This window comes from Vulpes vulpes, unplaced genomic scaffold (genome assembly GCF_048418805.1).
Source record: "Vulpes vulpes isolate BD-2025 unplaced genomic scaffold, VulVul3 u000000678, whole genome shotgun sequence".
NCBI lineage: Eukaryota > Metazoa > Chordata > Mammalia > Carnivora > Canidae > Vulpes > Vulpes vulpes.
In genome coordinates, this window is record NW_027325803.1 from 135,079 (window position 1) to 252,843 (window position 117,765).

The 117,765-nt window shown below is 44.9% G+C and overlaps 3 protein-coding genes and 1 long non-coding RNA gene across 9 annotated transcripts; 2 read left to right on the top strand and 2 right to left on the bottom strand.

Moving 5' to 3' along the window:
- The first annotated feature begins 2,889 nt into the window (after positions 1-2,889).
- Positions 2,890-26,982, top strand: SNUPN (snurportin 1). 4 transcript variants are annotated; one of them, XM_025986897.2, is made up of 10 exons: positions 2,948-3,026; positions 4,782-4,835; positions 6,457-6,619; positions 10,177-10,324; positions 17,610-17,714; positions 17,970-18,066; positions 19,445-19,542; positions 21,780-21,857; positions 24,233-24,313; positions 26,404-26,982. In XM_025986897.2, exons 3-10 carry the CDS (start codon positions 6,462-6,464, stop codon positions 26,713-26,715), a joined length of 1,077 nt encoding a protein of 358 aa, XP_025842682.1. In that variant the 5' UTR covers positions 2,948-3,026; positions 4,782-4,835; positions 6,457-6,461; the 3' UTR covers positions 26,716-26,982. The 4 variants fall into 4 exon arrangements, with proteins under 4 accessions (XP_025842832.1, XP_025842682.1, XP_025842750.1 ...); XM_025986820.2 differs by having other exon boundaries at positions 2,986-3,255; XM_025987047.2 differs by lacking the exon at positions 4,782-4,835 and having other exon boundaries at positions 2,890-3,026.
- Positions 26,983-32,411: 5,429 nt separating this feature from the next.
- On the bottom strand, positions 32,412-39,729 carry LOC140597466 (uncharacterized). Its single transcript, XM_072746072.1, has 7 exons — positions 39,548-39,729; positions 38,160-38,726; positions 35,771-35,870; positions 35,399-35,452; positions 33,871-33,937; positions 33,358-33,467; positions 32,412-33,173 (listed from the first exon to the last, which is right to left on the bottom strand). Exons 1-7 carry the CDS (start codon positions 39,727-39,729, stop codon positions 32,991-32,993), a joined length of 1,263 nt encoding a protein of 420 aa, XP_072602173.1. The 3' UTR covers positions 32,412-32,990.
- PTPN9 (protein tyrosine phosphatase non-receptor type 9) lies at positions 39,493-114,265 on the top strand. Of its 2 annotated transcripts, none has more exons than XM_072746052.1 (13): positions 39,493-39,946; positions 79,720-79,863; positions 82,897-82,986; positions 83,879-84,003; positions 87,801-87,906; positions 92,714-92,824; positions 94,544-94,872; positions 98,979-99,072; positions 104,463-104,529; positions 108,663-108,741; positions 109,939-110,089; positions 110,518-110,725; positions 111,526-114,265. In XM_072746052.1, the coding sequence occupies exons 1-13, from the start codon at positions 39,884-39,886 to the stop codon at positions 111,738-111,740; spliced, it is 1,782 nt and encodes a 593-aa protein (XP_072602153.1). In that variant the 5' UTR covers positions 39,493-39,883; the 3' UTR covers positions 111,741-114,265. The 2 variants fall into 2 exon arrangements, with proteins under 2 accessions (XP_072602153.1, XP_072602154.1); XM_072746053.1 differs by lacking the exon at positions 39,493-39,946 and adding an exon at positions 63,869-63,901.
- On the bottom strand, positions 99,050-110,011 carry LOC140597463 (uncharacterized). 2 transcript variants are annotated; one of them, XR_011999298.1, is made up of 3 exons: positions 109,918-110,011; positions 101,192-101,395; positions 99,050-100,286 (listed from the first exon to the last, which is right to left on the bottom strand). It is a non-coding gene; the product is annotated as an uncharacterized lncRNA (long non-coding RNA). The 2 variants fall into 2 exon arrangements; XR_011999297.1 differs by lacking the exon at positions 99,050-100,286 and having other exon boundaries at positions 100,314-101,395.
- Positions 114,266-117,765: the final 3,500 nt, after the last annotated feature.

The window sequence follows — 117,765 nt, forward strand, 5'->3', positions numbered from 1 at the left end:
TCCCCCCCTTGCAGAACAGTAAGCCCTCCCAGTTTTCCTTCTGGATATATTCCAAAGCCAGCCCTTCCTGCCACAACTGTAGTGCAAGCCCTACTCACTGGTCTCCTGATCACCACTCATGTTTCAGTTCTCTACTGAGCTGCCAGCAGGAGCTCTTTCAGCTCAAATTTTGTTATCTCATAACTTTAAACAACTCCATCTGCAATGCAGGTAAAATCCAAACTCCTGGCTGTGGCCTACAGGCTTCTGTGTCCCACCAGCCTCCGTGACCCCATCTCCCTACTGCCTCCTCCTCCTCCACGCCTTCTCCCCCCAACACACAAAGCCTCTTAGGAAACACATATGCAGTCTCCCTGTCCTCACAGCTGGCTCCTTTTCATCATTCAAGTCTTGCCTCAAATTTGTCACCTCCTGGGAAGAGTTCTCTGAATACTGGCCCCAGCAGCTCCACCCTACTCCCTCTCAACCCAGCCACCTGAGCTCCTTAACACTAGTCTGCACCTGCCTACAGCACCTATGTCTTGACTTTCCCTACCACACAAATGGGCTTCAAGGCCCTGGAGGGCGGGCGGGGCCTGGGTCCATCCCGGTCATTTTGCTATTTCTTGTGCTTGGCTCAGTATCTAACCAACAGTAGGCATTAAACACATATCTGTTAATTGGCCAGGGACAGAGTGACACTCTGGGCTCCTACTGAGAGCCTCCTCTTTTGGAAATGGTTGGCCACCTTCCTGCTCTCAAGGTCCTCCATTTTAAGGAGGGACTCTCCCACCTGTGGCCACTTCCCAGATAATTTTAGAGGATGCACACATTCCGCTTTCAATAAAACTGAATCCTGAAGGGAGAAAGGGGAACTTCCCTCTTCTGTTCTCTTTGAATTTTGCTGATTATACAAAAGAAAAATTCTGTTGGTGTGACTCCTTATCACTTCTCCAACACTTGCTGATCTCAGATTCCTACAAAATCCTGTTTCAGTTTTACTGCACATGCTGGCATTTAGCTAGATTACAGCACCATAGTATTTTCACTGTGTGTATATTTTATAGGTACTTTGTTAAAGTGGGAAGTGACTTAAGGTAATGCTATGGTGTTCCTCTTTTAAATGTGTTTAGGTTTCTTTAACTAGCAAACTGCCTTCAAGACAGACACAGGTGTATGTGTCTGTGGCCAAGGTTGTGAAGGTGGGGTGCCACTGGTGATAGTTGGGGAACTGCTCCCTGTTCCAGGCAGAGCAGGCCCTCATGGAACACAGACTGGCTCCGAATGAGACCCTGGGCCAAATGCCATCTACTTTGTTCAGTGATATGAGAAGTTATTCAGCTGGGTATGAATGAGCCTTTCCCCTGGACCTCAGTGCATGAATTTGGGGCGGGTACCTCTTTGTCAATCTCAGTCTATTTTGCTTTAATGTGTAGGGCCTCTGTTCTTTTCTGTGCGGGTCTGATCACTTGGTATATGACCTCCACGGCCATGAGTAGAGAATGAGGGATCTGGGACACAAAATTCTTAATATCCTGATGTCAACGTTCCTTAGTGAAGTAAGGCCCTGGGCTTTTCTTTATTCAGCTCATAACCCAGGCAAGGAGTTATTACTTGTGAATGCGCCAAATAACCTAGTACACAGCTTTGCTCAGCCCAACTATTAAAAGACAGAACTCACCTACATAAATTCTGAGGTCCAAAAAATTGGGTCTTCCAGGGCCCTAAACACCCTTTACTCTCGTCAGTCGGATCTCCTGGATTTTTTTTTTTTAATCCAAATGGATGGTGTTAAGTATTTAAAATATGCAAGTATAAAGCAGCCTGGGTGGCTCAGCGGTTTAGCACCTGCCTTTGCCCCAGGGCATGACTCCAGGGTCCTGGAATCCAGTCCCATGTCGGGCTCCCTGCATGGAGTCTGCTTCTCCCTCTGCCTGTGTCTCTGCTTCTCTTGCTCTGTGTTGCATAAAAAAATAAAATATTTTTTTTAAATGGAAGTATAAAGCAGCCCGGGTGGCTTAGTGGTTGAGCGTCTGCCTTCAGCCCAGGGCGTGACCTGGAGACCCAGGGGAGCCGGCTTCTCCCTCTGCCTGTGTCTCTGCCTCTGTCTGTGTCTCTCATAAATAAATAAAATCTTAAAAAAAAAAATGCAAGTATACATCTCGGCATTTCTTGGACTCTAAGTGTGCCAGCTCTGTGTATTTTCTGTACTGTACTAACAGCCAGCTTCTCTGGGTCAGACATTCAGCAAACGCAGATACTTGGCTCGAAAGCTCTGCGACTTCGGCCAAGCAGGCAACCTCTCTAAGCTGCAGCCTACCGGTCCGTGTTACTGGAGGACTAAGGGAGGGAGCACGTGTGAAGCGGTGTCGGCTTCCTACCTTGACCCCGCATCCGTCAGCCCCTCGCCCGAAGAGGCCGCCTTCCTGGATGGCTGTCTCCAACCCCGGCTGCCCCCGCCCCTGCCGTTGCTCCATCCCTGCGACCCCGAGGGCTCGAGTGCCCTGCTTTGCACGTCGGCAGGAGTGAAGGCAGCCCCCCGAGCCGGGTCAGCCCGACCTCCACACCGGGCCGCCGCCGCCGCCGCCGCCGCCGGGGATGTCCAGCTCAGCCTCGGGGTGCCAGCCGGGCACCGGGCACGGCCCCCACGGAGAGCGCAGGCACCGGAGGCGGAGCGGGCTGCCGGCGCTGGGTCCTCCCACTGGCGCAAGGAGCCGCGGGGAGCTGCTGCCCGGCCCGGCCGAGCACCTCGCAGGGCGGGCTCCGGACCGCGGACCGCGCATCCCGGAGCGAAGACCCCGACCGCCGAGCGCGGGAACCACCGCGGGAGAGCTCCCCGACCGCGCCTGCGCGACAGGCGCTCACGGCGGTGGGCGGGGCCGGAAGCTGCGGGCGCGCGGCGGTGGGCGGGGCCGGAAGCTGCGGGCGCGCGGCGGTGGGCGGGGTTGCGTGGCGCTGCCGAAGGCGGGGCCCCGGCCCTTTCCGCGCAGCTGATTGGTCGGCTCCGCCAGCGGCGCGGCGGCTCCTGGAACTGTCATCTCCGCCGGGTGAGTCCTGGGTTCGAGTCTGTGTCCCGGCGTCCCGGGCCTCCCGAGGTGCCCCCCCACACACCCCGGAGAGGCAGAGCAGGCCCAGGCTCGCCTTCCCCGTCGGGCCAGGAGCCCTCAGGGAGCTTTAGTGCGGGGCCACGCGGGGCCTGCGCGACCTCGTCCCTAGAGAAGGGCTGAGCTGGGCTGCGGCGGGGAGGACCGGCCGAGGGCTACCAGGTGCTACCAGGTGCGTGCGCGGGGCCGCAGCCCGTGGGGCCGCAGAGGAGGCTTCCGGCGGGGGGGGGGGGCGGGAGGGGCTGCAGGGGGGTGCTGGGAGGGGAGGCTGCAAGGGGGGCTGCGGGGGGGGCTGGGAGGGGAGGCTGCAGGGGGCCTGGGAGCGGGGGCTGCGGGGGGAGGCTGGGAGGGGAGGCTGCAAGGGGGGCTGCGGGGGGAGGCTGGGAGGGGAGGCTGCAAGGGGGGCTGCGGGGGGGGCTGGGAGGGGAGGCTGCAGGGGGGCTGCGGGGGGGGCTGGGAGGGGGGACTGCGGGGGGAGGCTGCAGGGGGGCTGCGGGGGGGGCCACCCGGGGCGTGGGGAGGAGACAGCATCATCCGGGATGGGTTGCAGGAGCAGGAGGTCCCAGGAACGGAGGCCCCCGGTGTCCAGGGCGGGTTTAATGGTTTTGTGATTCTTGGCGGAGCGGGAGGCCACACCGAGATAAAGCATGATAGATACATTCTAATATTTTAGATTTGGACATTACTTTGATAAGCCGAAGACATGATGCACTAAAAGATTTTGTTTTAAGATTGTATTTATTTATTCATGAGACACACACACACACAGAGGTAGAGACACAGGCAGAGGAAGAAGCAGGCTCCCTGCAGGGAGCCCGGACTCAGGACTCATCCCAGGGCCCCGGGGTCATGCCCTAGGCTGAAGGCAGATGCTCCACTGCTGAGCCACCCAGGCGGCCCTAAAAGAGTGTACTATGGAAGTGTTTACATGTATACAAAACTCAGCAAAACACGGAAAATAGCATTCCATTATGGGTCTCAAGTACTCATCACCAGCCTCAACCACAAACGGCCAGCCTGGTTGCATTACAAATATGTTAAGATTTGCCTCAAATCCATCCCGATAATATGTTAACCTTATGTTACCAAAAAAAAAAAAAAAAAAAAAATCCCGTTCACGCTCAATGGGTGTAGAGGTTCAGTGTTGCGAGATGACAACAATACTGGAAGTTGGTTGCACAACAACCGAACTGCAGCTTAAAAATGGTTAGGATGAAAAAGCAAAAAGGAAAAAATGGTTAAGATGGTAAGTTTTATTGCATGGGTTTTAACCACAATTGTTTTTTTTTTTTTTAAGTTCCTTTCAAATTAAAAAAAAAAAATGCTGCAAATTAGGGGAAAAGATCTGATTGCAAATGTGCAATGGAAAGTAACTCATTGCCAAGTGGAGGCCGATAGAGTTGTTTTTAACTCATGGAGGCTCTGAAAGGAAGCTCTTGGTTTTGGGGGCTCAGAGCAGTGGGATCTGGCTTTGGGGTGGAGCTTAAGCACTGGGATGGCCTCTGGTTTATACTAGACCTGAAGGGTAAGGTGAGCCCAGCTTTGCCAGTTGGATTTCTCCTAAATGTTCCTGTTCTCTTACACTCTGAGCTACACCTTTAACCCTTAGCTAAGCTCCTATGCCCACTGTGTACCTTCGTTTACAGGAAGGTGAGTTAAGTGTGAATTCACCTTTTTCTTTCCACTCTCATTCTTTAGGGCACTTCTGGGTACTCTGTCTCCAATCTACTCCATCTCCCAAATGTACCACAGGTCAGTCTTTCACACTCCTTGGTGTTAACTGATAGCCTAACCTTCAGCCTTCTAGCTCTTCCTTCTAGCTTTCTACCTTCTACCTTCTAGCTCTGGTCCAAGTGAGTCCTACATGGATAGCCCTGAAACCTTCCTTTTGCCCACCCCCAAACAAACTATAAAATGAGAAAGCAGGGATCCCTGGGTGGCGCAACGGTTTGGCGCCTGCCTTTGGCCCAGGGCGCGATCCTGGAGACCCGGGATCGAATCCCACATCAGGCTCCCGGTGCATGGAGCCTGCTTCTCCCTCTGCCTATGTCTCTGCCTCTCTCTCTCTCTGACTATCATAAATAAATAAAAAATTTAAAAAAAAATAATAAAATGAGAAAGCAATTGCCAGTTTTGGGTTTGGGGCTCATTTTGTCTTGCTCTAGGGGCCCCAGGACCCATTAAATTTTCTTAATGTAAGTTGGCATTTATTAGAGAGTTAAACAATTGGATAAAATTTGCACCAGAAAGTTGTATTAAAGTGTTGCCTGGCCAGCTCAGTCAGTGGAGCATGTGACTCTTGATCTTGGGGTTGTGAGTTCAAGCCCCACATGAGGCATCAAGCTTACTTTAAAAAATAAAATAGGGGGATCCCTGGGTGGTGCAGCGGTTTGGCGCCTGCCTTTGGCCCAGGGCGCGATCCTGGAGACCCGGGATCGAATCCCACGTCGGGCTCCCGGTGCATGGAGCCTGCTTCTCCCTCTGCCTGTGTCTCTGCCTCTCTCTCTCTGACTATCATAAATAAATAAAAATTAAAATTAAATAAAATAAAATGTGTGCATTTTAAAAAATATGTTATTGAGTCATGGCTACTTAGGACTATTCAGGACAAATTGGATACTTGATCACATCAGTGATGGTGAGAAGGAATTAGTGACAGGGCTGCTGGTAATGAATGACAAAGCAAAAGCAAGATTCAATCAGAGGGTAAATTTGCTTAGTGTTTGACCTATAGATTTATTTATTTTTTTAATTAAAAAAATTAAAAATGGGGATCCCTGGGTGGCGCAGCGGTTTAGCGCCTGCCTTTGGCTCAGGGCGCGATCCTGGAGACCCGGGATCGAATCCCACGTCGGGCTCCCGGTGCATGGAGCCTGCTTCTCCCTCTGCCTATGTCTCTGCCTCTCTCTCTCTCTGTGACTATCATAAATAAATAAAAATTATAAAAAAAAAATGAAACAATAAAAATATTTAAAAGACTTTATTTATTTATGAGAGACACAGAGAGAGAGACAGAGGGAGAAGCAGGCTCCATGCAGGGAGCTCGATGTGGGACTCGATCCCGGGTCTCCAGGATCACACCCAGGGCTGAAGGCGGCGCTAAACCACTGAGCCACCTGGGCTGCCCCTCGATGACGTATAGATTTATATCTGTTCACTGAGCTATAATTATTGAAGTATCCACAGGAAATAATGTTATTGTGCATATATAGCTCATTTACTCTTTAACTTTCTCTTTCCCCATAGAAAAGTTGTGATTTTGGATTATGTGAGGTTTTTTTTAGGAATGTAGCCATCATGTTACATCATAACTGCCTGTACACAGGAGGTAATATGAAATCAATGAACTGTTTTCTTATGTTTTTCTTTGTAGGGAAAATGGAAGAGCTGAGTCAAGTCCTGGCTAGTAGCTTTTCTGTGTCCCAAGATCTGAACAGCACAGCTGCCCCACACCCCCGCCTGTCCCAGTACAAGTCCAAGCACACTTCCTTGGAGCAGAGTGAGCGGCGGCGCCGGTTATTGGAACTGCAGAAATCGTAAGGCTTGCTTTAACTCTTTGGCTACTTTCTTCAGGCTGGGAGCTGTGAACCAATGAGGAGGCTCTAGGTTTGATTCTTCAAAGTAGACCTTTTGTAGGTACATCTTGCCCGTGAGGTTGGGAGGGGTAAATCCTGGCAGAGGTAGACTTCCTTTACACTGCAAGCTTAGGAAAAGATGGAAATGTAAGAAGAGACTGAAGTTTGAAAGCAAAAACTCAGTTATTTGGTTAAATTGTTCTTTTTTTCCTGGCAGCAGTACTGAGCTTTGCAATTTAGGGACTTGTGAAAGCCACACCCAGACTTCCACTCCCCACATTCCCTGTGTGGCTTCTGCACTCTGAATCCTGGCATCGTTGTGGTCTTCCTGTCTGCCTGCAGCCTGAATGTTTCTATGGAGCCCTTGAGAGTTCAATACAAATAATTCCACAGGGAATCTGAGGAAATGTCTTCCATACACTGACTTCTCAATGCCAAAATGAGCAAACAGGGGAAGAGAACAGGGAAAGAGTGTTTGAGGCCAGGCTGCTCTGAAGCCAGAGCCTGTCCTTTTATCCTGAGTACCACATGGGCCTCTTCTGGGTAATAAGGAATTGAGGATTTGAAGGCACTGCTAACAGCTGCACAGTTTCTCTACTGTCTACATTCTGCCCAGTGCTGCATTATTGGATGTACTTAGCAGAAATGGTTCCCTGTGGCCTCTGGGTTATTTGCAGATTGCATTCTCAGATCACCTCCCCCCTCCACACTCCCACCTCTGTTGTTTAAGAATTATAATTAATTATTTTGAAATAGGGAACACATTTATTTTATGTATTCATATTCAAAATTCAAAATTTATAAGAGTATATGGTGAAGTCTCCATCCTAGTATGACGCTAAGTGAAATAAGTCAGCCTGAGAAAGAAATACCGTACAATTTCACTCATATGTGGACTCTGAGAAACAAAACAAATAAACAGAAAGTAGAATCAGACCCTTAAATACAGAGAACAAATTGGTGGTTGCCAGAGGGGAGGAGGGAGAATGGGAGATCCGGGCATCCAGTTACAGAATGGCTGAATCATGGGAATAAAAGGCACGGTGTAGAGGATACAGTCAGTGATACTATAAGTGGTGTGGGATGGTGACGGATGGTAGCTCTACTTGTGAGCGCAGGATAACGTAGAGAGGTTGAATCGCAGCATTGTACACCTGAAACTAATGTAACATTGGGTGTCAACTATACAATAAATAAACAAACAAACCAAAAAATCTCCCTCCCAATTCTGTCCTCTGGCCATTCACTTCCTCTACCATATTAGTTTCTTTAGTATCTTTGCAAAGATATTCTGTGTATATAAGAGCAAGTGTGGCTTTATGTATATATACCATTTTTTAAACAGAGGGCAGCCCTGGTGGCTCAGTGGTTTAGCGCCACCTTCAGCCCAGGCGTGATCCTGGAGACCCGGATCGATTCCCAGGTCGGGCTCCCTGCATGGAGCCTGCTTCTCCCTCTGCCTGTGTCTCTGCCACTCTCTCTCTCTCTGTGTGTGTATGTCTCTCATGAATAAATAAAATCTATAAAAAATATTTTAAAAAATAAAAATAAACAGAAGTACTGTACAATACACTGTTCTGTGCATTTACTTAACATTTTTGGGGAGAGATTTTATATCAGTACCATCTCATTCCTTTATTGTGGGGCCAAGTATTCCATTGGATGGATAATTCATAATGGAATCTACCCAATCCCCTACTGATGAGCATCTGGGTAGTTTTCCTTCTCTGGTGCTTTCAAACAGTACATGGGAAATGACCACAGGTGTGCATCCTTTCACGCAGGTACAAGTACACCAGCTCTAACTTATTCTTGAGATAAAAGGCCATGGTGCTTGCATGTGCTTTCTCAGGTGTGCACCTTCTCATGAATGTGCCCGAATTTGTGTGTGTGAGACGAAACCAGCTGAGTTGGTCTCACTGCCTGAGTGGTGGATCTTTCTTAAAAGCATTGAGGAAAAAAAAAAAAAAAAAAAAAAAAAAGCATTGAGGAAACCAAGTGTGGGAGGTTACATTGTATCTACAAATCACTTTGAAACAATCAGGTTCCAAACAGTTCTTATTCTTTTTCCCTTTTTTTTTTTTTTAAGATTTTATCTATTTGAGAGAAAGAGCATGAGCTGGGGGAGTAGAGGGGGACGACGGTAAGGGGAGAGAGAGAAAGAGAGAGAATCTCAAGCAGATTCCACACTGAGTACCGAGCCCACATGGGGCTCAATTCCACAACCTGGAGACCATGACCTGAGCTGAAACCAAGAATCAGACGTTCAACCAACTGAGCCACCCAAGCACCCCAGTTCTTATTACTTCTTAATTACCCAACCTTTCTAGAACATGTAGTAATTTTTTTTTAAAGGAGGATAACGATACAGGGAAATAAGTAAAAGATATATTAAATTTAGGGGCACCTGGATGGCTCAGTCAGTTAAGCATCTGCCTCATGTCATGATCTCAGAGTCCTGGGATCCAGCCCTGCATTGAGCTTCCTGCTCATTGAGTAGTCTACTTGTCCCTTTCCCTTACCCTTCCCCCTGCTTGTGCTCTCTCTGTCTCTTAATTAAATAAATAAACTCTTTAAATAAAAAAAAAAAAAAAAGATATTAGGGATGCCTAGGTGGCTCAGTGGTTGAGCGTCTGCCTTCCACTCATGGTGTGATCCCCGGGTCCTGGGATTGAGTCCCACATCGGGCCCCCTGTGTGGAGCCTGCTTCTCCCTCTGCCTGTGTCTCTGCCTCTCTTTCTGTGTCTGTCATAAATAAATAAATAAAATCTTAATTTAAAAAAATAGTCAGGAAGAAGGAAGGCCTGGCTGCTTCTCAGAAAGCTGTGTAAATTAGGGGCACCTGGGTGGCTCAGTCAGTGAAACGCCCCACTATTGATTTCAGCTCAGGTCATGATATCAAGGTCAGGTTCCACACTCAGCGGGAAGCCTGCTTCAGCTCTCTCCCTCTGCGTGTGTGCGCTCTCTCTCTCTCTCTCTCTCTCTCCCAAGCAAATAAATAATCTTTAAAAAAGAAAGAAAGCTGTATTAATTGAAAAGTCCCAGAAGTGGTCCTTGTTGTTGTTGTTGTTTTGAAGTGGTCCTTGTTTTAACCTGCTCACCGCATCTCACTGATTCCTCTCTTCAGTCACTGGGGGGCCTTTTAACAGATACCTGTCAGGCAGGAAGGTCAGCTCTCAGGGTGGGGGAGTAGAGATGGGAGTCTGGAATGGGGTGAACAGCAGCAGGGTCAGCCTCTCCAGCCAGTGAACGTCGAGAATTCCTTTCAACATTTTACTCTGCCTGGTTTTCGGGAAACTGAGGAAGGCTGAGTGTGTTCAGAAGGGGGCTCCCTATCTAGGACAGGTGAAGGGCCGTCACTAATTTAGCCTTTGGAAGGAAATTTCTACCGTTTCTTCCCCTAGAATCCCCAGGGTGCTCCTAAACTCGGAGCCTTTCAGTTAAACTAAACTGGTCACCTTGTAGGGGGGTCTTCATAGGAGACATAAAGGGCTGTCCTTTTGCCTTCTTCTCTCCAGCAACCGGCTGGATTACGTGAATCATGCCAGGCGACTGGCTGAAGATGACTGGACAGGGATGGAGAGTGAGGAAGAGAAAGATAAGAAAGACGATGAAGAGATGGACATTGACGCCGTTAAGAAGTTACCAAAACGCTATGCTAATCAAGTGAGTAGTCCAGGGAAGGTGAGGCCCGGGTCCAACCCCACCAAGGTAAGTGTTGCCATAAAGAGAGGAGGAGGAGACAGGAGGAAGGAATGGGCAGGCTGCAAAGAAGCTGTGGATATGCATTAAGTGTATGGACTAAGAGAAGAGATGGCTTATGGTGCCCTGTGCTGACCGGGGGTCACTGAGGGAGGCTGTAGGTGGTGCGCTGGAGAACTTGTACGTCATACTATAACCCGAGGTCGCTGGCCTGCTGCAGAAAGCCGCCAAGCTCTTAATACACTAACAGAGTCCATGCACTTACTTAGTGGTCATTGTACAGCAATGCCGGATTGGACCTGCCCAGCCTGCACTTCCCCGGCCCCACTCCTAGGTTGGTGGTCTTTCCTGAGCAGTGGACTAACATGTCAGTCTTGGATCTTCACATTCAGATGGTGGGGGATCCCTGGGTGGCGCAGCGGTTTGGCGCCTGCCTTTGGCCCAGGGCGCGATCCTGGAGACCCGGGATCGAATCCCACGTCGGGCTCCCGGTGCATGGAGCCTGCTTCTCCCTCTGCCTATGTCTCTGCCTCTCTCTCTCTCTCTGTGACTATTATAAAAAAAAAAAAAAAAAAAAAAAAAAAAAAATTTCAGATGGTGGAAGGTGGGGAGTGCAGTTGCCCTTGAGTATGGCCACTTGCCAATAGGCCAGCCAGTTGGCCTCCATGAGGCTGAGGCTGTGAAACAACAGATGATTGTAACATACTTGACTAAGTGGCCTGTTGGTTGCAGAAAGAAACCGGGGTGGTCTGTGGAGCCATAGGGGAAGCAAGCGTGGAGACTGTTCAGTGCTTCTGGCAGGCCAGGTATTCCAGAAGGCAGGGTATGGGTCCAAGGGGAGCCAGGGGCCTACCTTGCTATTATATTGTTCTCTCTATAACCCAAGTGTCTTGTCATCTCAGAATCCTCTCTTACCTTTAGAATATGGTTTCTGAGCACACATATTCCCATCTTCTTTCTGTGTCCCAGATACAGCACAGGCAACATCATCTATGACAAAATACAATTCTGTTCTGTTCTGCAAGTATTTTTTTTTTTAATTTTTTATTTATTTATGATAGTCACAGAGAGAGAGAGAGAGGCAGAGACACAGGCGGAGGGAGAAGCAGGCTCCATGCACCGGGAGCCCGACGTGGGATTCGATCCCGGGTCTCCAGGATCGCGCCCTGGGCCAAAGGCAGGCGCCAAACCGCTGCGCCACCCAAGGATCCCCTGTTCTGCAAGTATTATTGAAGGCCCTGCTCCGTATTCAGCTGGGCTATATGTGGGAAGATGGACAAGGGTCAGAAATGGCCCCTGTACCCCTGCAATAAGTGGAGGTGATGGTTTTTGCTATAAGAAAGTGAGATTAGGGACGCCTAGATGGCTCGGTGGTTGAGTATCTGCCTTCAGCTCAGGTCCTGATCCTGGGATCCAGGATCAAGTCCTATATCAGGCTCCTTGCAGGGAGCCTGCTTCTCCCTCTGCCTGTCTCTCTCTCTCTCTCTCTCTCTCTCTCTGTGTGTGTGTTTCTCATGAATGGGTAAATAAAATCTTAAAAAAAAAAAAAAAGTGAGATTGGGGGCACCTGGGTGGCTCAGTGGTTAGGAGTGTCTGCCTTTGGTCAGGTCATGATCCTTGTGTCCTGAGATCGAGTCGCACATCAGCTTCCCACAGGGAGCCTGCTTCTCCCTCTGCCTGTGTCTCTGCCTCTCTCTGTGTGTCTCATGTGAATAGATAAATAAAATCTTTCAAAAAAAAAAAAAAGAAAGTAAGATTAGAGTGGGGGGTGCGGTAACTGGGTGACAGGTGTTGAGAGCTCGTGATGAGATGAGCACTGGGTGTTATACTGTATGTTGGCAAATTGAATTTTTTTTTTTTAAAGAATTTTATTCATTTACTCATAGAGACACAGAGAGAGAGTGAGGCAGAGACACAGGCAGAGGGAGAAGCAGGCTCCATGCAGAGAGCCCGACGTGGGACTTGATCTAGGGTCTCCAGGATCACGCCCCGGGCTGCAGGCGGCGCCAAACCGCTGTGCCACCGGGGCTGCCCGGCAAATTGAATTTAAATAAAATTCAAAAAAAAAAAGAAAGAAAGATTAGCTTCCAGCAAGGAAGGAAGTAGGGTTTGGGGGAAAAAAAAAGGAAGTAGGGTTGTGAAATCAGGAAAAAGTTAATGAAAGAGGAGGCAGCTTTGAAGCATGGGTAGGACATGGACAGAGGTGCAGAGCATTCCAGGGTCTTCCAGGCAGCAGGAAGAGTCTGAGCAAGAGCCTCAAGGTGGGAGGAGTACGCGGTGTGCTGAGAACAGTGTGCAGGCCAATGACGGTGGAACAGCATAGGGTTGGGGAAAGGAATATAGTAGAAACGTGCGGGAATGCAGACTGTCTTTTAGATTGTGGAGGACCACCAAGAATTTTTGAGCCAGGGACAGAGTTGGGAATTTGACATGCACGTCAGTGTGTAGAAGGGCCTGGAAGAGAGAAGCTGGAGTAGCTTAGCTTTGCGAAAATGATCTGCTGTCGGTGCTGAGAGCAGTGAGGGTGTGAAGGAAATTAGGTCACAAGTGTGAGAAGTGTCGCCAGGATAAATGGATAGAATCTAACAGGGATTGGATAGAAGAGGCAGTGTGAAAAGTGGTTGAGTGTTTAAATTCTGAAGTCACATTGACCTGACCTCAAAGCCAGGCTCTTTGTTGACCTTGAACAGGTTACTTAACCACTCCAAGGCTCTGGTTTCTTAGCTGTAGAATGGGGACAGTTACAGTACTATTTCACAGGACTGTGACAAGGATTGAAGGAGATGGTATGCCCACAGTACTTGGCCTACAGCCCGTAATAAATGCCCCACAAATATTAGCTACTATTTTTTTTAAAACAGCTATGTTGAGATAAATTCACATACCAAACAAATCACACATTTCCAGGGTACCAATCAGTGTTTTTTAGTGTATAGTCATGGGGCTGTACAACCACTACCACTGTATTAATTCCAGAACACTTTATCACCACCAGAAGGACCCTCATACCCATCAGCAGTTAACTCCCAATCTTCCTTTCCCCTGGCCCTTCGCAGTCAGTAATCTACTTTCTGTGTCTCTGGCTTTGCCTTTTCTGGACATTTCCTATAAATGGAAGCATATAAGATGTGCTGTATCTGTTTTCTTTCACTTAGCATAAGGTTTTCCAGGTTCATCTGCGGTGGAGCATGTGTTAGAATTTCATTTCTTTTTATTCCCAGATAACGTTCTGTTGTCTGGATCCCCCACATTTGGCTGGTCCACCCATCAGGTGGTGGCATTTGAGTCACTCCGACTTTCTAACTGCTGTGAATAATAATGCTGGACAGTCATGAACAAGTTTTCGTGTGAATATGTTTCCATGTCTCCTGGGTAGGTACCTGAGAATGAAATTACGAGGGCGTGTGATCATTCTATGTTTAATGTTTTGAGGAGCTGCCAGACGGGTTTTTTTTTTTTTTTTTTTTTAAGATTTTATTTATTTATTCATGAGAGACAGAGAGAGGCAGAGGGAGAAGCAGGCCCCCTACAGGGAGCCCGATGAGGACAGACTTGATCCCGAGGGACTTGATCCCGGGCCTCCAGGATCACGCCCTGGGCTGAAGGCAGCTCTAAACCGCTGAGCCACTGGGGCTGCCACTGTTTTTGCAAAATGACTAGAGCATTTTACTTTCCCACCAGCAGTGGGAATGAGGGCTCCAATGTCTCCACATCTTTGCCATAGCTTCTTATTTTCCATCCTTTTGAGTGTAGCCATCCTAGAGGGTGTGAAGTGATGTCTCATGGTTTTGATTTGCATTTCCTTAATGACTGATGATATGGAGCATCTTTTTATGTGCTTAGTAACGTTTTGTATACCTTCTTTGGAGAAATGTCTGTGCCTTTTTTTCTTTTCTTTCTTTCTTTTTTTTTTCTTTTTCTTTTTTTTTTTTTTAGAGAGGAGGAAAGAGAGAGAGGAGGGGCAAAGGGAGAGGGAGAGAAAGAATCTTAAGCAGGCTCCATGCCCAGTGTAGGGCCTGACATGGGCTCGATCTCATGATCCTGAGATCATGATCTGATCTGAAATCAAGAGCCAGACACTTAACCAACTGGGCTACCCAGGTGCCCCCAGGCCCATTTTTTAATTGGGTTGTCTTTTATAATTAAGTTGTAAGAGTTTTTTATATATTCTTGATACAAGTCTCTTATCAGATACATAATTTGCAATATTTTTCTCCCATTCTGTGGGTTGTCTTTTTACTTTCTTGATGGTGTCATTGGCAACACTAAAGTTTTAAATTTTGAAAAAAATAAAAAAATAAAAAAAAAGTTTTAAATTTTGAGGTAGTCTTATTTATCTATCCTTTGTTTTGGTGCTTGTGCTTTCAGTGTTGTGTCACTATCATTCTTTAAGGAAGTGTTGATTATGGTTGGTTTAAGATTCGGTAACAGATGAGGTGCCTGGGTGGCTCAGGAGGTTGAGTGTCTGCCCTTGGCTCAGGCTGTGATCCTGGTGTCCTGGGACGAGTCCCACATTGGGCTCCCTGCATGGAGCCTGCTTGTCTCTCTGCCTGTGTCTCTGCCTCTCTCTCTCTCTAATGAATAAATAAAAAAAAAAAAAAAAAAAAAAAGATTCGGTAACAGAATGGTTTTGCCATTAACAGAGCTACAGGGTACAAAGGGGAAGTAGGGGATTTCAGGGATGGAAGGTATTTGGGTGATCGAAGGCCGTGAATCCTGTTTTGGGTACAGTGAGTATAAGGTAAAGAGAGAGCAAGCAGAGGAAGAGATACTACGTGGATGGCTGAAAATGTAGGTCTGGAGGAAAGGAAAGCAGTCTGGAGATGAAAAAGAAGGAGAATCGGGGTGCCTGGCTGGCTCAGTCAGTGGAGTATTCAACTCTTGATCTCAGGGTCATGAGTTCAAGTCCCATGTTGGGAGTAGAGCTTACTTAAGAAAGAAAGAAAGAAAGAAAGAAAGAAAGAAAGAAAGAAAGAAAGAAAGAAAGAAAGAAAGAAAAGAAAAGAAAAGAAACAGAAGGAGAATTGGGGGATGTCCTCTCAGAAGTGGCAAATGAAGCTGCAGAAGTAGATGTGACCCAGCCCCGACCAGGACAGCATCTAAGAGAAAAAAAGGCGGGGGGGGGGGGGGGGGACTTAAAACAGCCTTCTGAAGATTCTCTACATGTTTTGGGGGAGTATGTGGAGGAGTGTTTGGAGGAAAAAAAAGAAGAATAGCACTGGCTCACATGGCCAAGGGAACATGTGTCAAGGAGGATGAGGAGGTGGTGACCAGCAGCGTCACACAAGGAGGGGAGCACAGAGGATAAGGGGGGAGAGAGGGAAGAGGGAGACTTGGCAGCGAGGAAGTCATGGCCTTCGGCAGGGCGGTGGGGTAGGCAGATCTGGACTGAGAGTTCAGCAGCAGCGAGAAATAAGAAGTCGTTTTGAAAGGGACAAAGTACAATAGTTTACCAGAAATGCAGAGTGATAAAAGGTTTTCATTTTTGTTTTGTTTTTTAAGGTTAGGGCTTGAGCATTTCGTGGGCCAAGGGAAAGGAGAGATGAAGTTCTGTGGGGGCAGTTAGTTGATAGGCCAGTCTCTGTGTCGATGGGAGGAACTGTGAGCCATGAGTGGAAGAGTTAATCTTTGCAAAATTCATTTCACCACTACCACCACCACCCTTCTGTTTTTGTTTTATTTTTTAAGGATTTTATTTACTTATTCATGAGAGAGAGAGAGAGAGGCAGAGACACAGGCAGAGGGAGAAGCGGGCTCCGTGCAGGGAGCCCGATGCAGGACTCAATCCCAGATCTCGGGATCACGCCCTGAGCTGAAGGCAGACGCTCAACCACTGAGCTACCCGGGCGTCTCCCCTCTCTTTTAATTTAAATTTTGTTAGTTATCATTACAGTGCAATATTGGCTTCTGGAGTGGGATTCAGTGATCCATCACTTACATACAACACCCAGTGCTCATCACAAGTGCCCACCCTGACGCCCATCACCCATCTAGACCATCCCCCACCCAACTCCCTCCATCACTCCTCAGTTTGTTCTCTATCAGTAGGAGTCACTTATGGCTTGTTTCCCTCTTCTTTTTTTCTTTTACACTTCCCCATATGTTCATCTGTTTTCTTTCTTAAATTCTACATATGAGGGACGCCTGGGTGGCTCAGTGGTTGAGTGTCTGCCTTCGGCTCATGGGATCCAGGATCAAATCCCGCATTGGGCTCCTTATGGGAAGCCTGCTCCTCCCTCTGCCTATGTCTCTACCTCTCTCTCTCTCTGTCTCTCATGAATAAATAAATAAATCTTAAAAAAAAAAAAAAAAAATTCCAGGGCAGCCTGGGTGGCTCAGCAGTTTAGCGCCACCTTCAGCCTAGACTGTGATCCTGGAGACCCAGGATCGAGTCCCACATCGGGCTCCCTGCATGGAGCCTGCTTCTCCCTCTGCCTGTCTCTGCCTCTCCCTCTCCCTCTCTCTCTCTCTCTCTCTGTCTCTCATGAATAAATAAATAAAATCTTTTTAATAAATAAATAAATAAAAACATAAATAAATAAATAAATAAATAAATAAATAAATAAATAAATAATTTTTTAAGATTCCATGCATGAGTGAGATCATTTGGAATCTGTCTTTCTCTGACTGACTTATTTCACTTAGCATAATACCCTCTAGCTCCATCCACGTTGCTGCAATGGCAAGATTTCATTCTTCACTGCCCCCCCCCCTTTTTTTGAAGCAGATTTCCCAACATCCTTAGTACAATATTTGGGATAACCAGTCTGAGGAATGATGATTCAGATTGAGAGCATCTCAATGTCAGGGGCCTGATTCATCTCTGAGGAATAGCCTCTGGCATATAATAGTTCTGAGAATGGCAGGTGGATGGACAAAGTAAGGTGAGGAAGAAGGTCCCTACACCCAGACACAAGAGGTACGGTAGTAGGAGTGGGATGGATGAAGATGAGAGAAGTTGAAGTTCACAGTGAGCAGCCTCCATCCCGTCAGTTGAGACAAGTTGACTGAGGGCAAGTGGGGCGGAGGTCTACCGTCAGCCTTGGGGGGTATTCCATTATATAGAGAGGATGTGAGTTCTTTGTCCTTGCATCCACTGCAGCAGCACACCCCTGTTGATTTTCTAAATAGTCTCTCCACCCAGCGTGGGGCTTGAACTCACAACCCCAAGATCAAGAGTCGCAAGCTTTCTCGCCTAAGCCTGCCAGGCATCCCCTGTTGATTTTCTATGCCATTTGTATGTTCCCAGTTGATGCTGTCTGAGTGGTTAATTGACGTCCCTTCGGATTTGGGACAGGAATGGATTGTGGTCGTGTGCCCTGTGGGAAAAAGAGCCCTGATCGTGGCCTCCAGGGTGAGTAGCTGCCTCCTGCCTTGTCCAGTGCGCCTGGGCTATAGCAGGAGGGGTTCTTTGTACTTCGTGCGCCTTCCCTGCTATAGCAGCTATGCCTGGCCTGGGGATTGAAACACTTGCCCGCGGGAGGGATTTGTTGAGAGCTGTCTTTGGACTAGTGACACGCCTGCAGATTGTGGAAGCGAGAGGGTGAGGTGGACCTTGATGCCTGATGGGATGGCTAACTGTCCCGGCCCCCCCTTCCCCCCACCACAGGGATCCACCAGCGCCTACACCAAGAGTGGTTACTGTGTCAACAGGTTTTCTTCCCTTCTGCCGGGAGGCAACAAGCGAAACTCAACCACAGCAAAAGGTATCTGCCTAATATTGTCCATTTATTAAGTTTGTTTAGAAAGATATATATTTTTAAGTAATCTCTGCACACAATAGGGGCTCAAACTCACAACCGCAAGATCGAGAGTCACATGCTCTACCAACCGAGCCAACCAGGTGCCCCTTTTTAGTAAGTTTTATAATTAGTAAAAGGGGAAGGTTCTTGGTTACTTGCTTTAAAGACTCCCTTTGAAAGCGCACCTTTGAAACTGTACGTCTGGATTCAGGCCATCATTTTCAAGGTCAGGCGAGTCCTGTCCCCGGGATTCTGGCCATCTTCAAGGTCAGGCCTCCTCAGTTGCAGGAATGATGCAGCCCCTGAGGCCTGTTGGGCAACAAGTCCCTGAATTAAAGTTGGTGCACCTTTCCCACGGATGTCCGTTACTGGGTGACAGTGCAGTTTGGAGGCCATAGGTCCCCCAGAAAGCTGTTGCTGAAGCTTCCTGCCAAATCTGTCTTCTCCCTGTGGTTGTGCTAACCGCAGCCTCTCCCTGCCCCCGAGGCTCAGCTGAGGAGACTAAGATCATAGAGGTGAAATATCTTGCCCAGTCACTCGCCCGGGAAGGGGTCCGGGAAGGGGCCAAGCTGGGCCTCAACCCCACTCTCGTCCCTGCCTGTTCAGGCTCCCTTAGTGGCTCCTCACATGCTTGGTATTGAGCCTAGACTTTTCTGTTGGCTTTCAGAGCGCATCACATGTGAACACTGGCTCGCCCATGCCTCTCCCCAACTCCTCATACCCGCGTCTAGCTCTCTTCTGCTGGCTTATTCCCCACGTGTGCCCACTTCATTCCACCCATTGGCCTTTGCTCATGCCACATCCGTATTCCGGCCTGATATCTCCTCCCACCTCCCCTCTACCCTATTGTTTTAATCCTCTGATCCCAGAAGACTGTTCATGTGCCAGCTCTCCCGGGAAGTGTTTCCTGCTCTTCCAGTCTCCCTCTTCTAGAACTCCTGTTGCTCTTCGCTTGTGTTGTACACTTCACCTCTTGGTTCTTTGCTCCGTAATCATTTGATCCCCTTAACTGGATTGTAACTTCCTTAAAAGCAGGGACTACTTATAGTTAATGTTCCACACAGAATAGACCACCTATGATAGGAACTCAAAAATGCATGTAAAATGGAAGATTACCTGCTTTTGGGCTGGAGCTTTTTCTAAGGTGAGCAAATGTCCTAGTTTATCTAAAAGTTCAGAATTCCCATCTGGCTGAAGGGTTGCCTTGGTACCTCGCATGCCGTCCTACTTGCGTACCCTTAGCTGCACCAAAGAGTTAGATAAGGGCCATGGAGAACTTTCTCCCTAATGACCTCTGATTGGAAGGGGTACCCTGTACTGACTTTCTGCTCTGTGACCCCAGACTACACCATTCTGGACTGCATTTACAGCGAGGTGAACCAAACCTACTATGTTCTGGATGTGATGTGCTGGCGGGGACACCCTTTTTATGACTGCCAGGTAAGGACTGATACTCTCCTCATGTATTCTTCTGTTTTCTCCTTTCTTCCTGGGAAAGTGGCTCAGCATGTGGGTTTGGTACGTGACCAGCTTCTTGGTGTGCACAGGATGTGGTATATCAAGTACATTATCTAATGTTCCTTACATTTTTGAGTGTGTTTAAATTAGCTTCGTTTTTAAAAAAAGAAGTAGGAGGAACTAAGCGAAGTACAGCAATTTTCGAGGGGAGGAAAGAGTGAAACAGCAGAGGGGTAGGCTGGGACTTTGTGGAAGCTGCACCCGCCCCCTCCCCTCTCTCTAGAGTGTGGGAGGATTGCTGGCAGGGGAGACGGTGGGCAATGGGGATGCCACCTTGTGCAGGCTGCACAAGGAAGAGAAGGTGGAATGAAGTTACCAGCAAGGAGTCTCTGGCCAGCTCTACTGCTTCACCAACCATATCCTGATGCTGAAAACAACAGGACCTCCTTAGTATGATACAAAGGCTCGAATCTCTGAGGGGCCAGCTCTGGAAGGAGATTTTCCAAGTGAGGAGAAGCCTCGGTATTCTCCCCTCGAGGGTCACCTTCCTCCAACAATTTCCTGGTGATTCCTATGAGTGACAGTAGCAGTCATCAGAGTGAGTCTAGGTCAGCCCCTCAGACTCCATTTCTCTTCTTTACACTCCCTCACCTTTGTCTCAGGTTTCTAGTGGTGACTTTTTTGTCCTCCTCGACAATTAGTTTATCACAGTTAGAAATGCAAATTCCTGGACCTACTGAATCAGAAACTTGGGTAAACTTATGTTTTAACAAGCCTACGGGCAATCCCCAGGCAGGCCTTGAGGGCTGTCACCATAGGCTGCTGCTTCTCTGTAGCCAGTAGCCAAAGCATGATTTTCCAAAGCTAGGCGGTGGGGCTGCAGAATTCAAACACACACCTCGTTCTAACCTAATAGCTAAGACTTGCGTTGCCAAACACTCTGTGAACATTATCTCACTGAAGCCCTTACAGCAACTCTATAAGGTGAGTACTGTTGTTATTCCCCATCATAGGCGTGGAAGCTGACAGCCACAGATCTGAAGTACTTTGCTGTAGTGCAGAGCCACACCTAAAGCTCAGATCTCATAAATTCAGTCTAGAACACATCTTCCTCAGGGACCTGGGTGCTCAGTCCGTTAAGCATCTGCCTTCAGCTCAGGTCATGATCTTGGGGTCCTGGGATCAAGCCCCACATAGGGCTCCCTGCTCAGCGGGGAGCCTGCTTCTCCCTCTCCCTCTGCCTTTGCCCCTCTCCACCCCCTCATTTGCTTGTACTCTCTGCTCTTTTTTATGTGTGTCTCTGTCTCCCAAATAAATAAGTAAAATCTTTAAAAAAATAGAATATATTTTCTTTTCATTCTCCTGAAGTATGTTTCATAACATGTATTCACAAATTATAAGTTTGGTAACTAAAATTACCTGTATTTTTATAATATATAGGATAGACTGTCCTTTTTAATTTTTTTTAAAGATTTTATTTATTTATTCATGAGAGACACAGAGAAAGAGAGGCAGAGACAGGCAGAGGGAGAAGCAGGCTCCATGCAGGGAGCCCAGTGTGGGACTTGATCCCGAGTCTCCAGGATCACGTCCTGGGCGGAAGGCGGCACTAAACTGCTGAGCTACCTGGGCTGCTCTGTCCTTTTTAATTTTTAAAAGGAAAATAATATACAAGAAACAAAAGGCACTAAATAGCTACAAAAGGGTATGGATCAGTAATTCAGAGAATAAAGTAGTTTATAAGTTACAACTATAAAGTAGTTTCTAATCCTCAGAATGAAACCTAAATGAAGATTAACATAATGTGCTTTGGAGTCAGAGTCCTGAGTCCCCTGTATTTTCTGTGGCTGAATGATATAATCTCTCTGAGCCTCAGAGTCCTCACTTGTAAACTGGAGATAATGGTAATCCAACTCTCAGAGGGTGGGTGAGGATCAATGATTAGGTGAATAAGGTCCTTAGCATGGAGCCTGACACATAGTAGGCCTACAGTGATACATGTTGGCTCGACTGCTATTAAACATCCTATTGGGTTTTAGGAAAAAATCTTCAAAGATTTTATAAACATCTTCCTGACCATATGGCAGTGTTTGAAGGGACATGATAGAAGGGCTTAGGTCTTCATAAATTAGGTGGTTATTTAGAATGGGGTGTTTTTGTTCATTCTACAGTTTGAAATGAGCAGCATTTCATCTTTCTGTTTCCCTCCTCTGTGGCAGACTGATTTCCGATTCTACTGGATGCATTCAAAGTTACCAGAAGAAGAAGGACTGGAAGAGAAAACCAAGCTTAATCCCGTAAGACCTGGTGTTAGGACTGTGGGATTCTTTAGGGGGATTGTTTTGGATTGTTCTATTATCTAAATGTAATAATTGTGAATGAAATGATCTTGTTTTTGAGATAGCATGGGAAGGATGTGGGCTTAACAGTCATCCAGATCTGAACTAGTTTTGGCTTTAACAATTACTAGCTAAAATTAATAACCTCATTTGGCCTTAGTTTCTTCATCTGTGTAATAGAGTTCGTAACACCTACTTTACTGGATTGTTCTAAGAACCAAGTAATACAAACGTGCACGTTCTCCTAACATGATACTTATGGTAGGCACTCAATAAACAGTGGTTGATATAAAATGCTAATAACTGCTTTTATAAATAATGCTATTTAGGGATGCCTGGGTGGCTCAGCGGTTTGGCGCCTGCCTTTGGCCCAGGGCGCGATCCTGGAGTCCCGGGATCGAGTCCCGTGTCAGGCTCCCGGCATGGGGGCTGCTTCTCCCTCTGCCTGTGTCTTTGCCTCTCTCTCTCTCTCTCTCTCTATGTCTATCATAAATAAATAAATATTTAAAAAAATAATGCTATTTAGAAGTCTAGTACAGTGGTTCTCAAATTGTAGCATTCATCACTAGTATATGGAATCCTGGTAAACCTAGATCCCTGGGCCTCCACACTGGAGTTTCTGATTTACTAGGTCAGGATGAGCCTGAGGATTTCTTTTTTTATTTTTATTTTTTTTATTTTTAAAAAAAGATTCTATTTATTTATTTGACAGAAAGTGAGAGAGAGAGAGAGAGAGAGAGCATGCAAACAGGGGAAGCAGCAGAGGGAGAGGGAGAGGCAGGCTCCCCACTGAGCAGGGAGCCTGATGTAGGCAGTCTTAGGGTATCTTCTGACTTTGCTGTGTCAGAGCATCAGAAAAGGGCTAGAAGCCGATTCCTGGGAAAGGATATGCCGCTGCCCTTCAGAGCCTCAGCTGCACCCTGCTAGATAAGTCAGAATGCCAGAGCTGGAAAGGCCCTGCAAGGATAGCTCATCTACATCCTTCATTGTTCAGATGAAGAGGCAAAGGGTCAATCCCAGGACCTGGGGATCATGACCTGAGCTGAAGGCAGATGCTCAACCACTGAGCCACCCAGGCGCCCTGAGCCTGAGGATTTCTAACATGTTCCCCAGTGGCGCTGGCACTGCTAGTCCACAGACCACACTTTGAGAACCTCTGTTCTTGTGACTGGGCTGAGAGGGACCTCATTTTACAGATGAGGATGTATGCTCAGAGGAGACTGCCTTCCCCAAGGTCCCACAGTCCAGGATGACAGCCTATGTGTCTTTGCTTGCCACTCAGTGATTAAATATGCGACAGCTATGTTCAGGGCATTTTATTATCAAAGCCCGATAGATTGGCATTTGCTTGGATTGGTTACACTATTAAAGGCATTCAGTAACCACTTACAGGACAATAAATGGGGTCAGTATCCAGTGATGTTACAAGGAAGGTCCTGGAATAACATATATTGAGGAAGGGAAACACAGGAGCAGCTCTGTCTGAAACGTTCTAAGTGCTCTACATATATTACCTCACTGAACCTATGCAACAACTTTATAAAGTAGATACTTGTATTATCCTGTTTTACAGATGAGAAAGCAGAGGCACATAGAGATGAAATAATTGGCAGAGTTGGGAGTCAAACCCAAGCAATCTGACTTCAGAGCAATCCTAATCACTTTGTTATAGTGTTCAGTGTCCTTGCTAGGGACACCCGGGTGGCTCAGGGTTGAGCATCTGCCTTTGGCTCAGGGTGTGACCCCGGGGTCCCAGGATTGAGTCCCACATCAGGCTCCCTGCACGGAGCCTGCTTCTTCCTCTGCCTGTGTCTCTGACTCTCTCTCTCTTCCTCTCAGTTTCTCTCTCTCATGAATAAATAAATAAAATCTTTAATAAATAAGTAAACAAATAAAAATCCTTGCTGCTGTGAAAGGAGCTGCACTAGCCCTTCCTCAAGATTGTCATATGGCTTCGAGAATAACATACAGTAGAAGAAAAAAAAAAAAGAATAACATACAGTCCCTAAACCTAGCAGAGGACAGTTATTCTTAGTCTTGGCTGTGTGTTAAAATCAACTAGATAGCATTAAAAAAAAAAAATGCCTGGGACCCATCCCTGGCCAATTCAGTCAGAATCTCAGGGTGGGGCCTGGGCTTCAGTGGTTTTTAAGAGTTCCCTGGTGATTTTTGTGGATAAAGCAAAGTTGAGAACAACCAACCCAGTAATTCAGAGGGTGGGGGGAGGTGGGAAGGATGAGACTGAACTTTTCTTCTTTGATACAGTTTATCACTTGCTGGAACTCATATTATTTGTAACATATACTAATCCTTTGTTCTAATTTATGTTTTAGTTTAAATTTGTGGGACTGAAGAATTTCCCTTGTACTCCTGAAAGCCTGTGTAAGGTGCTGTCTATGGATTTCCCTTTTGAGGTAAGTAACAGCCATTGTCTTTATTGCCCTGATGTCCTTGCAGGACATAGGGAGGCTTGGTTACGCAGTCTTAGGGTATCTTCTGACTTTGCTGTGTCAGAGCATCAGAAAAGGGCTGGAAGCCGATTCCTGGGAAAGGATATGCCACTGCCCTTCAGAGTCTCAGCTGCACCCTGCTAGATAAGTCAGAATGCCAGAGCTGGAAAGGCCCTGCAAGGATAGCTCATGTGCATCCTTCATTGTTCAGATGAAGAGCCGGGGGCCCAGGGACGGGGAAGGCTTCCACTCCTAGATCCTCCTTGGGTACCTGTTTTCTGCTGCGAGCCTGAGAGGCCGGCCCCTTGTTTTTTTTTTGTTTTGTTTTGTTTTGTTTTATTTTTTTTTATTTTTTTATTTATTTATGATAGTCACAGAGAGAGAGAGAGAGGCAGAGACACAGGCGGAGGGAGAAGCAGGCTCCACGCACCGGGAGCCCGATGTGGGACTCGATCCCGGGTCTCCAGGATCGCGCCCTGGGCCAAAGGCAGGCGCCAAACCGCTGCGCCACCCAGGGATCCCATCGGCCCCTTGTTTAACTGCCATAGCTGATCGTGCAGGTGGGGACAAGGGATGGACAGGCCAAGGGGGTACGAACTCCTTATCCTTCCTCCTAAGAGCAAATGGTCCCTGGGGTGGTGCTTGCTGAGCAGTGGCATGGGAGCAGTGTGACCAACTTGCCCCAGTTTGTCCAGAACTTCCCCAACTTAGCACTGAAAGTCTCATGTCCCTAGAAGTTCCTCACCCTGGACAATCATTTGTCATCCTCAGAACCTCTCCAGGCTCAGCCACAAACTTGCCTTTGCTCCTCATACCCTTTAAAATGGTGCCTAGTCACTGGGACGCTGGGTGGCTCCATCAGCGTCTGCCTTCGGCTCAGGTCACCATCCCTGGTCCTGGGACAGAGCCCAGCACTGGGGCTCCCTGCCCAGGGGGAGCCTGCTTCTTCCTCCGCCTCTGCCTGCCACTCCGCCTGCTTGTGCGCTGTCAATAAATAAATAACATCTTAAAAAAAAATAATAACATTAAATTCTTCCCAGTCACCCACAAGTATTTGCTTGAACTCGATACAATTTTGCTAAAAGGATCAGTTTCCCAAATGGGGAAATGGCAAAGGCCAAGTTGCCTTCATTTCTGGGAGTCAATTAAGAAGGTGGTAAGAACAAATCTTTATTTATGATCCTTATGCCCCAATGACAATAAATGCTTTTTAGAGATGAGTCACTGAATCATGGAAAAGAAAATGTGGAACCGTAGGAGGTCTTCCCGTTGAGAAAACCTGAGTTTCCCAGAACATAGCTTGCAGATAATTTAGGAGGAGGTTGGGCAGCCGGCAATGGCGTGGGGAACAGGGCTTCCTGACAGCCTGTTGCCCCTGTGCTCAGCAGCCCAGCATCCTGGGGCCTGTCCAGTTCCCCTGCTTTTTCCCTGTGTGGGACACATTCCCTGTTACAGAGCCCTCAGAGTGATGAAAAGTACGTGGACTCTGGGACAGAAGACCTGGGTTCAAGTTGAATTTCTGCCTCATACTGTTTTTATTTATTTATTTTTTAGATTTATTTTAGAGAGAGAGAGAGAGAGAGGATGAGTGGGAGGGGCAGAGAGAGAGAGAATCTCAAGCAGACTCTACACTAAGCGTGGAGCCTGACGTGGGGCTTGATTTCACAACTTTGAGATCACGACTGGAGCTGAAAGCAAGAGTCAGATGTTCAACTAACTCTACCACTCAGGCTCTCCCCTACTGTGTTTCCAGGGAGGCCCCCAGAACTACCCTAGCCCCATTTCTTAAACACCTTCAGTGGCAGGTATGAAGATAAAGTAGTAGATAGCAACACCCTGTAAACAGGAAAGTGCTACTTATGTTTTTATCTTCCAACGTTTAGTTTTCTAGACCATTTCTTCATTTAGAGAAATTACACGTGTGAGAAACAAGGATTCTTTTTCCTGTGGCAAGGAAAGGGAGTTGGCCCACTAGAGCTGCCCCTGTGTGCATTGGCTTTCCTGGAAACACGTGGCCCAGAAGTCATTTTCACCCCTGGTTTCCTCTTTTGTAGGTAGATGGACTTCTCTTCTACCACAAGCAGACCCACTACAGCCCCGGAAGCACCCCTCTGGTGGGCTGGCTGCGCCCCTACATGGTGTCAGATATTCTCGGCGTAACGGTGCCCACCGGCCCGCTGACCACCAAGCCAGAATATGCTGGGCACCAGCTCCAGCAGATTATTGAGCACAAGAGGAGCCAGGAAGGCATGAAGAAGAAAGTCACACACAAGGCATCTGACTATGAGTTGGAACACCTGTCTACTCCTAAGCTGAAGAGCCCTCCCCATAGCCTGGAACCTCCTGGGAGCCTCATGGAGAACTAACAGGGCAGCCCCTTGGGGAGTCACAGGATGGTGCTTCATCCGAGAAGTACGGCTGGAGAGGAGGACGGTGACACCACCAGGTTACTTCATTTTAGAGTGGACTTTGCAAAGCAACTCCAGCTGGAGACAGCTTATCTCCTATCTGAAGTGCTGGCTCAGGCAGTTGAGGGAGGTTCCCAGATTGGGTGGTCTTTGGATCTGAGCAGTAATTTGGGTGAAAAGTGTATCCCAGATATCCAAATGTAAATATATGTAATTCTTACGAAAGAAGTTGTTTGTGGTTCTTAAACTTTAGATGGTCTTGACCCTTCCCCCCCAGGCTACCTAAACCATGACTGTTCAATCTTGGCCCATTTCACTGTTTTTAGCACTTAAGCATTCTGCTGAGTTTCCAGTTGCTGCTGTTAGTAACGTCATTTTCTAAAAGGTCTTACCAGGAACTGCAGTTCTTGGTATTTGAATATGTTCCCTCTTCTGAGAAGTGTGATTTTCTTTGGTTTAGACAATGCCAGAGATAAAATGTAAGTGGAATTCATTCACAGCTTCAACAAACGTTTGCTCTTCCAAAGATAAGCCTTGCGCTAGGCCCCAGTGGTTTATGGAGACAGGCGGCACTCAGTCCCTGCCCTTGAGGAGTTCACAGTCCACTTGAGGATAGCAACCCACCAGCAGGGCCTAGAGAAGATTCCTTTAGGGCTGAAAGATGCTCAGCCGGAAGCGGGAAAGCAGAGGGAGGTTCCATCCATAGAGGAGGGTGGAGCTGGGCTGAGGCTCAGAGCCCGACGAAAGTCCTCTGCAGAGGAGGAGGGCAGGAGTTTCTCACAGAGGCGGGAGGGTCTGCAGTTGCACATCCCACCCCACCCCCACCCCACCACCCCCACCCCACCCCCATCTCGGAGCAGAGCAGGACTTGCTCTGGGACCTGACGCTGGCTCAGCCTGTTCAGGCTTAAGGGAGGGATCCGGAGCTGCCCAGGAGGGGGCTATAGAGAGCGGTGGGCTTGTGTATTCCATAGAGGTTTTAGATTTTATGTCATGGAAGAGCTTTGAGAGGCCAGATCCCTTCAGATTTGTAAGCTAGGGCTCTTGCAGCTGTGGCAGTGGAAGACCACTGTCTAAAACTAACCAACTAGGGATCCCTGGGTGGCGCAGCGGTTTGGCGCCTCCCTTTGGCCCAGGGCGCGATCCTGGAGACTCGGGATCGAATCCCACGTCGGGCTCCTGGTGCATGGAGCCTGCTTCTCCCTCTGCCTGTGTCTCTGCCTCTCTCTCTCTCTCTCTGTGTGTGTGTGTGACTATCATAAATAAATAAAAATTAAAAAAAAAAAAAAGAACCAAATAAAACTAACCAACTGGGCAGCCCCGGTGGCTCAGTGGTTTAGCACCACCTTTAGCCTGGGGCGTGATCCTGGAGACCCTGGATCGAGTCCTGTTTTGGGCTCCCTGCATGGAGCCTGCTTCTCCCTCTGCCTGTGTCTCTGCCTCTCTCTCTCTCTCTCTCTGGAATAAATAAATAGAATCTTAAAAAAATAATAAAACTAACCAATTGATTTCTGCTCTGTGCTCAGGAAGTGCGTCCCATTTCCCTTGGCCTCAATCTGCTGCTCACGTTGCTTTCCACCTTTCAAGGATTTGGTTTATTAGACAAAAAGGCTCCACTGTTCTACTCCAGCAGCACTACTGTCCCGTGGACAAAATTTCTGAAGGGTGCAGGTCAGATCTTGTCTGAGTTGCAGTTGGTTCCTTTGTGTTCATTAACTCTGTGCACAGATCTGGGCAGAAGTTGTGGTTTAAGTGGAGCCCGGTTACAGAAATTCAGCCCACCAGTGGAACCGGCCTCTTGTTGGGCTCTCCCAGAGATGCTCAAGCTGACTCTGTAAAATCAGAGGAGGAAGACAACCCCACCCCCCATAAGGATCCTGCTGGCGGCTGATTTGAGCATGCCTACATCAGTATGCTCCTTCCTGAATTTGGGTCAGTTCTGCAATAGGAACATTATGTTCCTCTCGCCAAGGAGCATATTGCTGGCTGCCTGGATGCTACATGATCTTCCCAAGGAGAAGGCACTAGTCTGTGCCCTCTGCAGGCCCACTGTATCATTTCAGAGCTGGGCAGGCTAGCCCGTACCACCAGACTTGGCTGGGCTCTGCTCCGAAATAAGCAAGTCAGGAGGGACTACTTCCACAAAGGACACTCCTGGGAGACAGATGCATGAGTCACAGAACATACCAGGCAAACTTATTGCCAAGCACAACTTGATATTATTGAATGATAGCTTGAAGGATGTATTTCAGAGAGGTGCCCCCTTCCTTTTTAACTGAGGAGCCAACATTATCAATCACTGAATTTAGCCTGTCTCTGGTCATACTTCTTGTGAATTATAAAACCACTTCCTGGGGCGCCTGGGTGGCTCAGCAGTTGAGCATCTGCCTTTGGCTCAGGGTGTGATCCCAGAGTCTGGGGATCGAGTCCCATGTCGGGCTCCCTGCATGGAGCCTGCTTCTCCCTCTGCCTGTGTCTCTGCCTCTCTCTCTCTCTCTCTCTCTCTCTCTCTCTGTCTCATGAATAAATAAATAAAATCTTAAGAAAAACAAAACCACCTCCTGCCACCTGTTTCAAAGATGGCTGTGTAAAGAAGTTGTGAGGGCAGCCCAGGTGGCTCAGCGGTTTAGTGCCACCTTCAGCCTAGGGCGTCATCCTGGAGACCCGGGATCAAGTTCTACATCAGGCTCCCTGCATGGAGTCTGCCTTTCTCTCTGTCTCTCTCTGTCTCTCATGAATAAATAAATAAAATCTTTTTTTTTTAATTTTTTTTTATTTATTTATGATAGTCACACACAGAGAGAGAGAGAGAGGCAAAGACACAGGCAGAGGGAGAAGCAGGCCCCATGCACCGGGAGCCCGACGTGGGATTCGATCCCGGGTCTCCAGGATCGGGCCCTGGACCAAAGGCAGGCGCCGAACCACTGCGCCACCCAGGGATCCCAATAAATAAAATCTTAAAAGAGAAGTTATTGTGATTGGATATTAGTTTTCTGGCCACCCTCTGAATAGCAACCATTTCCTTTTTGTGGAATTATATCTTCCCCATGCAGTGGGGTCTGCTGGAGCTGTAGTCTGGGGGCACTGCCCTCCTTTAGCTAAACATCAGGCTCATGACTCAAGATGGACCGATCATATTCTCCTCACCAAGAATTTGTATCTTGAGCAGAGGAACAAAGAAAGTAATCCCATTGGAATTCATTTATTTTGCCCTCTGAAAGTTAGGGGTATCGCTTGTTCTTGCTGTGAAACCAGTGAGCATCCGGTAAACTCCGTCTTCCTTAATCACCCAGAGCGGATCTCCGGGCTGGCAACCAAAGAATCCTATCTGATACCACTGCCCTGTGTGGACTACCCTGCTCGCCTTGGCTAGAGGGCCAGCTTGGCATGAGTTGCCCAAGGACCACTAGTTGAGATCACCTGTTTCATCTCAAGTGCCACTAGGACCGACGCACCTGGGAAGAGCAGGCCTTGGCGTATCTGCCCAGCCTCATAAATTACCTTCCTACCTTTGTTGTCTCCTCTCCAGTGGTGCTACTTTATAGTTCCTTGTACAAACACATGTGTTTCATACTACCCCCCCCCGCCCGCCAGCCACCGCGTCCCTCCTCACTCTGATTTCATTCATCTGATAAACACATCTACTCATCTTTGGAAAACTCCATTCAACAACTATCTGGATAAACCTTTACCTCTGCAGGTAGAAGTAGCCGTTCTCATGTTTGGCCCCTTCCCATCCCACTGCATGTATCTCCCAAATTTAGGGATAGTCCCCAAGACCACACTTAGGTTTGATAATTCTCCAGAAGAACTCGCAGAACTCCCTGAAAGCTGTTATACTCACAGATAGACTTTGTCACAGTGAAAGGAAACAGATTATCAGTTAACCAAGGGAAGAAGCGCATGGGGCAGAGTCCTCAAAGTTCCAAACATGGATCTTCTCGCTGTCCTCTTCCATTGGAATAACAAATAGCAGTAACTTCCTGGGAGCTGCGTCTGAGAGAACTCACGGAGTACTGCCAACCAGAGACTCTCACCTGGGCCTTGTGTCCCAAGTTTTCGTTGGGGCCTGGTCATTTAGACCTCAGCCTCCAGCCTCTCCAGAGGTCTAGTTGATAACACATGATCCACAGCACTCCTTTCCCCCAGTCACGTTGTCAGTCTATCTGGTGTGGCTAAAGACCCCCAGGTAAACAAAGAAACTTTTTTTTTTTTTTTTTTTTTTTTAAGATTTTACTTATTCATGAGAGAAAGAGAGGCAGAGACACAGGCAGAGGGAGAAGCAGGCTCCATGCAGGGAGCCCGACGTGGGACTCCATCCAGGGTCTCCAGGATCACGCCCTGGGCTGAAGGTGGCGCTAAACCGCTGAGCCACCCGGGCTGCCCACAAAGAAACTTCCTTAGGACATTTCTAAAGGCTTAGGACATTTCTAAAGGCTTTCCTAGGAGCCAAGGGCAAAGGCCAGCTTCTCTCTGAGCAAGGCTAAATTCTTTACTACACATTCCCTCTATTAGATTACAAGCTCTTTCCTGTCAGAGACCTGGTCTTATTGATCATGCCAGTGCCTGGCATTTATTAAAATGTCGGTTGGGTAGATCAAATGATGAGCTGGGATGAGAAGGCAGTCAGAGGGACAATCCCTCTCTACTGCACAGAAGAGTGACCGTGGAGAGGAGGCTGAGTGTGTGTGTGGTGGACTACCAATGGGTGGTTGGATATGCTGCAGAGTTCTAAGAACAAGAGCTATATTTAGTTCTCTGAATGTGCTTAAAAGGACAATCTAGGGGCAGCCCAGGTGGCTCAGTGGTCTAGTGCCACCTTCAGTCCGGGGTGTGATCCTGGGGACCCGGGATAGAGTCCCACGTCGGGCTCCCTGCATGGAACCTGCTTCTCCCTCTGCCTGTCTCTCTGCTTCTCTCTGTGTGTGTCTCTCATGAATAAATAAATAAATAAAATCTTAAAAAGAAAAAAAAGTTAAAAAATAAAAAAAAAGACAATGTAGGGCAGCCCGGTGGCTCAGCAGTTTAGTGCCAACTTGGCCCAGGGAGTGATACTGGGGACCTGGGATCGAGTCCCACGTCGGGCTCCCTGCATGGAGCCTGCTTCTCCCTCTGCCTGTGTCTCTGCCTCTCTCTCTCTCTCTGTGTCTCTATGAATAAAAAAATGAAATCTTTAAAAAAAATTTTTCTTTCTAGTAAGGAAATGAGCAAAACCTCACAATGCATATTTTTAAGCAGATGTGGTCATTTGTTTCATGCGTTCTGATATGTAGGGCAGGAAAAGTAGACAAAAAAAGCCTTGAGATTTTAGCAAGAGTCTGACTGACGGCTTGTTTTGGTAAAATGAGCTGATTTCTGAGTTCCACCCTGTCTTAGGATTCTGTGATTACACCCAGTCTTTATGTCAAAAAAAAGAACCAAATTTATTTTTTAAATTAATTTATTTATTTTAGAGAGAAAGAGCAAGCGTACAGGAGGGATGGACGAGCAGAGGGAGAAGGAAAGAGAGTCTTAGGCAGACTCTGCACTGAATGTGGAGCCATTCGCAGGGCTAGATCTCATGACCCTGAGATCACAACCTGAGCTGAGACAGAGTCAGACGCTTAACCGACTGTACCACGCAGGCGCCCCTAGAATCAAATTAACTTTAAAAAAAAAAAAAAAAGATTTTATTTACTTATTCATGAGAGAGAGAGAGAGAAAGAGGCAGAGACACAGGCAGAGGGAGAAGCAGGCTCCATGCAGGGAGCCCGACGTGGGACTCGATCTCAGATCTCTAGGATCACGCCCTGGGCCGAAGGCAGGGGCTAAACCTGTGAGCCACTCAGGGATCCCCAGAATCAAATTAACTTAAAAATTTTGTTTCCCCACCAAGTCCTGAGAGGTTTGGTCCTGGGTGTTGCTGTGACTGGGCCTCACCCCTGCACCCCTCCCCAGTGGGTCCACCGCAAGGCGCAAGGCGAGGCAAGGAGGAGAGGCCTGGGAGAGCTGCAAGGTCGGCAATAGTGAAGATGAATGAAGAGTGGCCTCAGGCAGCAAATGTGTGAGGGAAGAGACCGAGTCCCTAACCTGGGATGTGCGCATCGGTTTCTCACAGGCATTCCCATTCCTGGTGAGAGTGATGGTTTTGAAAAGTGGACTTTTGTGTCTGTTTTGAGGCAGTAAAGTGGCCAGAGGCAGCCTGGCAAACTAGGAGGTAGGCCTCAGGATGGGGCCCAGCCCAGGGGATTCTCCTCATCCTGAGAGACGGCGTGGAACCAGAAGAGACAACATTTGGCAGCCAGAGCCTTCTTCCATCCAGGCCTGGGCGCAGCCACTAGCGTCCATTGCGAGCGGCCTTTCCAGCAGGCTGGCTGTCCCTTCGAGCCTTCTGTGTCTCCCTCTGCTTTGGCCCCGCGGGTCTTGTCTGCAGTCCAACTGGGGAAATACAAGATGGAACTCAGCCTGTCAGTTCTGCTTCTCATGGGCAAATTTAACAAAAGCTTTTGCAAGGGAGGAAGTGCAAACTGGTTCAAGCAAGGTTCCATTCATGGACCTAATTTATCCATTCTGCCCTGGACTCGTTAGCACAGAGGAGTCAAAGCGAGGGAAAGCAGTGCACCTCCGATGATGGTTCCTCCTTCTTCATATTGAATCTTTTCTCACAAGCCACTACGTATCCAAGGTAACCAAACCAGTTGGGTATTCTTTGATAAAACTGGACCTTGTTGGCTAGAAAAGTACAAACCCAGTATTGCAGCCAGCATTGACTGGGGACCACCTCCCGCGTACTGTCCATCACACTAGGTCCTGAAGGAAGAGGAATGGCTAAGACATGGTCCCTGCCCCCAAGGAGCTCACGGTCTAGTGGGAGAAATGGGCAAGGAAGCAAATAATTGTCACCAGAGCATTTGGTAAACTGTCGACATGGGTGGCAGGTAGAGAAATGACATAGAATCGTGACTGATCAGCCTGTGATTTAGGAGTGGTGCACAGGGTGTCAGGCGAGAAAATTGCGGAGAGAGCCAGCTCATGGTTGAGGTTACAACAAAAGCAAAAACAAAAATGGCCAAGAACCGCAATAGGTAAGGACTGGTCCCCAGAGTATTTTAGGTAATGGGAGACTGTCACCTACATGGGTAAGATTTTTCATCTTCCCTGTGGAGCTTGCCTTCAGCCGTTCTCGTGCTGAGAGATGTAGCCTGTGAGTAAACGAGAAGAAAATGTTCACCCTAAAAAAAAAAAAAAGAAAATGTTCACCCTAGACGTTGGTTAGCAGTGTGGTCTTATTTACTCTGTATCTGTTTGCCTTTTAGAAAAAAAGCCAGGGTGGCTCAGCGGTTTGGCGCCTGCTTTTGGCCCAGGGCGCGATCCTGGAGACCCGGGATCGAGTCCCACGTTGGGCTCCTTGCATGGAGCCTGCTTCTCCCTCTGCCTGTGTCTCTGCCTCTCTCTCTCTGTCTCTCATGAGTAAATAAATAACATCTTTAAATAAAAAGTAGAGACTCAGAGTTAAGGTCTTTTTAAATTTTATATTTTTTTTAAGGTGGCTGTCTTCAGTGATTCAGTCATTCAACACATTTATAAAGGCCTGCGTACTAGATACTAGGCTCTAGATTCTGGGGGGCCAGGGGCCGAGAAGACAGAGGTGCTTCCTGCCTTCTTGGGGCTTACAGCCTACTAGAGCGGGTAGGGAGACCCGGCTGATGGGCATAGAAACAAGGGCATAGTTAGAAACTGGGATTGGCTCACTGATTAAAAATAACAATAAGAAGTGAGACAGAGCTGGACAGGGCGTCTAATTCAGTTTAGGGAGTAGCCAAGGAAGATCCTGCTGAGGAAGTGACTTGAGCTGAGATTTAAGGATGAGTCAGACTTGTCTGGTGGAGATGGTAGGAGGAAGGGGAGGATAAGCTTTCTAGAAAGAGACCTGAAACCGTTGTTTTAAAAAAGTAAAAAACTGGGGCACCTGGGGGCCTCAGCAGTGGAACATCTGCCTTCGGCTCAGGGTGTGACCCCGGGGTCCCGGGATCGAGTCCCGTGTCAGGGTCCCTGCATGGAGCCTGCTTCTCCCTCTGCCTGGGTCTCTGCCTCTGTCTCTCTCTGTCTCTGTCTCTCATGAATAAATAAATAAAATCTCTTTTTAAAAATATGATTTTTGTCTGTTACTTACACTCCCCCAACCCTACTCTCACCTTCCTCCCAAAGCCCTGTAGCCACACATTACAAAAATCTGAGGAGGCTATGCCAATACATGTGGACCTACCTTGATTTTTTATTTTATTTTTAAAAAGATTTTATTTGTTTATTCATGAGAGACAGACACACACAGAGAGAGGCAGAGACAGGCAGAGGGAGAAGCAGGCTCCATGCGGGGAGCCCGACGTGGGACTCGATCTGGGGACCCCAGGATCACACCCTGGGCTGAAGGTGGATGCTCAACTGCTGAGCCACCCAGGTGTCCCCCGATTTTTTTTTTTAATGAGGACAATTTCAGCGCTCTCATAGTGTGACGGGAGATTAGATGAATGAAAGTCATGGGAACAGTGCCCGGCACGTGGCAGGCACACACTAAATGTGAACCTCGCATTTCGGCACTCGCGTGCTCTCTAGTCTACTTACTGAGTCTTCTCCGGATGGGCCATCGCATGCTACAAACGTACGAGAAGCCCTGTGGCGTCTCCAGGACTTGCCCGAGCCGGTGACAGCACCTTGATCTGGAAGGTTGGTGCGGACGCTTGGGCCAGGCCAGCCGGCTCCCTCCCCCGGCCGTGTCACCCGCGTGTCTGCTCAGAACCTTCCCAGCGTGTCCTGCTGGGCCTGGGGTGGGCCAGTGGTTCTGGAGCACGTCCCCCACCAGCCGCACGCTGGCACTCGGCTGTGCCTCCCAGAGCGCGGCCGGTGCTGCCACCGGCTCACCGCACTGAACCCCGGCCTTGGCAGGTTCTGCTCTCCAGACCCCCGCCGAGGGACCCAGCGCCTGGAGCCTCGCCCTCGCCCACACTAAGCACCGTGACCTGGGATGCATCACTGACCTCCCGCGTCCTGATGATCACCAGGCAAAAGCTCTCCTGTCTCCTGCCACTTCCTACTTCAGCCTTGTCCCGGAGCCATTTGTCTGCTCCAGGAGAAAAACTATATTTAAGATATTATTAAAAAAAAAGATATTATTAAAAGTTTGGGGGGTAAGGTTATACAACCACATGCAAAATTTAAACATAGACACGCTATACCGTTAGAAGCCAAAACCATGGTTACTCTTGAGAGTAGGGACTAGGAAGGGACATAAGGGGGACTTTGGCAAGTAGGGAATGCTCTATTTCCTGATCTGTGTACTGGTTACATGGGCATGTTCAGTTTGTAAAAATCTATTCATGTGGTATACTTACATTTTCTCCTTTCTGTACGTATATTAGGCCTCAATAAAAAGTTGAAAAAAAAAAAAAAACCCAGCAACGTAAAATTTACAGAAGACCAGCTAGGGAAAAATCGCTGTCTTCCTTCTTTCCTCTTGAAAGACATTCAATGATTGAAGATTTTATTTATTTGACAAAGACAGAGAGAGAGCGCACAAGCAGGTGGAGTAGCAGAGGGAGAGGGAGAAGCAGGCTCCCCACCGACCACAGGCTCGATCCCAGGACCCTGGGACCTTGGTCTGAGCTGAAAGCAGACATTTCACTGACAGAACCACCCAGGTGCCCCCTCCCAAGCCTTTTCTGTGTAGCAATAAGTTTATATGTTCTTTATTCTTCTTTGTACAAATGACATTATTATGGACACTATTTGAGTCTTGCTGTTTCTACTTCACAGTATGGCCCAGGGATCAGTCTAGAGCCTTACATGTGGAAGAGACCATTGTCTTGTTCATTTTGTAACCCCAGTGCATGGCATAAAAATATACTTGTTTAATAAATGGGGACAGCCTTGGGTGGCTCAGCGGTTTAGCGCCGCCTTTGGCCCAGGGCATGATCCTGTAGACCTGGGATCGAGTCCCATGTCAGGCTCCCTGCGTGGAGCCTGCTTCTCCCTCTGCCTGTGTCTCTCATAAATAAATAAAATCTTTAAAAAAAAAAATGGACTGTCTTCCAGAGGAGTATTTGGTTGCAATACTCAAACTAATTCTTGTATGGGGTGATGCACTCAGCCTAGAGTCACAGCCTTGTTGGTGCAAGTAACCTGCCTGCGATAGAAACAGATCCAAATAGCAGGGATTACTTGTTTTATTCATAGCAAATTATGCTCAGAGACTGAGATTACCTTTGTCAATAATTTATTTAACACAGGTTCACTGCAGGAATTATAACTTCTAATAACACTTCACAAGCCAGTGGCATACAGGATGTTTCTTAATAAATCAATAAAGAAATAACATACTCTAAACCAATGGTATAGTAATCACACTATTGTTTCAGGCAAAGTAACGATGACAGAAATGAAGTCCAAATCTAGATGATGTGTACATTTCTACCAGTTGGTTCCTGGTGGAGTTGGCCCTTCCAAATAACAGCGAGCTATCAGCTGTCAGCTTTGGTCCCCCTCTGCTTGGGGCATGTGGCTGGCAGGCTACGGCGCCAGTGCTGGCAGGCAAAGTGGACTGCTTGGAAGGTTATGGCTCCACGAGTATTTACACGCCTTGTGCCACTGCCTACAAGGGGGTAGCCTGGGCATATCCCTTCTTTTCCTCAGACTGCGTACCGCTTACCACCACCGCTAAGCAAGAGGAGCATGGCCACAGTAGGAGCAAAGTGCCTCAAGATCTTTGGAGAGCCATTTAGGTCAGCAAAGAGTAGCCTTGCCCAAACTGAACACTCTAGAGTCACTGGTCAAACCTATTTTTTTTTTTTTTTTTAAGATTTTATTTATTGGGATCTCTGGGTGGCTCAGTGGTTGAGTGTCTGCCTTCAGCCCAGGGCGTGATCCTGGAGTCCGGGATTGAGCCCCACATTGGGCTCCCTGCATGGAGCCTGCTTCTCCCTCTGCCTGTGTCTCTGCCTCTCTCTCTGTGTGTCTCTCATAAATAAATAAAATCTTAAAAAAAAAAGATTTTATTTATGTATTCATTATTTATTCACAGAGGAAGAGAGAGAGGCAGAGACACAGACAGAGGGAGAAGCAGGCTCCATGCAGGGAGCCCCACTGGAACCAGGGACTCCAGGATCAGGTCCCGGGCCTAAGGCAGCCGCTCAACCGCTGAGCCACCCAAGCTGCCCCAAACCTCCTGGTTTTTAAAGTTGCAAAGTCCACCATCACACGATGGACAGCACTGCTGTTACTATGGTCAACGTAATGGTCCTCTCCACTCCCAGCGCAAGAGTTCGATCAGGAGGTCCTAACACCCAACCTCAAAACCATTTCATCAAAACAAATTCAAACCACAAATAATGTTGTCCACAACAAGCTTTCAAAACCTGGATTTGAACGCACAATACTTCTCTACGCAAGGGCCACCTGACGTTCTCATTGCAGTGATGGAGAAGGGAGAGGAAACCTGAGGGAGGTCGCTTCTCAAGTCCTAGAGGGAGCGTCAGAAGCCAGAGCACCTTCCTCGGTGTCCGAGGGCCCCTCTCTGGGCCTGTCCCCAGCTCTGCGGGGCTTCGGCCCGGGGAGCCGTTGCGGGTGGGCTGGACCGTTTCTGTACTACTTTTTGGTCTGAAACGATGCAACAGCACAGCGGGCCGCCCGCTTCCCGGTGCCTCCGACCGACCGCGGGCTCCGTCCTGCCGCACCGCGAAGCCGCGCTGGGAGCCCCGGGCGTGCAGGGCCGCGCCGTTCCTGGGTGAGGTTTGACCCGCTGCTGCTCCCCTGCGGGACTGAGCGCGGCTCCCGCTGAGGGCCGCAGGTGCGGGCGCCCGGTCGGTCGGCGGTCGGCGGTCGGGGGGGGGGGGGGGGGGGGGGGGGGGACTCCGGGTCCCCAGGGCCGCGCCTCGGGGGCGAAGGGGGTGCGGCCTGGCGGCGGTGCCGCGGAACACCAGCCGCCTCCCCCCCGCGGCCCTCCCCCCGCGAGGTTACCCCCCACCCCAGCCCCGCAGCAGCCCTCCCTCTTCCCTGCGGCCCTCCCTCCTCCCCCCTTCTCCCCCCCCCCCGCAGGCTTCTCCCCAGTCGCCCCGCAGCCCTCCCTCTTCCCTGAGGCCCTCCCCTTGCCGCCCCCCCACCCCGTCCTTCTTCCCCTGCCGCCCTTCCCCCACCGCCTACCCCCCCAGTCCTCCCTCCTCCGCCCCCCGCCGTCCCCCCCGCGGGCTTCCCCCCCACGGCCCCCTCCCCGCAGCCCTCCCCTGGTGGCCCTCCCCTCCGCGGCCCTACCTCCTCCCCTCTTTCCCCCCACCCGCAGCCCTCCCCCCTCCCCCGTCGGCCCTCCCCCTCGCAGCCCTCCCTCTTCCCTGCGGCCCTTCCCCCCTCCCCCCCTCGGCCCTCCCCCTCGCAGCCCTCCCTCTTCCCTGCGGCCCTTCCCCCCACCCCGCAGCCCTCCCCCGGCGGCCCTCCCCTCCGCGGCCCTACCTCCTCCCCTCCCCCCCCGCAGCCCTCCCTCCTCCCCGCGGCCCTCCCCCCTCCCTCCCCCGCCCCGCCCCGCCCCGCCCCGCCCCGCCCGCCGCGCCGCCGCCCGTTTGTGAATGAGCAGCCGCTTTCTGAATGGAGCCGCGGGGCGTCGGGCGGGCGCTGCAGCGCGGGCGCTGAGCCCGGAGGGGGCGCCCAGTGCGCGGCGGGAGCGGGAGCGGGAGCGCGGGCGGGGGCGGGGGGCAGGGCCGCGGCCCCGGGCTCGGGCGGGGGGGCGGGCGGCTCGCGGGGGCCCGCGGCGTGGGGAGCTCCCGCCCGACCCCCGACCGCCCGGGGCGCTGCGGGCCGGCACCTCGGGGCGGCGGGGCGGGCGCGTTCCTTCGGGAGAGGAGGGGCGCGGGGGAGGGACGGAAGCCGGGATTTCCGCCGAGCGGGCGGCGGCGGCCCTTCCTCCGGGAGCAGACGCGGCGTTGGCGGCCGCCCGGCCTCTCCGCCCCGCCATGCGCCGGCCGGGCCCGGGCTGCTGAGACGCGGAAGCGGCGGCCGCGGACCCCGCCCCGGCTCCCGGCTCCCGGCTCCCGGCTCCCGGCCCCCGGCCCCCGGCTCCCGGCCCCCGGCTCCCGGCTCCCGGCTCCCGGCTCCCGGCTCCCGGCGGGATGGAGCCCGCGACCGCGCCCCGGCCCGACATGGCGCCGCAGCTCACCCCGGAGGAGGAGCAGGTAAGCGGCGCCGCGGCGGCCGGGCGGGCGACCCCGGCCCAGGACCCCCGCCCCCCCGCGCCCCTGCCCCGGCCGCGCCCCCACCCTGCCCGCGGGCCGCACGCCCCCCCGCACCCCTGCCCCCTCCCCACCCGCGGGCCGCACGCCCCCCCGCACCCCTACCCCCTCCCCACCCGCGGGCCGCACGCCCCCACCCCCTCCCCACCCGCGGGCCGCACGCCCCCCCGCACCCCTACCCCCTCCCCACCCGCGGGCCGCACGCCCCCCCGCACCCCTGCCCCCTCCCCACCCGCGGGCCGCACGCCCCCCCGCGCCCCTGCCCCGGCCGCGCCCCCACCCTGCCCGCGGGCCGCACGCCCCCCCGCACCCCTACCCCTCCCCACCCGCGGGCCGCACGCCCCCACCCCCTCCCCACCCGCGGGCCGCACGCCCCCCCGCACCCCTACCCCCTCCCCACCCGCGGGCCGCACGCCCCCCCGCACCCCTGCCCCCTCCCCACCCGCGGGCCGCACGCCCCCCCGCACCCCTACCCCCTCCCCACCCGCGGGCCGCACGCCCCCCCGCACCCCTGCCCCGTCCTCACCCGCGGGCCGCACGCCCCCTCCGCCCTCCCCTGCCCACCCGCGGGCCGCCCCGCCCCCCCCGTGGCAATCTAAGTCCCCCCCCCCCCCCCCCGGGGATGCTCCGCTACTTTCCCCGACGCTCCGCGGTTCCGGCTCGGCGGGCACGGCCTGGGGGGCGGGGGGGCTGCGGCACCGTCTCGGCTCCCGGTGCGCCTCCGCGGGCCGCCCGGAGGGTCGCCCCGCAGCCCGCAGCCCATTGTCCCTGAGCGCCTCTGCCCCCCGGTTCCCAGAGGCGGCGGCTCGCGGCGCCCCCGGGACCGGGTGGGGGAGAGCCCGGGGCCCCAGCCGCCCGCTCGCCGACCTTGGGGCCCGGCGCTGCCTAGACCCGGCCTCGGGTAGGCTCCGCAAGGCCACAGCCGGACTTCATGTTTTTAAGAAAAAAAAAAAAAAAAACCCTGAACTCAGAAAAAGACGAACCACACGGGCGCCCTGGCCCAAGCTCCCGGGCCTGTCCCCAAGGACGCTCGGCTGCGGCCTCGGGGGTGCGCGGCGGGTCCCCAGACTCGTCGTAGTCCGTGGGCGCCAAGGCCTGATCTTTAGAAAGCGCTTGACTTTTCTCCTGGTTTGTGGAGAGGACATCTTTCACATTTGGCCCCAGACCACTGCCCTGCCTCTTCACGCCCTGAGATAAAATCAGCATTGGGAGGGAAGAAAAAAATGAAAGAATTCTGCTCTGTGCGAGCCGTGGTCACATCCTGGTCACTGCAGTTGAGTATTAATAAAATGCTTGTCAGGGCCCAGCCAGGCAGGTGGCCAAGGGGCCCGTCCCCCAGAATTAGGGAAGTAAATGCTTCGGTACTAAGGTATGATGCGTTAGGTTGATTTTATTTTATTTTATTTTATTTTATTTTATTTTATTTTATTTTATTTTATTTTATTTTATTTTATTTTATTTTATTTATCTTATTTTATTTTATTTTACTTTATTTATTTTATTTACTTTATTTTATTTATTTTATTTTGTTTTACTTTATTTTATTTTATTTTATTTATTTTACTTTATTTTGTTTACTTTATTTTATTTTATTTATTTTATTTTACTTTATTTTATTTTATTTTACTTTATTTTATTTTACTTTATTTTATTTTATTTTACTTTATTTTATTTTACTTTATTTTATTTTATTCTACTTTATTTTATTTTACTTTATTTTATTTTAATTTTTTTCCGTTAGGCTGACTTTAAAGAGGCAAAACTCATTCACTTCTTTTCATTGGATTAGTCAGATTTAGAGTTTCTATGTTTCAAATACTTCAAGGCATTAGTATTCTACTGCAACAATGGCACTAGGGTGCCTATTAAAAAATTAAGACCAAGGAAAGTAGATATTTAAGTATTGTTAAAGTCAGTGCTTTAGTCTGCATAGAGTATATACATATATCGGGTATGTTTAGTAAAAATCTTTTACAGTGAACAACGTGATGGGCATTAACAAGAACTGGATGGGAACAGTTAAATATTTATTTTTTTTAAGATTTTATTCATTTATTCATGAGAGAGAGAGACAGAGAGAGAGAGAGAGACAGAGACACAGGCAGAGGGAAAAGCAGGCTCCATGCAGGAAGCCCGAGGCAGGACTCAATCCCGGGACCCGGGTATCAGGCCCTGGGCCAAAGGCATACACTCAACCACTGAGCCACCCAGGGATCTCTTTTCTTAAATTTCTTTTATTTAAAAAAATATTTTATTTATTTATTCATGAGAGACACACAGAGAGAGTCAGAGACACAGGCAGAGGGAGAAGCAGGCTCCCTGCAGGGAACCTGATGCTTTTAAATATTTATTAAGATCAACAAGGATAGGGATGCCTGGGTGGAGCCCAGGATCCAGTCTCACATCAGGCTTCCCTTGGGGAGCCTGCTTCTCCCCCTGCCTGTCTCTTGCTCTCTCTCTGTGTCTTTCAAGAATAAATAAATTAAATCTTTTTTTTTTTTTTTAAAAGATCAACAAGGAATGTGGGTTTTTAAAAATCATATCTTTTCCTACAAAATGCCAAGTTTTCAGGATGCCTGGGTGGCTCAGCGGTTTAGCACCTGCCTTTAGCCCAGCTCAGGGTGTGATCCTGAAGTCCCAGGATCAAGTCCCAGTCGGGCTCCCTGCATGGAGCCTGCTGCTCCCTCTGCCTGTGTCTCTGCCTCTCTCTGTGTGTCTCTCATGAATAAATAAATAAAATCTTTAAAAAAAAGTTGCGTTTTCTACAGGCATTTCAAAATGTTTAAAAAAAATAAAATAGGGATCCCTGGGTGGCGCAGCGGTTTGGCGCCTGCCTTTGGCCCAGGGCGCGATCCTGGAGACCCGGGATCGAATCCCACGTCGGGCTCCCAGTGCATGGGGCCTGCTTCTCCCTCTGCCTGTGTCTCTGCCTCTCTCTCTCTCTGTGTGACTATCATAAATAAATAAAAAATTTAAAAAAATAATAAATAAAAAAAAAAATAGCATGATTCCTTTTTTTTTTTTTTTTTTTAATTCCTTTTTAAAATTTGCTAGAGAGAGCAAGAGCGATCAGGAGAGGGAGGGGCAGGCTCCTCACAAGCAAGGAGCCTGACCTGGGCCTCAGTCCCAGGGTCCTGAGATGGGACTTGAACCAAAGGCAGATGCTTAACCAACTGAGCCACCCAAGCACCCCAAAAGTAGTGTAATTCAGATTATTGTAATGCATGATAAAACTTTCATATTTTAGTTTAATATCTCATAAGAGCACTCTGCACTGTTAAGATTTATTTAAAATGTTTACCTTACGCAGCAGCAAGCTCGTGTTAGTCCTATCTCAGTGTAGTCATCATGGGAAATGACACATTCATTCCATAATGCTGCCCCACTGCTCAAACCAATTTTAGAACTCATTTGAAGTTGATTCTAAAGCTTGTGGCCAAATCTTTGAAATATATTCAGTGTTGGAAACATTTTGTACGTTTGAGAGTCAATTTGACTTTTGGACATAGCAAAAAGTCTTGGCGGTGTCCTAAGTAAAGTAGGGGATCACCGTGGGTTAACACGGGTTCAGGGCACAAGTGAACTGCATTTATGCACTTCTGTCCTTTCGGGAGGTAGGTAACTAACTGCCCTAAAGAGGTTTCTGGAGCACATCCCTCCTGAATATAGGTGTCCTTCTCTACAGTCCTGTGAATCAGAAACCCAGAAGTTTTCTTGGACACTTTGCTCTCCCTCAGCCCCTGTACATGACACATCATCAGATTTTCCTGAATATCGCTTGAATTTATCTACTTCTTCCACTACCACCGTCACCCTACCCCCCAAGCTGTTGTCCTAGCCTGACGAACTTTTGTTTCCTACTTTGGGATCTAACTGAATTCCTTGCTCTGTCCTGAAGGCAAAGGTGAATTGCGAATCTGATTGCAGCATCCTTTCAGCCTGGCTACTCATAAAGTAAGCAAGTGTTTCTAAAGCCCTTCGGCAGCTTTTCATGACTCTGGGGATGTTAGAGCCCTTTAACACGATCCACAGAGCCTCAGCTGCCCGAGCTCAGTCTCACACTTCATCTTCCTCCACGCACACTGGCCTTTTGGTCTTGCGTTCTTGCTGCTTTCTCCTGCTACCAGGTCTTTGCACAAACTGCTTTCCTCCAAGGTCAACTCCCTCTTCAGCCCTCACCTTCCTTGATCTCCCCAATTAGGTTAGATCTCTGTTAATGGCTCTTAGAGTACCGTGTACTCTCCTTTATCTCACAAGTTGGCACTGGTGGGGCTGCATGACTGGAAGCGCCACGAGGATCGGAGCCCTGTCTGCTTTTGCTTCCTGCCTTATGTCCAGGCCCGGCGTCGTGGCCCGCCATTGGTGTGTGGGCATTCGGGAGGTACGGGAGGTACTTGGGGAACGAAGGGTGATTCTGTACGGGAGCTGCACCCAGGCAGCATCATCTCCTTTCAGGGGGGCTTATAAAAATAAGGACATTGTTAATTGGGATATGCTAAGGATATTGTTGGTTTTGATATATATGTCTGAAGGTCATTATTATTGCTTCATAGTCTCCTTTCCCATCTAGGCCTGTGTTGAAATGATATTATACCAGATCCTCATTTGTGACTTTGATGTTCCTTGCCTTTATTTTCTTAGTTCTCCCTAATTACAGAGCCTACAATGGACTTACAAGAGTGTGCTTTGCCTTTAAGCAGCTTACATGAATAACAACAGGATCATAACAGTAACTGTTTCCTGAGCTCCTGCTTTGAGTCAGGCTCTGTGCTGGGCATTACACATAGAGTTAATCCTCATAAGATTGGAATTATTACCTCATTTTGCAAGTAAAACTCAGCCTGAGAGAAGGAAGTTGCCCAGGTTCACATAGGTGGCCAGCCATGGAGCCATGATTTCTACTCAGATCTGGATTACTTTGCCTCTACTGCAAATGTTCCCTCTGTTATACTCCGTAACTTTTCATGAGGCGATTAGTCAACCTACTAAGATGTCTACATGGGCATATGATAGCTAATTTTTTGGTTTTGGTTTTGATATATGTGTGTGGGTTTTGATGATGATGCTTAAAATACAGTTTAAAAAAATGCACAGGGCAGCCCGGGTGGCTCAGCGGTTTAGCATTGCCTTCAGCCCGGGGTGTGATCCTGGGGTCCTGGGATCGAATCTGACATGAGGCTCCCTGCATGGAGCCTGCTTCTCCCTCTGCCTCTGTCTCTGCCCCTCTTCTGTGTCTCATGAATAAGTAAATAAAATCTTAAAAATAAATAAAAATAAAAAAACGCACAGAAGAAGGGCGCCTGGGTGGCTCAGTGGGTTAAGCATCTGCGTCCAGCTCAGGTTGTGATCTTGAGGTCCTGAGATGGAGCCCCATGTCTGGCTCCCTGCTCAGGGGGTGTCTGCTGCTCTCTCTCCCTCTGCCCTTGTGCTCTCTCAGTCTTTCTCTCTCTCTTTTATTTTATTTTATTTTATTTTATTTATTTATTTATTTATTTATTTATTTATTTATTTATGATAGTCACACAGAGAGAGAGAGAGGCAGAGACACAGGCAGAGGGAGAAGCAGGCTCCATGCACCGGGAGCCCAATGTGGGATTCGATCCTGGGTCTCCATGATCGTGCCCCGGGCCAAAGGCAGGCGCTAAACTGCTGCGCCACCCAGGGATCCCTCTCTCTCTCTTTTAAAAGCTCTCAAATAAATAAAATCTTTTTTTTTTTTTTTTAAGATTTTATTTATTTATTCATGAGAGACACAGAGACAAAGACACAGGCTGAGGGAGAAGCAGGCTCCATGCAGGGAGCCTGACGTGGGACTCGATCCCGGGACCCTAGAATCACACCCTGAGCCGAAGGGAGCGCTAAACCACTGAGCCACCTGGGCTGCCCTCAAATGAATACAATCTTAAAAACAAAATGCACAGAAGAAAAACTTTGGAAAACCTTTACTCAGGCCTATGTATTGCCAGCAGAGACAGACATATCATTCAGTCTATGCAGGAAATTGTGATGAAAGAACTCTTGGGAAAAAATGTGTTCCTTAGGATAAAGTTGATGACTCTTCATTTTGAGATGTAGTCACAATAAAATTTAATTTTTTGATATCTTCTTTTGTACAAGAGAAATAACTATCCATGGAGCCACATTTGAAGAATATTATGTCTCCAAACTTTAAAAAGCCAGATGCTTCGTGTCAGGAATACTTTTTTTTTTTTTTTTGGTATCTTTATGTTTAAATATAAAAGCCTTAATGGGCTGGCAAAATTGTAAATTTGGCAGTGTGAAGGTAATTTCTACATATCAGTACTAATCTTCATTTTTACTATGTTGTTGTCTTAATTTCACTTTCCCAAAGCATGTACTAACATTTGTAACTTGACCTAAAGTTGGTAATTTTATTGAATTTGCTATGTAATTACAATTAACTTGACCATCAAGGATAATTAAGGTTCTCTTAATTTATCTGTTCTATGTCTAAACCCTACAAAAAGTTAAGTGGATCTCCGTGGGTTACATCTGTTTGGGCACAAGTTACAAGAACTCCTTTATAATAAACCATAAGATAAAGACTCAACAGGGATTCTAAGGATATTTGAATTCTGCAATTATCTCTTTTTAGGGTCTTTTGGTTTTGCATGGATTTCCCAGTAGTGATCCATAGGATAGAATAATAGAGTAGTTTTCCAAAATACATATGCATTTATGCCTATTTTCATTTTAGGCCAAAGATAGTGCTTCTCTCACATTAAAAATAATTCATCGGGCAGCCCAGGTGGCTCAGCGGTTTGGTGCCTGCCTCCGGCCCAGGGTGTGATCCTGGAGACCCAGGATTGAGTCCCATGTCGGGCTCCCTGCTGGGAGCCTGCTTCTCCCTCCACCTGTGTCTCTGGCTCTCTCTCTCTGTGTCTCTCATGAATAAATAAATAAAATATTTTAAAAAATAATTCATTAATTTCTTTAAAGTTGCGGTAACAAATAATATTTATTTTTAAAACCTCTAAAGAAAATTCCTATCTTTCTATCTATCTATTTATTTATTTAAGATTTTATTTATTCATGAGAGACACACAGAGAGAGACAGAGACATAGGCAGAGGGAGAAGCAGGCTCCAAGCAGGGAGCCCGATGTGGGACTTTAACCTGGGACTCCAGGATCATGCACTGAGCTGAAGGCAGACGCTTAACTGCTGAGCCACCCAGGTGTCCTTATTTATTTATTTTTTTAAAGATTTATTTATTTGTTCATGAGAGACACAGAGAGAGAGAGAGGCAGAGACATAGGCAGTGGGAGAAGTAAGCTCCATGAAGGGAGGCTGATGTGGGACTCCATCCTGGATCCTGGGATCATGCCCAACTGCTGAGCCATCCAGGCGTTCCGAAAATTCCTATTTTAGAGTTAATGTAGCTTGGGGCATTGTTGTAAGGATTAATAAGCTAGTCCATATAGAACACTTAATAGTAAGCACTTAGTGAAGTTAGCCATTATGATACTCTGTTTTTGAGTAGTGAAAGATTTTAGAGCCAAGTTAGCTTAAACTAATCCCAAGGGGGAAGATATTTATATTCACCCTGGGGACTATCACTTAGCATGGATTCACACGAATGTCAGAAAATAGTTATCTTGCAAGGCCAGGAGTGGTTCAGTCTATTGAGTGTCTGACTCTTGATTTCTTTTTTTAATATATTTTTAAAGATTTATTTATTTATTTATTTATTTATTTATTTATTTATTTATTTATTTATTTATTTATTTATGAAAGACACAGAGAGAGGCAGAGACATGGGCAGAGGGAGAAGCAGGTTCCCCACAAGGAGCCCCGTGCAGGACTGGATTCCAGATCCTGGGATCAGACCCTGAGCCAAAGGCAGACACTCAACCCCTGAGCCACCTGGGAGTCCCTGACTCTTGATTTCAACTTAGGTCTTGATCTCAGGGTCATGAGTTCAAGCCCCGTATTGGGCTCTACACTGGGCTTGGAGCCTACTTAAAAAAAAAAAAAAAAAAAAAGAATAAAATTCCAAAAATAGGTATCTTGCAACTTTATAATGTAGTTTTCAAAAATCTAATTTCATGCTGTGGTTTGTGTTCTTATAACAGAGATGATCTAAAGTTGAAAATTTAACTGCCTTGCAGTGGACTTCAGAGATTTTTGGCATTTTTCCCAAGGGCAAGGGTTTTATCCTGGTTCTTGTGGCCAAGAACTTTACTTTTCCCACAGCCTCACATGTCCTATGCTAAATATCATGTGTCCCCCTTCCCGGAAGTAGCCATATGTCAAGGACCGGATGATTCATAATGTTACATAGAAGCTTTTTGCCAGTAACTACTGATACTGTAATTAACAATCAGATAAAATCTCATCTGGATATGAGAATTTTACTCTGTTAAAATTTTTGAGCACATCAAAGGTCTTGGACTTCACTTTTATGAAAGCTAAGGAACCTGAAGTTATTCCTCAAAGGAACCTGACCTTTATTACTTGTTAATGGATTGAAAAGTAAGACTCTGCTTTGGAAAGGAGCTGAACTGTTTTACAGACGTAAAAGTTAAAACTACATTTGAGTCTCATTCTCTGACCTGTATACCTGTATTATATTGGAAAAGACCGTAAAGTTGGGATACTGCAATTTTGTCTTCTAAATATTAAGCCTCAGGGCACCTGTGTGGCTCAGTTGGTTGAGGGTCTGCCTTTGATCATGATCCTGGGGTCCTGGGATCCAGCCCTGCATGGAGCTCCCTGCTCAACGGGGGTCTGTTTCTCCTTCTTCCTCTGTGCTCTATATCAAATAAATAAATACATTTTTTTAAAAGATTTTATTTATTTATTCATGAGACACACACAGAGAGAGAGAGGCAGAGACACAGGCAGAGGGAGAAGCAGGTTCCATGCAGGGAGCCTGATGTGGGACTCGATCCCGGGTCTCCAGGATCAGGCCCTGGGCCAAAGGCAGACACTAAACCACTGAGCCACCCAGGCTGCCCAATAAATAAAATCTTAAAAAAATAAAAATAAATATTAAGCCTCATTTCATTTTTAAATTTTATTTATTTTTATTTATTTTTTAAGATTTGTATTTATTCGTGAGAGACACACAGAGAGGCAGAGACACAGGCAGAGGGAGAAGCAGGCTCCATACAGGGAGCCCGATGCAGGACTTGATCCCAGGTCTCCAGGATCGCGCCCAGGGGCTGAAGGCGGCACTAAACCGCTGAGCCACCCGGGTTGCCCAGTTTTTATTTTTTTAAGTAAACTCTACTCCCAATGTGGGATTTGAACTTACGACTCAGAGATCAAGAGTCACATGCTCTACCAACTGAGCCAGCCAGCTGCCCCTGGTAAGCCTCATAGCAGAATGGCTTTCCACTGCAATGTCAGGATTGGATGCCATTGCCCTAACTCTGTTCACATACTAAAACCTGCAGTGCAATTTCAGCCATTTCACACCTGCCCTACCATCCTCCCTTGATGTCTTACTCAGCTGGGGTTATTTTCTTTTTCCAAATCAGTCATTATCACATTTGCCCCCCTATGCATATCTCTGTACAAGAGCATCTTGGTTGGGGCACCTGGGTGGCTCGGCGGTTGAGCATCTGCATCTGCCTTAAGCTCAGGTCATGATCCTGGGGTCCTGGGGTCATGGGGTCATGGGATCGAGTCCCACATCGGGCTCCCTGCAGGGAGCCTGCTTCTCCCTCTGCCTGTGTCTCTGCCCCTCTCTCTCTCTCTCTCTCTCTGTGTGTGTCTTTCATGAATAAATAAACAAAATCTTTAAAAAATAATAATAATAGAAAAAATCTCCTTTGTTGCTCTTTCCAGGCAGAGGGAGAAGCAGGCTCCATGCAGGAAGCCTGACGTGGGACTCGATCCCAGGACTCCAGGATCACATCCCGGGCTGAAGGCGGCGCTAAACCGCTGAGTCACCCAGGCTGTCCTCAAAATTATTTTAAAGAGAGCCATCTATGACTTTAGTATTGAGGTTTCTACGGACATTAATTTATGAATTATTTGTTCATTTGTTGAACAACTGGCTAATCTTTACATTTGCTTTTATATACATCATTATTACATGATATACATCATTATTAAAATAACTGTTGTAGGGACACCTGGGTGGCTCGATTGGTTAAACATCTGCTTTTGGCTCAGATCATGATCCCAGGGTCCTGGGATAGCCCCTCATTGCATTCATTGCTCAGCAGGGGAGCCTGCTTCTCCCTCTCCCTCTGCTGCTCCCCTGGCTTGTGTGCGCTCTCTCTCTCTGTCACATAAGTAAAGTCTTTAAAAAATAATAATTAAAAAAAATAGTCTTTTTAAAATTCTCTGCAATGGCCATGTATCTTTTATAATTAAAACCAATAACAACTTGTAAGAAGTGCTGCATGCTCTATACAAGTTTGGGATTATGTTACTAAGTGCTGAAATCCCAGGAATTAAAATTAATGCCAGTCTGGCCTTTTTCTAAACACAATCATTTGCAAATGAAACCTTGGCCTTTTGGGAGGTGGTGGCATCGGGTCTTAGGTAAACATCAGGAATTCCCAGCTTCCCTTGTGGCTCTGGGAGTTTTATTTTATATTTTTGAGTTTGTTTTATCTTCTTTCTTTAATGAACTTTTAGGAGACAAACTTAATTTAAGTAAGTAAAATTCCTTACAGTTACAAAATGCTCAGTAAATATTTGTGATAATGGTTTGCTTGTTCCCTATGGTACAGGAAACATTTTTTTTTTTCAGATAAAAAAATAGGAAGAAAAATTAATAATCTGAGTTTGTAGCAGTGAGCTGGATGATTTCAAGATTGTGGAAGACTTGTGATGGTTACTGTGCACGAGTAAAGTATCTACGGGATGCTAGCAGGGCTGCATGTAGCTCATTTTATCCTGTCAGCTTTCTGTACCATCCATTGGTTTACTGATTAAGTTCTTCTTTCTAGGTTATACATTACCTTTTGCTGCATTGTCTTTTTTTTTTTTTTCAGATAAAACTTTAAAAGTTTGATCTAAAAATGACTCATATGTGGAGTACAAAGAATAACGATTTTTTAAAAAGATTTATTTAGGGATCCCTGGGTGGCGCAGCAGTTTGGCGCCTGCCTTTGGCCCAGGGCACGATCCTGGAGACCCAGGATCGAATCCCACATCGGGCTCCCGGTGCATGGAGCCTGCTTCTCCCTCTGCCTGTGTCTCTGCCTCTCTCTCTCTCTCTCTGTGACTATCAAAAAATAAATAAATAAATAAATAAATAAATACATACATACATACATACATAAAAATAAAAATAAATAAAAAAATTTATTTATTTGAAAAAAAAAAGATTTATGTCTTTGAGAGAAAGAGAGAGCTCATGAGAGCAGGAGCAGGGATAGAGGCAGAGGAAGAAGCAGGCTCCCCTCTGAGGAGGGAGCCTGATGCGGGGCTCGATCCCAGGACTCTGGGACCATGAACTGAACCTAAGGCAGAGGCTTAACCGACTGAGCCACCTAGGAGCCCCTAAAAGAATAACAATTATATCATCTGACATATCTTTCTTAAACAGCATTACAGCCTTTGTGAAAACATTCTCATTCCATTGTTTATCTGAGTGGTTCTCAACCAGGATGTTTTCCAACCCCCGTCCCCCCCCCCCCCGGATAAATGTCCATGTCTAGAGAGACATCTGATTATCACAGTTGGAGGGTACTACTGGGATCTGTTGTTGGGTAGAGGCCAGGAACGCTGTCAGACATCCTGTAATGTGTAGGACAGCGCACCACAACCAAGAATTACTAACCCAAACTGGCAGTAGTGCTAAGGTTAAGAACCCCTAGTTTATATCTGAAGGATTTTGTAGTGCTTAGGAACAGAGATACAAGTTCCTACTCTTTAGCTGAAGATAGGTCTTCGGTTAACACATTTAGTATTTATTCAAATATGTGTCCCCAGACAATGATTTCAAGGATTAACTTTATATACTGAAAAAGTGAAAAACTCCGGTCTGTTATTTTATTGCATAACTATCCCAGAGGATAAAATGAGCCATTTGCAGGAGTTTTCAGAGATGGGGGGATTTCACAGTCCAAGCAGAACAGTGCTGAGCCCTGCCACGTAATGATACTAATGGGAAGTGTCATTTTTGCTTCCCCCTCTGAATGTTTGAGTTTCTGTTTCTCCAGTAAGTGAGGTGATTATTATGTATCAGTCTCTTCCTTTTCATTGTAATATTTACTGAGAGGAAGATTATAAATGAAATGCAATTTGTTCATTCTTTCAGCAATCATTTATTGTCCACTGTGTACCTAGTTCTTGAACACGGATGAGGGGCTCTCTGTTTTTGAGGAATTGCCCTCTAGTTCTCTCTAATCCGGTCTTATGTATGTATGTATGTATGTATTTGACAAAAAGAGAGCGTGAGCACAAGCAGGGGGGGCAGCAGAGGGAGAGGGTGAAGCAGGTTTCCTGCTGAGCAGGGAGCCCGATGCGGGCGCGATCCTAGGACCCTGGGATCATGACTCAAGTCGAAGGCAGGGCCCCGCCCGGCGCCCCTAAGCAGTTCTTGAATCACAGGGGACCCACCAAGGAAGAAGACCTCTTCTACATAGTGAGGACGGGGTCTCAGTCCTCTCTGCATCCTTAGTGCACATTGTGAGAGTTCAAATACATTCACTGAAGAATGAGTGAAACTATATTGAAATGATTCCTTACACAACCCATGAAGCTGGTGTTGTTTTGCTCCAGATGGTAGTCTTTGTGATAATAGGGAGATGTTCAGAAGCTTCTGGTAACTTACCAAGGAGGCAGCAGTGGGGCTCAGACTCTGGGTAGGTGCAGTGCACCGCCTGGTAAACTTCATCTGTCACTGACATGTTTCTACCTATGACATACCTACATACATACGCACCAAAAATGGCTCTCTTGGCCTTTTGGGAATTGAACATTCTGGTTTCTGCCATTCACAAGCTCTCCTACAGAGATAGGGCTGTACAATGCACAATAGCTGCTTATTGTACATTTATTCATAAAAGAAATTATATGCTTTAATGGGGTAGTGAACTTGGGGGTTCATATAGGCCTCTGGCGGTACATACCTCTCAGAATGTCCTAAGTCTCCTTGTTGCACATATATATATATATATATATATATATATATATATATATATAATGTTTAAAGATTTTATTTACTTATTTATGAGAGACACAAAGACATAGGCAGAGGGAGAAGCAGGCTCCATGCAGGAAGCCTGATGTGGGACTCGATCCTGGGACTCTGGGATCCCGCCCTGACCAAAGGCAGATGCTGAACCGCTGAGCCCCCAGGTGTCCCACGTTGCCTGTATATAAAGCCAGGCTCTAGCCTTCTATATGTGGAGTCGAATCTTTCATATATATCAGCATAATGGGGAAGCATATATAGTAGACTTGCCCACTAATAACTAAGATGAAACTACTGCTTTTTGTTTTTTATTTATTTTTATTTTTTAAGATTTTATTTATTTATTCATGAGAGACACACAGAGAGGGGCAAAGACGCAGGCAGAGGGAGAAGCAGGTTCCCCAAGAGGAGACCCATATGGGACTCAATCCCAGGACCCAGGGATCACAACCTGAGCCAAAGGCAGACGCTCACCTGCTGAGCCACCTAGGTGCTCCTTATTTCTCAATTCTTGCCAAGTGTAAAGGTAGAGGAAAATTTTTCCTGAAAAAAAAGGGAAAAATTTTTTTCCTCCTGGTTTTCACCTTTTAAATGCACACATTTTCTCTTTCTTAGATTCTTAAAGGAAAAAAGAGTTATTGAGAGGCAGTCCTGAAACTTTGAACATAATACATGAGCACAAGAAAACAGTTTTATTTGGGAAAAGTCGTTTGTTTCACTGAGAGTTTAACACTTCCATGCCAGGAAAACCCCAGAAGTAAAGAGAAAATGGTATTTCTGATGAGGTCAGGGACTTAAAAGTGATACAGTTAGCAAGATTAAAATATATAGGATTTCCAACATACTTTTTTTCAGAAACATAGCCATCCATCTTTTTTTTTCCTTTAGCCATCCAAAACATCATTATCTGTTATTCTTTTTTTTAGATTTTATTTATTTATTTGATAGAAAGTGTGTGAGAGAGAAAGAGCGTGAGCAGGGAGGGGGCAAAGGAAGAGGGAGAAGCAGATTCCCCACTGAGCAGGGAGCCTGACCAACTCTGGCTGGACTCCGCTGGCCGGACCCCAGGACTCCAGGATCAGGACGTGAGCCGAAGGCAGATGCTTAACTAACTGAGCCACCCAGGTGCCCCCAGAGCATCATTTTCTTTCTTGGTTGATGTCAAACTAAGGAAATGCTAGCTTTGGAGATGATTTTTGAAAAAATTAGAAGCAACTGGAGATTTGTGTTTTGAATGAAAATGCTTGGAAACTCTAGTCAGAACCTCTTCTTGTAGTGGTGCTATCCTTGCCGTGCTACAAATACTGGTAAAAGTCTACATCAAAACTTGTGGTAATAATAGTGGCTAAGCAGTACCTATTAGGCTAGCTATAATTTTTTTTTAAAAGAAAGAAAATAAGAAGTATTGGCACTGTTGGTGGGAATGTCAAATGGTGCAGCTCTTGTGGAAAACAATTTGGCGGTTTCTTAAAATATTAACCATACAACTAGCATGTAACCAGCAAGTTTCCTGCTAGCTGTATGTCCATGTCATAGCAACATTATTCACAATAACCCAAAGGCAGAAGCAATTTGAGTGTCCATCGACTGATGGATAAACAAAATGGCTGTGTACATACAATGGAATATTATTCCCTAAAAAAAGAATGAAATTTTGATATGTGCTATAATGTGGATGAACCTCAAAACCACTGTGCTTTTTGGGGCACCTGGCTGGCTCAGCTGGTGGAGCATGTGACTCTTGTCTCAGCGTTGTGAGTTTGAGCCCCACATTGGGTGTAGAGAATACTTAAGAATAAAATCTTAAAAATAAAAGGGACGTCTGGGTGGCTCAGTGGTTGAGCCTTTATTGCCTTTGGCTCAGGGAGTGATCCCGGGAGTCCTGGGATGGCATCAGCCTCTCTGCAGGGAGCCTGCTTCTCTTCCCTCTTCCTATGTCTCTGCCTCTCTGTGTGTGTCTCTCTCATGAATAAATAAAATCTTTAAAAAAAAAAATCTTTAACCCCCCCCAACCCCAAATCCACTATGCTTATTGAAATAAGCCAGACACAGAAAGTATAATTGTACTTAGAAAAGGTATAGCTAGAATAGGCAAGTTTGTATATAGAGAGTAGAGCAGTAGGGGTTGGGGGGAGATGGGAATGAGGATTGTTGTTTAATGGGCACAGCTTTGTTGGGGCTGATGACAAGTTTAGGTATAGATTATGGTGATGGTTACCCAACATTGTGACTTGATTTCGATGCCACTGACTTCTATACTTATGAACAGTAAAAATAATAAATATGTGTGTATTTTGCCACAATGAAATAATGGCTAAGCACTATTCTAAGTGTTTTACAGGTGTTAATTCATTTAATTAATAATGTGCTTGGTGAGGCATAGGAAAGAGCATAGGTGTTCATTCCACTTCTGGTTTGGCTGCTGATTTTGGGCCTAGAATCACGTATGTAAGTGCCATTTCTTGGTTACAGAATGTATCTATGTTAATAATTTGTTAGGATGTAAATTGTAATCTGTTTTAAACTTTTTAAACTCCTGGATGTTTCACCTGTGAGATCCAGTTCAGGTCTAGTCTGTAGGAGGAGTTTTCTGTGTAGGACAAAGCACTGAATGTTACGATGGAAACCGACCCAATTTGTATAGCATCTTCGTCTCCCCTCACCCCAATCGCAATATAGTTCTGGGAATGATGTGAAATAGTAATGATTTAGAGCAATGGTTTTCAAAGAGTGGTCTCCAGACCAGCAACATGAGCATGCCCTGGGAGCTTGTTAAAAATGCAGATATTCAGGTCTCACCCCAGACATACTGAACCAGTAAGGTACAACAATCTGCATTTTAACAGGCCTCACTCAAGTTTGAGAACTAGTGATCTAGAGAATAACTAAAGTGTTGTGTTGGTGGGGGAACCATCTAAAAGTCAGTTTAGATACCCAGGCTCACTTCATGAAGAGAAGACCTAGATTTATAAATTGAGTCTAGTACTGTAGGAATAGAGCTGGTCTGCACTGGATGGAAGCTCCAGGAGTTATCTGATTCTGGACTAGATCTGTACTAGGCCATGGTAAAGGAAGAGTGAGACAAAACTCTCAAAAGATCAGCATTTACCATGGTTTCTCTCAGCCATAGAAAGCGCTTGTATCTACTTGAGAAATAGAAATGGAACCGCAATATCTACATGGTTAAAACAACAGGGCATTGAGACACCTGATGTCCACTGCAGATGGCATTCCCTAGAGAGACGCTTGGCTTCCAAGGGAGTACTGAATGAAAGGAGACGCAGGCTGTTCTGATTCAGCCAGGAAAACCTGCCAACTCCGACAAGGCCATTCCATAGGGAAGCTCATGTTACTGCAATGTCAGTTGCCCTGATAATCTGGACCTAGGAGTTACCAGATTTTACTGTCTGCGTCCTGCCAGGAGCTGAGCCCAGTTCTAATTGGAATTGAAAGTGGGGCGCTGCAGTGAGGACAGCCAGATTGCGGGCAGCTTTTCTGGGCCTCGTCCTTTGTAGGTTTGCAAATGGCCTCTTAGGTACAGTAAGCTGTTCTACCGTTTTATGTGCATGCATACATTTGCCTGGAGTTGATCTGATAGCTTCCTTAGGTTGGGAAGTACTGATCCAGTAAGTATGAAATGGTTGAGGCCTGAGATGGCTGACATTGCCAAACTGTTTTCTGGCCAGCTGTATTCCTTTTGGGGGTAGTGGAGCTGCAGGTTATGGAGACATGTATGGAAGGAAGAGTCCCAGGTTTTTGAGTATGTGATGAAGACTCAGGATTTGGTTACCTAAGGCACAAGGTGTGGGGCCTATCTCAGGAAAAAAGGCAAGGGGCTAGTTAAATCTGATGTAGATTAGCAGTAGCAAGTCTAATCTATAGGCTAGGGCCAGATTAGCAACAGGTCTTACATCCCAGGTCCTAGAGTTTTAAGCTAGAAATCATCTGGTTACTCCTTGTCAGATCCATGTGCCATTGGCAAAATTGAATTTGAGGTACATTTGGGAAGAGATCAGAGGGGAAGGGGGAGAGAAAGATGGAGAAAAGGAGATGAAGATAAAGGGAGAAATGTTTTAGTTATTGAGAAACAGAAGCAGTTGATGAGTAATTTCTGTTGTATGAGTGGAAGAACCAGAGAACTGGGAAGGAAGGAACTAGTTACTGTGTTTTTTTTTTCTTTTCCCCTAGTTTCTATGTTTTCCATATTCTGATCTTTTCCTGAATTGATTCTAATTTGCCATTGACCTTAAAATTTAGCACTCAGGACTGAAGACAGCCTTACAAATAAAGTCTGATAGGCCTCCTTGTTTTGGGCTTACTTGCTTTGGACACTGTGCTTCTGTAATGTGTTCCAAATTCGCAATAATTTTGGCAATCTTAGCAAACTGTTGACTCATAGGTTCAAGTCACCTGAGATCCCTAAGTCTTTTTTTATGTGTTTCCGTTACATTTTTTCTGGTGCTTCTAAAATTGACTTTCTTGCTCTTATCCTATATAAATTTTATTTCGTTAGATTTCATGTGCACTGTACAGTTTTTTAACATTTTGTGCCCCAAACTTTACAAATACTACCTTTTCTCCCACCTTACAATGATTCTGTGAGGTAGAATTCTGCTTTTATAGAATAGAAATTAAGGCTCAAAGAAGTTAAGTAATTGGCTTACATTCAAAACAGTGAAGTGATAGAATCTGGTATATAGACCCATCTGACTCCAAAGCCTCTTGCTTTTTTTTTTTTTTAAAGAAATATTTATTTATTCATGAGAGACGCACACAGAGAGGCAGAGACACAGGCAGCGGGAGAGGCAGACCCCATGCAGGGAGCCCCATGCGGAACTTGATCCCGGATCCTGGGATCAACACCCTGAGCTGAAGGCAGACAGTCAACTGCTGAACCATCCAGGCGTCCCATCCCGCCTCTTGCTTTTATTTTATTTTATTTTTTTTTATGATAGTCACACACACAGAGAGAGAGACAGAGAGACAGAGAGGCAGAGACATAGGCAGAGGGAGAAGCAGGCTCCATGCACCGGGAGCCCGAAGTGGGATTCGATCCCGGGTCTCCAGGATCGCGCCCTGGGCCAAAGGCAGGCGCTAAACCGCTGCGCCACCCAGGGATCCCCGCCTCTTGCTTTTAAATACCAGTCTTGGCCATTGCTCCATCCTGTTTGGATCTTTTATTTTTTTATTTTTATTTTTTTTTGTTTTTTGTTTTTTTTGTTTGTTTTGTTTTGTTTTGTTTTTTTGTTTGTTTTGTTTTTTTGTTTGTTTTTTGTTGTTGTTTTTTGTTTGGATGTTTTAGATCTGTGTTCTATTTTAAATGTTATTTGTTCTCTTAGCTAAAGTCTCTCTCATATGGTCAGCATGACCCAATGCTCTTACCTAAGTCATTTATAGCAGTGGGACTGGGCCAAGGATGGATGCAGAGCAAATCAAGGGAAAGAGCATGGCCTTGAAAGTCAGATTTGGTTTTGGAATCTTGGTTGTATCATCACAAGTGGTGTGACATGGCAAGGTCCTTAACTTGTCTGGGCCTCTGTTTCCTTATATGTGAAATGCCTTAACACCTACAATGGATCTGTTGGAATGGGTGAATAAAGCATGGATGCAAAGTGCTTTAGGTTATGGCCCATCCTAGCATACTGTAAATAAACATTAGTCTACTTGTCACCCTCCTTTCAGGGAATTCCTTTAAAATTTTTTATTTTGGGGGTGCCTGGGTGGCTCAGTTGGTTAAGGGTCTAACTCTTGGTTTCAGCTCAGGTCATGATCTCAGGGTCCTTCTATCAAGCCCCAAGTTGAGCTCCCTGCTGGAGGAAAGCCTGCTTGAGATTCTCTCTCTTTCTCCCTTAGCCCCTCCCCCAAATGAGCACTCTCTCTCTCTCTGTCCCTCTCTCTCTCTCTCACACACACATTATATATATATATTATATTTATATTTATATTATATTTATATAAAATATTTTTTATTTTTTTATTTTTTTTTAAGATTTTTTTTTAAATTTTTATTTATTTATGATAGTCACAGAGAGAGAGAGAGGCAGAGACACAGGCGGAGGGAGAAGCAGGCTTCATGCACCGGGAGCCTGATGTGGGACTCGATCCTGGGTCTCCAGGATCGCGCCCTGGGCCAAAGGCAGGCGCCAAACCGCTGCACCACCCAGGGATCCCTATAAAATATTTTTTAAAATATCCTTTAAAATTCATCCTACTACCCCAGTCCAATTGATTTTTTAAAAAAAATATTTTATTTATTCATGAGAGACACATAGAGAGAGGCAGAGACATAGGCAGAGCGAGAAGCAGGATCTTCACAAGGAGCCCCATGTGGGACTCCATCCCGGGTCTCTAGGATCATGACCTAAGCCAAAGACAGATGCCCAACCGCTGAGCCACCCAGGCGTCCCTTGATTTGTTTTTTTTTTTAATGGACTGTTTTGGGGTATAATGTTTAGTTTCCTTCAGGGCTATCGTATGCCCCATTTGTGGCAGCACATGTAGCTATAGAAAGTAGTGGTTAAGAGCTATACCACAGGGACATCTGGGTGACTCAGGGGTTTAATGTCTGCCTTTGGCTCAGGTTATGATCCCCAGGGTCCCAGGATCAAGTCCCACATCGGGCTCCCTGCAGGGAGCCTGGTTTTCCCTCTGCCTGTGTCTCTGCCTCTCTCTCTGTCTTTCACGAATAAAGTCTTTAAAAAAAAAAAAAAGAGCTATATCACAAATTTCCATGTGATTAGAAGTAAGTTGCTTAAAACTTTTTGCCTCAGTTTCATCACGTGTAAAAAGTGGGTAAAAATAGTACATACCATAAAGAGTTGTTATAAAATCAAATAAGTTGATATATATAAAGTCCTTGGAACAGTGCCTGGCAGATAGTTCTGTTTATTTTATTATTATTTTTTTAAAGATGTTATTTGTTTATCTGAGAGAGAGAGTGCGAGTGGGGTGAAGGGCAGAGGGAGAAGCAGACTCCTTGCTGAGCAGGGAGCCCAGTGTGGGGCTCAGTCCTGGGACTCCAGGATCATGACCTGAGTGGACGGCAAACACTTAACCGACTGAGCCACCCAGGCTCAGTACTGCTATATAATCTCTGTTATACTAATATCTGTAGGTTACAGAGAATAATGCCTACCTTGTAGGGTTATTATGGCACATAAATGTGTCAACTGCTTAATATTTTGTCAAGCAAATAAATGTAACAAATGGATAGGAGGAAATCTCACTGTCCACAAAGAGATTATGAAACACTTATCAAATACCTTGCTGAGATGTAGATCTCTTCTATGTATCAGTGATTTTCAAATTTTGTCCTATATAAGAATCACCTGGGGAGGGGAGCCTGGGTGTCTCAGTCAGTTAAGCACCTGATTCTTGATTTCGGCTCAGGTCATGATCTCAGGGTCCTTGGGTTGAGCCAAGTCCGACAGCGGAGCCTGCTTAAGAGTTTCTCTCCCTCTGACATGCCTCCTCCACCAGCGCGCTCTCTCTCTCTCTCTCCAAAAATAAACAGATAATTTTTTTTTTAGATAGATAAAATTAAAAGAAAAAATTACCTAGGGCTCTTGTTAAAGTGCAGATTCTGATCGAGCAGGTTTGTGCTGAGGCCAGTGCTGCAGACTTCACTTTGAGTAGCACTGCTATATATTCCATTACTTTGTTTTTCGGTCTAGTTGTATTTTTTTTTTTTAAAACTTGTTTTTAGTAAATCACTTCTGGTAATCACTACTCCCCTTTCTAAAAGCTCAAAGCCCACCTTTTTGGAAAAAGACACTAAAATCCATTGGCCAGGGCCAGGTGTGTGTGCATGTGAAAGATAAATTGTGCACTTCACCAGATTGATGCCAGGCCTGTCAGAGCCTGGGAACTTTTGTAACCCTCAGTAGGTGTCCCCTCTTTGAAGTGAGGACTGTGTTTGCTCATCCTGCTCATCCTCAAGTTTTGATACTTTGCTCATCCTTAAAGTTCTGCAGCACACGTTCACCAGGCTCCCCTGGAGTTCTCCGGATTGTTAGAGTTTGCAGGTCTGTAGGCTTGAACTGATGTGGAATAATTAGGGGCTCTGCTGTGTAGAGCTTTCCACAAGGCTTGTTCTTCCCCTCTTCAAGGTGAAGATTGTGCTAGTTGATAGGAAGATGGAAGAAGAGAAGTTGATCTCGACAGCTTTCAGAGTCCTTTTCGTTAGCCTTAGCTTTATTAACAGGCTTTGCCTCATTCTGGGCAGTAATTTTCCCAGCACTTTTCCTTTAGATCAGAACCACCGTCCTATTATCTTTCTGACTGTGCACTCTTCCTTTGCACATACGTACGTCGGGTGTCTTTTTAACATCTGTACTCAATGGACTATGCTGTGCAACCATACTAGTCTCTTCAGATTGTTCTCTTTTTAAATTCCTATTGATATAATTTATAATTAATTGAATAATTGACAGAATCTGACTTTTGAGAGTTCTTTAAGAAATACTAGTGTTAAAAAAAAAATACGAGTGTTGGGACAATTGGGTGGCTCAGTGGTTGAGCATCTGCCTTCAGCTCATGGGATCCAGGATTGAGTCCCACATTGGGCTCCTCTTGCATGGAGCCTGCTTCTCCCTCTGCCTGTGTCTCTGCCTCTCTCTTTCTCTCTGTCTCTCATGAATAAATAAATAAAATCTTAAAAAAAAAAAAACAAACAACCAACTTCCAGGATAAAGAAGTAGGATTTAGAACTGACACCTAAAATGATAAGGAGTCACCAGGTTTCAGTGTAGGAGAGGAAGAATGTTCTAGTATGATCTGGAAAGTCAACTCCAATTTATTGACAGACATTCACATTCCTCCTTTCTTTTCAAAGGTCTCAGCTATCAATTGGGAACAGAGATAAACGTTTTTACCAAAGGTGTCCCTCACCCAGCAGGTGCTCCAAATCCTTTAGATTTTGTTTCCCCTAGAAAGATTTTTCAGGTTTCTTCCGGTGGTTTTTTTTTTTTTTTTTAAGATTTTATTTATTTATTTATTTGAGAGAAAGTGAGACTGAGCATGAGCAGGGGCGGGGGTGGGGGAGAAGGAGAAGCAGGCTCCACTGAGCAGAGCATGTTGCAGGCCTTATCCCAGGACCCTGAGCTCTTGACCTAAGCTGAAGCAGACGCTTCACCACTTCACCGGCTGAGCCACACGCGCCCCTCTTCTGGTTGTTTACTTTGCCTCTTCATTAACCAACTGAAACGGGAAGCAGCTGGCAAGCTGCCTTAAGGTTTTTCCTTAAGAAGAGTGACCACTGGGCCCCCCGGTGGCCCAGCAGTTTAGCGCCGCCTTCGGCCCAAGGCCTGATCCTGGAGACCCGGGATCGAGTCCCACATGGGGGGAATGGAGTCCCTGCAGGGAGCCTGCTTCTCCCTCTGCCTGTGTCTCTGCCTCTCTCTGTCCCTCATGAATAAATAAAATAAAAAAAAAAAAAAGAAGAAGAAGAGTGACCACCTATTCCCCTCGACTCCATCTGGGAACCTGGATGATCGTGCTCTTGCTGATGGTGAGGAGCTTTCTGCTTATTCTCCAGATCTCTATTTTCTTCTTTTCCTCCTCTGTGTTATACTCTTCTGTCCCTCAAACTCTTGACATGAATTTTCTCTTACGACAATTGAGAAATGTTTACTTCCTTATTTTCTTGTTGAATCATTTCCTCCATTGTCTCGGGGAGTTCTTCATTCTCCTTGATAACTTTTATCTGGAGAGTCAGGTTTTTTGTTTTTTAAATGCTCAACATTTTATTTTTTTATTTTTTAAAGATTTGATTTGTTCATGAGAGACACAGAGAGAGAGGCAGAGACATAGGCAGAGGGAGAGGCAGGCTCTGTGCAGGGAGCCCGATGCAGGACTCGATCCCAGACCCTGAGATCACGCCCTGAGCTGAAGGCAGATGCGCAATCACTGAACCACCCAGGTTTCCTGAGAGTCAGATTTTTAAGTCTGAGAGGAGCGATGCCAGCCTGTGTTTACTAAACACGCTTGTGACAAATGCTTTCAGCAAGAAAGTGAGAATGGCATAATTCCAGCAGTGCCTTGGAGCATCCCCCTGTTTAGGACTAGGAGTTCCTAAAAGCTGCTATAATTGTTTATTCCATTGTAGAACTCCCTAACTTCTTCCCTTTTTGCTCTGATATGAAGACTTATCAACAAACTGATCATCTGGTGGCATAAAGCATTATATTCAGATGTCCCATATATCATATATATATAAGTCTGGAGTTTTAGTACCATTCCCATTTTTTCATCAGCAAGTTGGTGTTAAGCCTTTCTTCATGGTATCTGGCTTTTATATTTTTTAAAAAGTAAACTGTAATTTTATTTTTTATTTGTTTTTACTAATCTCTGCTCCCAGCATGGAACTTGAACTTGACTCTGAGTTCAAGAGTCACATGCTCTACGTACTGAGCCAGCCTGGTGTACCTGGCCTTAGCATATTTGATAGGATTTATACAGCTTTAAGTTTGAAGTTCACTTGGATCTCTTAATGCATAAAAGGAAGAGATTTTATGTCTCTTGCAATACATGCATACCAGAATAAAGAGACTTCATAATGCGGGGATGTATTTTTTTTTTTAATTTTATTTATTCATTTGACAGAGAACACAAGCAGGGGGAGCGGCAGGCAGAGGGAGAGGGAGAAGCAGGCTCCCCACCAAGCAGTGAGCCCGATGTGGGGCTCCATCCCAGGACCCTGGGATCATGACCTGAGCCAAAGACAGATGCTTAACTGAAGGAGCCACCCAGGCACCCCATGGGGATATTTCTTAAAGTAAGATGATTTTTGAATATCCACTGTGTACTATTCTATGATGAATATTGTTTTAAGATGCTAATTGTGAGCTCACAAAATAGTGTTATCCAGATTGCTGAGAGTAGTCCTATTGATTTATCTTACGGAAACAAATACATTTACTGTGTCCTCTGAAGGGACTTGGTATTTGAAATATTGATAGAACCTATGTGGGGAACCATGTTTGCCTACTTGAATATGTCAACCTAGGAATTGTATGTCACCTTTTAGTTTTTAGGAAGTGAGATACAGAATTTATCATAGCTAGTACCTGCACAAAGCAGAAAAATTTTCAAAAACATTAGAATACCCAGTTTCTCGAACTTTTTGAAGGAAAGCATTAAAAAAAGAAAGGATCACCTGGATGGCTCAGTCGGTTGAACATCTGACTCTTGATTTCGGCTCAGGTCATGATCTCGGGGTCGTGAGATGGAGCCCCGCATTGGGCTCCATGCTCAGTAGGGAATCTGCTTTAGGATTCTCTCCCTCTGCTTCTGCAGAGGCGCTCTCTCTCTCTCTCTCTCAAATAAATAAATAAACAAAATCTTTTAAGAAAATGAAAATAATTTTTAAAAATGTCTTATCCATGGGGGGCACATGAGTGGCTTAGGTGGTTAAGTGTTGGGGTCTTGATTTCAGCTCAGGTTGTGATTACAGGGTTGTGACGTTGAGCCCCAAGTCAGGCTCCATGCTGGGTATGGAACCTGCTTAGATTCTTTCTCTCCCTCTCCCTCTGCTCCTCCTCCCCTCCAAAAAAGTTTTATCCATGGGGAAAAAAAATAAAAACTTTGGTTCATGGAAAAAGAGCAATTAAATAAAGACAATGAAGGAAAAGTGAGTGAAAGAAGACTTCAGCTACCTCCCTCGTGACCTCAAAATTTCTAAATTTTGATTAAGTTCTTTCCAGCTTCTCTTTTTTCTTTTCTTTTTTTTAAATTTTTATTTATTTATGATAGTCACACACAGAGAGAGAGAGAGAGGCAGAGACATAGGGCAGAAGCAGGCTCCATGCACCGGGAGCCCGACGTGGGACTCGATCCTGGGTCTCCAGGATCGCGCCCTGGGCCAAAGGCAGGCGCCAAAACTGCTGCGCCACCCAGGGATCCCTTCTTTTTTTTTTTTTTTTTTTAAGATTTTATTTATGAAAAAAAAAACCTATAAAAAAAAAGATTTTATTTATGAAAAAAAAAGATTTTATTTATGTATTCATGAGAGACACACAGAGAGAGAGGCAGAGACACAGGCAGAGGGAGAAGCAGGCTCCATGGGGGAGCCGGATGCAGGACTCAATCTTGGGACTCTGGAATTGCCCTGGGCCAAAGGCAGAGGCTCAACCACTGAGCCACCCAGGCATCCCTCCAGCTTATCTCTTAACTCAGGCAAAAGACCCTGTGGGCAAAGCATCCAGCAGAGGGAACCGAAACTACCTCCTGGAGCAGTAAGGACTGCCCCGAGCAGCAAGACAATGTGATGGACTCCAAGACAATGATCAGCTTGACCTTTACTTCCTACCTGCGTGTACCCAACTGACCCTTGTTCCATACTTTCCTGAGATAAACCTGGAAGTCTTTTCACCACTCGGGAGACAGTCTTTGAGCCCTGAGTCCACGGCCTTCCGGGTGTGGGCCTCACTGCGATAAACTTCTCTCTGGTTTCACCACCATTCATCTCTCTGCCTCTGGATTTGGTCAGCGGCAAGGGGCTGAACCTGGCCTGGTCAGGTCCCCGGAGCCTGGTGCTCTTGCACCCCTGTGCACTCCCCCTTTACATGAGTAGAAGCAATTAAACCTGAGCACACTATAAATACTTTTAACTTATTTATGTTTTAATTTTTAAATTTAAATTCAATTAATTAACATGTAATGTATTATTGGTTTCAGAGGTAGAGTTCAGGGATTCATCAGTCTTACATAACACCCAGGGCTCATGATTTCATGTACCCTCCCTAATGTCCATCACCCAGTTACCCCATCTCCCCCCCTCGCTCTCCTCCAGTGACCCTCAGTTTGTTTTCTATAGTTGAGTCTCTTATAGGGGACCCCTGGGTGGCTCAGCGGTTGAGCGTCTGCCTTTGGCTCAGGGCATGATCCTGGAGTCCCGGGATCGAGTCCCACATCGGGCTCCCTGTATGGAGCCTGCTTCTCCCCCTGCCTGTGTCTCTGCCTCTCTCTGTGTGTCTTTTATGAATAAATGAATAAAATCTTTAAAAAAAAAAAGTCTCTTATGGTTTGTCTCCCTCTATGATTTCATCTTGTTTTATTTTTTCCTCTCTTCCCATAGTCTCTATGGTTATCTGTTTTTTTTTTTCTTAAATTCCACATATGAGTAAGACCATATAATAATTGTCTTTCTCTGATTGACTTATTCTGCTTAGCATAGTACCCCCCAGTTCCATCCACATCATTGCAAATAGCAAGATTTCATTTTTCTTCATGGCTAAGTCATATTCCATTGTATATATGTACTACATTCTTATCCATTCATTTGTCGATGGACATCTGGGCTCTTTCCATAGTTCAGCTACTATGGACATTGCTTCTATAAATACTGGGGTGCAGGTGCCCCTTCAGATCACTACATCTGTATCTTTGGGGTAAATGCCTATTACTGCAATTATTGGTTCATAGGGTAGCTCTATTTTCAACTTTTTGAGGAACCTCCATACTATTTTACAGATTGGTTGCACCAGTTTGCATTCCTACCAGTAGTGTCTTAGGGTTTCCCTTTCTTCTCATCCTTAGCAACATATACCGTTTTTGAGTGGTTAATTTTAGCCATTGTGACTGGTGTAAGGTGGTATTTCATTGTGGTTTTGATTTGTATTCCCGATTGCCGAGTGACGTTCAGCAGTTTTTCACGTGTCTGTTGGTCATTTGTATGTCTTTGGAGAAATGACTGTTCACATCTTCTGCCTATTTCTTGTTTGGATTATTTGGTCTTTGGGTGTTTTTTTTTTTTTTTTTTTTTTTTTTTTTTTTGTTTGTTTGTTTTTTTATGATAGGCACACAGTGAGAGAGAGAGAGAGGCAGAGACATAGGCAGAGGGAAAAGCAGGCTCCATGCACCGGGAGCCGGCTCACCGGTTTAGCACCACCTTCGGCCCAGGGCCTGATCCTGGAGACCTGGAATCGAGTCCCACGGTGGGCTCCCTGCAGGGAGCCTGCTTCTCCCTCTGCCTGTATCTCTGCCTCTCTCTCTCTCTCTCTCTCTGTGTGTGTGTTTCTCATGAATAAATAAATAAATTCTTAGAAAAAAAAAGAAAAACAAGAAAAAGTAATGTGAAGCAGGTCTGATTGCAAGCACTACCTCCACTGCCTTCCTGTGTATATTTTTTGGCAGCTGTAAGAATGATCCGGGAACTGATCCCAGCTGGAGGTAGACTAGAAATGCACATGATAGACCACTGAAATGTTAACAGTTTCATACTTAGTTAATTGATCTATGGTATATTCATTTTTTATTTAATTTTTCTAATTAAAATTTTTATTAAAAATTATACTTTTTTCTTTTTCTTTTTTTTCTTTTTTCTTTTCTTTTTTCTTTTCTTTTTACTTTTTTTTTACTTTTTCTTTTTATTTTTTTTTTATTTTTTATTTTTTTTAAATTTTTATTTACTTATGATAGTCACAGAGAGAGAGAGAGAGGCAGAGACACAGGCAGAGGGAGAAGCAGGCTCCATGCACCGGGAGCCCGATGTGGGATTCGATCCCGGGTCTCCAGGATCGCGCCCTGGGCCAAAGGCAGGCGCCAAACCGCTGCGCCACCCAGGGATCCCCTTTTTTTTTTTTTTTTTTTTAATTTTTATTTACTTTTTCTTTTTAAAAGTTAAAAATACCTGTGGGAGTGGCTAAAATTAAAAAAAAAAACACGGGGATTTCTGGGTGGCTCAGCGGTTTAGCGTCTGCCTTTTTCAGCCCAGGCATGATCCTGGAGACCTGGAATCGAGTCCCATGTCAGGCTCCCTGCATGGAACGTGCTTCTCCCTCTGCCTGTGTCTCTGCCTCTCTCTCTCTCTCTCTGTCTCTCATGAATAAATGAATAAAATCTTTAAAAAAATAAAAACAATAAAAAACACAATAAACAAAAAGTGTTGGCCATGATGTAGAGAAATAGCAACACTTGTGCACTATTGGTGGGAACGCAAACTGGTGCAGCCACTGTGGAAATAGTATAGAGAGGTCCTTAAAAAATTAGAAATAGAGGTGCCATGGGGATCCCTGGGTGGCTCAGTGGTTTAGCACCTGCCTTTGGCTGAGGGCATAATCCTGGAGTCCCAGGATCAAGTCCCACATCAGGCTCCCTGCATGGAGCCTGCTTCTCCCTCTGCCTGTGTCTCTGCCTCTCTCTCTCTCTCTGTATCTCTCATGAATAAATAAGTAAAATCTTAAAAAAAAAAAAAAAAAAAAAGAGGTACCTGGGATGCCCAGTCAATTAAGCATCTGCCTTCAGCTCAGGTTATGATCCCAAGATCCTGGGATGGAGCTCCTTATCAGGCTTCCTGCTCAGCAGGGAGTCCACTTCTCCCTCTGCCCCCCTTGTGCTTGCTCTCTCTGTCTCTTTCTCTATTTCTCTTTTCTCACTACTCTCTTAAATAAATAATATCTTTAAAAAAATAGACCTACCCTGTGATCCAGTAATTGCACCACTGGATATTTACCCAGAGGATATAAAAACACTAATTCAAAGTGATACATGTCACCCCTGTGTTTATTGCAGCATTATTTACAGTATCCAAAATAGGGAATCAGCCCAAAGTGTCCATCAGTTGGTGAACAGATAAAGAAGATGTGTGTATACAAACACACAGGAAAACTATTCAGCCATAAAAAAGAATGAAATCTTGGCATTTGCAACAACATATGGATGGATCTAGAGAGTATTATGTTAAGTGAAGTAAGCCAATCAGAGAAAGATAAATACCATATAATTTCATTCATATTTGGAATTTAAGAAACAAACAAAGAAAAAAAAAGACAAACCAAAAAAGAGACTCAGAACTATAGAAAGCAAATAGGCAGAGAGAGAAGCAGAAAGCAAATGGTCACCAGAGAGGAAGTGGGTGGGGGATGGGTGAAATAGGTGATGAGGATTTAGAGTACACTTGTCATGATGAGCACTGAGTCACATATGGAATTGTTGAATCACTGTCTGATACACCTGAAATTTTTTTTTTTGATACACCTGAAATTAATATGTTAACTGGCATTAAAGTTTTTAAAAAAGGAAAATAAGTAAAAAAACAAACAAACAAACAGTAATTGCCTTTAACATGAGAATCATTTACAGTTAGAAATGGCTGCACAGACTTGGATTTAATTTTCAGTGTAAGTATGTTGATAGTAATTTAAGCAAAAAGCACTAATTTGGATTTAATTTGAAGTTCATGTATATTTTTCCTTTTTATTTTTTCTAGAAGAAAATTTAAAATGTGGAAACAAAAGGATAAAAGGTTTTGATTCAGTGTTTTACAGATTAATGCCATATTTGAGGTGTCTTAGTGCTTTTTTTTTTTTTCAAAGATTTTATTTATTCATGACAGACACACACACACACAGAGAGAGAGAGAGAGAGAGAGGCAGAGACACAGGCAGAGGGAGAAGCAGGCTCCCTGCAGGGAGCCCGACGTGGCACTTGATCCAGGGTCTCCGGGATTACTCCCTGGCCCGAAGGCGGCGCTAAACTGCTGAGCCCCCTGGGCTGCCCTGTCTTAGTGTTTTTAACAGAAAAATGTGATGTACTTTGGCCACATAGTGGTCTATTATATGGACATTCCCTGATTTATCCATTTTCTTATTTATTGTTGATCATTTAGGTTAGTTCTACCATTTTGTCATTAGAAACAATGCTACAGTGTTGCCTGGGTGGCTCAGTCAGTTGGGCAGCTGACTCTTGATTTCTGCCCATATCTGGCTCCATGCTCATTCAGGGAGTTGGCATGAGAATACTGTCCCTCTCCTTCTGCCCCTCTCCTCCTCTCTCTCTCTCATAAATAAATCTTAACCAGAATGCTACAGTGACTATCCACATATCTAATATTCACTGCAACATTGTTTCTAATGGCAAAGTATTAGAAACAATGTGAGTATATATGTATATATATGTTGGCTTTGTACCTTCATGCTTATGTTTCTGTGCACTGGATTCCTAGAAGGGGTGGTGTGGATCATAGGGCTTGCACTTGTATTTTTTAAAAGATTTTATTTATTCATGAGAGACACACAGAGAGGCAGAGACACAGGCAGAGGGAGAAGCAGGCTCCATGCAGGGAGCCGGACGTGGGACTCGATCCCGGGACCCCAGGACCCCAGGACCCTAGGATCATGACCTGAAAGCAGGTTATGAGCTGAAGGCAGATCCAGACGCTCAACCGCCGAGCCACGCAGGTGCCCCCAGGGGTTTGCACTTTTAAAACTATGCTTGGCAGTGCCCAATTGATAGAGAAGTGGCATGAGGGACACCTGGGTGGCTCAGTGGCTGAGCATCTGTCAGATTACCAGATTAAGGTAATTCCTCCATTCCTAGTTTGGTAAATTAAAGAAAAAAAAGGTATTGAATTTTATCCCATCATTTTCATCATCTGTTGAGAAGGTTATATCCTCTTTCTCCTTTAGTGTCCGTTAATAATAAAAATTGCTTCGATCTCTTAATAAACTGCCTCTTCATTCCTGAGATAAACCCTCTTGTGTTATGAAGTGTATTTCCTCTATTATACTGCACTTTATATAACATGAGAGCTATTTGTCCCATGAAGGTCTGAGAACATAATGTAAAAATAATCTGAGTCTGTTTTATAGATATTTGCCAACTCTTGTTTTTTATTTATTTTTATTTTTTAAAAAACTCTTGTTTTTTAATTTACATTTCTTTGATACTCCGTGGTCACTGATATTTTTAAAAGTAAATCTTAGGGGCAGCCCGGGTCGCTCAGCGGTTTAGCGTTGCCTTTGGCTCAGGGTATGATCCTGGGGTCCTAGGATCGAGTCTTGCATCAGGCTCCCTGCATGGAGCCTGTTTCTCCCCCTGTGTCTCTGCCTCTCTCTCTCTCTCTCTCTGTGTGTCTCTCATGAATGAATGAATGAAATCTTAAAAAAAAAAAAAAAGGTAAAAAAAGTTCCTTGGTTCTTTCTCCTCTTTCTACTCTCTAAATGTTAATGTTCTTCAGAGTTCTGTTGTTCATTTACTTGTCATACATACTTGTTAGGAGATGTTATTAGAGCTACTTATTTGTGCCAGGCATAATGCTAGGAACTAGTGAATAAAATAGACAGTGATCCACACAGAATTTGCCTCCCTGCTGCTAAATTGTCATTTTCCAGTTTGGCTTCCCTACTGCTAACAGTAATTTTGGGGAGGACAGGAGAACCAAAGTTATCATCTCAGTCCTTTGCTTAAAGATTTCTTTTATAAATTTTATTTATTTATTTATTTATTTATTTATTTATTTATTTATTTATTTGCTTAAAGATTTCTGTTGACTCCTTCATGTCTATAGGGTCATGCCTGGAATCTGGAGCATGGTATACAAGGGCCTTCCCGTTGTGACTTAGCCGGGCAGCCCCAGTGGTGCGGTGGTTTGACGCCGCCTGCAGCCTGGGGTGTGATCCTGGAGTCCCGGGATCAAGTCCCGCTTGGGGCTCCCTGCATGGAGCCTGCTTCTCCCTCTGCCTGTGTGTGTCTCTCTCTCTGTGTGTCTATGAATAAATAAATAAAATCTTAAAAAAAAAAATCCATTGTGACTTAGCCTTCAAGTCAGATCATTCACACCATTTCCTGTCATACAATCTAGGCACACACTAGCTATGCTGTGTCCCCAGTAATTCCTATTCTTTCCTCTTTCTCTACACATTTTGTTTTCTCCAGTTAGAATGCTTGTGTCTGCTTGCCAGATTCCTACTCATCCTTCAAGGCACTGCTCTAAAAAGATTAGAAAAAAAAAATTCTCCTAGAGATTGAATTCCATAGCACTGGGACACTGGGGTGGCTCAGCAGTTGAGTGCCTGCCTTCGGCCCAGGGCATGATCCTGGAGACCCGGGATCGAGTCCCACGTCGGGCTCCCTGCATGGAGCCTGCTTCTCTCTCTGCCTGTGTCTCTGCCTCTCTTTGTGTCTCTCATGAATAAATAAATAAACTCTTAAAAAAAATAAAATTCTATGACCATGACTTTTTATCTGCATTTTTATATGGCTGTAAACTGCTCGGGGTAGAGTCTGTATCTCTCTGAATTGTGTCTCCTGTACAGTTACTTACACTACTTAGCACAGAGTAGGCCTTCAGCAAATACTTGTGCATGTTTGCTTGACTACATGACTCGCCGCCTGAAAGAGCTCTACTGTTGGGCTGCCTTGAAGGGACACTACTGCTGCTAGTGATGGCAGCTTGCCAGAGAGGCCAGGATTCTCAACTAGAACAATATACACTTGAATAAGCCCTCTTTCTTCTTTCCACTCCCCAAGGTTGTGTGTGTGTGTGTGTGTGTGTGAGGAGGTTGTGGGACATATATTTAGAAAATTATGTATTTATTGGTATTTTTCTGTTGACTTTAATTTTTAAATTATTAAAACAACTATAGGATGATGCAATCATGGATATCCTTTTCTTTTTCTGCAAATTTCCTTTATTACTTTGTTGTAAAACATAACATCAGAAATTTTCCTTAAAACTTTTTCCTTCCCAGATGTAGTAAAATCCTACTTAAGAGAGCACTGGCTCCGGGTCCCTAGGTGGCTCAGTCAGTTAAGCATCGGACTCTTGGTGTTGCTTCAAGTCATGATCTCAAGGTTGTGAGGTTGAGCCCTGTGTTGGTGGTGTGCTCTGTGTCTTTGGGCTCCCTGCCCAGTGGAGCGTGCGTTGTCTAAAATAAATCTTAAAACGGAAGCATTGGCTCCTTGAAAATTACATTTTAAGGGGCACCTGAGTGGCTCAGTGGTTGAGTGTCTGCCTTTAACTCAGGTTGTGATCCTGGGGTCCTGATTTCGAGTCCTGTATGAGGCTCCCCCGCAGAGAGCCTGCTTCTCCCTCTGCCTGTGTCTCTGCCTCTCTCTGTGTGTCTCTCATGAATAAATAAAATATTTTTTAAAAAACGTTTTAAGGAAAGGCAAAATTTTCCTGATAAAGTGAAGATATTTGAGATAAATGAGTAAATATTAACTCAAAGGAACTGGGATGCCCGGGTGGCTCAGCGGTTAAAGTGTCTGCCTTCAGCTCAGGGCGTGATCCTGGGGTCCCGGGATCGAGTTCTGCATGGGGCTCCCTGCGTGGAGCCTGCTTCTCCCTCCCTCTCCCTCTCCCTCTTCCTCTCTCTCTCTCTCTCTGTCTCTCATGAATAAATAAAATCTTAAAAAAAATAATTCAAAGGACCTAGGTTTATTTCCGTATTTGGCATAATAACAAAGGGCTAATGGAAAGATGATAGTTTTCAGTTTAGAAAACCGAATGGCGGGATCCCTGGGTGGCGCAGCGGTTTGGCGCCTGCCTTTGGCCCAGGGCGCGATCTTGGAGACCCGGGATCGAATCCCACATCGGGCTCCCGGTGCATGGAGCCTGCTTCTCCTTCTGCCTGTGTCTCTGCCTCTCTCTCTCTCTCTCTCTCTCTCTCTCACTATCATAAATAAGTAAAAATTAAAAGAAAAAGAAAACCGAATGGCAGCAAGCTAGTTTGTCTCCCCTCAGATTCGGTTTCCTAGCATATGGATATGAATTGATGGGATTAGTAGGCTTAACAAAACAACAGTTCACAATGAGGGAGAAAGAAGAAAACGGGCATAAGAGAAAGATAGTTTAGTAATGCATCGGTCACTGAAGCTAATGAGGAAAAAATCATGTTTGATAAGGTACAGAGGTAACCTCAAAAATGTGTTTCAGGGGTAACGTGCAGACACAGAGTCGTCTATTGAATCCCTTATTTAGGTATTCAGTGCAGGGTAAGTGCATTTTTTGCATGGTGTGTGTCCTGCACAGAGTTGTTCCTTTATTTTAATGAGAAATAGTTTCTAGTCAGTTTAATGCTCAGGATGGCAGAGCTAATCCCCAGAGCTGCCAGTGTAGTCTGAAAGTAGGGACAAAAGGATTTAGACCAAAAAAAAAAAAAAAAGGATTTAGAGATGGGGGGGGGGGGATGAATACTTCTCACCCCAGCTTCTGTGTTACCCAGAGCCTGGAGTGAGGAGTTGCTCCTTTAGAGACTTTTGTCTTGCGATTGAACACATATTGGAAGTTTCTGATTCAAATTTGTGCTTTTTGATAAAGTGGATTAGAGAGAGTGAATTGCTACTGGCTAAAGAGAAAGAGAGCACTTGATTCTGAGGAACTCTAACTTTTGAAATAAGTTTTAGTGCGAAATGACTGGAATAAAGAAAAAGAGGGATCCCTGGGTGGCGCCGCGGTTTGGCGCCTGCCTTTGGACCAGGGCGCGATCCTGGAGACCTGGGATCGAATCCCACCTTGGGCTCCCGGTGCATGGAGCCTGCTTCTCCCTCTGCCTGTGTCTCTGCCTCTCTCTCTCTCTCTGTGACTATCATAAATAAATAAAAATTAAAAAAAAAAAAGAAAAAAAGAAAAAGAGAATAAACATCCGTTCAGAGACTACCTACCACTTGCCAGAATCTGTAGTGCTTTTCTGTCCGTCGTCTCGTCTGTGCTGTATGTTTATCAGGGAGGTTAAATGACTCGCCACATATCCCACAGCAGTGAGTGAGAGGATGGGTTCTGCTGCATCTCAAACCCACTGGACCCCTGTTCTTTGGTGGTTCACTGGCTGACATCCCAGGAGGCTGAAGTTTTCTGTTTCTTTCAAAAGCAGGTTTGTTATAGGTCTGGTTTTTACTCTCTCCTGTTTGTGCTGGAACACAGGATTTAAGATACTGTGCAACTGAGTACGCCAGCGCGTTTTTCTTGATCTTTTGGTCGGCTAGCCCTTTGTCTAGAACTCATTTCAAAATTGTAGCTGCTCTTGGGAGTGTGAGGTAACATGAAGACTGCTGTTTTTATTCTCTCCAGTGACATATTTAACACCAGTGGATAGTGTCCAGGCCATAATCCACTTAATTGACAGATTTCTCAGCCATTTTATAGTGGGTTCCCTATATCTTTATCCTCCTGGCTGTCATTAAGAAACCTGTATGTATGTATGTATTTATGTATTTTTAAAAGATTTATTTATTCATGAGAGACACACAGAGAGAGGCAGAGACACAGGCAGAGGGAGAAGCAGGCTCCATGCAGGGAGCCCGGTGCAGGACTCGATCCCAGGACCCCAGGATCACACCCTGGGTTGAAGGCAGGTGCACAACTGCTGAGCCACCCAGACTGCCCCTGTCTTTATTTATTTAAACATGATTGTGGGAGTAGTATGTATTTACAGTAAGCTTTTGACAAGGCTGAAACAAATCTTACCTGTACCTGAAAGTGGGTTGAGGAAGGTTGTAAGTGATAATGTTAGTTTTTCTGAACATCAGTTCAGACCTTCTTCCCAAAGGACGGCCACAGCTGTTTGAACTGTGACCATGCCTTAGCTGCCAGGTGTTAACAGTTTACAGTTAACTCATAAACCTAGATAGATTCAAACCGTTGACCTTGAGTTGAGATCTTTTATAAGCTGTGACTCATCTTTTGGCTCATTCTTTTGTTCACCAGGAAATAATATTAATTTCAGGAATTTCAATTATCCCTTATGAAGAGTGTGTTGCTCATTAAAATTGCTAGGACTTGTTTCTCTGGGTACCAATAGGGCCAAAAATTGTTCTATATTTAGTTGTTGTGCTGAATTCATGTGTAAACAGAGGAAGATGCCTGATTAACTTTCTAGACAAAGGCTGTTGAAGCTGAGGCCATCTTTAAGAGGTTCATCTCTTGCACAAGAGGGATAGGGATGCAGGATGGCGAATCCGAGGCTGAACGTGATGGACGGCCGTGTGTATGCGTATTTGTATCTGTAAATATCACACGCTGTTTACAGTACCCTGGACTCTTCTCATGCTAGGCCGAGTGGGGCCAAATCAGGAGGAATTGTTCCCGAGCTTAAAGCCAAGAATAACATCCTGACCAGCAGGGGACAGAGGTCAGGGCAATGCAGCAGCTCTTGGGAGCTACAGGACATTAGAAACTTTGAGAGAACGGAGTTTAAGAAGGAAGCCAATGTATATGCGCTGTGAAGGGCGTGTGTGAAGCCTTTTGTACTCTTATCGAGGCGTGGCTATTTACGAAAAATCAAAAAATCATCCTAGTAATTGGATGTGTTATGAGTTCATATCATCCTCTCGCTATTAACTGTATTTCCTCCTCCTACCTGTATATTGATTTGTCTGTTTATTATTTTTATTAGAAAAGGGGGAAAAGTATGTTCTGCTGTTACTCTGGTGTTTTATTCTCCAGGCAGCTTCAGCCAAGCCCACAAGAGGACTGGATTTAAAGATGATATGTTAATTAAAAGACAAATAACCCTTTATAAAATCTCCTGGGGACCTTCCGGGCTGGCTGAGGTTTTGTTTCTGGGATCTTTCTCTGCCCACTTCTCTTCTTTTCCCTTCTGTCTTTCCTCATTCTGATGCTGGCCACTCACCCCACAGAGGCAACTCCAACTGTTTTCTGGTGGAGCATTCTAAGTTTGTCCCGTTGTCTTCCCTGGGACTCATTTCTCTGGTGTGACTTAAACTGGTTCTGGGCCAGAGGGATCATCTGAAGGCTTTTCTTCATGGCCTTTATTTCTTGGCTTTTTTAATGCACTTTGCCTGATTAGTTTTTTCTAGTTCTCTCCTTTTCCAGGGGTATAAGTTATATTGCCCCGGTTGGAAGGTTCTAAGGGTCAGGTGCAGCTTTTTACTCTGGTTTATAAAGTGTCTTTTTCCTTTCCTAGAAATTGGGGAAGAATCAAGTGCTCTCATGTGAGGTTTTGCTGACTTCCTGGGGCTCTCTAATTTGCTAGTTGTTTAAACATGTATGTAGCAATCTGAATTGTATTTGAAAGGTAGGACTTGTTGCCAAGATTCTGCAGTAGGTCAATTGCTTGTTACCCTTTCTCCCGTTTGTTTTCCTTCCTTCCTTCCCTCCCTCCCCTCCTTCCTTCCCTCCCTCCCCTCCTTCCTTCCTTCCCTCCCCTCCTTCTTTTCTTCTTTCTTTCTTTCTTTCTTTCTTTCTTTCTTTCTTTCTTTCTTTCTTTTCTTTCTTTCTTTCTTTCTTTCTTTCTTTCTTTCTTTCTTTCTTTTTCTTTCTTTCTTCTTTCTTTCTTTCTTCCTAAGTTTTTATTTATTTATTTGAGAGAGAGAGAATGAGTGTATGAGCGGCAGGGGAGGTCTTGAGGGAGCCAGACGTGATGCTCGATCCCAGAACCCTGAAATCATGATCTGAGCTTAAGGCAGATGCTTAACCTACTGAGCCACCCAGGCACCCTTCCCTTTGTTTTTCAATTGGAAAATCAGAGATGAAGAGAGAATTACCTTGTCCATGGCCATATAGTAGTTTAGTCTTAGACCTTTTAAAGCAGACCTTAAAAAAAATAATAATTAATTAAAAAAATAAAAATAAAGCAGACCTTATTTTTAGTATTCCTTGTATTTCTTTTTTTTTTAATATTTTATTTATTTATGATGGACATAGAGAGAGAGAGAGGCAGAGGCACAGGCAGAGGGAGAGACAGGCTCCATGTCGGGAGCCCAACGTGGGACTTGATCCCGGGGCCTCAGGATTGTGCCCTGGGCCAAAGACGGGCGCTAAACCTCTGAGCCACCCAGGGATCCCCCTATTCCTTGTATTTCTTAGCACAGATATTAACAAGTAGTTAATAAATATATAATAGTTTAATAAATATATCTTAACTGTGGATTGATTTGTTGATCAGTTAAGTTTCAGAATTCTCATGAAGTTGGTCACATTTTGGATCAACATGTGAGAAAAGTTTCTGGGTGGAAGGGACCAGATTGCCGTGCAGAAAATGTTCAGCAATTGAGAATATGTATGCAAAAATTCCCAGTGTAGGGGCGCTTAGCTGGCTCAGTCAGTAGAGCTTGCAACTGTTTTGTTTTTTTTTTGAAAGATGTTATTTATTTATGAGAGACACACAGAGAGAGGCAGAGACATAAGGAGAAGCAGGATCCCTGAAGGGAGTCTGATGTGAGACTTGATCTTAGGACCCCAGGATCATGACCCGAGCCTAAGGCAGCCACTCAACCACTGAGCCACCCAGGTGCCCCGGGCTTGCAACTCTTGATCTTGAGGTTGTTAGTTTGAGCTCCACATTGGGTATTTAAAAAAAAATTAAAAGGAAAGAAAAAATCCTGATGTAAATCCTATTCAAAAACTGAAGAAACATGGAGATCCCTGGGTGGCGCAGCGGTTTGGCGCCTGCCTTTGGCCCAGGGCGCGATCCTGGAGACCCGAGATCGAATCCCACGTCGGGCTCCCGGTGCATGGAGCCTGCTTCTCCCTCTGCCTGTGTCTCTGGCTCTGTCTCTGCCTGTGTCTCTGGCTCTGTCTCTCCTTCTATCTCTCAAGAATAAATAAAAAAAAATCTTTAAAAAAAAAAAAAACTGAAGAAACAGAAGAGTAGTTTGGCCAGAGCAGAAACTGGTTATAAATGTCAGGAGAAATAGGTTGAGAGAGGATAGAAGGACATGGGTTAATCAAGAGATAGGGGGATCCCTGGGTGGCGCAGTGGTTTGGCGCCTGCCTTTGGCCCAGGGCGCGATCCTGGAGACCCGGGATCGAATCCCACGTCGGGCTCCCGGTGCATGGAGCCTGCTTCTCCCTCTGCCTGTGTCTCTGCCTCTCTCTCTCTCTCGCTGTGTGACTATCATAAATAAATAAAAATTAAAAAAAAAAAAGAGATAGGGACAAGAAACAGGCACCTTGCCAGCTTGGGATCAGATAGTGAAAATGAAAATTTCCTACTCCTCCCTCAGTATGCGGCTCTCCACCCTTCCCAGGCAACCACTATCCAAAGTGGTTAATGAGTCTGGGCACTAGTGTCTGGTTTTGGGGCTGCCATGTGAAGCATGAAGAGGTCCTGTGGGGTCAGTCAGCCCAAAGAACAGTTGGCCTTTTGATTTGTTAAATTCTTCTTAATAGCTTTGCTGCTCTCTAATAGTATTGCTAATTCCAAAGCCAAAACCATTTTCTGATGGTTTTGCTGTATCCAGTTGGCTTGCAGGACCCAAACAGCAGCTGAGACTGTTGTACTGTGATACACATTATGCAATAACCCTGCAAGGGGTCTATCCACCTTCTTTTATTTAAAAAATAGCAACAACATGGGCAGCCCAGGTGGCTCAGCGGTTTAGTGCCGCCTTCAATCCAGGGCGTGATACTGGAGACCCGGGATAGAGTCCCACGTCAGGCTCCCTGCATAGAGCCTGCTTCTCCCTCTGCCTGTGTCTCTGCCTCTCTCTCTCTCTCTCTCTGAATAAATAAATAAAAATTAAAATAAATAAATAAATAAATAAAAATAGCAACAACAAAAAGTAAACTGCTGGTTTTTTTTTTGTTTTTTTTTTTTTTTTTTTTGCTTTGGGGTCACTAATTTGCATCCCATTTGGGTGCCTTGCTTTCCTCCCTCATTTTTCCTTCCTGGATCCTTATGCTCAGACCTGCCCTCTGAATGTGGCTCTGGCCTCTGGCCTCATTGAGTAGTATGAATTTTAACTATTTCTACTTTCAGACCTGTTTTCCAACTTTTGTCTTTCCCTGCTCCCTATAAGAAACTTTGGGTTGAGGCTTGCTTGAGGAAAGGATAAATTTTTTTTTTGCTTGTTTGTTGTATATGTAAATATGTTCTTGACTAATTTTTCTTTCCTTTCTTTGTCAAACAGGCCACCAAGCAGTTTCTTGAAGAGATTAACAAGTGGACGGTTCAGTACAATGTTTCTCCTCTGTCTTGGGATGTGGCTGTCAAGTTCCTCATGGCCAGGAAGTTCGATGTGCTCCGCGCCATAGAGTTGTTCCACTCCTACAGAGTATGTGCGTGGGGCTAGACCGGGCCTGTGGCACATGGGCCCTCTGCTTTGCTGTTTTCGATGCCACACACTACACACAATAGTTCTCTGAGTGTTCTCCCTGCTGTCATTAAAAAAAAAAAAAAGCAGGTCAATATCTAGGAGCCCTACTTTGCAGTCAGAAAATCCTTCCGAAGAGATATAGAACCTCTCTAATTAAAAAGGGAGGATGAAAAAAAAAAAAAAAAGGGAGGATGAAGCATGCTAGGATTAGTTCAAGACTAAAAGCTCACTTAGATCTCTCTTGTGGGTCATCTCCTACAATATTCGCTCATTTGTTCAGCAGATGTTTATTGTATATATACTATGTTCCAGGTGCAGAGATTACTATTTAGAAAGAGAAAATAGACACACAATTATAGAAAATTACGATAGGTCACTACTTAGTTCTGTGGAAGCACATTTACTTAGAAGGGCCAAGGAAACTTTCTTGAAGGAAATGATTTCTAAGTTAAGATCTGAAGAATGGAGTAGGAATTGGAAAAGTGGAATATGGCAGAGAGAATAGCAAGTTCAGATTCAGACAACAGAGAAATTAAGCTGAGTGAAAATGCTCATTGGGAGCAGGGACATGTCAAGAGATTGAGTAGCAAAAGTAAACAAGGCCAGATCATAAGAGTATCTATTTTTTTCTTAAGGACAGAGAAATTTATTGAAGGTAATAAGAACAGCAGAATAACTTGATCAGATTTGCATTCTGGGAAGATTTTCTCACTGTGCTTTATTTTTATTTTTATTTTTTTTAAAGATTTTATTTATTATTCATGAGAGACACAGAGGGAGAGAGAGAGACAGAGACACAGGCAGAGGGAAAAGCAGGCTCCATGCACCAGGAGCCTGATGTGGGACTCAATCCCGGGTCTCCAGGATCACGCCCTGGGCCGAAGGCAGACGCTAAACCGCTGAGCCACCTGGACTGCCCTCACTGTGCTTTAGATAATAGATCAGCAGGGCTATACTGGAGACAGACCAATTAGAAGGCCATTGTAATTATGGAGAGTGAGACGGTCGTGGTGTCAAAGTGTAGTGTCAGGATATAGAGGAAAAAATGGGAAGATTCTAGAAGTAAAAGTGGTAAGACAAGGTTGCTTAAACTGGTGTTTAAGGAAAAAGAGTCAAGGGTTCTAGGTCTTTGACTTGGGTGGCAGGGTAAATGGTGGTAGCATTCACTAATTTAGGAGACACTGAAATAGTGCAGGTGTGTGGAGAGACAAGGCCATGAGTTCAGTTTGGCCATGTTAAGTCTGATGTGCCACTGAGATATCTAAATGGACATGTTCTCTGAGAATTGGAGTGTGAGTCTAGGGTTCAGAAAAAAAAAAATCTGGACCTGAAGTAGAGATTTTGAGTGACCAAAGTAGAGCTGAATATTGGAGCCATGAGAAAGGGTGAGGGCCTTCCAGGAAGTATGAGGGGAAGATATATAGGGCTGAACGTCACCTCAGACTTTTTGCTATCTTTGGCTCAGTATTGTCTTAAAAGTTGAATTTGAATGCTTTGGTAGCATACACACTCTCCTAGCACTAATACTGTCTTCACTTGCTCCCTACCTCTGAAGATACTTGAATTTGATTTTAGGGATGATTTGGGTGAGAATATAAACAAAGACCTAGTTTGTTTCATTGACCAGTGTGTGTTCCTAGCACTTAGCTCAATGCCTGGCACATAATAATTGCTCTACAACTATTTGCAGAATAAATGAACGAACCGGTGAGTGAATTGAGTGAGCAGATAAATGAAAAAAAAAAAAAAAAAAAACAAACAAACCAAAAGGGGCATCTGGGTGGCTCAGTGGGTTAAGCATCCAACTTATTTTTTTATTTTTTTATTTTTTTAATTTTTTTTAGCATCCTACTCTTGGTTTGGGCTTAGGTCAAGATCTGAGGGTCATGAGATCGAGCCCTGTGTCACCCTTCCTCTCTCTCTACCCCAACCCCCATGCGCTCTCTCTCTTTCTCTCTCTCTCTCAAAAAAACAAAACCACACACACAAAAAAACAAAAAAAACAAGAACAAAAAAGAGACTTAGGAACAGTCGTTGAGGACATAGGAAAACTGAGAGTCTTGTCTACCTCTGATAGAGAGTGTCTCTGGAAAAAGGGAAGATGAGTGGTCAACCTTGTCATGTAAAAGGAGAGCTGAAAATGCCTACTGGGTTCACTGACAGGAAGGCAGGCCTGGCGCTGGAGTAGGAGCTCTCAGTGCAGTAGTTAGATTAGAAGCAACGAGAATGCAGTGGACCAAGTATGAGGATGAGCTTAAAGAGTCATACTGTGGAGATAAGAAAACTGAGGTCATGGTAGGTCTTGTTGGAGAACATATCCAGGGGATTGATGGCTCCTTTTTTAAGTGGGGAGAGGCCTCAGCCTTAAGGATGTGTGACGAGGTCTTGCTTCCAGACATTTTTTGGGTGCATGTATAATATCTTGCTGCAATATCACTGCTGATGGGGCAGCCCTGGTGGCACAGCGGTTTAGAGCTGCCTGCAGCCCAGGGCGTGATCCTGGAGACCCTGGATCGAGTCCCACGTCAGGCTCTCTGCATGGAGCCTGCTTCTCCCTCTGCGTGTCTCTGCCTCTCTCTCTCTCTGTGTGTCTCTATGAATAAATAAATAAAATCTTTAAAAATCAATAAATAAAATGTAAAATTAAAAAAATAAAATAAAAAAATAAAATAAAATATATATATATCACTGCTGATGTATATTTTAGAACTTTGACCCTGTACTCTAGCTATATGTATTAGCTGGTCTTCAGGGAAGGCTTCTCACTGATTTAAAGGAAAATATGATACCTAACAGGCTGATAGGTGGCGTTGGATGAGAATTCAGGTAATACTCAGTTGGCCTAAAGGATGTTACAAGGGAATTTGTGATTCAGTTTATTCAGTGATTTTACTTTAAAGTCCCTTATCTCTGAGATTTGATGGTTACATAGAGCTGTCTTCGATACACAGTATTTTCACTTTAATTTATCTTGCTATGTTTTATTTTTAGGAAACACGAAGGAAGGAAGGCATTGTGAAGCTGAAACCTCATGAGGAACCTCTCCGTTCTGAGATCCTTAGTGGGAAATTCACCATCTTAGTGAGTTGTTATGTACCCTTCTTGTTCTCATTATTTCCTTTCATAGCTGTTGTCCTCTTTGGATTTTTTTTTTTTTAATTTTATTTATGATAGTCACAGAGAGAGAGAGAGAGAGAGAGGCAGAGACACAGGCAGAGGGAGAAGCAGGCTCCATGCACCGGGAGCCCGACGTGGGATTCGATCCCGGGTCTCCAGGATCGCGCCCTGGGCCAAAGGCAGGCGCCAAACCGCTGCGCCACCCAGGGATCCCTCCTCTTTGGATTTTGTTCCTAGATACCTTATCCTAAGTCTAGAGAGTGTCAACATTCAAGAGCAGACATAAAGCAGCTGTGCAGTTTGCACAAAATTATTCTAGTAACAAATGAAATTATTGAGAATCAGTTGTACAGTATATCGAGCAAAGTTTCTTCATTGGTCCATTGTTAAGGTCTTTAGGTGCATATGTAGTGTTTCAGAGGCCCATCCTTATTGGAGTCAAGTTCTCTCCTCCTAGAGACCACAGCCTTTTGAATAAGTATACGACGCTACTTTTAAGGCAGAGCATGGAAACCATGGTTGTCTTCTGTGGTTTCCCCCTGCTGTGTGTTTTGCCATCCTACCTGGGAAATTAGCTAGGCAGCAAGTGTAGACCATCCTTTAATCTCTCTGCAATTGACAAGTTAAGGGAATGTAGTTTTTTTCCTGCCACACAAATACAATCCGGGGGTGCTAAGAATCAGGAGTGGGATGAAATAAGCTTTCTTCCCTTCCTGGAGCAACTGATGAAGGTCAGAGAAGTATTGACAGCATCTCTTCTCTCCGTGTGAAATTTTTGTCTAGGATATAAGAAGCCTTTGTGATTGTTGTGATTTTCTATTTAGTTTATAAATGTTTCTCATTTGATTTGCTCTAGAATGTTCGGGACCCAACAGGAGCTTCTATTGCTCTCTTCACTGCCAGATTGCATCATCCTCACAAGTCAGTCCAACATGTGGTACTTCAGGCTCTGTTTTACTTGCTAGACAGAGCTGTGGATAGGTGAGCATGATGATTATCTTTCAGTTGGTCTGCATCCAGATAGGGAAGTATAGTCCTTGACTAACTTGATGAACTCAGCAGTGCCTTCGCCATGCTTCTAGGATGTGCCCTGGGAAATGCTATGAATAGAAAACATTCCATGTCCTTAAGGGCTTGGCATATTTCCAGGTACTATCAAGATGGTGAGTATTCTATATCTTTACCTGCTTGGCTCTATTTTAGGATCACAGAAGCTGAGAAAACCAATTAACTAATTATCCTCAGTGTATTGAGAATTACTTATTGAGAGAAAGTGAAGGGGAAATGACATGTACTGGCTTTTTGCTCATTTGCCCTGAATTTTGATTTTCAAAACACTCTGGAACCTTGGTATGTTTGTAATATAAAAATAATGCCATTTAGTTCAGGATTTTGAGAATCAACATTCAGGAGAAAATGGCCCAAAAGTACAAAGTTAAGCAAAATCATCTTTATAAACAGACCAATGAGCAAAAAGAATCAGCTCAGGTCATTTCTCCTTCCTTCTCCAAGATCAATAGTATTATGATCTTTTATGGGCAAAGAAACCAAAGCCTCAAGAAGGTACCTGACTGTTATAGTCATCACATATCAGTCCAGTTAGGCCTAAGATCCTAGTTGCTTTGCTGTTAGCCAGAGCTGTTTGTACCCTATTATGTTGTCCTTTTGCCATACTTCCTTTATTCCCTGGTGATTGCCATTTACAGTTTGTTATCGTACTGGATGTCATTGGCTAGTCCCATGGGTTGGAAATGATACATTTAAGGCTGAAACCTAAGATAGTGAAAGATAGCTGTGCACAACTTTAGTCATACTGTGGACTTAGAGGGTGCAGAGAGCCAAACGATTGTCCAAAGTGGGCCTCTCTGTCTAATTCACTTGTTAATGTTACTTCCATAGTATTTATACAGCATTATTCTGAAAAAGAGAAGTTACTAAGGGAAGGAGAGGACCAGTGGTCACAGAGGCCGTGTACTGCCCAATCAGAAGTGTGAAATTTCTCAGTTCTTCTTGCCAATTATGGTTGTGATTGGTCTTCAGGCATAATTTCCAGATCATAGGTTCCTTTGAAATGCTTTAGTTCAGGAGAATAAATGAAAGGCTCCTTTACCAGAAAATTCACTGGCCTTCCTTCTTGGGCAGCTTACAGTCAGAGCCCTCCTATAGGCATGGCAGTGGTCAAAGCTTGCTCTTTCCAATGTGAGTATTGATTGGATCCCACAGGAAGACCACACAGGTAAACATACTTCAAACTGTTTTCATGATGTCCACCCTTTTCTTGAAAACCCTTAGTGACTCCCCATTATTCAGAAGGTGCATGTAAGATAAATAAACATGAAACCTTTTCTCTAAGCAAAATATTCTCACTAGTGAGCAGAAATTTTTGTTTTCCTGTGTTAACTTTCACCAAGATAGAAGAGAAGGAAACCCTCTCCTCACTGGGATAAAAGAGGAAGGTTTCCTTCTCTTTTCTAAATCTGGCCCTTTCTTTAATGGTCAACTTTCTATGACTGGGTTCCTCATTCCTCCCACCTGTCATAAATAAAATTCTTTTTAGTCTGACTTTAACAGCAGTTATCTTTTTTTAAAGGTCTTATTTATTGGAGAGAGCACATGAGAGCACGAGTAGGGGGGCAAAGCGGAAGGGAGAAGCAGACTCCCCATAAGCAGGTAGTGGGACTTGATCTCAAGACTTTGAGATCATGACCTGAGCTAAAGGCAGACCGACTCAGCCACCCAAGCACCCCTAACGGCAATTATTATTATTATTATTATTATTTAAAGATTTTATTTATTTATTCATGAGAGACAGAGAGAGAGAGAGAGAGAGAGAGGCAGAGACACAGGCAGAGGGAGAAGCAGGCTCCATGCAGGGAGCCCAATGTGGGACTCGATCCCGGGTCTCCAGGATCACGACCTGGGCCTAAGGCAGGTGCTAAACTGCTGAGCTACCCAGGGATCCCCCCCTCAATCATTTTGAAACAAATGTCAAGGACTGTGTTTTAAACATCTTGATGTTCCCAGGTAGCATCCAACTTAGGAATCAAACTCAATAGGAAAACAATTATTCTTAGTAAGGAATTATCTATCATTGTAAACCTCATTCTGTATGCAGAAAAACAAAGATCCTACCACATTTGTATTTATTTCATGTGCCTTTCTTTACAGGATGAGCGATTTTTAGGAATATAGAACCTACATCATTGTGCACCATAGCTTCTTTTTATTAAATTCTCTTTCCCCTGGCGCTGACTTCTCTTTGTTTCAGTTCCCTGCCACAGGCTAGTGCTATGAAAGGAAAACCTATAGTTCTTTGAATTTGGCCCTTGATGGGATGCCTGGGTGGCTCAGCGGTTGAGCGCCTGCCTCCGGCTCAGGGCATGATCCTAGAGTCCTGGGATCAAGTCCCGCATCGGGTTCCCTGCGTGGGGGCCTGCTTCTCCCTCTGCCTGTGTCTCTGCCTCTCTCTGTGTGTGTGTCTCTCATGAATAAATAAACAAAATCTTAAAAAAAAAAAAAAAAAACATGGAATGTTACCAAATTTGGATAGGCAGATTCAGAAACCTGTGAGGAAACAGTTCAGATTTTGATAACCTAGATGTTCTGGAACATTCTCTACCTAGGAGTTTGGTACTTGGTAAACATGCATCAATAAGGTTTTCTGCTGCACCTCCGAGCAATTCCCTGGCACCAGCTCAGGGTTTTAGTTCAACTCAATTCTGACACTATCTGCCTGATAGATGAGATCCCACAGGTTAAAGGTTTTGAATCCTACAAGACTTGTCTCCCCCTAACCCCCGCACACATGCCAGTGGCCAGTTCAGGTCACCTGTGCTTCTTAACAACAGGCTGGATTGAAGATTCCAATAACTCTTCGTGGGTGCAGTGCATTTACTAGAGTGGCTCACACAACTCAGGGAAACATTTTACTTACTACGTTGCCAGTTTATTATAAAAGGATATTATGCGGCTAGTTGGAAGGGTAGCATGGGGAAAGGTATGGTGAAGGGGGGCTTAGAGCTTCCATACCCTCTGAGAGGGCCACCCTTTCAGCACCTCCATCTGGAAGCTCCAAGCCCTATCCTTTTGGTTGGTTAGTTGGTTGTTTTCTGAAAAGATTTTATTTATTTATTTATTTATTTATTTATTTATTTATTTATTTATTTGAGAGACAGCTGGAGCGTGGCGTGGCGGACAGAGGGAGAGGGAGAAGCAGGCTCCCCGCTGAGCCGCGAGCTTGCCCTGGGGCTCTATCCCAGAACCCTGGGATCATGACCTGAGCCAAAGACCTTTAACCGACTGAGCCACCCAGGCGCCCCCCTTTTGTGTTTTTATGGAGGCATCATTACATCAGCACAATTGATTAAAGCAACAGCCCTTTGAGATTCACCTCAATCCCTCCCCTTTCCTTTCCCTGGAGGTGGGGGAGGGGAAGTACCAACCCTCTCCAGTCCCTCGGTTGGTTCCCCTGGCAACCACCCCCTTCCGTTGGTGACCTGTGGGCCTTCTAGTTGTCTCATTAACATCACAAAAGACACTTGAAACTCTTCACTTAGGAAATTCCAAGAATTTTAAAGGAACTCGGTGCCAGCAACCAGGTTGAAGACCAAATATTTATTTTTTATTGTAATATCACAAGAAGCATAGCAGATACCAAAGATGCCAGTGTTCAGAGAGGCAGTTATTTTGGTCCTGCATGTGTCCTATACTCTTTGCCCTAGGCTTTCAGCCTGCCTCCTCCATCTTATAAGTGTGTTTGTTCAATGGTTGGTTTACAGCTTCGAAACTCAGAGGAACGGACTGGTGTTTATCTATGACATGTGTGGTTCTAATTATACCAACTTTGAGCTGGATCTTGGCAAGAAAGTCCTAAACCTGCTGAAGGTAAGGCTGTGAGAGGACCCTTCAATTCTCTTTCACTTTTTAGGATACTTTATCCTTTGGGAGGCTTAGGAATGATGTAAACTGCAGACATGTTGAGTGTAAAGGTCACCTGTAAATGATGACTAAGATTGCTTCCTCCCAATACAAAATAGTCTTAAAAGTGAAGTGGGAGGAATTTAAAAACGAAGTGCACAGCCACATTCTGAGTCAAAAAGGTGGGTTGTCCCTTTCCTGGAGTTTTGTAGAATAAGAATTAATGAAGGCCTAGGTATGTCCAGTGTCTGAGAAATGTCACCTAGCCAATGACTTTCAGACTATTTTGTCTCAGTCTAGTCAGAAATAGGTTTTACATGTTGACTTCGTACACAAGAGTATATGTACATTAACCTATACACATATGTATGGAGTTCTGTATATAGAGAAGTTCTTACTCTCTTATCCCACACTCATAAATCCAGAGGTATTTTGTAATATTTTGAACTTTAAAAGATAATATGGTATATATGCCACTTTATAATCAAACACATTAATATTTTTGCAATAAATAAATAAATAAAATCTTTAAAAAATTTTTTTCTTCTCATATACTTTACTCAATATTTTAAAGACTTATATATTTATTTTAGAGAACACATGCAAGAGCAAGTGCACATGAATGGGGAGAGGGACATTATTAAGTATGTGTTAGCATTTTTTATAGTTTCCAATTTATTCAGTTTTATGGTGTCTTTTATCATACTGCTGTTTTCTTTATTTTTCATTCTTTCTTTCTTTCTTTAAGATTTTATTTATTTATTCATGAGAGACACAGAATGAGAGAGAGAGAGAGAGGCAGAGACACAGGCAGAGGGAGTAGGAGGCTCCATGCAGGGAGCCCGATGTGGGACTCCATCCTGGGACCCCAGGGTCAGGCCCTGGGCCAAAGGCAGACACTGAACCACTGAGTCACCCAGGGATCTCTTTTTTTAAATTTTATTTATTTAAAAAATATTTTATTTATTTATTCATGAGAGACACAGAAAGAGAGAGAGGCAGAGACACAGGCAAAGGGAGAAGCAGGCCCCATGCAGGGAACCCGACGTGGGACTCGATCCCTGGTCTCCAGGATCAGGCCCTGGGCTGAAGGCGGCACTAAACCACTGAGCCACCTGGGCTGCCCTATTAGAGTCTTAAATAAAGTTTAATATCTCGTGGGACAAGCTTCCTCTCACACTCTTTTATTTCTAAAAGTTGTTTTGACTATATTTTTTGCATTTTTATTTTTACATGTACTTTCGTGTGCCTTTAAATTTGTTTTTTCTTTCTTTAATTTTTTTTTAAAGATTTTATTTATTTGAGAGAGAGAGAGAGAGAGAGAGAGGAAGCAAGAGAAAGCACTAAGTGGAGGAGTGGCACAGGGAGAGGGAGAAGCAGACTCTCCATTGATCAGGGAACCTGCTGCAGGGCTCAATTCTAGGACCCTGGGATCATGACTTGAGCCAAAGGCAGATGTTTAACTGACTGAGCCTCCCGGCACCCCTTACTTTATTTTTAAGTAATCTTTACACCCAACATGGAGCTTGAACTCACAACTCTAAAATCATGAGTTGCATGCTCAGGGGTGTGTGACTGGCTTAGTTGGTGGGGAGGGTGTGTAATTCTGTATCTTGGGGTTGTGAGTTTGAGTCCCATGTTGAGTGTAGAGATTACTTAAAAAAAAAAAAAAGAAAAGAAAAATGTGTATGCTCTACTGACTGAGCCATCCAGATACCTCCTAGTTCTTTTGTTTATTATAAAAGCAATTAAAAAGCAATTCAAGGAGAAGTCTGATTCCCCTTTCTCAGACACTCTGGTGCCATTGCACAGAGGATAACCACTTTCCAAATTTTAAATCTGATGAGAAAAAAAAATTTTTTAAATATCATCTTTGGTTTTTTTGAAGATTTTTATTTACTTGAGAGAGAGAGACATAGCTAGAGAGAGAGCACAAGCAGCGGGGAGAGGGAGAAGCAGCCTCCGCAATGTGCAGAGATCCCAACGTGGGACTCTATCCCAGGACCCTGGGATCGTGACCTGGGCTGAAAGCAGATGTTTAACTGGACTGAGCCATCCCGGAGCCCCCATCGGCATCTGTTGATTAGATGAACTTTAGAGTCATTCAGTCAATTTCAGGGAAATAAAACACTCTGGATTTTATTTGGATGTAATGAATTAATAAATTAATTTAGGGAGAATTGACATCTTTATAATGTTATTATCTCCCATCCAAGAATGCTATACTTTTTGGGTCGCCTGGGTGGCACAGTCCGTTAAGCTTCAGACTCTTGGTTTCTCAGGGTCCTGAGATCACAACCTGAGCTGATAAATTTTTTCATAATTTATATTTTATACTTAAAAGCTGTTATAATAAAAAAATTTTTCATTATAGAAAATTTTGGAGAACTCAGATTAATATATATTAAGAAGAAATACTGTCTTTGGGGCACGTAGGTGGCCTCAGTAGGTTGAGTATCTGCCTTCAGCTCAGGTCATGATCCCAAGGACCTGGGATTAAGCCCCACATTGGGCTCCTTGCTCAGTGGGAGTCTGCTTCTTCCTCTCCCTCTGCTGCTCCTCCTGTTTGTGCTCTCACAAATAAATAAAATCTTAAAAAAAAAAAAAAAAGAAATACTGTCTTTGATATTATGCAGAATTAAACACTGTTGACATTTTGGTGTATGGCACTTTCTTCTAGATGTTTTTCAATATGATTTGAATTATATTCATACAATTTCAATATACAGTAAGCTCCAGCAAGTTTATTTTATGAATATTTGTATTTGCTGAATAATAGTCTATCCTGTATTTACTATAATTTATTAAACCATTTCTATATTGTTGAATACTTTTCCCATTTTTTACAATAAATAGTTTTTCAACAAACACTTTTATATTCATATCTTTATTGGCACATAAAATAGTTTATTTGAAGTAGATTTCTAGAAGTAGGATGATCGGATCAAAGGATATGAACATTTTACTGGCACCTCGTTGGCTCAGTCAGTGGAGCATGCAACATTCAATCTCTGGGTCCTGAGTTCAAGCCCCATGTTGTGTATAGAGATTACTTTTTTTAAAAAAAGGATATAAACATTTTAAATGAGGTTCCAAAAAATGGAAGTAATGCGAAGTATTATAGAAAATAAAATAAGGGACACCTGGGTGGCTCAGCAGTTGAATGTCTGCCTTTGGCTCAGAGCAAGATCCTGGAGTCCCAGGATCGAGTCCCGCATTGGGCTCCCTGCATGGAGCCTGCTTCTCCCTCTGCCTGTGTCTCTGCCTCTCCCTCTCTGTTTCTCATGAATAAATAAATAAAATCTTAAAAAAAATTTAAGATTATAGTTTTGATCCTGTGTAGCTAAGATTATATTATGAGCATTTTCCAAAGTTTCAAAAAAAATCTGAAATCTTCATTTTTTAATCTTCACTTTAAAGGTTATAAAATAATCTTTAATTTTTAATTTTTAAATTTTCTTATTTTTTTAAAAGATTTTAAAGGCAGGCACTAAACCACCGAACTACCCAGGGATCCCCTAAAATAATCTTTTTATAATACCATTTTTGTTAACCCCTACCCATTTTCAGACATATATATTCTTTCCAATTTTTTTTTTTAAGATTTTATTTATTTATTCATGAGAGACACAGAGAGAGGCAGAGACACAGGCAGAGAGAGGAGCAGGCTCCATGCAGGGAGCCCCATGCAGGACTCGATCTTGGGACCACAGGATCAGGCCCTGGGCCAAAGGTAGTTGTCCAACTGCTGAGCCACCCAGGCGTCCCAATAAGCAGAACTTAAAGATGCACACGTAGACGCTGACAAAAGTCAGTGTAGTTATTTATTTATTTATTTATTTTTAATTTTTATTTATTTATGATAGTCACAGAGAGAAAGAGAGGCAGAGACACAGGCAGAGGGCGAAGCAGGCTCCATGCACCGGGAGCCCGACGTGGGATTCGATCCCGGGTCTCCAGGATCGTGCCCCGGGCCAAAGGCAGGCGCCAAACCACTGCGCCACCCAGGGATCCCGTCAGTGTAGTTTTTGATCCATAAAGCTTATGTTCACAAGAACATGACATTGTAACTTTTTTTTTTTTTTAATTTTTATTTATTTATGATAGTCACACAGAGAGAGAGAGAGACAGAGACACAGGCAGAGGGAGAAGCAGGCTCCATGCACCGGGAGCCCGACGTGGGATTCGATCCCGGGTCTCCAGGATCGCGCCCTGGGCCAAAGGCAGGCGCCAAACCGCTGCGCCACCCAGGGATCCCGACATTGTAACTTTTAAAAGTAAATCACCTTTTAGTTTTTTATTAAGTTTTTAATTTTAATTCCAGTATAGTTAACATATAATGTCATATTAGTTTCAGGTGTATAATTTAAAAATTAAAAAAAATAGGGGATCCCTGGGTGGCGCAGCGGTTTGGCGCCTGCCTTTGACCCAGGGCGCGATCCTGGAGACCCGGGATCGAATCCCACGTCAGGCTCCCGGTGCATGGAGCCTGCTTCTCCCTCTGCCTATGTCTCTGCCTCTCTCTCTGTGTGACTATCATAAATAAATAAAAATTTAAAAAAAATAAATAAAATAAAAATTTAAAAAAATAATAAAAAAAATAAAAAATTTTAACCACTTCTGTAGTTGCTGAAATGACACCTGAATTAGGCTTTAGACTCCCCCTGCTGGGTAAGGATGGGGAAAAGAGCAGAAAACCTGCACTGAGTTTGAATAGTCACAGGTTCCAGTGCCTTAATTGATATCTTTAAATTTTCATGTGTGTTCTCCACAGGGAGCATTTCCTGCCCGTTTGAAAAAAGTACTGATTGTGGGAGCACCAATATGGTTCCGAGTGCCCTATTCCATCATCAGCCTCCTCCTAAAGGACAAAGTCCGGGAGCGGGTAAGGCAAGCTTTATTTTATTTGTAGGTGGAGGTGGTTATTTGGAGGAGGTGCTAAACTTCCCATTTCTACTGTTGAAACCTAACAATTAATTTTTTACCTTCAATAAAATCCTTCTGGCCTGTCTCCTTAAAGTGCTCTCTGCTTCTGTTAGTGTATCCACTTATATTCTCTGCTGTGTTCTTTATTCAGGTCAATACAGGCTGCCTCTCCCACTCTACTACAAGTTCTTTGAAGTTAGGAGCTAGATATAGTTTGTCTGGCAGTTTCCTTCCATGGCACCTCGCATAAAGATAGCACTGAAGGCATATGTCCTGTGGATAACTTACGGTAGCTACTCCTTCCAAAATCTAGCCTAGTGAACTGATGGTTAAATTTGTTCAATTGGAAATACTAATCCATCTCATTGACCACCAGGGTGGTAGAGGAGAATCTCTCACTGTATCTCTTTCTAAAACTTCCTTTCCTGGCATTTTCTCTTAAAATAGCTTGTTGCTTCCTGAGTTCAAAAATGTTGTCTAAAATTATCTTAATTCTGTTACTATCCCTTGAGTGGGAATTAAAAATGGAGTGAGGTGGGCAGCCCAGGTGGCTCAGCGGTTTAGCTCCACCTTCAGCCCAGGATGTGATCCTGGAGACCTGGAATCGAGTTCTGCATCGGGCTCCCTGCGTGGAGCCTGCTTCTCCCTCTGCCTGTGTCTCTGCCTCTCTCTCTCTCTCTCTGTCTGTCTGTCTCTCATGAATAAATAAATAAATAATCTTTAAAGAAAAATAAATAAAAATAAAAATGGAGTGAGGCTTTCCTTACCCTTGAGGAGGTTATGGTCCTGATAGAGAACACAGAAGTAGACGTGTACAGAGACGTGTACTATGGCCCTGCAGGAGCACAGAGGAGGATATTGTATCCAGCAGTCAGGGACAGGCTTCACAGAAGAGGTGAGCTTTATAAGCTGGTCTGTGAAGAAGCCGAGGAGAAAAAGAGAGCATTCCAAGAAGAGGCAACAGCAAGAGAGACCAGCATTCCCATTTTACACAGATTTCATGGAAAACCAACTAGGCCAATTTGGTCCAGTAAGGCTGCGTCTAAGCAAAGAGCAGAATTAGGATTTCTTTTCTGGCCGTTTTCCTGGGCTATCTGTATCTGGGTGACTGGTCTTGTGTTACTTCCTTAGAAAGCTATCTTTGAGAACATCTCTGCTGAGCTGTGAGTAAAGAACCGAGCTTAGAGTTGGTTACCTTAGTATGGGGTTGACCAAGAAGAATTACTACCTGTGTATTCTTAGTAGTCAAAAAGCCAAATACCTGCATGAGATGTCACTGGGAAGCCTTGTTAATACCATAAAGGCTTTGTTCACTGTACCTTCCTTTCAAGGATTATAAAAGGGCCCTTGGGGCACCTACGTCACTCAGTCAGTAGAGCACATGACTCTTGATCTTGAGGTTGTGTATTTGAGCACCACATTGGGTGTAGACATTACTTAACAACAAAATCTTAAGAAGGGTGGGAGGCAAATTCTAGGAGTGAAACCCTTGGGGAAATTATAGGACTTCAATACTGGGTGGATGCAATGCAGTCTCCTTCTTTTATAAGTATACCAAGTATTTCAAACAAATCTCATCCCATTCTTCAAACTGAATATAAACACATTTGTTCTTTATCTTCATTGTCTATATATTTTTTTCCTGTCCATACTCACATGGTTCTTTCTGGCCTTCCAGATTCAGATATTAAAGACATCTGAGGTCACCCAGCACCTGCCCAGGGAGTGCCTTCCAGAAAACCTGGGTGGATACGTCAAAATTGACCTTGCCACTTGGAATTTCCAGTTCCTACCCCAGATGAACGGCCACCCAGATCCCTTCGATGAGATCATCATGTTCTCCCTCCCTCCTGCCTTAGACTGGGACTCAGTACATGTTCCAGGTCCCCACGCAATGACCATCCAAGAGTTGATGGACTATGTTAGCACCAGGCAAAAGCGTGGGATATATGAGGAGTATGAAGACATCCGCCGTGAGAACCCTGTTGGCACTTTCCACTGTTCTATGTAAGTAGGAAAGGTTTGGGCCGACAGTGGGTTACCAACATGCTTCTGGTGTGTGCTGTCAACAGCTCCTTCCAGATCTCATTTCCATAACAGAGGATCTTCCTTATGTCAAGGAGCATCACTTTCACATAGATGATGGTTCTCTCATCCAGAAAGAGGTACTTCCTGCTTTGGTATATTCTGAATTTCTGAAGGCCTTTAGTACCAACAGAGGAACCATGTAATAATGGATGCATTTTTTTTTTTTTGGATGCATTTTTTTAATATTTTCATGAAATGCAAGGGATTTTAGGAAAAAAAATAAAAATGTATGTTCAGTGTGATCATCTGTCCTTTCATGTAGGCAGTTTCTCCCTAGAGCATTTATAATATACCATTACTTTCTGAGGGGAGGGGTGCTAGTGTGTTTAAAATAATCCACAGTAGGAGAAAAGAGTTAACTCTTAGGAGTTTGGTCTTGTGCGATTTTCCTTCTATCCAAATCCTACTATAGAATTACCTGGCTAGTTTATAACTGGTTCATAATTACTTGGTAACTATTGTTGGCCATAGGGTGTAGATCATTTCTCTTACTGTTGCTCTTATTTTACCCTGTTTTCACTGGCTGCAGCAGAAATTTCTGTCTCTCTGTTGAAAATTAGAGAAACCTGCCCCAGGCTCAAGTTCCAGTACAACCAAACATCCCTTCTGCGATTTGTGCAAGTTATTTCTCTTGCCTGCACTCTAGTTTTTCTATTGTAATAGGTGATGTTAGACTCTGATATCCACCTGCTTCTGTAGCTTAAATGTTTTAGGAATCCATGATTCTGTGAATACCTCCTTTTACTCATAATTCCTGTCCAGCTTAGTCAGTCGCTGGGGAGAAGCTGCAGGGAGAGAGACTTAGCAAAAGGAAAGAGGGAAAAGAATGAGTTAGGAAAGAGAGAAGAGAGAAGAAACATTTGAGAAGAAAGGCAATAGGCAGAGCAAGAATGTAAAGGAAAGTAAGAGGAAAAAACAAAAGAAAGCAGAGTGTATATCAAAGTGGAGGGAGTATCATTCCCCCCCCCCCAGCTTGTTCGTTCTTTCTTTCTTTCTTTCTTTCTTTCTTTCTTTCTTTCTTTCTTTCTTCTTTCTTTTTTTTTTTTTTAGATTTTATTTATGTATTCATGATAGACACAGAGGGAGAGAGAGGCAGAGACACAGGCAGAGGGAGAAGCAGGCTCCATGAAGGGAGCCTGACTCGGAACTCGATCCCAGGTCTCCAGCATTACGCCCTGGGCCGAAGGTGGGCACTAAACCGCTGAGCCACCCAGGGATCCCCCAGCTGTTTCTTTCTTAGCTCACAGCCCCCATATGCACCCAGTCTTTCTCCCAAAGAGTTTTCTCCCCTATACTTTTGAATCAGGGAAGTATTATGGAGGAGAATATTACTGGGCTGCTCCAAGAGGATGCATACTTGTCTTGGGGATTCCTAACTTTGTTCTGGTTACTCCTGCTGTGAGGCCCTTGAGATGGCATTTCTACCATCTTCCTCCTCCCACCCCCCATTAAAAAAGCAGGTTTTGATTGTCCTCTTGGCATCACCGAAACCAGCCCTCATGTTATAATCAGAGAACACTTTCCGGTCCTATGGAAGGACTTCTTAATCCTGACTGTATTGGATGAATGAGCCCTCTGCTTCAGGAGCTGGAACCCAGAATCCTCATCAGCTCCAGGTCTCTGTCCTATACTGGGTTCCAGTAAAACTACTTACACAGAACAAACTATGTCCCCCTTGGAGTTCTAGATTATGGAGTAGATATCACTATTCCTTGTTGTCCAGAATGTCCATGGACCAAGAGACTTTCTCTTTTTTCTTCTCCCTTACACCGTTTTTTCAAAAAGTGGTTTTTAAAATTTATCTTTTTATTATAATTTAAGATTCACAGGAACTTATAAAAAGTAATACAGAGAGATCACATACCCTTTCCAAAGTTTTCCCATGGTGACATCTTTTAAAAGTGTAATATAGTATCACAACCAGGATATTGATATTAATATTACCCACCAGTCTTATTCAGATTTCCTCAGTTTTAGGGCGAGTGTGTGTGTATTTAGTTCTATGCAATTTTTAGCCTGCATTTTACTTTGTGTATCAGTCACCACAGTCTTTATAGAAGTACATCATCACATACCTCAGTTTCAGCCCTCCTCATCCCTAACTCTTGCAAGCACTAAACTGGTCTCCATTTACTATATTTTTTTCATTTTAAGAATGTTATAGGGGATCCCTGGGTGGCTCAGTGGTTTGGTGCCTGCCTTTGGCCTGGGGTGTGATCCTGGAGACCCAGGATCAAGTCCCACATCAGGCTCCCAGCATGGAGCTTGCTTCTCCCTCTGCCTGTGTCTCTGCGTCTCTCTCTCTGTCTCTGTCTCTCTCTTTCTCTCTGTGTATGTGTCTTTCATAAATAAATAAATAAAATCTTAAAAAAAAAAAAAGAATGTTATAAAAATGGAATCATATGTAACCTTTTAGGTTTGGCTTTTTTCCTCCCTCAGTATAATTCCTTGGAGATTCACCCAAGTTGTTACATGTATCAGTAGCTCATTCCTTTTTGTTACTAAGTAGTATTCCATGGTATGAATGGTTTGTTTAACTGCTCACCTGTTAAAGGACATCTAGGTTATTTAGAGTTTTTGGCGCTTGCAAGTAAAGCTGCTATGAATGTTTGTGTCTAGGTTTTGTGTGAACGTAAGTTTGCATTGCTCTGGGACAAATGCCCAAGATGGTTAGGTCATATGGTAATTAGAAGTTTAGTTTGAGGGCAGCTCTGGTGGCTCAGTGGTTTAGCGCCGGCTTCAGCCCAGGGTGGGATCCTGGGGGCCCAGGATTGAGTCCCACGTCGGGCTCCCTGCATGGAGCCTGCTTCTCTCTCTGCCTGTGTCTCTGCCTCTCTCTCTCTGTCTCTCATGAATAAATAAATAAAATCTTAAAAAAAGAAGAAGAAGAAGAAGTTTGGTTTGATGAGAAACTGCCCAGCTGTTTTCCAGAGTGGCTGTACCATTCAAGGTACACCCAGCAGTGTATGAATGACCCGGTTTCTTGGCATCCTCACCAGCATTTGCTGTTGTCACCACCATTTTTTATTTTAACTGTCCTGTTAGGTGTGTAATGAAGTCCCATTGTGGGTATAATTTACATTTCCCTAATAGTTAATGATATCGAACATCTTTTCATGTGCTTATTTACCATCTGTATATCCTCTTGTAAAATGTCATGCCTTTTGCCCATTTTCTAGTTGCACTTTTTTTTTTAACTGTTAATATTTGAGTCTTTTAATATATCCTACATATGGGTTCTTGGTTGGATACACGATTTGCAGATATTTTCTTCTAGTCTATAGCTGGTCTTTTCATCTTCTTAGCATGGCTCATGATGAAGCATGAGGTTTTATTCTGATGAAGTCCTTTAATCACGTTTCCCTTGTATGGATCACACTCTTGACGTCAAGTTTAAGAACATCTAACCCTAGATTCCAGAGATTTTCCTCTTTTTTTCCTAAACGTTTTGTAGTGCTATGTTTCACATTAATTTGAGTCTGTGATCCATTTAAGTTAATTTTTGTATAAGGTTTAAGGTTTAGGTTGATGTTGATTTTGTGTATGTGGTTTGTGTGTGTGTGTGTGTGTGTGTGTGTGTGTGTGCACGCTGTTGCACGTGCCTGTGGATATCCAATTGTTCTAGCACTGTTTGCAAAAAATTCCTTCCTCCATTGAATTGTTCTTGGGACTTTGTAAAATATCAGCTGCGCTTATTTGTGTGGGAAGAGGGACTTGTTTTTCATTCTCTCTTTCCTTATGTCAGTTCTCTCTTTCTGGACTATTTCTGTCAGTCTGGTTGGATCTCATAGATCTGAGATTGACAGACTTTCTCTTGAAGGGCAAACATTTAACATTAAAAATGTTCAGTGAAAAAAAATGTTCAGTGATACATACAGTATGGCTAGACTAGTCAATGACAGCCCCACGTCTCCAACACTGACAGTAGCTGACACCTTTGCACGACCAGACTTTGTATGTACACATACATGTTGCTTCCACCTTTTCTTGTCTTTGTTTTAGTTTGCCTGCTTCATTTTCTTCAGGTCTCCAGGAAACCTAGAGAAGAACCGCTATGGGGATGTACCCTGCCTGGACCAAACTAGAGTGAAGTTGACAAAACGAAGTGGCCACACTCAGGTACATGGATAAATGCTGTCTTTTCAGGAGCACTGAGGGAAATTTTCCAAAGTGAAGCTTACTAATACCATAGTAGAAAGAGCATGGACTCTAAGCCAGAGAGATCAGATTGGAGTTTTAACTTTGCTATTTATGAGTTAGTCTTTTACCATAAGCAAGTCCCTATAAACCCATCTCACAGTACTAAGTGAAAATTAAATGGAAAAATTTATGTAAGTGCTAATAGTGCAAGGTCTGGTATATTATAAGTGCTTGATAAATGTCAATTATTTCTCCTTTTACTCCTTAGTTGTAAAATTATAGTCCTCTTACTGTCCATCATATTAGTGAGTACATATGTATCAATACAAGGCAACTCTAGTTATAAGTGACCTATGATTCTTTTATCTGGAAGATCTAAAAATAATTTTAGACAACTAATGTACACATAAATAGGAATAGAGTTGAAATGGTCAAATGATTATATTATTTAATATATTAACTTGATCATATTTGTTCATATTAAAAATCACATATATAATATACTAGTATAGATATTTAGTGAAATTCTTCACATGTAACTCTTTAAAAATTAATTAATTAATTTAAAAGATTTTATTTATTTATTCATGAGAGACAGAGAGAGAGAGGCAGAGACACAGGCAGAGGGAGAAGCAGGTTCCCCATAGGGAGCCCGATGTTGGACTCGATCCCAAGTATCCAGGATCACACCCTGGGCCGAAGGGAGATGCTCAACCTCTGAGCCACCTATGCGTCTTTTTTCTTTGTATATATTCTGTCTGTCTGGTGCCCTCCATATGCATCAAAAAACCAGCATTGATTCAGGCTGTTATTCAAAGTAAAGGAATTTAAATAGTGCCCCTTTAACTTTATAGGGACTTGTTATATCCTGTCTCTTTTTTTAGGGGAAAATCATTGCCTTGTATTGGAGTGTATATGATATATGAGTTGAGACCCTAGGATCATGATTTTAATCTCTTGACCCTACTGTTTCAAAGTACATAAACCGAATTCATAGCCCTATCTAGGACCCTTACAAAGGGTTTTCCTGCAGGAGCATTAGCTCAGAGCCCGGCTGACTTAGGACAAGCTCATCACTGTTCCTGAGATCTTCAGGTATATACTCTCAAGAAGCGAAGTGTAATGGTTGAGCTGGGGCTCTGGAATCAGATTGCTGTATTTATCTGTCTTCTTGACTGCTCTGTCTCCAGTACCTAGAACAGTACATATCAGACTTTCAGTAAAGTTTTTTAAAAATATTTTATTTTATTATTATTCATGAGAGACAAGAGAGAGGCAGAGACACAGGAAGAGGGAGAAGCAGGCTCCATGCAGGGAGCCCGACGTGGGACTTGATCCTGGGATTCCGGGATCATGCCTTGAGCCAAAGGCAGACATTCAGCCACTGAGCCACCCAGCTCCCTTCAGTAAATTATTTGTGAATGAATAAGTGAATCCCAGTGTACCAGCAGACTATTCTAGCCATGCTATAATTAATCTAAAGATTGTCAGTTGAGTTAAGCTTGTTTCATTACTGCAAATATTGGCAGAAGCTTTATTTCCATAGTAAATGGAGGATTCAGGTTTATTAGTGAATTGTTCACTAGATTTACTCCTAGAATTATAAAGCTTTTAGTCACAGTTTCTATTGAACCTGGCCCGTAACATAGTGCACTTTGCTTCTCTCTGGTATTTCAGTTTGCCCCCAAATCTATACTTTATCTCTGAGGTCATTTTCAGTTCCAATTTCTGATGATTCTTCTGAAATTGCTGGTTTTAATTCCCAGTGCTCTCAAGGACATTGAAAACTGGTATCCTGGGCAGCCCTGGGTGGCTCAGGCGGTTTAGCACCACCTTCGGTTCAGGGTGTCATCCTGGAGACCCGGAATCCAGTCCCATGTCAGGCTCCCTCTGCCTGTGTCTCTGCCTCCCTCTTTCTCTCTCTTTCTGATGAATAAATAAATAAAATCTTAAAAATAAATAAAATAAAAAATAAAAGGTGATATTTCTTTTCAAAACATGAAGGCAGTTCAAGAGTAACAGCTTATACACTACTTATATAATAGCATCAATTGGCATGTACCAGGTAAATCCTTTGTATTTTTCTATGCCTTCTCACCCGAGTCCTGTAGGGTATACCACTGGAATGTGCCAGGCTGAGCAGAGTATAGCTTTGGCTGACCACAGTGGGCCCTGGTATGAGCAGCGTGGCTGGGAGTGAATGAGACTCTTAACCTGCTGGGTCCTCTGGAGATGGTCCCTTAGCTCAGCGAAGATGTCTCAGTCCGAGTAGAACATAGTGGTATGAGGTCAGTATTGACTTCTGTGGAAGGAGAAAGCAGGAAACTCTTGACTAAATAATTAGTGGTCGTCTAAGTTGATAGACTGGCTAACAGACACATATCCAAGGAACATGGGTTTGACCATGAGACGGAGAAAAGAGTCTTCTCAGGGTGACTGTGGATACTGACAGGTCAGACTGTCCTCCCAGTGATAGAACCCAGTGAAAAGGTGACAGGTTAGGGGTCACTCCAACCTCTGTAGAGTGGAGTGGAGTATGAGTTTCCTCTAGTTTGACATTGAAACTTTTTGTCTTTTGTCCTTCTGTACCCCTCCACACCCTCTGCTATTCATAGCACCTGGTAGATACTCTCAACTGGTTATACTATGACTTGACACTGTAGCTGCATCTGTGTTTCTCTTTTATCAGCTTGGATTATCATCAAGGATGTTGGCAGAGATCTTGTGAGAAGGTATAATAAAAATAATAAAAATTAAATTATATTTAATTTCCCTGATAGCTAATGATGTTGAAATAAGACTGAGGAGACTAGGAGATGAGAGAGGGCCCCCAGAAGAGAATGAGTCAAGAGCTGTTCATTGAGACTTTCTGAATTTGTCTGGCTGTTGCTTAGTAAAGGAGGGAGGATGTTTGGCCCATGCTGTTGATGGTGCAAGATATGAGGTATAGCTTTCTTCCTTCTCTAGTCACACTTTGCTTTTTGTGTGTGACAGCATGGACAGGATGTTCCCGCTCAGGTTGCTTGGCTTGCCTCCCTTTTGGTTTTGAACCAGTGCTGCAAATCCTGATAGACTGCTTTTTTGGTAAAAGCTTTATTGAGATGTAATTCACATACCATACAATTTACCCATTTAAAGTATATAGGGGTGCCTGGGTGGCTGAATTGGTCTAGCGTCTGACTCTTAATTTTGGCTTAGATCATGATCTCAGAGTCATGGGATTGAGAGCCACGAATCAGGCTTTTACTCTACAAGGAGTCTGCTTGAGATTCTGTCCTACCTCTGCCTCCCCCGACCCCATCACACACACAGTGTCTCTCTGTCTAATTAATAAAATCTTTAAGAAATAAAATGTATAATTCAGTGGTTTTGTTTTTCTTTAAGATTATTTATTTACTTATTGAGAGAGCACAGGCTTGTGTAAGTGGGAGAGGGGCAGAGGGAGAGAATCTTCTACAGACTCCCTGCTGAGCATGGAGCCGAAAAGGGGCTCATCTCATGACCTACGATATCATGATCCGAATCGAAAGCAAGAGTTGGGCACTTAACTGACTGAGCCACCAGGCACCTCTAACTCAGTGTTTTTAAATATATTCATAGAGTTGTACAACTACCACCACAATCAACTTTTTTTTTTTTAATATTTTTTTAATTTTTATTTATTTATGATAGTCACAGAGAGATAGAGAGAGGAAGAGACACAGGCAGAGGGAGAAGCAGGCTCAATGCACCGGGACCCCGACGTGGGATTCGATCCCGGGTCTCCAGGATCGCGCCCTGGGCCAAAGGCAGGCGCCAAACCGCTGCGCCACCCAGGGATCCCCACAATCAACTTTAGAATGTTTTTATTACCTGAAAAATGGCCCTTGGCAGTCACACCCCTTTTTCTCCTAGTCTGTGTACTTTCTGTCTCTGTAGATTTACCTCATTTGGACATTTCATGTAAATGGAATCATATAGCTTATGGCCTTTGTGTCTGATTTCTTTCATTTTGCCTGTTTTCAAGGTTCATCTGTCTTGTAGCATATATCAGGACTTCATTTTATTGCTAAATATATGGATATGCCTCTTTTATTTATCAATTCATCAGGTGAATACTATTTGAGTTGCCATTTTTGGCATTATGAATAATGCTGTTATGAATATTTGTGTGTTTTTCTGTGGACATATGTTTTCATTTCCCTTGGGAGTAGAATTGCTGGATCATATGGTAACTCTGTGTTTAACCTTCTGAAGCATTGCCAGACTGTTTTCCAACATGATTGCACCATTTTACATTCCCACTAGGGGTGTATGAGGGTTCTAATTTTTTCACATATTTGCCAACATTTGTTGTCCTCCATCTTGTACCTGTAGCCATCCTAATGGGTACGAAGTGATATCTCATTGTGGTTTTGACTTTTCACTTTTTTTTTTTTTAATAGGCTCCATGCCCAGCATGGAGCCCAGTTTGAGCCATGGAGCTCAAACTCATAACAGTGAGAGCAAGACTTGAGCTGAGAACAAGATTTGGATGCTTGACCTGGATCCCCCACTGGAGTTTTGATTTGCATTTCCTTGATGGCTAATGATATTGGGCGTATTTTTATGTGTTTATTGCTATTTGTATATCTTCTTTGGAGAAATGGCTATTCTGATCCTTTGCCCATTTTATTTTTAGTTATTTATTTATTTTTACTAGACTTCATACTCAGCATGGAGCTTGGTGCGGGGCTTGAACTCACGACCCTGTAATCCTGACCTGAGCTGAGATTAAGAGATTAACCAACTGAGCAACCCAGTCATCCCCACCCCCACCCCCACCCCCATTTGCCCATTTTAAAATTGGGTTGTCTTTTTACTATTCAGCTATGAGAGTTCTTTATATATTCTAGATACAAATCCCTTACCAGAAAGTGCAACTGTAGATTTTTTTACTTTCTTGATGGTGTCCTTTAAAGCACAAAAGTTTTCAGTTTTAATGTTGTTCAACAAATCTTTTTTCTTTTACTGCTTGTACTTTTGGTGTCATATCTAAGAAGGCTTTGCCTAACTCAAGATCACAAAGATTTAATCTTATATTTTCTTCTAAGAGTTTTATAATTTTAGTTCTACATGAGGGCTGTGATCCATTTTGAGTTAGTTTTTGTGTTTAGTGTGAGGAATAGGCCAGCTTGATTTTTTCCTTTCCTGTATGTGCATATCTAGTTGTTCTGGTAACATTTGTAGAAGTAAAGTTTTGAACTGATCCTTTTGCTCCTCAGTTTCTGCCTGATGAGAAGAGAATATCTATCTACACTTTGGGTTTTATCCTAGTACCTAGTACGTAATTTTCCCACCCAAATAGTATATTCCACACAGCTGCAGTGATATTTCTTTTTTATCATTAGACAGATTACATCAATGCCAGTTTCATGGATGGCTACAAGCAGAAGAATGCTTACATTGGTACACAAGGTAAGTTAGGGTGACCCTTACAACTTGGTTTTGTGTCATCTCTCTGTGATTTCTTGCACCAGATGATTGTGTAGTTTTTGAAGGATATGGTAACTTGAGGTGATGTTGGCCACTAGATCCTGGCCTTTTATAAAGATTGGGGGCTATTGAGGAAGGCAGAGGGAAGGTATGGAGTTTCTGTACCAGATATGCCTGGAAACTTGCTGCATAGACATAAACTGGAGATTTGAACATACAACACTACTACAAGTTTTTGGACTGTGTATTGCCAGCCTCAGAGAATGGGACATGAGGATGGACTGGCCATGAGATGCTCTTTTTGTCCATTAGGAGGCCAGGAATGGCAGTGGGACTTCTCAGAGATTGAGTCCAATCTGAAAGGGTGTTGCTGTCCTAAGAGACTCTTGCTGGTCCCTGTACCATCAGAGAGCACTCAGTGCTCCTGTGGGCCCCAGTAGTCCTCTGCCTCTGCCATCTCAAGGAGAATACGAAGTTGCCTTCCAAGCAGGTAGGAAGAGATCACAACATAGGAGGACATAAAAGGCCACTCTATGGGCTTTAGGCCCTTGGACCATTGCAGAGCATGGCCACCAAAAAATCAGGCAAATACCTCTTTAGCAAGTGATCAAACTTAGAATCACCAGTAATGGACAAACAAGTATTATGCCTCTGTTGTGATAGAGTGAAAACTATAAAACATAACCTGTATTTTTTGTTGCCAGTTTTTAAGTCTAAATCTAATCATGACAAATAAACCAGACAAATCCAGATGGCAGGACATACTATAAGAAAACTGGCTTAAACTCTCTTCAAAGGGATCCCTGGGTGGCGCAGTGGTTTGGCGCCTGCCTTTGGCCCAGGGCGCGATCCTGGAGACCCGGGATCGAGTCCCACATCGGGCTCCCGGTGCATGGAGCCTGCTTCTCCCTCTGCCTGTGTCTCTGCCTCTCTCTCTCTCTCTCTCTCTGTGACTATAATACATAAATAATAAATTAAAAAAAAAATTAAAAAAAAAACTCTCTTCAAAGTTCATGCCATGAAAAACAAAGGCAGGGAACTTTTCTAGATTGAAGGAGACTAAAGAGACATGATAACCAAAGGCATGTGCCCATCATTGGAGCTTCAGTTTAGAGGAAAACCTGTTAAAGACAAACTTGGGATACCTGGGGACTCTGTATTAGATAATATCATCATATCAACATTTAACTGCTTCAGCGTGATAATGGTCTTAATAGTTCTATAGGAAAGTCATTGTTCTTCTAAATACGTGCCCAAGTATTTAGGAATAAAATGTCATAACAGCTGGAACTTTTAAGTAGTTCTGGAATAAAAAGTATGTGTATGCATATATAGAGAAAAAAATGTTGTATAATGATAGCTAAAAACGATAGCTTTAGGGCTGAAGAATATGTGAGTACATTGTAGTATTCCAACTTTTCATTGGTTCCAAATTTTTCAAAATAAAAGTTTAAGGAGAAAAAAATGGATTCTTGATATATTGTTAATTGGTCTCATGGTCACAGGTTTATATTTTCCCCCTAGGAGGGACCACTCCCTCCAAAAGGAGTCCTTTCAACACCCTAAGAAGAAATGAGAATTATCAGGAAAAATTTGGGGCATATAAGATATGACGTGATCTGCCTGAGAGTGGAGGCTTTGTGGAGGAGGATGGCCTTGGCAGGGTGGGCTTATAGAGGGTAAGGATTGGCTCTAGGGTGCCTGAGAATGCTTCCTTCTCCGGATTTAGAAGGCAAAGCCATTGCTCAGAGTTGCTAATTATGCGGGATTGGATCCTTTAGGGTGGCTTTGAAGGCCCTGTCCAAAAGAAGAAGAAGCTCCTCTAAAAGTATGAGAGATATTTTGAGTCTAGCACGGATCACCTTTAGACAGTATCAGCACTCCCTTAGGACTGGAAGAGGGGGTCCTGTGGTGTGGAGAAGGCTCATTTGATTTGCCTGGCTAACTTTCTTGGCTGTATTCAATATTTTGATTCTTATTAATAATACTATTTCTACAAACAATATGTCATCTATTGAGAGTATCCATTATACATCAGGTATATGACCTTCTTCTATTACAGAGACTCTGCAAGGAAGGTTTATTAACCCATGAACAAACTGAACCCAAAGAGGTTAGGCAGTTTGGGATCATACAGATAGTAAGCAGCAGAGCCGGTATGTGACTGTATGTCTGTTCGATTCAGAAGTCCTTACAAGCCAAGTCAGTGGCTTGTGTTGTTTCCTCCATGTCCGCATAAACCACTGACTTGAGTGCTTCAGAAAAGTTCACTGTTAAAAGTAATCTGGGAAGAAAAGCTTTCTCTTCTAAATCTTTCTTATGCCTTGGGGGAAATTACGACCCCTTTTGGCCAAGCCTGAGTCTGAGTGGTAGCTAGGTTGTCAGTTGCTCCGATTGGCAACACCATTTTTGCCAGTGATGTGAATGTGGAAAATAAGGCATATGAGTGCTGCTGTGGTACAGGACGTGGACAAGGCCCGGGGTCAGAGATGGGAAAGGGGGCTCGTGTTATCTGCACATGCGTACTACAGTAATGTACGTGCGCTGTAGAAGACTTAGAAGATGGAGATGAAATTCACTCATAACCCTGAGACCCAGAGATAATGTTAATATTCTGTAGCATCTCCTTCCAAGCCGTTTTCTGTGCAAACAAATAGATATAGACATAGAAGATCTCTAACAAGATGGGCTCTTTCTATATGTTACCTCTTGTTCATTTGATGGTATCTTGCGAATACCTTTCCATAGCAAAAATAACAGATCTTACAATATCACCTTTATGGGCTACTTAAATCGAGGATATGCCATCATTTAATTTATCCTCTCTTGGTAGACATTTAGCTTATTTCCAAGACGTCACGTGCTTTTGGCAGTGTCCACTTCTGCCAAGAGGGAATTCTAGAATCGTAAAACACTAATGCTGCTTAAAGCCTTTAGCAAAAATGGTAGTAAAGCCAGCAGACTTCCAGGACAAAATCAACCCTTTTCCGCCCTTCTTCCCTGAAAGCAGAGAGGAAAAAGGACTGTGAAAGTACAGGGAATTATCCCAAGTTTTGTTACTTCCTTGATTGAAGGAGAGTTGGTGATGCACAAGTATCTTCAAAGTTTCCCCGGATGCCCAGCCCTGTGAAGGTTCTAACTCTAAAAGAAGAGCTCAGCAACGTGACTCTTACCCTTAGCACCATGTTTGCTGAGACATGATTAATTCTCACAAAGTAAAATAACTGATGTAAGACCACATACATTAAATGATTAAGCTGTTGTGATCCAGTTGTGCCATCAAGAGCTGGCTATATTACGATGAAGCAAGTTTTTAGAAAGCTGCAGCTGGCCAGGAGTATCCAGAATAGACTGGAAGAGAAAGAGTCCTATTCAGAAAAATAAACCAAAATGGTATTACAGTAATTTAGACAAAAATGATGTGGTCCTTGTGGCAGTGAAATTGGGTCAGGAGACAGGGAGAATGATAAAAACTAAAAACAATCCAAAGGCAAAAAATCTCTAGGACTTGGTGGCTGCGTCATGAAGATAAAGGAAATGGATAATTTAGAGTTAACTCCCAACTTTTTAAGACTGAGTGATTTAAGAATGCCAGTACTGTTAACAGAGATGGGAAAGTAGAGAGGGAAGGAAAGCAGGCAGAGAAGGCTAATTTTGATGAGAGAGAATGAACCGCAAGCATGTTGAGTCTAAGGAGACCCATGATGGAACATTGAAGGGGAGTGGTTCTGTAGGCTACTCATGACTGGAAGGCTCTGGGGAGATGAAAACAGCTAGAAGTGTGAATATAGGTGACACCGTCTGGATGTGACATCAGGTGAAGCCCTGATCGTAAGGCTCTTGAGAAGGTATATAACAGTATTTCTCAAACTGTAACCTACCTACAACTGCACCTGGGATCATGTTAAAATGCAGATTGCACATTTCTAACACTCTCTCATATAATGCTGGCGCTGGTGGTTCAAGGACCACCCTGATTCAGCAGGGATGGAGGGAGAACAGGGAGCCAGCGTCTGTGCTTTGGAGATATTAGTTGGGGAATAAAACCAGAAATGCCTGAGAAGGAAAGAAGAGCTTCCCAGGGTTATGATCTTTGTCTTATCCTTTCATCCCAGGCCCTTTGGAGAATACCTATCGTGATTTCTGGCTCATGGTATGGGAGCAGAAAGTCCTGGTGATTGTCATGACCACCCGGTGAGTTCTTCCCCTTTCTTCCCTCTGCCCCCACCGTGTCCCTAAGCATGGGGGAGTCAGGAGGGAGTTTAGCTTGTAGAACAATGAAGATTAGGAGAGCCATGGCAAAGAGTTTGAGATGTTTTAGCTTTTTCTTAGTTGACCCAGAATTAACATAGGTTATGGTGGAGATTGATAGATCTAACTTGTCACAGCTTTAATCTAACTTGTCGAAGTTTTAATCCTTGGCTCTGGTGACCCTGTGCCAGTTACAAGCTATTCTGAGGTCCTGGCCTCATCCACTAAAGGAAGTATCGGGAAATGTGGGGCAATTCACTTTTAATTTGTTCCCCACTTCCAAAAGGCAGCTGTCTTCCTGGCTTCTGAGTTACCAGTTCCCCTTTGCTCTCCCCTTCCCTGCTACTTCTGACAGTTTTCCAACTCATTTGTATTTCTACCTAGAAGAGAACTGCAAAAAGAGAGATGGAACATAATAGGTCAGGCAGGAAGCTCTTGATGAAAGGAATCCTTTTGAAATTTTGGTCTACGTACCTGCCAAAACTTGAGGAACTAAAAGTTCATTAGTATCATCATTATCATTATGATAATTATAATCTATTTCAGATGAGGAGGAAAAAATTAATGAAAATGTTTGCTCAGTTCCCTTTCTCATGGCACAGTTACAACCACCTTTGCTTTAGAGAGGTGATAGTACGGTACCACCTTGGAGCACGTTGGAGCCACCTAGGAGCAGTGAGGTGGATTTTAGGCCTTTACACAAACCTCCTGCTGGCTTCCCAGGAACTGTGTCCTTCCCACTTCTCTCAGTCAAGGGCCCTTACTGGGGAAGAGAATGAACAGTGGCTGAGATACAGGACAGAGAGTTCAATCTGGCCCCCCATATTGGCTCTGCTGTCTCTTTTTGTCCACCCAGTATTTATCCTGGATAAGTGAGGAGTAGCAAGAGGTATCAGAAAAGGTGCCAGATGGTGTAGCAGGCACCCAATAAATGTCTTCTAAATGAGTACATGCAGAAACCTTAGCTGTTGCTGCATCTGTTTAGAATGAAGGTTTCCGCCTTTTCTGCCAAGAAGCAAGGTGTTAGAAACGATGCAAGAAATGACATTGCTGCTTGGGGTACAGCAGATCACAGGGACAGCAGCTCCCGGCTGTGGGGACGAAGGGTGGAAGGCTCACCTTGCTCTGTGTTGTCTTCAGCTTTGAGGAGGGTGGCAGGAGAAAGTGTGGCCAGTACTGGCCGTTAGAAAGAGACTCTCGGATCCGATTTGGCTTCCTCACGGTGACCAATCTAGGCGTGGAGAACATGAACCATTATAAGAAAACAACGCTAGAAATTCACAACACAGAGGTAAATCCTGGTTTCTGTTATCTCCCTTTTTTTTACGCTGGGGGCTTTGCTGTAAAGAAAATCCCCAAAGGGAATAGGCAAGAATCCAGGCAGCTTATACATTACTTTCGTTTTTCTGGGAACAGGATCAGAGTATTCAGCTAAGAGCCAATATAGCCATATTGTCTCGATGCAACAGTGACATTACTTGGGAATAAAAACATAATAGGAATCTGGGTCCTACAATATAGGGAATTCCTATATTGTCCTCTCCCGACATTTAACCTTTTCTGGGTTTGCAGAGAAGCAATTGTGGAGAAAGTTGAGGGTGGTAGGCAGGAGCCTGCGTGGTGAGGATATCAGAGGGTTGAGAATCTAGAAAAGCTAAATGTATGTGGTCAGGGGCAAGCAGAAATGACCTGTTAACTTGGCTTCTTTTCTCATCCAAGGAGCGGCAGAAACGCCAGGTGACCCACTTTCAGTTCCTGAGCTGGCCAGATTACGGTGTCCCTTCCTCAGCAGCTTCTCTCATCGACTTCTTGAGAGTGGTCAGGAACCAGCAGAGGCTGGCGGTCAGCAGCATGGGAGTACGAGCCAAAGGGCAGTGCCCTGAACCACCCATTGTCGTCCATTGCAGTGCAGGCATTGGCCGGACAGGTAATGCACCTGACGTTGGGGCAGCTCTCGGAGCATCCAGAGGTAATAAGGGTGGGGGAAAGACAACAACACTCTTAGTTGCCAGTTTGCAAGAATTTGATCCATTGGCAGTGAATTGCCATGAAAAATTCCCCTTTAATGGCCGTTTGGCATCCCTAGCACCAGCTGTATGGGCCAGAATGTACACTCCAGAGGCCAGTCTCCTGGGGGTTGGCACATCCCATCAGCATGATTATCTTCTGACCCCCTCACTGTCATCTGGGTGTTCCAGAGAGCTCAGCTGGGCTGTTGCTTCCTTCCCATCCCCCTCCCTAAGGAGATCCCCACCTGAGCTGTGCTCTCATTCTGGAGCTAGTTCGCAGCTTTTACCTCAGGGGCATGTGCATTGCAGGGACTGCTGGGCTTTCTAGTTCAGAGGCCCCTTTTGGACAAAGTCGGGAAGAATAGGTTTCTGTGAGGTCTCTGTGGAAGAGTTGTGGATTCTCTGAAAATTAGGACCCAAGAGTGGGAATGTTGTCATTCTGTCTGAGATTGAAGCAGGCAGTTCCTCTGTGTCACCTTCCCACCTACTCTTCCTGTTACCTCCATACTATCCTGAGAGCCAAGAGGCCTTGTCGCTTCTCTGGGCTCCCAGCACTCCAAAGTGACCTCCTCTTGAATCCCGTCAGGCCTAATGCCCGCCGGTCCATCATGGGGCCCCTTGCTTTTGAGTGCATTCATCCAATCTGCCTGGGTCATTTGGTAGAGGGAGGGATGGAGGAAAGATAAGTCAAATGTGACCATTTCTTTCCTTCCTTCAGGTACCTTCTGCTCACTGGACATCTGCCTGGCACAGCTGGAAGAGCTTGGCACCCTTAATGTATTCCAGACAGTGTCCCGCATGAGGACCCAGAGGGCCTTCAGCATCCAGACCCCTGAGCAGTACTATTTTTGCTACAAGGCAATCCTGGAGTTCGCAGAGAGGGAGGGCATGGTGCCCTCCAGTCACAACCTCCTGGCCATGGAGGGTCAGTAACTGTCCCACGATCCTCCTACGTTCTGGCCAGCCTTCCTTAAACTACCCTGGACACCGCTGAGCCTATAGGTTGCCATCAGTTACGCTGAAGCAATGGACCAACCTCTTTCTTGTGTCTCCTGGCGCACTCGTGCACGCAAGGCAGCCTTTCCCTTTGGCTAGATAGATGTGGTGAAACTGCCACTAGAAAGGGCCAGCAGCAACGTGTTCTTAATTCCTAGCACCTGCTATTGAACTGTGCCTTATTAAAACCAAATTGTGGCTATGGGTTTTTGCCAGGGGCCCCGAGGTAAGTGGGGAAGGAACCTCCCTTCCCCCTTTCCCGATGCCATTTTCCTTCTTGAGGTCTCGTTCCCATTCCTTCCCTTTGCTAGGATTTGATGGGGAGGTTTGAGGAGTATCCACCTTCCTTCCCAGAGAGCTTGACCAAGTTACATACTCTAGAGAACGTCCTGAGTGCCAAGCACGTTTATACCTAGGGCGTGTATTCCAGTCTTTTCTGTCATTCTGTGTGTATGTGTGTGTGTGTGTGTGTGTGCACACTTACGTGTATGGGTCCATATGTACGTGTGTATATAATATATATTGTATGTGATAATATGGTCGTATTCTATAAATACATATACACAGAGATACTCCTTTGTAGAATTTCCTGGGGCTCCGTGTTGCAGTTCAGGCCTCCTTGCTTCTTGGACCCTACTGTTTATCCTGGACTGGCTGGGGTTGGGGATCATCTCTCTTGTTGTCAGACTGCAGAGTGGTGGAAGAGGACACACATGCATTCACTCTTCGTGCTCCTGTCACAGGCCTTCATTCTTGCATAATGACTTCTCTCTCTCCAGGATACTGCCTGTTGGAGCCGAGAATTCTGATTTGTGGTGACACTGGTTTAACTCAGCATGAATTGCCCTTATCTAATGATTTTACTCTGTTTACTTTGCCAATTTGGGGAATAGACCTCCACTGTGATTCCAGACCCCCTTTTCCTCTCCCTGTCCCTTGAGGGTTGGGGTCTGGGAGTGAAGATGATCTCACTGAGCAATTAGAGCCAAGAGCAATTGGTACGAAGTCTTAAAAGGAAAGGGAGGGAGCCCAGGTATGAGAGAGAGAAAACTACTAGGAGAATCCCTCCTTCGGAGAATGAGCTGGGACCCCTTTTTCTTTTGCTAGAAAGTTCCTTTCCTTATGCAACTTGGCCCTGTCCACTCAAATGCCCATCTCTTCCTGCCTAGCAGCCTGCCAGATCTTGGACTCAAGCTGGGTGGGCTCTGTGTCAATAAAAAGCTTAATCCCCCCCCCGCCCCCCCCCCCCCCAGCTGGGTGAGCCTACCTGCAATCACTGTTTACTCTCTACTCACCCATCCTGTCCCTGTCTGCTCCCAGCCTCCCCTACCTGATGTGCTAGGGATAGAATCAAGAGTTCCCAGCACTCCACATCCCTGAGAAAATCCCAGGAAACCCTAAACCTTCTCCCATCACAGATGAGGTTGGCAGCTGATCAGACCTCGATAATTTTATACTGTAATAAGCTCTTTGAATGTATATATTCTTATTTTTACAATCTTTTCATTTTGTATTTAACGTCAATGGACTGAGTCAGATTCAGAAAATAATTGTAAATGTTCATATTCAATATCTTATAGCGATACAGTTTTGTATTTACATATAAATATACCGACATGATCAAACCCTTTTAGCTTCATCAATTTAGTAGCAGTCTGGGCCGGGAAGGTGAGAAGGGGGTCCAAGAGCTGGTTTGGGAGGGATGGGGAGGCAGGGAGGGACCCAAGGCCTGGTTATCTGAGACTTTGAGTTCTCAGAGACATCTACTTTATCCATAGGTCATGGCCCTAGCTCTGGACAAGCAAAGGGAGCCACCAGTTGAGTGCTTGCTGGTGCCAGTCTCTATGCTTGGTGCTTCTCCTGCCCATTACCTTATTCAAACCTAACAATAATCCAGTGAGATTATTAAGCTTACTCCCTCCTATTTCTATATAGATGAGGAAGGTAAGGTCCAGAAGGTTATGGTGATTTGCTCTGGAACTGGAGCTCAAGTTGGTTTGCTCACAAAGCCTTTGGCCTCTTCACTGTGTTGCTCTCTTTCAAAGATCAAGATAGTGTTTTGTCCTTAGAAGCCAGAGGGATTTTTTTTAATTTTAATTTTAATTTTTTTTTAGTTCTCCTTTCAGAATATGAACAGTTCTTAAATTTGACGCAGTTGATCCTGAGCCCATGCTACATGTAGAACCTCCTGGTGTAGGGTCCTGAGGTCTACAGAGCACCACAGGGATCATTGTCCCAGGGAAGCGCCATATATAGGGGTACACTGGTCTTTGTGGGACGATCTTGAGTCATTCATGTGCATCTCTCTCTTAGGATGGAACCAGAAGCTTTGTCCCTGTAGCACCATGCCCCTTGCCATGTAGCTACTCCCTGTTGACCAGTGACAGCCTGCTCAGTTGGGGCAGTTCTGGCCTGGAGTGTGCAAATATTGGGGTGTTGTTTAATAAAAGTGTTAGCTAACATCTACTGGGTCCTTAATTCTATTCCATAAACTGTTCAAAGTGCTTTGTAGATTCTATTCACCACCCTCAAAGCAGTCTTTTGAGGTAGGTATTGACAACAAAACTCAGGCACAGGAAAATCTGATTAGCCAATCAAGAACCCAGATCATCTGACTCGAAAGGACCTGTTGTTAACTCTTTTAACTAGACTCCCTCTAAGGATCCACGTCAAGTTTCTTACTTCAGTCAAGAGCTGAAGTGTAGAACAAAAGATTAAGCTCTTTCTCTGGATGAGTCTTTGTTCTTTTGGGGGCAAGCAAGCATAGGAGGTGAACAGAGATACTTGGAATCTGGGAAGTCAGAGGGGTTTTGTGCAATGAGGAGGAGCCAGGATTAATGATAGATCTGAAGGAGATAGCCTTGAACTGTCTTTCGTTTGAAGAGGCTGTAACCAAACTGCTCTGCAAATTCGGAAGTTCTATGGGAATTGCACATCTGAGGATTGGTGAGGTTATGACTTGCAAGAGCTCCATTAAAACACCAATTCCTGTGTCCTGCCTGGTAGCTGGTTGAGTGACAGCATGAGCCAGGCCAGAAGCACTGTCCTAGTCTATGTTCCTGACTCAGGAAGGTTAGCAAACTGATGTTTCCTAAATCTGAGAGCAAGAGAGAACTGGCTTTCCCCTGCTGCCATAGTTTACTTGTACCTTTTACCATTGTTGAGTGACTACCCAAAGTGTGAGCCTACCTGTACTAGGTATTTAAAGAGGGAAAGAAAGGGGAGGACAGAGAAGGAGCCTGGGTCTGTTCAGGAAGTCAAGGTTCTCACACAGGAGATTTGGTGAAGAAACTAAGAGAACCGACTATCAGATGCTGGACTCTACAGTTGAGAACAGAAGATCAAGGGGAGGAGAGGATTGTGGGCCAACCCAGGCTTCTTCCCATTTGACTGCTATTTTTTCACCTAACTTTTTGCCTCTAGCATTGGTCCCCTCATCCTGCCTGTCCCCGGGAGTGAGGATGGCATTCCTGAGGTGGGCCCTGGCATCCTCAGCTTAGGAGGCCCACCATTGTCCATCTCCATGTCACCACATGCAGGTAAATGACAGGTTGGGACCAGTTCTTGGAAAACTGGACTATTTAGCATTGTAGCGTGAGGAAGAGGAGACTTCTCTTCAAAGCTTCTCTTCTCTAGGGACAAGCAGACTCGCATATGGAAACTCCCAAATCAGAGATCACGGGGCGGGGGAGTGGGGGGGTGAGAGAAAGCCTTCCTAGAGTCACTGAGCTCTTTGGTAGTTTTGAGGTCACACCACTCAACTCAAACCAACTCCTAGCTTCCTTTCGTAAAAGAGGCTGCATTAAATGATCCTACCCCAGGCCTTCCAACTCTTTAGGGGCTAGTTCTTTGATGGACAGTGTGAATTCCTATAGAGGAACCATCAGGCCTTTCTCCGGTTAGGTCAGCTCCCACTCGCAATCCCTAGTTTTTAGCTTGTTTTCAAAGTCTCTTCTTTCAAGCTGCTGCCACTTCCCTATATCGTCTCAGGTCCCTTCCCACTTGGCCCTCAACTTGGGAAGCAGGTCAAGTTTCCCAAATAATCCGTAGGCCAAGGCCTAGGTTTTTAAGGCTTCTGTGCTGCTCCATGTGGGACTGACAGGGTGAGTCAGAGTCAAGGAATGAACCGACCAAGGTCCTAGGGTTTACCGCCAAGGTTTTAGATTTGTCTCAGGCCTTGGTTACTACCCACAGACCACTGTTCTCTGACCAACGGCAGGAGCTAAAGCTCCCACCACAGAGGGAACCAGATTTTCTCTTGGGAGGTACCCGTCCTATAGTTACCATCGCAACAGTTGGGAATCAAGTGTTGTGGATTGCTGCTCTTAACTGACCACGGGGAAGACTGGGTCTTCTCTACAAAAAGACGGATCGCACTCAGAAATCTGTTGAAGTGTTTAATCTCCCTCCACCAATTACTGTTACTTTCATTTTTTAAAGATATTATTTATTTATGGGATCCCTGGGTGGCACAGCAGTTTAGCGCCTGCCTTTGGCCCAGGGCGCGGTCCTGGAGACCCAGGATTGAATCCCACGTCAGGCTCCCGGTGCATGGAGCCTGCTTCTCCCTCTGCCTGTGTCTCTGCCTCTCTCTCTCTCTGTGCGACTATCATAAAAAAAAAAAAAAAGATATTACTTATTTATGAGAGACACAGAGAGAGAGATGCCGGCAGAGGGAGAAGCAGGCTCCATGCAGGGAGCCCGACGCGGGACTTGATCCCGGGTCCCCAGGATCAGGCCCTGGGCTGAAGGCAGGCGCCAAACTGCTGAGCCACCCAGGCTGCCCCCGTTACTTTTATTTTTATTTTTTTCCCCATTACTTTTATAAAAGTCTTTCTGTTTAAGCTAAATCTGGCATGCTGCAGGTTTTTTTGTTTTTTGGTTTTTTTTTAGGTGTGGTAGACACATGATGTTACATTAGTGTCAGGTGTACAACATAGTGATTCAACTTCTCTGTAAGCTACGCTGGCATTCTGCAGTCTAAAATACCCATATTTTTTCCCGGCTAAGGCCCAGGTGGACGTAGCTAGCTACACCAGAATCCTAGCTAGGAGTGTTGAATGGAGATTGGGAGCAGTGATGCCCTTTCAACAGTTCAGGGTAACACGTTCCTGATGGTTGTTAGGGTTAAGATGGAGATGAAAGGAGGAAAGCAAGACAATGAGGTGTGGATAGAAGGCAGTCAAAAAAGGCACAGTGCCCCTCTCAGGCACTTCCTTCCACCCCCCCACCCCCCCCATGAGAACCTGGCTACTTCTATAAGCTGATGTGGTTGTCTAAAGCCTCAAAACTGGCCAAATGTTCAACTGAGCCTAGGTCAGCCTTTTCATCCTGTGGGGTCTCCTTTTCTTCCTTGACCTTGAGCGAGTACCTGTTCTATGGCCAGCGGCCAGTGGATGTATGCCGTCTGACGTTCAGGACAGATATTAGGCTGAGATGTCAACTGGGGACTTAGTTTAGGTAAAAACTGGAGGCCTTGGAAGTGAGTGAGAACAGAAGGAGGAGGGCAAGAAGAGAGGAGAGACGTTTGGAGTTACCAGTGTCAAGGAGAGGATAAAAAGGCTGTGGAAAATTCTGATTAATAGACAAGCAACAGAGGACATGGCCAGCCTGTGTTCACCCAGCCTGGTCAGTGGAAGGGAGCAGTTAGGATGAATGAACAGGATTGGGAAATGTAGCTTCAGGGTGGTCCTCCCAGGGCAGGGGCTAACAGGGACATGAAGGAGGAGAGACTACAGCGCTTGGGCTGTCTCCAACCACAGCAAAGCCCACATTGATCTCTCCCGTATTAGGGCTCTGAATAAGATTGTAATCCAACAAAGGAACCTGCTGCTTAAAAAGTCACAAAACAACTGACCTACAAAAAACATTTTGAAAAGGTAAAGCCAGGTAAATTGGGGAACGTAGTATTAGACTTATTTTCTATTAATGCTCAGTGAAGGGAAGACACCTTATGGCAGTG

What these genes read in the sequence shown, in the direction of transcription:
- LOC140597466 (XM_072746072.1), bottom strand. Translation starts at nt 39,729, where the DNA reads ATGGCGGGGCGGAGAGGCCGGGCGGCCGCCAACGCCGCGTCTGCTCCC. An exon ending in GAGACGCCACAGGGCTTCTC is followed by an intron (nt 33,938 to 35,398) that starts GTACGTTTGTAG and finishes GTTTACTCACAG; the next exon opens with GCTACATCTCTCAGCACGAG. An exon ending in AGGAGGAACCATCATCGGAG is followed by an intron (nt 33,174 to 33,357) that starts GTGCACTGCTTT and finishes GTATTTCCCCAG; the next exon opens with TTGGACTGCAGACAAGACCC.
- SNUPN (XM_025987047.2), top strand. Translation starts at nt 6,462, where the DNA reads ATGGAAGAGCTGAGTCAAGTCCTGGCTAGTAGCTTTTCTGTGTCCCAA. An exon ending in TTATTGGAACTGCAGAAATC is followed by an intron (nt 6,620 to 10,176) that starts GTAAGGCTTGCT and finishes TCTTCTCTCCAG; the next exon opens with CAACCGGCTGGATTACGTGA. An exon ending in CTATGGATTTCCCTTTTGAG is followed by an intron (nt 24,314 to 26,403) that starts GTAAGTAACAGC and finishes CCTCTTTTGTAG; the next exon opens with GTAGATGGACTTCTCTTCTA.
- PTPN9 (XM_072746052.1), top strand. Translation starts at nt 39,884, where the DNA reads ATGGAGCCCGCGACCGCGCCCCGGCCCGACATGGCGCCGCAGCTCACC. An exon ending in AGGACAAAGTCCGGGAGCGG is followed by an intron (nt 92,825 to 94,543) that starts GTAAGGCAAGCT and finishes CTGGCCTTCCAG; the next exon opens with ATTCAGATATTAAAGACATC. An exon ending in TGCAGGCATTGGCCGGACAG is followed by an intron (nt 110,726 to 111,525) that starts GTAATGCACCTG and finishes TCCTTCCTTCAG; the next exon opens with GTACCTTCTGCTCACTGGAC.